At 41.1% G+C, this 111248-nt stretch overlaps 7 protein-coding genes across 8 annotated transcripts; 3 read left to right on the forward strand and 4 right to left on the reverse strand.

Annotated features, from left to right (window-relative positions):
- Positions 1-18559: 18559 nt before the first annotated feature.
- hmx2 (H6 family homeobox 2) lies at positions 18560-20445 on the reverse strand. Its single transcript, XM_070841334.1, has 2 exons — positions 20013-20445; positions 18560-19317 (listed from the first exon to the last, which is right to left on the reverse strand). The coding sequence occupies exons 1-2, from the start codon at positions 20281-20283 to the stop codon at positions 18770-18772; spliced, it is 819 nt and encodes a 272-aa protein (XP_070697435.1). The 5' UTR covers positions 20284-20445; the 3' UTR covers positions 18560-18769.
- Positions 20446-26190: 5745 nt separating this feature from the next.
- Positions 26191-29436, reverse strand: hmx3a (H6 family homeobox 3a). Its single transcript, XM_070841068.1, has 2 exons — positions 28772-29436; positions 26191-27785 (listed from the first exon to the last, which is right to left on the reverse strand). The coding sequence occupies exons 1-2, from the start codon at positions 29058-29060 to the stop codon at positions 27166-27168; spliced, it is 909 nt and encodes a 302-aa protein (XP_070697169.1). The 5' UTR covers positions 29061-29436; the 3' UTR covers positions 26191-27165.
- Positions 29437-48651: 19215 nt separating this feature from the next.
- On the forward strand, positions 48652-53097 carry ikzf5 (IKAROS family zinc finger 5). The gene is made up of 4 exons (XM_070841097.1): positions 48652-49084; positions 49242-49413; positions 49832-50005; positions 50085-53097. The coding sequence occupies exons 2-4, from the start codon at positions 49281-49283 to the stop codon at positions 51047-51049; spliced, it is 1272 nt and encodes a 423-aa protein (XP_070697198.1). The 5' UTR covers positions 48652-49084; positions 49242-49280; the 3' UTR covers positions 51050-53097.
- LOC139210900 (CUB and zona pellucida-like domain-containing protein 1) lies at positions 52995-56233 on the reverse strand. 2 transcript variants are annotated; one of them, XM_070841099.1, is made up of 7 exons: positions 56046-56233; positions 55557-55762; positions 54801-54976; positions 54445-54675; positions 54204-54364; positions 53304-53548; positions 52995-53186 (listed from the first exon to the last, which is right to left on the reverse strand). In XM_070841099.1, exons 1-7 carry the CDS (start codon positions 56219-56221, stop codon positions 53128-53130), a joined length of 1254 nt encoding a protein of 417 aa, XP_070697200.1. In that variant the 5' UTR covers positions 56222-56233; the 3' UTR covers positions 52995-53127. The 2 variants fall into 2 exon arrangements, with proteins under 2 accessions (XP_070697200.1, XP_070697199.1); XM_070841098.1 differs by having other exon boundaries at positions 52995-53189.
- A 10890-nt stretch (positions 56234-67123) lies between these two features.
- Positions 67124-69339, forward strand: agt (angiotensinogen). The gene is made up of 6 exons (XM_070841065.1): positions 67124-67552; positions 67721-68087; positions 68257-68381; positions 68515-68663; positions 68880-69036; positions 69130-69339. Exons 1-6 carry the CDS (start codon positions 67136-67138, stop codon positions 69304-69306), a joined length of 1392 nt encoding a protein of 463 aa, XP_070697166.1. The 5' UTR covers positions 67124-67135; the 3' UTR covers positions 69307-69339.
- A 1542-nt stretch (positions 69340-70881) lies between these two features.
- Positions 70882-79693, reverse strand: cog2 (component of oligomeric golgi complex 2). Its single transcript, XM_070840815.1, has 18 exons — positions 79554-79693; positions 78969-79130; positions 78293-78358; positions 78124-78204; positions 77727-77830; positions 77382-77490; positions 76918-77097; positions 76679-76803; positions 76341-76467; positions 76080-76219; positions 74323-74384; positions 74084-74235; positions 73813-73998; positions 73570-73642; positions 72969-73111; positions 72070-72209; positions 71689-71872; positions 70882-71582 (listed from the first exon to the last, which is right to left on the reverse strand). Exons 1-18 carry the CDS (start codon positions 79608-79610, stop codon positions 71484-71486), a joined length of 2190 nt encoding a protein of 729 aa, XP_070696916.1. The 5' UTR covers positions 79611-79693; the 3' UTR covers positions 70882-71483.
- An 870-nt stretch (positions 79694-80563) lies between these two features.
- On the forward strand, positions 80564-98141 carry pgbd5 (piggyBac transposable element derived 5). The gene is made up of 7 exons (XM_070841528.1): positions 80564-80939; positions 86255-86685; positions 90631-90765; positions 93413-93593; positions 95963-96160; positions 97453-97558; positions 97946-98141. The coding sequence occupies exons 1-7, from the start codon at positions 80564-80566 to the stop codon at positions 98139-98141; spliced, it is 1623 nt and encodes a 540-aa protein (XP_070697629.1).
- The last annotated feature ends 13107 nt before the right edge of the window (positions 98142-111248 follow it).

Below are 111248 nucleotides of genomic sequence, written 5' to 3' on the forward strand. Positions count from 1 at the left end.
TTTAATGCATACTGCTGATAGAGGATGAGAAGCATCTTCAGACCTTTCAGCCACATCTCCTCTATTTCCTGCCTCCAACGGGGGGACAAAGACACCCTTGTCTGCTGGTCAGTGCCATTGGGAAGTTAAGGCGGGGAGAATTAGGAAGGGGCAGGAACAGGGCTCCCAACTACAAGGTAACAAGGGAAAACCAATCCCTCCTGGAATTATCCTGATACTGGAGACACAGGACTCACCAGACAGAGGATCAATGGCTCTCTCTGGGGAGGAGACGGAAGGAGGAGGGGTCCAGAGCAGGATATTGCACCAAAGAAAGTGTGCCACGCTGTGTCCAAATTACCCCCAAAGTTGTGGGGGATCCTGTTACCTGTTCAGATGTTTTAGTTTGAATGTTCACTTGCCTGTTTTGGCTGTATGCCCATGCCACACCTACCAAGGATCTGGCTTTGGAACTAGTATTACAGATTACACTGACACAGAATTGTTCAACAAGCTTTGTTCCTTTGAGGTCTACTACGTAACGTTAATCATAAGATAGGCTGATGTGAAAAAAAGGTTCTCTGCGTTTATACAGTGTTCTTAAACAAAGTAAAAGGTCCAAATTAAAGGCGAGGTTGCTTTAACAGATTATATTTCAAACACCAAAACAAAAACACAGTCGTGTGGCTGTGGAGGTCAGTCATACTGTGGGAAAACAAGCAGATTTGGAAAGCAGAACATTGTGATTAATTGACAATCAAGTATCCTTTGGATGGGACTGAATGGAAGCTAATCTTACATTTTTGTTTGCACAAATAAAGGTCCCTCATTGTGCGTCAGAACTTTTTCTCTGGTTTCTGGCAGCATTTTAAAGATTAAGATAAAACTTTTAACTCAACTCAATCAGTATCATTTTGAACTGATAGCTGAAACACTGATAGAAGAATACCAAGGCCTTGTTCAGACCAACATCAATGCCTGCATGAAAAACCACAGTCCCCTCATTCACTTCAATGAGCTTACGCAAATAGGTGCAGGGTCGTCTATCAGAAAAGCTTAATTTACGCAACTTTTGCCGCAAATTGCAACATCATTGGTACTCATGCCCTCTCTTCCGTAGTCTCACTGTCTCGCTGAAACGTTTTGTTTTCTTGTCTGAAGCCCAGTAAGAGACATGTTGTGGGGTGCATCACTGACCACTCTGAACAAGTTTTATTTTCACAAAGTATTTAGGAACTTGTGAAAAATAATGATTCTGTTACTAACCCTAACCCTAGCTAACAAAGTTTTTTTTCAACAGTTTCTCCACCACTTTGCTCTCCAGAGACTACCTGTTAACCCTCCAGTACGACCAGAATGAATAAGACCGAGAGTCTCTTGTCTTCCTTTATCACCACCACACATTGCTCTTCCCCTCGCCTGTTGTCTGCCTTTATGAAAGCACTAGGTATCCTCTTTGAGCCAACACGCATTGGAAATGAAAGAGCAGAACACTCTTGGTCCTCGCCCTCCCTGTCCCCCACCACCATCCCACCCCTACAATGCACTCTTGTCTAGTGCCATGTTTTCAAGCGAATGTCATCATCCAACATCTATGAATGAGTGGAGCACACCACGTCACATATTGATCCACTCCCTTTGTGAGGCCTTCCAAGCTTGTGATAATTAGCATCGTCCATTAGCGACTTTGCTGAGCTAACATGTCCATTAAGAGTCAAAGCTTCTGTTCTTTTCTGTGAACATTCATTTGGCCCAGATTTTCTTCTTTAAAGAGCCTAACAAGGGAATGGTAAAAATATGTTGTGGACAGATGAAAAGTGGAAAATATAAAGTGGGTGTTTAAATGCATTAAAAGGCATCTAGATTTAATTAACGCCCTTGATAGCTGGCAGCTTTGTTCATGTGCTGTGAAAATGATCATCTTAGCAAAGAACAGAGCTATAATTTTGAGTATGTTTTTAAAAGGTGCTTGGCAGACACATTGCAGAGGCCTGTTTCTTTTCACAGCCTAAATGCATAACTTCTCTTTGTCTACTTTCGATGCCAAAAGTAACCTATTACAGCCCAATGCAATATAGCACACTTTTTTGTCATTTGTGAGGTCATCAGGGATTTTTTTAGCAAAAAGCATACAGCTTCCTGACATGTTGGAGATATTCATTTCACAAAAGTGCACAACAACAAATAGAGACAGCAAAGCTTGCTGACGACACCGTAATACTTTGGCAAGAATGAGGTGTTTAGAGATCTGGCAATGCAGAACGTGAAAAAGTAGCTTCAAACAGAACATGTTGACATTTCATGGAATTGTTCCTTCGGTGGTCCAGGCCAGAGAGTATTGATTGCAATACAAGAGGTTCACATCTACCTGTTTACTTTCTCTGTTTACTGTTTGCATTCCTCTGGCAGGCAAAGATATTATTTCTCTGTTGAGGACCCTAGAAAGGCGGCCACCCTGCGTTGTGTTCGACCCCAGCCCCCACTGTAGCACTACTGATATAATGAGCAACTGTGGAGAGAAACTACTGGTGCCAGTAGAGGCTCTTGGTGCTGTATCCAAACTGCGGCTTCCACTCTCGCCCCTGTGGATGCCGTTTTGGGATGCATGCGTGTCACGTTGACCTCACTGACCATCGGCTTACTAAGAGGGGAAATGAGCGCAGGGTATGAGAAGGAGGGAGCACCAAAGTAAAGTGCTCACCCTGAGCCATTATGATTAACCATCAGCAGTTTTTGTATAATCATCGGCAATGTGCACACAGCAGAATCCTGTATGGAAAGAGCTGCAGAGAAAAATCAATCACATTATATTACTGTGGACATGCTTTATTGACCTCTGTTGGTGTTCGCACATTTCATACTTGATTTGTATCTACTGGCGGGCGTTTAGAACAATGTGGGCAATTTGGGCAATGAGGAAAACCAGGGCAGCATTTACAGGCCCGAAGCCCATGCTTATGGATTGAGTGCTACTTTACGAAAAAGAGCCACCTATTTAGATGCACATCCTGCATACATTTTATGAAATACCCTTAAGCGTTGGATAGAGCTGTGCCCTCATTCAGGCCCATCAGAGAATATGTGGAGTTTGGACTGACTTGCAGTGTGTGAGTGTATATATATATATATATATATATGTGTGTGTATGTATATGTATATGGCTATATAAGAGCCAGACTCGCAGTACAATGTCTGAAGTCTGTCTCGGGCAGACAACAGTAAATAAGAGTTGGATGTCTCATTATCTAAACACCAAGCCGTGACAGCTGCATTCATCCAAAATGCATTGTATTTAAAGGTTAAGAGTAGTTATGAGAAAAGTAATGTATTATTAAAATGCCTTTCGGAGTGAAGTACCTTCAGATATATTTTCCTTGGTAATGAAAGCAGAATTCGGTGGAAATGTAGTAATTTGGAGCCCCATTTCTTCAAGCCTTTATTCCCCCTCTCCCTCTTCAACGATTTATCTGGGGAGAGTGAAGAGCTCACAGCTAGCGAACAGACAGTAAACATTTTGTTATAGTCAGAACCATCTCTTATTACTGGTTTTTCATTAAAAAAGAAAGCCTTTCGAAGCATTCAAAGCATTTCGGCGGATGAAGATGCTTCACAATTTTCTCCCTCTCGCCCTCTTTCTCTCCTCACTATACCTGAATCCTTTCTCTTTTTGATGCTGTTAAGGGAGTAATTGAGTGCAGAAAAATGGCTTGGCTTATTTGGACTGAGCCTGATCCAGAAATGATTAAAGCTAAAGGGGTTTGAGGTATTCAAAGAGAGAGAATGACAGAAAGAATATGGTTAATGCTTTTTTCTTTTTCCATTTTGTGAGGGGAGAAGGAGACGGGAGGGGTGGTCAGACTGAGCAGCCAGACAAGTTGGTGTTCAAGGGGACTCGGGGGCGAGGGGGGTGTGGGCACACAGAATACCCCCTACTCATACCCCTATTAAAAGCATCAGGATTGTCAAAGACGGTAAAAAGACAGGAAATCACAGCAAGAAATGAAGCTTCTTTTACCAATTACGGAATACCGAGTGCACACCTTGGAGCTCTTTGTCCTCTGTAGCACCAGTTCCCTGTCTCCCTGCCCTTTCTCTCCCTTTTCCATTCTTTCTTTCTTTCTTGCCGCCTCTCTCTCTCTCTCTCTCTCACTTGCTGGCTTACAGCCTTTGAGTCAGATGCATTAGCACCAAGGCCCAGAGAAGAGGCAGCGTTTTCAAAGCCCAGTTGGACTCACTTCTAGCCTGTCGCTGTGGCTCCTTTTCAGGCTTTTATTCACAGACTGTAGGGGCAGGTCTGAAAGAGACGCCCTCAACCTCTCCACTCAAACATTTATCTCTCCCTTTTTCTCTTGCTACAGCAGAGATGATTAGCGGAGGGAGCCATTTACTGATCCGTGCTGCCTTTCCGCACAGCATGTTAAAAAATAAAAAGGGGAGCGCATTCAGCGTGTCTGATTAACACACACCTACACAATTGTGCACATTCAAACGTGTACTCTCAAACAAACATGTAGCACACATGGCCACAGTCTTGCACTCAAATAGACACAAATCTGTATCGTTCAAATTATGTAGGAGCTCTCTCTAGTTATGGATGGAAGCATTTTTCTTAAAATAAAGTCTCTTTTATGTCGTCAATAATTGATATGAGTGTGAGCTTTTAGTGGAGGATCTGTCAGGTCATTGAGTTTGGATAGATGGGCTCTGTCGTGGCCTCTCACCCCAGTCATGAGTCTTGGGACCAATAAACACCTCGCAGACTGGCTCTCCATCCCACCTATTGACCAAGTCGGTTAATTACCTCCCAGTTAAAACAATACCAGATCACTAATGTAGTCAGTAGAGACAATTTAATGCCTGTGGTTGTGTGTGTGTTTGTAGCCTGTTCATGTGTGGAACGGCACAGCAGCGCTCCAATAGCAATAGAGTCCGCAGGAGCCATCTTAATGTGGTTTCACATTATGGGTTTTGTGAGGATTGTTGCTGTGGATGCGGTTATGGTGATAGCCACTGGTAATGGTGTCGTTAAAGAAGATATAGCTGCCAAATTAGAGGTTCACAGCATATTTGCCGGGGCAATAGCTGCCTTCAGGATCCATAATGTTGTTAGTGAGTTTTCATAGACCATGCTGACGGATGCTGTCGGCTTGTTCGGGGTTTCGTCTTATCAAGACACATGAGGATATTATTATGTAAGATTACTCATTTTGGAGAGATTTAACTCGGGGTCTTTTCCTTTGCAGCCTCTCCCAGCACCCCAATCCCACCCCTGCTCCACACCAATCCCTTTACATCGTCCTCACCTCATCTGTCATCCCCACTAGCAGACAGCAGGGGACACTTTTCAAATCACCCAGTATTTTGCCTCGAGCGTTGTTGTGATGCTAATAAGACTTTCATTTATTTGGAAATACATTACTTCATTTTAGATCCGTGCACGAGTACAGGTATTTTTAATGGTTTGAGATTTTTGGCTTGGTGTTAATGTCAACCATCAGGAAGTTGCCAGAGTTGACAGTGTGTGTGCGTCTGTGTGTGTGGCGTGAGGCATCACTGCTCTCTAGCAACCATTTGCAAGGTTAATGTTCTAGAAAAGAACATCCATCTCTCCGCTCCCCCCTTTCAAAATAGTTTCATTAGTCCTAGCGCTCTGACCCCTCGTCTTATAGTCTTGTCAAATGTGACATGCGTCATATCATCGACGAGTGATGCAATCAATAAAATCTCAAAGATTGTGTTGCCCGGCCTGGTGTTCATAGCGTGCATATTTTTAAAAACAGGGTCAAATTGGCATTGTATATGCTGCCTGGCCATCTCCCATTCATCCCAAGTTAGCTAATAAATACGACAGGCTGGAGGCAATGACTATCAATAATAATAACAGAGTGAGTTCAGTTTGGGACCCTATGATGAATGAAGCCTGCATGCTTTTGCACAGCTTTGTTTGGTGCTGACACATCGCTGTTCTGAGCAAGTGAGTCTCAGACAAACGTTTTGATTCAGGGGATTACATTAGTTAAGCAAATATCCCAGCTGAATCAAGGCCACAGTGCTCTCTCTCTCTCGTAGTCCATCTGTACTGTTCACTCTGTTCTTCATACTTTAAACTTGTTGAAATGAAATGATGCACAGCCATAATACCAAGATACTGCACATGGAGAATATGTTTTCAAATATTTGATGTTCTAGTAACAGTAAGTAAATTCTAAAGATGCTGTCACCTATATTGGCAAAATTAGTCATTTATTTACAATTTTGATAAATGATTAGATTTTATTTGATGCTTGATATATGAGATGATTTGATATATTTGTAATAGTATAATGGAACAAATAGAGATTAGAGAACCACCCCAAACAGGCACTGACTGCATATTCCTCTCATTACAACACAAACATTCCTCGCACTAACAACATACCTTGAAAGCTATGTCATTATACGAAAAAGAAAAATGTTCTTTGTTAGACAAAACAAGCATCCTGTGAAGAGAAAAATATATCATTATAACAAAGAATATCCTGCTGTCAAAAGAAACGGAACAAATGTTGTTAATTCAAATATAGTAAAGAAGTCATTTTTGATTTAATAGAAAAACAATTAAAAGATTTTTAGAAATGCAGAAATATGCCAGTGGAGAGTATAAACATACTGTAACAAGGGCTTTTAGAATAACCATCTCCATCTCTTTAAATATTTAACTGAGAGCTGCATGGGCTTCAGTGTACCTACTGTACTGCCAGCTGGTCACTGTTATTTCCAGCACAGATGCTGTCAAAAATATTGATGTTGCTGTTTTCTGAGTGTGCATCAAATGCATTTTTAAAATGGACAAAACAATGTAGTGAAGGTCTCATGTTCAAACAAAGTTAGAGGCTGAAAAATGTGTAAAATGACCTGTGGGTAATCAGTAAGTAAAATATGCTTAAGCCTGAGCCAACAGAAATGGACAAAAAAGCACTGATAAATTGCTGTGCTCATTGTGAATTCCATACTCAATTGTGGCATTTTCCAGGGTAAATGGAATTGTACATTAAAGTCTGAATATGCCTGACTTCGGGGGACTGATACATTTTATTTTCCCTCTTTCTCCCACAGATGTGGCCTGTGGAAGCCACAGTATTGCGGTGCTTTCAGGGAAAAGGCCATCTTTAGGACCTCTTGATCAATCTGTGACCTTTAAGTACATAGCCATCTCGTAAATAGGAGGGTGCGCTTACAGAGACTTCAAAAGCAAGGGGACCCGATAATTTCAAAATGGAGCGGTGTGGAGTGGCGCTGGTGGGGAGTCCATAAAAGCCTGCCTTGTTCTCTATACACCTCCTCTTTGCTCCACAACAGCCAGTTAGGGTAATAGCTCAAGGGAGAAAGGGGAAAAGAGAGAGAGAGGCGGAGAGATGGATGGAGAGAAAAACAGGTAATTACTGGTAATCATTGGTCGAGGAAGAGCTGATGATCACTACAGTATAACAGATTGTACTGTTCCCTGTTGAAAAACACTGAGGAGACCGGATGTGGCGCTGTCGGCAGGTAACAACTGGGAAATTAGTCGGTAACCTTAAACCCCCCCTCGCAATCACAGAGAAACTCTCTTTCCCTCTTTCTCTCCTTTTCTCCCTTTCTCTCTCAATGAGAGGAGTTATATAAACCTCCATGTTTCACTCAATAAGTGCTGTATAAGTAGGGACTACGGGTCCTTTATTATATTACAATCTTTTTTATTTAGATTGAACATCAAGTAGAGGCAAGTAGCTGTGGTTCAACAAGGACACCGGGTGATACAAACAGAAATATTAGAATGAGAGACAGAAGCACTTGGAGTTGTCCCTCAGTCTTGATTTGGAGCTGCAATATATTCATGAAATACTTCTTTCCAATACTTGCAAAAATGTCCGTTTAGTGAAGACAATTCCGTTTGGCTTTGATTTCAACTAAAGCACAAAGTCAGATTCATGCTGTGTCCACTAGGCAAAAAGAAAAAAAAAAGCCATGCAGTGAAATGTGATTTTTTTTTTTTCAATCCATACGCTACAATGAGATTCCCCCGTAATTCCCCTGCAAATAGCTTCAGTTTTCTGGACCTGGCTGTCCAGCAGCGTTATCAATTTTCTGCTAAAACCATGTACGGTAAACACAGACATAGAACATTAATTAAATGAAAGTGCCTCTAACCATTTGGTACAACGTACCTCAACCTTTTCCAGAAATTACTGTTCATTGATTGCAACCAGTATTACTGGCACTATTTTTACCCAAACAGCAAATTTTAGCCCCTTATAATAATAGATGGGAGAATTTCAATGCAGTGAAGATAAGCCAAGCAGCATCCACGTGAAGAAGTGTGACCTTTGTTTGGTCACAAAAAATAAATGTGAGAAATTAAGTATATGTCCTTATCATTCCCACTAGATCAGAATAGTGCCTGTGTTTCAAAATGTTCTCAAATTATATTTGCAGCAGTTAGGTCTCACATCTCTTGGGAACAACCTATGCAATTAAAATCATCAATGCAGCTGTATTGTGGCACAGAGTATCACTTCTGTTTCAATGATTTCCTACACTGGCTCTCACATCCTCAGTGATGAACTACTAGAAGTGTAGACTTTAGCAGAGCCAGTGTCACAGGGAGACTTATTGATTTTGAGCAGTGTCTTCCTTGGGCTCTGTGTGACTAGACAGTGGCCTCATCACAGTGGGAGTCTTTAGTGGATCAATCGGGAGCACTTGCGCTGCTTGTACCTGTTTGTAACTGATAAGACAACACTTCAGAGAACTGATAATGATTAGCTGAGGATAAACACAGAAAATCAACATACTCTGGAGGAGAAAAGGAAAAAGGAAAAACATGAAAGTGTATTTTCCTGAAACATTTACTGTCAAAATAAAAGTACAGTATTATTTAGTTTCACTCATTTTCACTGTTATTATTTCATTGCAGACAAAGAATCACAACTAGAAGCTAAATCCTGGAGCTCAAAATTGCACTGCGATGTTTTCTTGGAACTGCGTGACAAGGTCTCCTAAGTGGCCATGTTGTGTCACTTAAGACTCATGAGATCATTGCAGTTTCATCCACATCCCATAATGGTGACACGGTGAGCCCATATCCTGATCCTGCCCCAGTTGAAAAGGGAGTCATGAGATCATTCAGTCTTGACCTAGATGCTAAAGAACATGCCGGAGATGACCCTGCCAGACATAAAAGTTATATTTAAAATGGAGGCACAAAACATTTGAATGAAGACGACCTTTTATTGGGTGTCAATCTGTTAAAGAAGGAGCAACGAAATACGGCTGTCGTCAATGAGGGAGTGACGTTTAAGGGCAGATGCCTCTTTTGTTGACATGTGACAGCGCTAACTGTTGTCATGGGAAGCGCATCACTTAAAACAGGTCAGATCAAAATGTGCCGGTGGGAGTTATGCCTTCCGTCAGCGCTGCCAAACAATGCCACACCAATGGAGGCGTGATTCTCACTCTCAGTTTGTTTTCAAAATTACAGTATCACTAGCACATTATCCACACCCATGTGGTATCCTGTTTTTTGAAGTCCACCTTAGCCAATGCATAGTTTTTGTCATGTCCATTCAAAAGGAATTACCAATAACACTGCTTATAATAAAAGACTTGTAATGGATATAGAGGGGGTTTGTCATCTTGCTACAGTTTAATCTGGCCTGCAGGTACTCCGGCAGTGGAGGACAGGTAACGTGAGACTCAAAGATTCGCTGCATTAGTTCTGCTTAGCTAACCGTGAATGCTAATTGCAGGAAGAACAAACTACTACTCTCCCCTCCTTTTCCTCTCTCCTCCCCCTTGGCCGACGATAGAGCCCGCTGAGAAGCACAGAGAGTGTCATACAGCTTTGCTTGGAGCAGGAACAAAGACGGTTGTTCTGCAAGTGAGATTCAATATGTAGAGGGAAAACACAGTTGAACATACAGTCGCTGCTTTCCCCGTTAGCCATAATGCTGTCTTCTTATGTGCACTATGAGAGTTTACTTAGCAATCAAACTGTACACCCATGTCAAAATCAGCGGTAATCTAAATAAGGATATTTGTAGCTGTGACATCAGTTTTAGCCATAAACAGTTTACAAAACATTTAAACGGTTCATTTATTGGTGTTCTTTTTAAGCAGTAACTTTTCTAAGCCATTTTCCCCCAAGGTCTCAGTAGTGTGCCCTCTCAAAGGAACAGAATAGTCTAAATGTTTGGGATTTGGGATCAAATATCTGCTAAGCATTTGCTCACTCAGCAATTATTATTGTGCAGATAAGTTTGTCAGGAACACAAATTTGAAAGTTCTGCCATAGCTGAAATATCAAAACCATCACCCAGCACTAGTTCTGTGTGACCAAACAGTCTCTTATGCAAACACCTCTACCAAAGTGTTACAATATGACTATAAGTGCAGAAACATACTAAAAGTTTACAGAAGTGATCCAAAATCTCTATTTGTAAGGATGCTCCATTAACGGGAGCCCAACCGTGACGCGCCTTTGTGAGAAAACATGACAATAACAGAAAGACGGCTCAGAATGGAGGAGTTGAATTCAGTACTAATACTGATACTGATACTAATCTGTGGGCAAGGTCAAAGACCCGGTTACACACCAGAGGCTATGAAAGCTCAGAGGTGCTGGTCAGCCTGAGCCGCCAAAGCTGTGATCACTCTCTGAGGTTCTGACCTGGGCAAATGAGAGGCCACAACCCTAGTGGCAACCACTATCTCCTATCAGTCTTCTATCCAGATCTATAGGCAACCTGCAGGCCCTGGGGCTAGAGCTATCATATAGCCACTGTACCAAGCGCTCCTGTCTTTAGCTTGCAGTGGAGATTTATTGTAATTAGAAGATTCCTTTACAAAAGCTTGGGATCGGCGTTTCTTCAAGGATCTCCTTGCGGTCCCATGGGGGACACCCTTTGATCCCGACCTTCGAACCCTAAGGGTTAAGCCTTCCCTTTGCAAATGAGTTTGACATGATGGACCACTTCCTAATTGGCCAATTGCTCATTGCCATTTCTGGGTGCTGCTGGTTTAACATGTATATGTTTTCCTTCCCACTTACCAGTGTCTTACCACATTAGTATTGATGGCTTTGAAGTGAGTGTTTCCCCTCACGATATAGATTTGCTTTGCTTTGCTAAAGAAGTCTACAGGGTCATCATGCAATGAAAAGTTTTATATGGCAGAGCCCTTACAAGTTAGGATAAGTGCAATCTTAAACGAAAACAGAAAGAAATTCCCTTAAATGTGTACAATCTCTCCACTCCGTTAGGACTATGAAATCTGTAGAAATCACTGTTGTTTGTGTATTCCATTGGAATTCCCACGTTTTCTCCCTTTTGTCTTTTGTCTGTTTCAGGCTACCTCCCACTGAGTGTTAGCCTGATAATGCTGAAGGCTATAGTAGCTCTTAAACCATCAGAGACAGTGGAAGAGAGGACTGGCGGTGTCGAGTCCCACCCTGCAGCATGTGGTCTGTAAGTTTTTGCCCCTCCCCACCTCCATCTTTTTCCCAATCAGATTAGTTTGCCTAATAGTGAGAGGAAAGGTTGTTGCCAGTGGGCATACAGGCTTGGAGGAACAGGTGGCCAAGTGCTGAAATGGTTTCTCTCCATTGATCTCTAAAACCGATGTGGTTGTCTGCACACTCCTTAGACTCCTAGATCACAAACATCTTAAAGTTATATTCTTAAAGATATAATTCCAGTTTCAGTTTAAAGTCAATCTGTGTTTTTACACAATACTTAAGACTCTGTAATCACAAGTTAATTGCAGTAGTATTATGTATTTGGTAACCCTTATTCTACAGTTAGGTTCAAGAATCACCTGCACCTGTACTGTGAGACATCTTTCAAATCTACCTGCAGACCGTTACTCAGATGGATTACCCAGTAACCTTTCCCGATGACCTCTGTAGGGTTTGTTCACCTGCAGGACCATGGGAATCTCCCGTGCCAAAATACCTCCTCCCCAGTACACCGAGAACGTGCCTCACCAGCCGCCTAGCACCAAGACGGATTGTTTAGGGGTGCAGAATTAGTCAGGTCAGGGAATTCTTGGCCTAAGGCCTGGCTAATTACTTTCTAATGTGACGACGATTCTTTTGAAGAGCTGTTTTCTCGCTGACCAAATCCCTTTAAAAGCATCTTGGGGGTGCAAAGGGGGCCGAGGAGGAGTGCGCTGTGGCAGGCCACACCAGGGCCAGAGGGGGAGCTCAGGTTACACCCTGCCTGCCGTGATGCATTGTTGGTGGGACGCCTAGGCTCCAGTGCCCCCCACCCCTCCTCCTCAACCTCCACTACCACCTCCATCCTCCTCCTCCTCCTCTCAGCACTGTCCCTCCAAGAGAGGCTGCCGCAGAGCCTCGCAGAAACTCTGACACCAGTCCAGAGGATGCACTCTGCACATGAAACCTTACACTCAACTAATGGTTACAAATGTGTTTTCAAAGAAATCCCAGGTCTCCCGTACAAACCATAGGCACACATTGCAGAATGGACATATACAGTGGGTACACACACACATGCTCATTGCACACACGTATGGGCATATTGGTACACACAACTGGGGGTAATTGGTGTTGCTGAGCTGGGAGATTTAAAAAGGACTGCATTAATGCTGAGATATGAGGGTTTTTTTTTTTATAAAGTTCACTCCTGTTGTACACAAGACAGAAAACCCAAACACTCTATATCTGAACAGATGTCAAGTCATTTGTTTCTTACAACTATAATTATAAAACATTCACAATGATAACCAAGCATATCAGCAAAGTGACTCTCTAAGGAATAGCCTGTAGAAATTGCAGGTGGCTTGTGGCTTTGACTGACACATCACACAGATTTCAGCGACCTCTTGCTTTCATTCTCTCATTCCCTCAAAGAGACTGTATTCCCTTCCAGGGGAGTGATCCCTAATTAGCTGTCAGGTGATAGTGTGCTGCTTTCATTGTGTTCCCGGCTGCCGTGCTGCAGGCTATGTGGTCAGCAGTCAGTCTCAAACTGAAGTGACAGATCATCTCTCTATACACCAGACCCCTGCAGCTGAAAGAGACCACTTGGTCCTTACAAAGAGATCCCAACTCTCCATATTAAGAAGAACTCAATATCAAATCTCATAACAAACAGATCACTGATCCAGAAAAGACAAGAGGATCACTTGAGAGTCTATCTGTGCTCTCACAAATAAAAACAAAAGCCGGAGATACGTTTTTCTCCCACCAATAGACGACTGATGACTGGATTTGGATCTGAATTATTTAGTGGCCCTTTGTGTTTGTCAGTTTGTTCAATGTAGGTGATTTTAATGGGGAAAAGATACTTCTTATATCATGTTCCAGCATTCAGTGAAACTGACAAAAGCTTTTGGAAAATCACAATCACATTTTGCCATATAAGTGGGAAAAATAACTATCCTTTCCTGTATTTGCCAATAAAAGCCATATCTTCTAACTTCACAGGATATGGCAGACAGGTAATTTCTGATATAAAAGATATGATTTCTTCCTGTCTGTCCGTTACTTTCTCTGCAGGTCTCCTCCAGACAGTTCCAGTATCCACCCAGGCAGCAGAGGGACCTTGTTTGAAGGTCATGTCAGCACCGGGGCGTAAACGTTAGACCTTTTTGTGGTCAGGGTAAATGTACAAGGCCGCCCTGCGGGAGCACTCTTTCCCTCTCTTTAATCGGCATATAACAGGCCCTTGTAGAGCCAAACTGTCTGCGACACATCAGCACTTAGAAATAAAAACCCCTCAGCCAACCCTGCGACGGCTGCGGTTGGAGTACGGCAGCTGGATCATTTCAGAGAGACAACATAGACAAGTCTGCTGGTAGAGGGGAAACAGGAAGAGGGAAATCCATTCTGTGATGGAGCACACACAACTAACTTCTGCACTTTAAAACCTTTCAACTTGAAGTTTTAAACGTAGAATCTTTATTTATTTATCATCCCATCATCATAAAGAAAAAAGGACTTCCATGCCTCCTTTGATATTATCAAGATGAAAATTATGGAACTGCTCCACCGACTTTGTTGACACAGTGGCAGTGCAGGTGTATTTTAGGGCACTACAATAAATTAACCTTATTTGCATCTGTAACTCCAGTGTTCAGTTCTTTGCAAGCTGAATTTGACTGATTTTAGTACATTTAGCACTGGTTTTCAGCTTTTGTTTTAAAAACAAACCAAGTAAAATCCTAAGAATCTATCATTTGAGGAGACGTTTCCTTTATCTCTATATGTTTTTGTATCATTTCAAAACTATTCCCTTAACACATTTTTCTTAACGCCCCAACGTTCAGATCCCCTAACATTCACTGTATACTCTGTAAATAAACAGTCTACACTGTAAATCAGACAAAACACAGAATATACAACCATCCCTTTGTCAGCGAAGGCAATCATTTCAAGGAGCCGAGAAAGCAAACTTAACAGTTCTAATGCTCCAGCCGAGAAACTTAATTTACCAATTTGCAGGAAGACAAGATGGCAGGAAACAAGCCAATTTGCCACGTGTGCAGCACACAACAAACCCCAGCCTTGCTCCCCGGCCTCATGGGAGGTAATTATCCCTAAAAAAGAATGCCATGCTGTATTAAGATGTGGCCGCATCAAAACGAGGGAGACAGCCTCATTACAAGTAATTATGAGGGAATTAGAAACATCATTTAACTAAACGAGCAAATAATGTCCAGGATATTGAAGAAGCTGCCTGCACTTCTGCCGACCGCTGCAAGTCCCATTACAAAAATTGTAGGTCTTTAATAGAATAATGACATGCTTTATCTTCCCTGCCTCTCTCTGAGAGGGTCTTGGAGCAGAGGGAAGGGCTGAGGGAGAGGATGTGAAAACAACTGTTGCAGGGCTCTCTGTCCTCAGTGTGATCTCACTCTTGAGTGTGTAGCATAAGGCCTTCAAGATAATCCCCCTATTATCCTTACAAATACAAAATGGAGAGCAGAGAATTGTATCTCACATCCATTATTGTGTCAAAGGTAATGCTAATGGACTTACCTCTAGAGTAATAGCCAGCTTCTATACTCTGCTCTGCATCTGTTCATGGTGTTACTGTAGCCTATAATACTTTGATGCAGCTAGCGAATGGCACTTCAAAACAGACAGTTCAAGAAATTGTTTGGTAATTTAATAATGAAGCATAATGCATTTTGCCATTGAAGCCTTAATTCAGTTTTTTTTTTTTTGTTTGGTTAAATATTCTTTCCAAGGAGTTTAACTTGGAGATGGAAAGGCTTTCAGTGGGGTTCAAATAACAGCTGCTTGCACTGTATTTGACCTTGGGTTATAAACATATCAAGATATTTCGTGTTTAAACCATCAGTTGTGAGTTTAAGCAGTTTAAGACTGAAACACATTCTTTGATTTCATTGTAACCAAATGACAAACTTCAAATCTGTTTTTATTTAAAGCTTGGTATAGTGTTTTATGGCTTTTTCAGTAACCATTTGCATTAGGGTTTGGGGGTGTCTTTAAAGTACCCCACATATTATATTTTATTATTTTTCTTCACTTAATATACTTTATCCGTATGCATTTACCATTCCCCTTTAGCCTGGCACAGCAGCATATTCCTCTCCTGTTAAAGAGAGGGGGTAGGAGCTGGGGAGGGGGGACAAACACAATTTCCCTTCAGCTCCTTCATTTCCAGTTGATATAAAACAGAATCATGAAAAATCACTTCTGGTCCAAGCTCTCCTTTTTAACCATTAACCCATAAATACAGAAGCTGGTTAAAGCCAGCGGATGACAGGGCCTGCCTCAAAAACCTTGTTAAGCTCCCCTCAAATTCATTTAGGGAGCAAACAGGTCTTGAGAGTTGTCTGGCTTAATGCATTGCGATCGCTTTTAAAACTCTTGTCTTGAGGCAGACCCGAGGCTCTGCATCTGCTCATGGTGTTATACTTCATAACCTTCCAGTCTAATACGAAGCCACACATACCCTCTTTAAATCAAATGGCTGTAAATATGGTGGGAGGTAGATGAAAAGCGCCATCCAAATAAATGATAAAGGATGAAATATGGAAAAAAGAAAAAAAAAAGATTTCTTCAAATATTAGAAGTAAAGTAATGTTGTTGCAGCCTGTTTGAATTTAATGGCATCTCTATTAAGTTAGTTTTGATCTACATCATTCTATCTCACGACATAAAAGAGGTGATATCTGGAGGTTTTAGTATAAGTCATAATGATCCTGTAAATATACCTTGAAAACTATCCTGAGAATCAATTTGCCCAGTGCTCTCTGTCTTTGCCTATCCCTCGCCACACTGTGTGTAGCCCACAGTTTCCATTACTCTCATCATAAATTATACCACAGAGTGAATTACACTTGCTTTTCACCTTACCAGGCAGGTTTGATGAATCCTAAGGCACAACACATCATCTCAACAAATCTTCATCACCATGCCAGTCGCTGTCTCTTTGCAGTTTAAACCACTTCAAATCATTTTCATTGCCTTGCTATTAAAATTTGTAATTCACACCTGCCATTGCAATGATACATAGTTACATTGGACCCCCACCCCGCCCCCACCGATTCCTCTCTTTCACTTTCTCTCTCTGGCTCTTATTCTCTCCTTTTGCTCGTCACTGCATCTCCACACATCTCTCTCTCTCTCTCTCTCTATCCCTGTCTTGTAAATCAAACGACCTCAGGTGACAGGTCATGCAGATTTCTCACAAGTCAGTGGGGTGCAAACATCCATCCAAAAGAGCGGCGCATTGCCGTCACACCTGATGACATAATGACCACTTGGAAACTAATAAACAGCTTCATTCAACCAAAGCTATTGCTCCTTTTCATAAACGTTACGGTCCCCCATCCCTCTCTCCATCTCTCTTTTCTCTCCCTCTCCTATCTGTCACAAATTCATCCTCCTGCACCTCACCTCTTCGCTGGTGCTGGAGTTACCCATAAATCACCGCTGTTGTCTAACGCTATCCATTTTCCCAGAAACACAGGGCGGCTGTTGCAGAAATTGGGTCAGGCATAATCTGCAGGGCAGCAGAGCCTGGCTAGTCATGATTCTGCTAGGTAATGTAGCCATTAGCACACCGTGAGAGATTGGTGGGATGGGTAGAAGGGGCTGGGAGGTGGTGGTGGTCCCTTGTACATGATGTGACACCCAAGAAAAGCTGGCAAATGACACGGTTTTATCGCTCCCCATCAACCATGGGACATTTGTGTGTGTGTGCTCGGCAGTGGGGGTGGTGGTGGCGTGCGATTGAGTTCAGGCTTGTGTTAAGTATTTGCATGCATTGAATGGTTATGAAATAGTACATTGAACTTTGACAGTGTGAGCTAAACTGGCTTCTGAATTAACAAGACATACTGTAAACGGTGTCCAGAAACCACCATGTAACTGATACTGTAATTCATTACACAGATGGAGAAAAGAGAACAGCTCCGATTAATGAGAGTCTTGAACTTTGACAATATGTCTCCTTATTATGTTTCCCTTTACTAGGCCCGATGCTAGGAGGCAGACCTTAAATGAGAGAGGACCCAGCCCAGAGGCACGTTAGCTTGTGATAGTGTGCATCTCTTTCTCACCCAGAAATGTGCTTCATCTACTTCTTAGTTACCTCCATATGTATTACATTTATAAGGCAGCTCGCTCAGGTCATCCACCGTTTGATTTACAGCAGAGCTCTCTTCTACTGGCAGTGTAAATTCAAAATTCATCTGAAATTATGACTTTTCGGGTCTTTGCATAATGAAAACATCTGCAGTTTTAGTCACAGTTTGATAGATAATTCTGCCTGGAGACTAATATGCTTAGACAGCTACAGTATGCAGAGGGATAAATGCATGACATTTCACACTGCATTCCTACAAATGTTTTGTCCTTCCACCAATAAAAGCTGCGATTAAATGCAGCTGTCAAGAAGCTCACAACTTAATGTTTGATGTAGGTTAATTATAGGTAGGATGTGTGAGCCAACAGCAATGTAAACTATATGGTATAAACAGGGAAGCCATATATGTTATTATATTCTTAGTTGTACCCTAATTTTAGTCACATTAAAGCGTATGTTCTTACTTTAAAACACCTCCAGGTGTGAATTACTGCAGCACACTGGATCATCACAATAGAATGACAGTATAATGTAATAAAATGAGCTTGTGTACTGCTGGCATGCTCTTCAAGAGTCAACACAGCAAAGTAGAATTTAACATTAGCCTTATTTACAATAGCTCTTAAATTCAAAGTGTCACTAGTTAAGTTTACAAATATAAGTACACCAAAACTGGACATGAAATAAAACCAAGCGAGCCAAATTTTCACTGAAATAGAAAATTTATTGAATGAGAAGGTTATTGTTGAAGGTCTAAATTACAATAGAAACAATGATATTTTTTCCTTAAATGGAATAATTATGTTTCTCCTGTCAGGTGAAATAAAATGACTGATGCTTTGCAATATATTTGACAAAACAATAATGAGTAAAAACAGTGTAAAAGCATTTTCGTGTGGGATCCATTTTTTCTTGAATGTGATATGGATGCTAAACTCATCATTTAAGGGAGAGAACGGAAAATGAAAAGTACAAAATTATTATAATTAATTATACACATGGTGTATTTTATACATGTAGGGAAACTTGATTGCTTTCTTGTGTGATGTACATTGTCTGCATAATAAGAATTTCCTCAACAAATCAAGTGGTACAATTAATATACAGCGGTTATGTGGAGACACTTATGAGAACGGTGTATTGGTTTGTAATGCGCTTTTTACGTGGACTGCAGTGGTGCACATAGTCAGTCAGTACTCAATCTTGTTATACAGGTTGTATAAAGGTAACGCTGGCAGGTTGCTCCCTGGGTAATACAGGGGCGTCGGAAAGGCGATAGACCGGGGAACTGGAACACGCAGTAAGGAGTTATCTCTGAAAACCAGCGGCATCCCCACGAGTGTCTGTGCGGACGCGTGGGCCATGTTGGCCGCCTCCAGTTCAGCTGATAGCTGCCGTTTCCATTTGTTCCTCCTGTTCTGAAACCACGTCTTGACCTGAGTCTCCGTCAGCTGCAGGCTGGAGGCTAAGCAGGCCCGCTCCGAGCTGCTCAGGTACCGCTTCATGTCGAAGGTGGACTCCAGCTGGTACACCTGACTCCGGGAGAAAACCGTGCGCGTCTTCTTCTTGGCCGAGTTGCCCTGCTTGTCCGCACCGTCCGTCTGTCTCTCCTCCGACAGAGGTGACATTTGATGGCACGGTCTCTCCCGCTCCTCCTTATAATCCTGCAGCAGAGGCTGTGGCAGGTGCGGCCGCCGCGCCAGCCCATCGTTTCCAGACAGGAGTCCTTTAGCGGGACCTGCAGGAGAGAGAGGAAGAGTGAATATCACATCCAAACCAAAACACTGACGGCTTGTTGCAGCGTGCTTTTTAATCCTTTTACATTTATTCGACATGCTCAGTTTGAGAGTTCGTCAAGTGTGAACTCTGACTCCTTAAATCGACTGCTTTTTTTTTTTTTTTTTAAATAAACAATTCAGCACGAGGACGCTCGGTGTACAGTAAATCTATTAATTAAATCCCGCTCTATTTAACGCTCAATTGGCGACGTGTAGTGCAGCCATTTTAGCAACATGTTTCATCAATTAGCAGGCTCAATTAAATTTGAAATGAGAGGAAAGACAGAGGGCTAATTATTCGACCTTCCACTCCTCCGCTGCTGCTGCGGTGATAATCTGCACATGACAAACAAGTGGAAGTGGATGAGCTGCGTGTTCCAGTCACAGACACAAGCTAATGAAATGTGACCTGCAGTGCAAACAAATGCATAAAACAGGAGGCCTGCGCATTTTTCTATTTAAAAAATAGCAACTAATTAGACCTGCTTTCACTCCAGCTTATGTAAATACAAAATATCAAAATTAAACACGTGTAACATTTCAGTTCTTTTTCACCATTCCAACAATTGGTTTTGCCCACTTTTCTGTAATAGTGATGATGATGATAATGTAAATAATAAAAATAATAATAGTAGTAATAATACATTTTCCTCACCTAAACAGAAGTTATGGGCTTGGTGCTGGGTGCATGGCTCGCTGTGACCCGTGTCGGAGCAGAAGCAGTCTGCTGAGTCCTCCCCGCCGCTGCACTCCTCCTCGGAGGACACCGACAGTGAGCGCCTCCGCGGCTGCGGCGGCGGCCCCTTGGAGAGCTCTTTGGTCCCGGAGCGCGGCGCATCGGACGGCGTGCCTAAAATAGACTGGATGGTGAAGCTGGAAATCGGGCCCGACGAGCACTTGCTCCCGCTATCTTCTGCGCTACTCATTCTCGCTTCATAACAGTAGTGAAGTATTGACTGAATCTGTCTGTCCTTGTATTCCGTTATTGGTTTCTACACGATTGGTGCGTAAAAATTACGGAAGCGTCTTTTGTTGCTTTTTTTCTAGCCTGTTTAATTGTGGAGTTTTAACATTGAAGGAGTTGAAGGTGTTTTTTCTAGAGCTCGGGGAACATGAGTGTATTCCTGGTCCTCCTCCTCACGCTCTGGATCAGAGGCAGCAAGGTTGCGTTGCTTCATTTGCATGTAGGTAAGCTCCTCCTGGGCCAATGGCTGACTCCAACATAAGCCCGGAAATTTCAAACTCCTGTCAAGGTTTGGAGATGGGATGAGGAGAGCGAGAGAGTCGAGGAGGACCAACAGTGTTCATTTCTGTATTCAGCTGGACTTTGACCATTTACAGTTATGTCTACACACTGTATTACAGGGGAAACGGCAACTTTTACCTTTTTATTTATCTATTAAAACTAACAGGTTGTATGGGGTTAATGTGGTTCTGAATAGGCTACATGAAAACTTGGATATGCATTTTAAAAAGGCTCTATTTTCGCACTAATTTGAGATTTATGGACAATATCTTTCTAAAAACCAACGTTTTGTTATATATTTACTTAAATATTCCACATTTATGAATATAGATTGATAAATGTTTTTTAAAATCTGGTCATGTGATTCATGAAAATCCTCCATGACCTCATGTAGAAACTGTCATGACCGTTTATTTTTCTATTATCCTGTGCGTGCTAATTTGACCGGGGAGACAGTAACACACACACACACACACACACACACACACACACACACACACACACACACACACACACACACACACACACACACACACACACACACACACACACACACACAGCCTTGGAACTAATACAGAGGCCCAACTCATTTTTCCTGAAAATAATAAACTCATTCCGCGTCCATTATCTGCGATTAAGAATTAATTTGATCATTACTGAGCTAATCTGCCTCGTGATGACCGCGCATGGAGTGGAGGCCGGCTAATTGATTGACTAATTGATTGGAGGTGGGGGGGGCTGAGTTCGCGCACGTGTGTGTGTGTGTCTGGGGAGGGGGCTTCCCTCCACCGCCCTCCTCCCACCATCACCACCCATGCTCTGCCTGTGTGTGTGTGTGTGTGTGTGTGTGTGTGTGTGTGTGTGTGTGTGTGTGTGTGTGTGTGTGTGTGTGTGTGTGTGTGTGTGTGTGTGTGTGTGTGTGTGTGTGTGTGTGTCTGGCTGCGGGACAGCTGCGGGGCTTGAGCTGGCCATTCGGCCACATTATCCCTTTTTACTGCTTTGTAAAGGAGCCCCAGACACATTACAAATGGTCAGCTTTAATCATCATGTCAGCGCCCTTTTTGGTAGTCACACACAACCGGTATTCGGTGTGGAGACAGGCTGGAGAAGACGGAGACCATGGACGCTGGTGATGGTGCTGGTGTTGATGATGATGATGATGGTGGTGGTGATCATGATGCTGACAGCAGCTTCTGTCGTCATCATCAACATCAGAGGAGGCAGACAGAAGCATCTGGATCCTCGCGTAAATATCGTCACCTGGCAGCGGGGCCAGCAGCTGCTTAACGATCTTAACAAAACGCTTACGCAGGGGAGGCTTTACTGAAGGGGGGCAAATATATGGGGGCAGTCGGGGCGGATGCTGGATTTATGGTGGTTACACATAAGGCGTGAAATCTGCAATGACAGTTAAATGGGTTTATTTTATATGCCGCTCTTTTCAAACAAAGACCTTTGTCAGTGTGGCCGCCTTCATCACTTTCAGACGACTTTTGCAAAGTGAGATTAGTTCATCATGGAGATAGTGGACATAACAGGCTGCTATTGTGCCGCAGAAAGTGAATTACGCGCGCTGTTTTTTTTTTTTTACTCCAGAGCTGGCGTTTATGTGCCGCACAGGCCGAGCAGAGCAGCTCCACCTATTAGTATGGAAATGTTCATCCCTGGCCCATGTGTCTGCGTTTAAACCGAGGTCTGGCGAGGCCCAAACAGGAAGGAGCGGGCCTAAACTCGCGCTCTATCACAATGATAGGTGGTGTATGGCCGCCCTACCGCAATAACAGAACAAGATCTTTAGCAGGAGAGAAAGGGCTGAGAAAGACAGATGAAGTTATGAGGCGCTTTGATCTGGGAATCAAGCTTCGATAAATATTAAACAAAGACCCTTTACACGTGTGTATTATGATATATGGCGTGTCCAACTCTAGAATAAGGAAATTACCAGAGAAAATGATATCAATAAATTTTCTAAGTATAAACGTTGATTATGTTTCGATTTTCATTCAAGAAAGCGGGGCATGCTCTTTTTTCAGGAGGCGCGTGTGTGTGTGTGTGTGTGTCTGAGAGAGAGAGAGAGAGAGAGAGAGAGAGTTGTAAACGCAAGCAGAGCGCCCAAGCCCTGGAGGTGTACAATTTGTGTAATCTGAGTGTGGAAATGAACTGGGTAATTTATTGGAAAACACAAAGTCAGGAAGATTGGATCAGTACAGCCTATCCACAGGCTCCTATCCATCAAGTTCCAATTAACAACCTAACCATTGAGTTTTAATGGCTTTCCAATCTACTGCCCTGATAGACTCATCAATTCCTCGGGGAGAAATTAAGAAAATCGACCGCCCCTCGGCGTTTCACTGTCATTCTTCACAGCAACTATATGTCAAATTAAAAACACAATTAAAATTTAAACTGTTCCAATCAGACGGTGCCCCGCAACCTATGTTTCACTTAATAGAACTTTGATGAAAATCTGATGCTCGCATTCAATCAGCAAAGCAAATGGGATGGCTTTAAAACAAGATTTCCTCTTCAAGAAGTGTCAAAAGAGTTGTTCAGACGCGTGAGGGGCTCAGATCTCCCCTGGTTGGTGTCTGATTATGGAAAGTCACCAGCAGCTTTTGTCTATAACTGGTTCCATTTGTTTGACGCACAGGACCAACATGAGCTTGGTGCTGCTGGGGGGATTTACTTGAGCTTTTCCAAACACACGTTCACTTTTGGACCGTTTTGCCACAGGGGGCCACCAAGGAGGGTGTTTGTTGTTTGATATGACTTGTTAAAGAAGTGAAAAAAAACCTTTATGGGTGAGGATTAATCCTATATATTCCATATAACTCTGGTTCACATGATTTCTGTCTCTGCCAACCCATCGAGTAGCTCAGAGAGCCTCGCAGCCAGAAATGGTTCTTTAGGCTTCTGCCATGACAGGATGCTTCTCCAAATAAATGCTTTAATCTCTGCATGCAGCCTTTAAGTCCCACCATTACAAACTTCACCAGCACGCCACACGTGTGAGCAGATGCCAGTGGCTACAGAGAAGAGGTCAGCGTTACGCAAGGTGGCTTTCCACTTGTGTGTTTCCAAACTGGCACTAAAACACATGATAGGGGCTTAAAATTACCCATTCAGCTCTCCATTTTAATGTAATACGCTGAGCGTAGTTCCCGGTCACGTCCGTTTGCCCCCGTTCCTGCAAATGTACTTTATCTGATTTTGGCCGCGCTCCCTTTTCTGCTTTACATAAAGATGTCGCACAAATGGAAATTATCGAGTGGTAATTTTTTCAATTTATGCGCGCAAATCAAGGTCATGCGGTGAGCCGAAGCAGCGTGTGGACGTTGCTCTTACTTGACGCAATATGATGCAGACGTTTACAGATCGATATGTGCCAGAGGAATAACGCCATGCCGATCTATTAATTTGCAGTAATGGGGCCGCTCTGAGTGTGCACGGTAGGTACACGTCGATACTTGGGTGATCTGACGATATTTGAATGAACCCTTTGTCTCTTGATGAGGTCATCATATAGAGTTTATTGCTGACTGATTCATTTCCAATAACTGCATCAGCCTACCGATGAAAACAGAAAATGACCTTTAAGGCAAAGCCTGCATCTGGTTTTTTTTTTTTTTACTCACTGTCTCATCTGTTATTCTTTAACTTTAATAATTTTCTTTATGGTAATATTTCTCATGTTTGGACAATCCATGCGCAGTGCCGTGCAGTCTGGTATTAGATGTGTTTACGCAGGGCTCTGCAGGCTCGTTGAACCTTCAGATGCTCCGAAAAGTGTCCTCTCCAACTATGAAGCTATCAATAGTTTGTCCGCCTGCGCTTCAAACGCACCACCAGGGAATTACGCGCTGAGTGTTGGTGTTTTAATTACAGGGACCATTGAGAGGTTGGAGTTTCTCTGCGGATGTCTGGAGGTGTCCACCTGGACTCTGTCACCTGATTACACTCAGGTGGATTCATGAAGAAATATTCAAATCTGTGTTTAAATAAAATCTTCCTGGTGATTATTCTTAGTAGTATTCATTATTCATAACTGGTATTTATTACTGATTACCTCCATTTATAGCAGTAAACTCAGCTAAACTCAGGCTGAGAGGAGTGTTCGCTCCCTCCCTTCATAGCCTCCTCCCCTTGGACCATCGCTCCCTTGTAACCTGAGAGTACATGTACATTTTGCAAAAATAAATAAATAAGTAAAATGAAAGAAGATCAAATAAAATAAAACAAACTAATAACTATGAAACTCCAGACTTGGGCTCAGTCTTGATTAAAGTTTTTCTTTTCAAGATAAAAAATAAATAAATAAATAAAGTCATCATGGGCTGGGGCAGCATGTGTCGTATTTCTTATTAGTTTTATTAATTTCCATTGGTTTTCTCAAATCACCCATCTTGGATCATGTTGGAGGGTGGCTTGATTCGCTCAGGAGTTGTTCTTCCTAATTCAAGAAAAATGTTAAAGTAGATCACTTTGCATGAAAACTAGCAGGGTAATCCCTTCATTCTTCTTTATTTGTTTCCATATCCCTTAAATTGTATTATTTAGCTGATTTGAATACAAACGTATGCATGTCTTGCTTGAGATAGTCGTATTAAGTGTCCAGTGACACCTGTAGGCTCGTATGTGTTACAAAGTACCTGTTTAATCATTTACACGTTAATTTGAAATTTTACACCTTTTTTTTCCAAACTTTTTTCCAAAAATTAGCCATTTAGGCTACAGATCAGTCCGGGCTTTAACTGTGGAGACACTGTGAGACGTTATTGTAGATTAAAAAAAATTTTTTTGCATAAAATGTATTTTGTATATTCTAAAAAAGTGCATCAAAAGTGGTTGTTATAAAGAGAGATGTTTCCTCAGGATGCAGTCAAAAATAAAAGAATCCTACATTCAGAAATCACTTAAAATTTGCATAAAATATAAAAAAAAATTTAAGTAAGAATAAGAAAAATAATAAATAATAGAATAAGAATTACTCAACAGTAAAATGGACAGTTTGCTGCAACACCAAAGCAGTGAGATGAAGATACATGCCACAGACCTCACACTGAACACACACACACACACACACACACACACGGCCATGAGAGAGAGAGAGAGAAAAAAAATGCTAAAAGACAGCAGCTCATACTCAGGAGGTAATGTCCTCTTCTGAACACATTACCCATGATTTTGGCAAGATGGTGGCAATTACGCATCTAATTGACCAGACACTTTTTATGTAAAATAACGTTTTTAAAGTGCATAACACTAAGATGATTACAGAGACCCACCTGCCCAAGCTACAAGTGTGTGTGTGTGTGTGTGTGTGTGTGTGTCTGTCTGTGTGTGTGTGTGTGTGTGTGTGTGTGTGTGTGTAGGCTCGGATCTATAATCCAAATAGAGATGAATTTGGTTTATCATCTACTCTTAATTAAACCTGATTTTTTGTGTGTTTCTTGGTGCACATATTTTAATAAACACGTGTTAAATGTTGCTTATCGTTATAAACCGGCTCCATTTCTCAATTCAAGCTGCTCTGGTCACAGCTGAGATTTTCTAACCCGTCACTGGATACAGAAGTCAAACTAAAATATAAGGAATATTCTCCATTTATTTCACAACATGGTTCAGCAATACAATATCAAAACGTTGTTTCTACTGTACAAAGTAGAAGCCGCTGGTGGCAGCTCCTCTCCCCGTGCCTCATTAAATATATACATTTACATATTTTGTACACCAGTGTAGTCGATATTTTTGTCGCTCCTGATCAAAAACACAAAGATTAAGAGACACTGGAGCTCACACTTGTGCTTGAAGGACGTGTCCATGTAGAGGGAACAAGAGTGAGAGTCACTAAAACTAAACATAAAGCTACATGGGTATTTTACAGTTGAGAGTGTCTTGATTGTCCCCCGTCAAGCGCCTTAAAAACAAACCAAAAAAAAACAAAACAAAAATAAGGGAAATTACAACAAAGCCTCATCAATAACCCACCCACAGCATGTAAGTTTGCCATTTGGTGGATCCATTCATCCACAGCACACCGTCAGTGTATTGCACATCAACGTGTCTTCAGTTATGTAAATGAATCCCAAAAAAAAAAAAAGGTGAGATGATAAGCAGGCCCGCGCCTTTAGGCCGCCAGTTTGTGTAAACAAGGTTATTTTTTTGTACACCACACAGAGCTGGTCTGTCCAGCAACAACCATGGTGTTAAAAACAGAAAGGGGAAAACAGAAAGGACACTCATCAGGCAGTGTAAGCAGGTGGACTCCTGAGGTGGTACCAACATTAATAATAATAATTAGAACAATAATAATAATAATAATAATAATATAAAACATGGGATTTGAATTGTCGGATCAGGTGTAAACGGCCCCCTTATGGAAAATGACACAATAAATTTGCCACAATAGGTCCATGTAGGCCTGACAGTGTGTCTCTTTTCTTTTTTCTGTGTGTCTTCATTCAGTCAGTTGTACAAAAATATTTAGTCTTTTTTTTTTTTTTTCTTTTTTCGGATGATTTTGAAAATATACACCAACTTGTGCCGCAGGTCTCGGCTCTTTTCACACCGGTCTGAGCAGCGGCACGGATGTGACGATGGGATGGGAGTAGTAGACGCCCGGATGCGGGAAGGTGAGCAGCGGCTGGCTCGCAGGCACGTTGGCTCCGGCGCCTCCGCTCTCCGAGGCTGAGTTCTCGTGGTAGAGGATGGGCACCCGGACTATCCTCTGCGCCGCGGCGTGGCTCAGGTTGGCGGCCTCCAGCTCGGCGGCCAGCTGCCTTTTCCACTTGTTCCTCCTGTTCTGGAACCAGATCTTCACCTGAGTCTCCGTCAGGTGGAGGGACGCGGCCAGGCCGGCCCGCTCCGAGCTGCTCAGGTACCGCTTCATGTCGAAGGTGGACTCCAGCTGGAACACCTGGCTCCGGGAGAAAACCGTGCGCGTCTTCTTCTTGCGGCACGGCTTTTTGTCGTCGTCCCTCTTCTTCCACTCCTCCAGCTCGTCTTTCTTGGCCTCCTCGGCGTCGCTTTCCTCCAGGATGATCTCGTCGCCGCTTTTATTGTTGTGCTCATCGTCGTCGTCGTCGTCTTTCACGTCTGGCTCGGATTTGAGCACCAGGTCCGGCGAGTCTCTGTCCGTGCCCGAGGTTGGAGAGCAGTCTCTGGCTGCTGGTTTGTCTGTGGCTGAAATGGGGGCACAGGGAGAAGTGGTCATAAACACTGGGGCCTCACGCTGCATGTGTTTGTGGCTTTATTACAGCCTGTTGATATTATACAGCCTCAGGTTAAAACAGTGCCAAAAAAAACAAACATGGCATGTGACATAAACATGAACCATTTCTAAAGCTAGACATGACTGACAACACCATGTTCAAATACATTCAGATAATTCTACTAAAAATGACACCTTTTAGACTAAAGAAATAACATAGCCAAACAAAATATAGGAGCCTGTTTTATTTGCTGGAACAAACCTGGATTGTATAATCTCTCTCCCCTAATTGAACAAGCTTTCAAAATCCTCTTTTGGCCTTTGCATAAAGGTATGATAGTGCCATTCACATCAGCGTGTTTTAAATTCCCCCGTGAATAAATCACAGAGGCAGGCAGGTTAAAGCGCTCAGTGGCCGAGCCTCTGGGGTAAGATGTTCATAGTGGGCGCCAATAGACAAATCAAAAGCACGCTGCGCATCGTCACCCTCATCCGATGATTTGACGACGTCTACTTCATTTTATGCTCAGTGTGCCACTTTATTGATCTATTATCCCGCGTCGTGGCATAACAAAATAGGCCCTCGTAGAGGACAAGGCGTCAAATCCCTCTGTGGCGCGGTAAAGATAAAGCCTGTCACATTATCTCCTCTCACCAAAACGCTCAAAATCTACTTTTATCGCGAACATTTCTGAGGAGGAAGTGCAATGATTGGTTGCTGACAAGATATTGTGTGTCACAAAACGCTCAAGGGATATGATCCTTTAGGGTCCCAGGGCTGTTATTTTGAAAAATAAAGTTTTCCCTCAGTAGTTTAATGATTTAGAGAAAAAAACCCTCCAACATCAAGATGGAATTTAGTGGCTAAATGTGTCCCAGTGGCTGTGCTCACAAGTGATTCTCTGTCTGCGCCCATAATATATAATAAATATTGCTGCTCTTTGGATGTCAGGCTTACCTTCGGTTCTGTGTAGATGGGCGGATGAGCTGAGGGCGTAAGGGTACCACCACGCCGAGGTGCGCTCCAAGTAGTGAGCCGGTAGACTGAATCTCTGTGCGGGCAGGTCAAAGCGTGGAAAGTTGAAGTCCGCGACTTGGGAAAGGGAAAATCCTCCCTCCAAGGCCGCCTTGGTGGCAGCCAGTACGGGCTTAGGTTTGGACGGTTTGCTATCACAGTTCAGCAGGTTCTTAATGAAGAAAGGAGAGTCCTTGGCCGAAGCGCACGTCTCTTGCGTTGTCTCTGGCATCGCTGAGGCTGTGGTCTGAATGCAGGGGACCACGGAAGCAGGAATTAAAAGAGGGAAAAAAGCGAGGCTGACTTACAGACTGTCGATATCCTGTCTGTGAGGGTCCCTGTTTTATTCTTCTCAGCGGTTTAACGCGGAGACTCGACTTCGCACTCGCAGCGCGCGTCAAAACACGCGTCCTTCTAGGCTAGAAAAACAAATTAAAATGTTTAAGAGATAATAAAAGCAAAACAAAACATGCAGGCCTATAAACATGGAGTTGTCTCATTCCGGGCTCTTTCCTCAAGACGCAAACTGTGTCCACCGTGTCAGTCAGTCTGGCGTCTGATGCTAATGATGAAATAAAAATGTCATCCAAGTTAAATGCAGAAAGTATAGGCGATTGGGCATGTACAATGGCAAATGGGATTAAGGGAGAGACGGTGAGGAGAGAGAGAGAGGGAGAGAGCGGAGAGAGAGAGAGAGAGAGAGAGAGAGAGAGAGAGAGAGAGAGAGAGAGAGAGAGCATCCTCCCCTCTCTTTGCGCTCTGGCTGCAGGCTGTGTGAGCTCGCCTGTTATTGGTCTCATAGTCCAATTAGGCAGCAAATGAACACAGGGCTGTTAACCGCCAAAAAAAAAAAAAAAAAAGGTTTGGGATAAGCGCCGTCAGAACAAGCGTCTCATCCCACAACCAAAGTAGGCTGAGATCACAGATCGACTGCTTAAGGTTATTAATAATCCCATTTTATATTTAGTGATGCATGTTTGATCCACTTTCACTCAGGTGCAGGTGTCTGGTTGATTTTTATAAACTCAGTTATATATATATAGATATAGATATATATATAGACCAAATAGATTTTCCCCCTAAATCTTATGACCAAAAGCTACGTATTTTAATGGAATAGTAAAAATAAAAAAAAACCCTTTGCAGCCTGTAGGGCTATTCTTAAAGCCTGTATTGATTACACAAGGCCTAAATATGTTGCTTTTACAGTATATGGTGAGTCCGTTCAAATAGATTACATTGAACAAAAAGAAAATTACATGCATGCTTATGTGTGAGGTGAAAAAGCCAGCACTCTAAAGCACAATCCAGGAAAACCTCCCACTCCCACTGCCATGCAAAGTCATAGAATGACAAAAAATACCAACTTAAACAGTGAAAATGTCTCAGAATCATGTGCTCTTTGGAATCAATAAAAAGGCTCTTTTGTTGTGCAGAATTGTTAAAATTTCCATCCTAACTTGACAAAACTAAACAAAATATCACTATGACTGTATGGTCACCATGCCGGCATCCTAATTGTCAATCAGTCCCCAAATCTCTGTTTCTCAGACACAGTATGAAAAAGGCCCGAGATCAGGCTGCAGCTACTCAACGTGTCACCAAAGGGCGATTAGATTCATATTTCTAATTCATTGATTTTCAGCGAGGGCCACTTCCACAATGTCTGCGGGTCCCACAGTCATTTATTCCTCCCTAATCGATTTAGTTAATTCATCCCTCAGATTGCACTCTTTGTAAATGTGCTATGTATATTCACTCATTGATATTAATTGACTTGTTAAAAAGCAGACCATTGGTTTGGAGGCTGGTGGAGAGGAAGAACGGGGAGACAGCGTCCTCTGTGGGCAGCCAGGAGGAAATGCAAGTGTGTGCGTGCTTGTATCAATCACATTATGGGGACTCACTTCCAATTAGGGGGGAAAAAAAGCCAAATCCCCATAAAGCAAATCAGCACATTTCAGAGTAAGGACAAGGGTTTTGGTTAAGGTCAAGGTCGGGGGTAGGTATGTAGTAGTTATGGTTAGTGTTAAGAGTAATTGTCCAGGGAATGAATGCAAGCTAATGTGCAGGACCAAGACAGATAATCACAAGATAGCTTTCTTCGAAATACAGAATATTTGTCCTATGAAACAATAATCACCATCTGTGCCCTGCAGACATTCATTAGCAGTGGGATATGCAGGTTTACTAAAAGGTGTCTATGACAAAGTAAAGGTTGCACTGGTGCTTTTTTCCGCCATCATGTATAGAGTTCTTACATGCACTGGGATGTCCGTGTAATTAACACGTGTTATTCATTTAGTGAGCTGCTCAAGTGGGGATATCCTGTTACTGTGATGTAATTACTTCCTTTCTTTATGCGTTCATCCTCACAGGTATTTGATGGCACTCACTCTAATATTTGGGTGGACGCTTCTTTAAGTACAAAATCCAAAGAATTCACATTATTCCTAAATGCTTCCGTTAGTATTTGTGAACATGGACAGCTCTTTAGAAACGGGATAATCCTGGAAAGAGGTTGCATTTTCACCCATGTCTTTGTAGTATTTATATATTTAATACACCCCACAACACTACTGAACACAAAGAAGAAACTGCGACTAATAATTCTTGACAATAGGCATTGGATCAATGTTTTCAATGAGTATTATCAATATTATTATATTATTAAATTTGGAAAGTCAAGTTTAGCTCATACATCTGATACTTTAGTGGCCACTAAGGCTAACCCCAGAATTATTGTTGTGTTTAAGATGTTAAAAGTTGAAAGTTACACACATTTGTATGTCGTGAGATAGCCGATACCTGAAATAACAAACCTTGTACACACTGATGCTCATAAGAAAGTGACATTTGTGCCGCCTCCAATGATTTCTGAGTATCTACTTCATAATGTTAAAATCATTTACATCACACCTTCAATCGTGCACATATTTTTGAAAAAGCACATTTCCTTGTGGTCAAACTTAAATACAGACATTTACGTTACAGTGTTTCAACAGGAAAGATGGAGGAGGATGTGGGGAATTAAACACACAGAGAGGTTGATGTTTGGTGAGGGTTTACGTGACCAACATTGCGTGAAATACATGAATATATAATTTAGGAGCTGTTCAGTGTTCATCATTATTCTCCTCACAGTATTGTTATTTTAACCCTTGGATCAAAGTGACTCTTATCGACTCGGTACTGGCCTAATTCCCAGGTTGTGTTTTTGAATATTTGAATAGAGATCGTTGAGGGGTCCAGTAATATTTACACCACAAATAATACTGCGGTAATGATAGTCTAACATGCCACAGATCCTACCCAGGCCTGAAAATAAACTGTACAAACTCAGATCCAGATGCTGTACTTTTAAAAACACAGTTCATACTATGCATTTATTAGGAACATGCAGCAGACACTGCCCAGAGGCCATATAGGCCCCCTGAATGCTCCATAAGTCTATTTTTGTTGCTCCTCGGGTAGGTTACTATGACTTTTATATTATTTATTTCAAAGCGCCCAGATATTGATTATTTCACAAGGAAAAATGACAAATGGCAGGAGGGAATGACACGGTCAGCAGGTTCTATTAGAGAAATGATAGTGTTGCTCGTGGTTTGTTAAAAGGTCCAGTTTAGATACTTTATAGGTTTACATCCATCACCGTCTAATGACCTATTTGATGAAAAACACGCGCTCTGGTGACAACGGCCCTGTGCAGCCAACTTCGCTTTGTAATTGCTCCCATATTAAATATAGATTTTTGTTTTGATATCTTGTGAGAATTCCTTTCTGTGGGTCAGAATTGTGATAAAAGACATGGATGCAACGGCAAAAGCTCAGAGGGAGAAAACTGGAGGAAAAATGGGAAAAATAGGTGGCTATGAGATGTTGACGGTGGAACTGTGAGTTTGTGATTTTGAGGTCTGAGTAATGGTGGAAGTAAAAGAAGCAATACTGCAATATCAGAATACTCCATTTCAAGAAAAAGTAGGAACATATTTGCAAAATGTACCTCAAGTATCAAATGTAAAAGTACTCATAATATAAAAAATTTGCCCATGTGTGTTACAGTATATTATCGGAGTATCATTTCTGATGAATGAATGTGAAAGTCTTTTACTGTTGTAGCTGGTCGAGGTGGACTTTAAAACGTTTTACAGTTTCTTCAGAAATGCAACACATTTTATAAACTGATGATGGTTTTTATGTAAAATCTTGCTCTTCAAAGTAATTAGTAGCTGAAGGTGTTCTCCAGGTCCTCAATTTTCATATTATATGATTATTATAATTATACTGGTAGCATATAAGTAATAATATTTGTGTCTGAAATGTACAGGAGTAGAAATATTAAGTGACTGGAACTACTTAAAGATGTACTTAAGTACAGTACTTGAGTATATGTAAATACCTGTTTTCCACCAGTGGTTCCAAGGTTATGAGGTTCTGCTGTGTTACAAGCCTCTGTTATGACAAGCTTAACACAGATCAACAGGAAAAGATGACTCTGGCTTAATAAAAATGGATGTGAGCTGATGAAACAGCATGCATGTGACCTTTTAGGACATATTTCTACATTTGGTTTGGGGAAGTGAAACACAGTTTGAACAGAATCCTGTTGGACAACAAGATCTTGGTGTCAAACTGCATCCATACAGACAGCAGCATTTATCACTGTAACCTGTCCACCTTGTGTCCTTCTTGCACTTTTAACTGGACACTCCTGTTGGGACGAGCTATTAAACCAATGAAGGCCACGCTGAGATTGCTTAGATTTAAGTATTGCTTTTAACTTGTAAGAGAATTGGTGGCCCTCCACTGACCCGGCAAGCTTTAATTGGGATTGTGCAAGTATTGATTGTAAGTGGCCAGGCGAATCTTGAATTACAGCCTGATTAGCTTTTACTCAGCCCCTTGCACCAGCCAGTCGAAGGAGCTCAATGTCATCCAGGTTGGAACACTTCAGCGGCCACTTGACTGCAGGGAATCTCATTACTTCCTGTGTAAACAGGAAACAACATGTATTTGGGGAGGGGAGTTCTTCTTCTTTAGTCACACAAAGCTGTAATATTCCCTTAGTGTATGATCACTCCTACTTTTAGAAATTGTAGTATAGTTGTACCTTATGAGGAGATATGGGCACATAGAAGGTGCGTTCTCCTTTTATCTATCCCCCTTTCATTTTATCCACATTTTATCACTCCTTCTCTTCCTTTATTGTTTCTCAGCAGAGATGATGACATCTGTAAGGTTTGGATGGAAACAGTCATAGCAGCGATGTAGCCCTTTTTCACTATTATGAGCAGCTTCGTCCGAGCCCTCTGGGCACCCGGCCTCAATATCCACACTCTGTACCTCCAAAAGCTCTTCCCTGGATCGTCAGCTTTTACCCAGCCTGCCTGTATGTGTCATTACAACTCAGTAATCTGGAGAGGGCAACAGAAAAGTTCTCATTAGTGTCAGCCTGAGATATAGATATGGGCCAGGTAACAAATGGCCAAATGCACAGGCAGCAGAGCAGACCATCAATAAAGCAATTTCTTGTGTCATAACAGCGGCGCTTTTCCTAAAGCCAACCTTTCAAAACTTTTCCCTCTGCAAATCGCTGCAGCCCCGCCATTAGAGTCCTGCCTTGTGAATTTAATGGATTCCGTACAAACAATATTCCACCATAATGGAAAAGGTTGAAGTCACTGAAGACAGATGAAGTCATAAACACGTATAATTGAGAATCAAAGACCGATAAATTTTAAACTGCTATCCATTTTCTCTTTTTAGATGATGATCTATGTCAGCACGGCTGCGGGAAAATGGAAGAGATTATGGGAGAAAATTATAACAATAAATTTTCTAAACATACACCTTGATTATGCTTCGATTTTTTGGAAGGGTAGAGGGTGAGGGAGGGGGTTAGAAAGAAGGCTGGGATCGCTGAAAGCTTGCTGGCTAAATGGCACCATAAAATAGGTTCCCTGCTCTTTTGCCTGCAGAGCGTAGGCATGCCTGGAGGTGTGATTTTCCCCCCCTCTAAATGGGGGAAATGAATTGTGTAATTTATTGCAAACGTGCACACAGTGAGATTAGATCAGCATATCCCATCAAAGGAACAACAATCAATCAGCCTCTAGTTAACAGCTTGAAACACATAAACCAGGGCACCTAATGGCTTTCCAATTTAACAGATTGATAGACTTATCCGGTCCTAAGGGATGAATTAAGAAAACCGGGTACTTTCACACAGGCACTGGCACTTTTGACAGGACCTTTTCCCCCCACTAGCTTACTTACCATCTTTACTCCCGAATATAGAGATAAGGTTAACCTGAAAATAAAGAGAAAGTCGGTTTTCTCTCTTTTCTTTTTTTCCCCTTTCGGTTTGAGAAAGCACTCCAAAGCTGATTTGTTATTCAGATGAGGCGGGAGTGGAAGTGTGTCAGATGTGGAGAATGGGCTCATTTTAATGACCTGATTATCGCGGGTCATTTGGAACTGTGAAATCAAGGGAGCTATTCAAAGCCACTTAACAATATCTAAATGTGACCCATGCGACCCATTCAGCCAAGAATGTAGTTTAAAAAAAGGACCTTGTTTGTCTCATATCTTATTACTCACATCATTGATTCATGTAAACTCATCAGCCAAAAAATATTAAAGGACTAGTTTGACAATTTGGTATGTAGACTTACTTAGTTTAGTGAGAAGGTTGATACCACTTCATGTCTGTACGGTTAATATGACAAGCAGTCAGTTAGCTTAGCACAGCATGAAGACTGGAAATAGGATGATATAACTACCCTGGTTCTATTCAAAAGGTAAAACTTTGGCACCCTGAAAGCTCACAAATTAACTTGTTACATCTTGAACATCTAATCGGTATAAAAACCAAAGTGTAGCCCGGTGCTGCCTGCTGAGCAACAGAAGCATCCAGCAACCACTACAAGGTAAAGTTCATAAAGGTTAAACTTTATGTAAATGTCCTCTTCTTTCATGGGACAACCAGGCAAGTGTCAGTCACAATCATTACACTCACATCATCCTTGTGGAAACAGAAGCTTGGAGTACTACACTCCCTAAAGGAGTGGGGAGATACAGGACCACAGTTTATTAAAAAAGTTTAGACAACACTGGGGGAAACAAACTGACTGACTTGAATGAACAACTTCCTTGGGTGTAGTACAGCAGCTACTGTCCACACGTTGTCAATGCAACACAACATCAGAGTTTAAGATTTATTAGAGGCCACAGACTGCCTGCTACTTGGTATCTGAATGTATGAATGTAGTGTAAGAAACAGTTCTTGGACAGGCTCAGTTATGTACTTAACTGAACATAATATTTTGAACAGCCAAAATATTCAATGTACTGAACTGAAGACTGAAATGCATCTGAACCGTCATATCACCGCTTAGCTTAGAAAACAAAGTGAAAGAACTCCATAGTGACTACAAATCTTTGAACTGAGCAAAACCATCTGAATCAGCAAAGAGATTTAAAATGTCTTCCCCTACAGTGGGCACCAAATACCAACCTGAAAGAAACGCATTCAAACAAGGTTAACTGGCTCTATGGTCCTCTAAAGAGCTTGGCTTCAAACCCAGAGCTTTGACCCAGAGAACTAGTGTAATGGACACTCGGTGTCACTATATTATCTTGTCCACATCCACAGAGACAGCTGATCTCTCTGTGTCACTGCATAATTGAGGAGCTCTTGGTATCAAGGCTGTGGCCCTGAGAGGGATGAGAAAGTGTTACCCAGAGCCCAGCGAGTAGACTAGAGGAACACACTCCAGTGGGAGCAGAACCACATACGGGTTGCGTCTAAAGCCCATAGACGGCAGACAATCTCCCCTCAGCTTCAGTCTCTCACAGAGCTTCTGAAGCCAGTGGCCCATAACATATACAGTGCACGTGACGGATGTGTGCGCTCCACTGTGACACAACTTCACATTTCAGAGGATCTTATCACCAAAATTATGTGAAGCATGTGAAGGACTGGAATCAATTTTGTCTTGTCTCATACACTTCAGGAAATGGATTGAGATTCAGCTCATGGGTTGGCAATGAGCCAAATTGATTACTGATGGATCAATAGATTGGCTAATGAATAAAAGCCCATTACCAACCAATCAAAACTAACAGCTCTTCAACTGCCTCTGTTTCTGCTTTTCCATCAGCTTTGCAGAAAACCTGCCATTATCTGAACCATAAGGGGATGAATGCTCAAAATCTGAAGAGGACAACAGAGGAAATACCCGACACAAAACAGGAACAAGACTATTAAACTCAACAAGAGTCTCATTCTCAAGGTCCAAAAAACAAAAACTGTGTTATCCTACTTGACACTAATACTCCTGTGGACACAACTCTGCTGACCCTCTTGCTTGGTCTATGAGTATAGCAAGGTGTACATGACCACAAAGAGCATCCAAGCATGATTGTCTCCCTCCTCTTGACAGACAGTAATTGGTGTTTGTTTGCTCTCTGTTCTCCCTCTCTTGTGTCGTGGGGTGGTAAAGGGTGCTATTACTGTCAGCTGATTAGTATGACTCCTCTGCCTCTTCCAGCAGCTGTCAGAACTGCTTAATGAGAGGAAATTTGAGCAGGGAGAAGAGAGGCCTGCACACACACACACACAGACATACAAGTGCTGTACATGAGTTTACCATACGGAGTGAGGGATTCATTAGACATGCCTTTAGTTTATTAATTTGTTTGAGAATTATGTATTTAGTCAAATAAATAAAGATAAATGTCTGTGGTACAAAGCCAAACATGCTGTAGCAGTTTGGTGGAAACCTTTTCCTCTTTCATCATGAAAATGACGCCAAAAACAGGTCCATAAAGATGTTTTCAGACCGTTGTTGTAGAACTTGACTGGCCTGCACAGAGCCCTGACCTCAACCCAATCCAAAACTTTTTGGGATGAACTTTACCAAACGTCAGTTGCAAACTAGGCATTATTGCCCAACATCGGTGCCCAGCCTCAATACGGCTTTTGTGGGTGAATGTGAGTAAATCCCTGCAGCGAGGTTTCAAACTCTTGTAGAAAGCCTTCCCAGAAGAGTGGAGGCTATAATTGCAGCAGATTAGTGCCCATACTTTTAAAATGAGGTGTTCAGCAGTCACGTTTAAGTACTAAGAACTACACAAAAAAAGGTTCTTTGTTTAGTGTGAGGAATATGACACATTTTTCATGAAACTTACTCCTACTTGAGTGACTTGAAGTCACATGATTACCACAGAGCAGAGAAACAAGTAGAAGCCCTAATCACATTGAAAAATTAAACTTGGACCGAATAAAAGTGCACAGAGAACACAGACATACAGGATCCCACAAGGATGTGTCCTGTTCAGCCTCAATGCAAACAACTTAGTCTACATCTACACCAATGACATGTGCCTGGCAACCCTAGGACCTGATTTTGATTCACTGGAGTAGGTCCTCATTGAAGATGATGCAGAGTCGACCAATATTGCAAAACCTGACTCCTAAAGCCAAGGCCACCAAAACCAAATTCCACTGTCAAAAAACAAGGGCTGACAAAGAAGTAAACATCGAAGAGAGCTGACTTAAGCTGAAGTACTTTAACCCAATTTATCTGGCTGTGACCCTTGACAGGACCCTGTCCTTTATGGAACATCTGCATGAAAGGGCAGAAATGTTGCAGTCCAGAAACAACCTGCTTTGTAAACTCACAGGCTCAAAATAGTCCATGCATACACTGCAGCGGCGTACTCTGCCCCTCTCTGGTCCAGGTCACCCCGTACACACCAGTACCAGGACTATTCGCTCAACACCACTGCCCTGGCACCCTGTCCTATCCAACATAGCCCCCCCGCCTCCCTTCCACAAGTATCAGAGGAGTTGCACCTACTCAAAAGGATGGTCCAAAAGGTTAAGGATTCCCCCATCTATGTATCCACACAGGCATCTTCAATCCTACTGCCTATCTCACATCTACACGACCAATTTGGAAGAAAACTTCACCAGCCCACCTTACCACTCGGTCTGCTTGGGAAAAGAAATGGGATTCCAATGATGCCCCAAATAAACATCTGGTGTTAGTGGTAGATGAGCTACATCAGAGAAAACAAACAATTAAGAGGTTCAACCTACCCAGCTCATACCCTATATTCCTGACGGTATCGTGGGTGTGTGTGTTTGTGTGCTCTCTTGTTTCTGTACCAATGTAGGATTTACTCTTAGCCAACTTAAAAGACCTCTGGAGCTAAATTTAAAAACCCAGAAGCTATATCAATGCTCCCAAACAAAGCATTACATAAAAATCATATCATAATTTAACTTGTTTAAGTAAAAATGGGATACATACGAGGGACCAGCACCAATTGCTAATAGATCTTTCAGAATCGGTCTCCTAATACATCAAGCATTCACACAAAAGCTTGACAACTCTATCTTCCTCACATCTTAATGCACCCCAAAGTCCTCAGGGCACCCAGGAAAATTAACCATTTAATAGCAATAAATAACAGATTCTGACTCAAGGGGACTTCAAATCAGCCACTCTCTCCCTCTCGAAGCCTCACATATCGAGATTAATACCAAAGAGCCCAATCAAATGTTTTATGACTGAAATAGCACGCCATATGTAACATTCATGTGTTCTCATTCACGTACATATCAGCCTTATAGGATGTGACAGCTCAACAGAAACTAACACAGTTCATGTTCTGTGTATGCAAGTTTGTTTTTCAGATGAAATAATGGCCATTTAAATCAAACAAGTGCTTGCATAACAATAGACATGACAATATACTAAGGTTACCAAGGTTAGTTATTTATTTACAGGGACCACTTTTTCTTTTTATACCTAAACTATATTTTGCCAGTAATTCTTACATATTCTTATTTAAGTGACATTTTGAAGTCATGACTTGTAACAGAGTATTTTTATATTGCAATGTTACAATATCTGATCTGAGTACTTCCTCCTCTTCTTCCCATTAGGGATTTGTAAAACAACTAAGATGATTCTGTGTTATTTTTAGACTTTGTGAAGCCATGCATTACCATTATATCCTGGCATTTATCTTTTCTGTCAATGGCATTCCCATTAATGGCCCTTACTTATTTCCATGTTTCTCTCCTTTTCCCTCTCTGCTGATGTATAGCGTTACAGGCCCTTGTATTAGTCAAAATAGAGCATTGATTATTTGTAAAAACACAAGTGCAAATCAAATCACCTTTGCACAGGGACAGATGAGAGCTGCCTACCTATACATTGGCAGGAAAAAGGGGCAGTTATTGACCAATTGATTTGATGTGAAGGAGGGGCATTATTTTTCCTGCAGTGGAAAGACCTTGACTGTAAGGCTAGCAATCACTCCACCACCTTACCTTCAACTACAACCACCTCTAACATCCAACCGTGCCCTCAATCTCCACTCCAACGGGTCCAGGTATGCAACTTTTCCGTCAGCACCGTTGTGTATTTGGCTTTCTATTTCACTTTAATAGGAGAGAAATTGGCAACATATTCTTTTACAGCCCCCTGGCACCATTAGAAAGCCTGCTGTCATTTGGATTATTTATGAAAAACTATTTCATGCTTACTTACATTTGCCGCTTATTTTCCCCCAGTGTGACCTGCAGCAGATTTAGTTCCATTTCGAAAGCCTTAAAGCCAATTCTTTATGTCTGCAGGTCAGCCTTCTCGATTGAGTCGAGATTGAAATACCAGTGTGTAGTGGGAAACGTATGGCAAGAGGAAACCAACGGTCTTTTATTGTGTAGAGGGCTATAGTGTAGAGAAAAGGAAGGGGGATACTGAAAGAGGAGAAACGGTAGACGGGCGAAGGCAGGGGAAAGGGGGGGATTTTTAGGTGGATGTAGAATTGGAGACACCTGCAGAAACAAGAGGCGATGCAAAGGCAGCAACAAAAGTTGAGGAATGAATGGGCCACAACCATCCAGGTGCTCGTAAGCAGCGAAGCCCAGCCAAGAACTGAGTCAGCAAATTGGCATAGAAAGTAAATACAGAAAAGACATAAAAAGAAAGTGGTCTTAAATCTGCAAGATTTTATATTTCATCTAAAAACATGTCAAATACTATTGCTTGCGAGGTGTTTTACAAGGACTACAATGATTAACTTTTGTTTGTGATTTTTCCCCCCTGTGTTTCAAGAATCTATACTCATATTCTTGTCTGTACAAGAAAATTGGCAATCTTTGTCTTTCAATAAATCAAATAAATCAAAATAAACTTCCCCACTAAGGAGCTCGACAGGCCAGGACAAAGCAGTCACACTTTCCTTTGGAGCGTGCATCTATACTCATAATCCTATACTGTATGAGATGGGGTCTTTCACTCCCCATTACACACACACACACACACACACACACACACACACATTTTTGATCTGGGTTTGGCCTGGGCTTTATACAGTGACCCTAATAAACTACGGCGTGGCCGGGCATGTTTGTCACTGTCACAGGTAAATGATGTAATTAATGACTGTGTAGTGGAGTGTATGGGAGCTGGGATGTTAGCTTCTAAACACCTCTCCAGCTGACTGGGTTTGGGGAGGCCCAGCTGGACACAGCCAGCGGATCAATACAGGGTCAGGGGTCAGTCAACCCTCCCATTATGGCTTAGGTAGCTCCCATCATCGTCTGGCTAACGATGCCTGCAGGAGGGCCAGAGATGGAGCCACTGCGGGGAGAGGAAGCAGCTCCTGGATCTGAGTCTGGTGTGCTTTCTGGGGTTGGAGAAATGTTGCTTGTCCAAAGCTCCTGTTGAAAGGCCAACAGTGCCGAGCTGAACACCACTGCTGTGTTCCTGTCTGTGATCTGTTTTAAAACTGCATCTCTGCAAAACATTAGTCATCACACTAAAACCCAACTGTATCTGCAGTGATGGCCTCTGGCTAATGTCAGTACTCACACTGACTACAAGACAAAGAGAACAGCAGAGGAGCGTGGGAAATTGTTTCTGGTCAAAATGGTTTAATCAATATTTGTCTATTGATAAAGTGCTTTTTGTTTGGAAAAAAATCATCATGTCACAACTTTTTTAATGATGAGCACTATAAGATCTGGTTTAAGATTTGGTTTACTATTTCACTTCCAAACACACTTTTTTTCCCTACTTCCCCATTCCAATTACAACTTATAGAAATAAACTGGATAAAAAAAATTTGATTTTGTTTTGGTCATATTGTGTAAAAATAATATCAAATATCAAAATAATTTGATGTTGTAATGGATGTAAATCTCAAGGATGTTATATGTTATTTGAGTGTAACACTGAATCACCCCTTAATCATTTTTTCTTTTCTCTTTCTTTAAAATGGCACCTCAGTAAGTTTCATTTTTAGCAAATCCTGAGATATCTCTGAAAGGCTTTGTTTCAAATATTGAGTGGAAAAAAGGTTGGACTACCATTAGCAAATTATAAGTAAATGTAAAGAGGTTTGTTTCAAACTTCTCTATCCAGCTAAAGATCATTTGCAGAAAATAAGAATAGACACAAATTAAGGTTTTAATTCTGTTTGCTGCTGATGTTGTTTGGAAACGTTGTCATTTTCTGATGAGATTTCCTCAAATTTATTTAGTTCACTTCTATAAAAGTAGCAATTATAGCTGAAACTCAGTTTCTCTTTTTTGGACTGATTTAAAATGATAATTCAAAACTATTCAGTGACTTTATATATCAAGTCTAGACATTATGGTTTTTTTTTTCTCCTCTATACTAACAGTGTGATTGAATGATTAAAGGAAAATTTTAAAGAATTTTAGGTGTGTGGCCTCAAAAGGGCTGAAGCCTCATTAATCTCTAACTACCCTCACATCAGCGACACTATCCATTTCAGACCACTCTTAACTCAAACTCAATAGCCATTCCAGCAGATCCATACAGAGATCAAGCCTCAACAGCTAACTCTAAGCGTGCTTCACATTTCTTGAAGCTTTGAGTTTTTTATCCTGTAGGTGCTCCAAAGACAAGTTTTGCTCATGATGTTGATACATTATTAATATTACAGCAGAGGAGCAAATCGTTCCTGCACAGATTGTGTTTGATCAATATCCTCAAAGAACATTAATCTAAAACTTCCCTCACATTAGCAAGACTGTCTGATTCAGACCACTCCAGCAGATTAAATATGGAGATCAAAACTCAACAGCTATTTTTGAGTGTGCTGGAGGGTTTAGTGCCCTGAGCTCTGTTGGGAATACTGGGACCAGTTTTGTTCATGATGTTGATACATTATTAATATTACAGCAGAGGAGTAAATCGTTCCTGGTTAGATCGGGTGTGATCAATACTTTCAAAGCATAGACAACTCATTAATCTAAAACTTCCCTCACATTAGGAGGACTGTCCAGTTCAGACCACCCTTTACTCCGGCAGATCCATACAGAGATCAACACTCAACAGCTAATTTTAAGAGAGCTTCACATTTCTTGAAGCTTTGAATTTTTTATCCTGTAGGTGCCCTGAGGAATACTGGGACCAGTTTTTCTCATGATGTTGATACATTATTAATATTACAGCAGGGGAGTGAATCGGTCCTGGGCAGATTGGGTGTGATCAATATCCTCAAAGGACAGAAGACTCATTAATCTAAAATTTCCCTCACATTAGCAGGACTGTCCTCTTCAGACCACTCTTTACTCCGGCGGATCCATACTGTATCAAAACTTAACAGCGTAACAGCAACTTCATGGTATGGATGGTGATGCATGATTATCATTGGAATCTTAATTCGTAGGGAAAAAAAATGTTTTTGTTTTATAAAAAATCTTTACGTCCTAATCAGAAAAAGATATCCAGTAAGTTTATTTGTATTCTGAAGCACCTGTCCACAACAAGGCAATTGCTTTACAAACAGCTTTACATAAGGCATACATAGACAAAATATTAAAGAGAGGCAAGTCAATCAAAAGACAAGTAGTTATTCAAAAGAATAGAATAGAAAAGATAAAAATAACCTAAAATGGACACAATAATGGATTCAGGAACTTAACATGTTAACATATTTTAGCTGACTACCAGCAAAATGAAAGAGTATCAAAAGAGTAGAGCTGAAATGATTAATCAATCAGCCAATCGACAAAATGGGACATCAATTTGTAATTTTATAAGCATGCAGGACCTCCTGCATATACACTACGCTACATATCTTTTGGAGTTTTCACTGTTAATCGTGCAAAACAAACAATGTGAAAATGACACCATGTGGTCTGGGACACTTTGATGTACATTTTTCACAATGAATCAATTCAATCAAGAAAACAATCAACAGAGTAATCGATACAAGACTCTTTAGTTGCCGCTCTAAAACAAGAAATTTGTTTTGTTTCAGTCAGAACTACAAAGATGATGGCTAAGACCAGTGCTTAATATGAGTAGCCTGGCAGACATACTGAGAGTTGATACTCTACCTGTGACCCATTGGTGTTTAAAGATGTGCCAGTGGATGCACTATATTATCTTCCAATGGACAGGCTAATCCATTACCAGCCATCTTGCCGTGCGAGTGAAATACTCGTATTAGGGCAACTGTGCGTTCAGAGGCATCATTCAGGACAATGAGCTATAGCCAGACAGTGACAAGCTAGAAAAATGTCCCCACTTTTCAGGCTGTACAAATGACGTTTGGCCACGATAACTCACAACTGGACACTTCATTTCAAGACGGCAGCTAGTTGCCCAGTCAAAAGCTATTATACCATCTTCTTTATTTGTGGCCCATGGTTTTGGTAGTGGGACCATCAAATAAATACTGCTAAAATGCCACTTCAGTCAAAAATATTGGCCAATTCTTTCTCTGCCATGACTGGCTCCGGATGACAACCTGTTTCTGATGGTATAAACCTTTAAGAGTCAGGTGGTCAGGCAGCCGGCATCCATCAGGCCCAACAGCACCATGACTTAGTGTTGGATATATATGCAAGTGTATACGAGTGACCAGTGCCGCTGATCCCTCGGAGCCATTCGCAAAGCATAATAGTCAAATAAATTGATTACCAATTTATCATCGGGGAATTGCTTGCTTTGAGGAATAATCACTCACCAATGAAGAAGAAATGGCTATGAATACATTTCAAGGATGACAATCTTTGAGGAGTAATAGTATAATTTGTCACTTGTGACAGTCTATTTGATTGTTCCCAATATTTCAGACTGGTGGAATATTGGACAGAATCACACAAGGTTGTCAGAGCCAGGCTGAGGTGTGCGTGAATTTGTCGAGTGGTGCTTTAATACGGTAATAAGGCAGTCAGAGGAACACTTAGACTTCCTAAGGTGACAGCAGCTTTATCGCGCATCGCCTCATAAAGTCCCATCATATCTGTGTGCCACTATTATCAAATGGCTGTTTAGCCTCTGTGTGTGCGTGTGTGGGTGAGTGAAAGAGAGAGAAACAGCCTGTGTCTATGTGAAGAGGATGATGACATGAGAGCAAAAAAAAAAAAAAGATCAGCAAGTGAGTTGATCCTGGCTGAGGGCAGAAATACTGAAGGGCCACAAAGATTTTGGGGTTTTTATGAGAGAAATAAGCCCATCCCCCCATGCTGAAGTGAAACATTTCTCTTTTTGCTCCTATTCCCTCCAGAAGGGCAGGCAGCTGTGGTCAAACTTGGGTCAATAAAATGTCTGTCTATCCGTTGAGTTGCCGCATCTATCTAAAGATGAAAGTTTGTCTTTAAAGGAGAGATAGAATTCAGTGGGGAGAATCTGGGCCTTTTCCGTGAGGCATGCAGGAAATTAATCAAGGAAATGGGGTTTTTGGTGTGCCTATATCACATCTAATCTATCCTTTGTCCACATGTAGCCGGCTCCAAGCCTCGCCAATCAAAAGCGACATGCTGGCTTTATGAAAAGCCACTTGTTCCCTGCATAATTGGGGGGTCTCATTGCTGAGTTAAATGGGAGGTGGAGGTGGAGGGAGGGACAGTCTTGTTTGCCCATGTAAAGTGTGATCCAGATAATAGCATTCTCATCAAAGGCAGCAATTACATTCATTACAACGGCGCAAGGCGCGCCTGCAAGGAAATTAAGTGGTGTGAGGAAAGAAAAGCTTAATATATACCTCCTTTATCCTATCCCCCACCTCTCAGTTCTTTTTCAAATGCTCCTCGTGGAGCGGGAGACCTCAAGAAAGAAACAGTCTCAGTAAGAGAAGAATAAATCTTGTCAAAGTCCCCCTTCACCTTTCTGCCTCCAAGAGGCTCCCGTCTACCGTTACTATGGCTGCACTTGTCTAGGATTAAAAAGCTTTTCCAGGAGAGTAATCTCTAATGCAGCTTTTACACAAGCCCAACAAATGACACCAAGTCTTTAAAAACTGCTTAAGACCTTCTCTAAATTAAATTCCAATTTCTTTCAGGAAAGGAGGAGCAAATCAATTGTCTTGTGTGGCGTTAAACCACAAACAGCCTGTAAATCAAGCGGTTAAGAGGAGAAGGGAACCTTTTCATTCAGGCCTTTTAAATGTGAATCACAGCAAGTGGATAACACTGCAACCATCTCAAAGACAGGTGTTATCCCTGAGCCCTTTCTACATGTGGCACTGTGTATATTCAAACCTGCTCATATAATTTAGATTAGTCTTGGAAAGGGTTTGAGTTCAAGTCAGGCCTTTACAAAATGTTAAGTATATGATTAATTGTATCAAAACAGACAGAAATGTTGGACTAGCATGCTTGAATTATATTACATAACATACAATGTAATCATATCCAAGGCTGAAGTTAAGGCACTCACCACCCAGCATTGTTTTTCAGCAAATGTATTAAGTGCAGCAAATCATTTCCATGCACGTTTCCATCAGTGTAACCACAGCATTATTGGGTGTAAATGCCAGCCTCTGTAAGCCCCATCTCCAGTCTCATTAATACACGCTCACTGCCCTTTAAAAGAACAGCTTAATATTTCCTGCAGTGGACATGTCATTAATGCAAAATTAAGTCTGACCAATTATTCCCCTTAAGTCATAAATCTGTCCTTCAAAGCAAAGGCAGCATTTGTTCTAACTGCAGGAAATGTTTAATTGGCAATACAACATAAGATTATTGTTTAAATGATTTATATTGTAGATATTAAAAAAAAAAAAAAAAAACTAAACAAAACTATTGAAACAAATGAGAGTACAGAGAAGTGTGCACTTTGTCTTTTCGTGCCGACAAATCATTGTGGCTGTGTGTAAATTATTCAACAGGATCTGGCCCCAGTGGAAACCTGAGCATAATTAAATTGCAATAAAATAACATTAGTGTGGACAGGCTGTTAGAAGGTGATGTAATTGGCTGCTCCGGCGGTCATGGTTCAAATGATGAGGTCGACTGTCACGTCTTCCACTGCTCCTGTACTCGCTGTCCCTGGGGACTGGCAGCTGACACAGACAGGACTCAGTAGCTGACTGTACGTTGAGCTTTCCATTTACAGTGACAGCCATGTGGTCAGTGTAATCTTGATGGTGCGAGCCTTCTCTCTAAGATTGGGACTTGTGAGCTTGGGACCTGTCTTAGCTTTATATCTTGTGTCATGTGGAGTACTGGTGTCTGAAAGCAGTGTGTGTGGTAGAATGGAAAGTACCTCTTTCACCACTGAGACGTCTGCGCCATCTAGTGTCCAGATGTTTCTCTGTACACATATGTGGTCAGGCACCAGCAGGTGTGCATGCAGGACCAAATGTACCTGTAAACAAAAAAGGAAAATGTTGAAATTTTAAAGTGACACACAGACACTTCATACGCAAGCCCAGTTCCTATACAGAGTATAGTGTAGATGGATAAACGACTGACTAATGTTACCAAGTAAAAAATTCACCAGTTGCAGGTTTACATTACTGCTGTGCTGCTCTGACAGTGACAGTTGTAATACGGTAAAACGATACAGTGGCCTCGCTCAACTTGGTCATTTATCATCTTCTCCTCAGTGGTTTTCCTACAACTTTGACACAAATGGGGCAATGCGATCTTCACCAAGCGCTTACTGGTAAATTATTGATTGTGATAAAACATGAATGAGTCAATAGCTTTTGAAAGTAATGCAATTGATGTGCCTCATTTGCCACTTGCGCGTAATTGCAAGCTGCACATCTGAAAGTGTGTCATGTCCAGGGTGTGATTGGATACGCTTTCAGTTAACTTCATTAGCTGGTGGCAAGACATGGGGTGGTTCAAATCTACATATCTGCAGAAAGTGCATTGCTAAAGCATTGTTCTCCTGCCTCAATAAGAAACAGTGTCAGTATAGTGTTTGAATTATTAATACCCAAGATGCTATTTAAAAAAGAAACTGTAGAAAACAAGTTTTTTTAAGTATGGGCGTTAAACATGAACAGATAAATGCTGATACTTAACTCCAACTCAGTGATACAGGGCCTCATTGAAAAAAGAGGGGAAAATAAGACGGTTTAATATTGGCTTTCAAGAGCCATTAACACACCCTAATACTATCTCCTTTGTCAAAGGTGCTTTTTAGCTTGGTGGATACAATTTGTTTGAAAATGTTTGAAAAGCACAACTTCACGCATTCATTTTGAAAACATGTATTTTAAATGAGTGGCCTACTCCTCTTGGACGCCCAGCTAACTTTGCTTTGTATCTGTATCTATTTGTAAATAAGAAATTATTTATGACAAACTAACTTCTCTCACCCAAATCATCAGGTACGTTGTCGATTCATACTGGCGTTTACAAACGTTGAATGATGTTTTTGTTCATTTCTTGCAAATCGGGAACGCTGAATTTCTTTGCTTTTTGACCAAAGTTACCGGTTCTGATGTGGGAACCTTTCTTCGCGCGTAGTTTGAGCTTGTGGCGGGACGGTTTTCAGCGGTGCACACACAGTGAACTTTCACACCGTAGCGGGTTTATTGTTTTGATTTAGCAGCCTGTGTTTTCTTGTGAATTGTAGCAAGTGAGTCGACGGGCAGAAAAAACAGTAAAACTCATAATATCGTTGAGGATTTACTGGGACGCGTACAGACGATGTAAATAATAACCGTGTCGACCAGATAAGCGCGTCTCCTCCGACAAAGATGCTTTCTCTGAGATAAGCTAACGTTAGCTGTGTAGCTAACGTAGCGTACGTAGCTTTGGTAACAACATGACGACGATGAGGAGCGGTGTGTAGGAGCGACCGACCACACACCGGATCGCGCCGATTTCCTGCTTGTCAATCACAGATTTCCAGGATTTTCCTGTCTTTGTGTCTGGATTGCCTCAAAACGGTTTTTCCAAGCAAACAAGTAAAACCGGTCTTATTTAACCGACAACGTATCCTCGAAAAGGTAAGTGTGCATCTCTGAAAAGCAGCTAGCTAACGTAGACGATAGTGACTTTTTCCAAATCAGGTTGGTGGCATATGTGTTTGGTTTTGTTTTTACAATATTTTAGTACTATGTAGTTTATTTCCTGATCTCATACCGATTCATTTTTGCTCTTCAGTAATTGTGGTCGGTTGGACATTTGCATCACATTATTTCAATGGGTGAGGAAAAGCCGGACACGCTTGACTTTGTGAAGGATTTCCAGGAGTATCTGAGCCAGCAGACTCAACATGTCAACATGATATCAGGCTCTGTCAGTGGAGTCAAGGAGGCGGACGAGCTGCCACCAGGTAAGTAGCCATGCATCGTTTACTGTTTACACCGATTCTGTGTGAATCCAGCGGGTTTTAGTCGTCTGGGTTTTGGCAAACAGCTGGCAGGTTCACCCATCCTCAGTATCTGATATCTGACCTCAGGTTCTTCACACAGTTTGCAATTCCATGAATGCTAGTCATTGAGAGTAGCTGCTACGGTAATCAGGCATGGTCATCCTTAATCCACGTGGTCCTTAGATAAGTCTGTGAAAATGTTCTTGTTTGTCCTTCACCACAAATGTAACTGAGGTGTTGGACTACATAATATGTTGTGATCAACTGGAACTCAAGCTCTAGAAATGCAATAAAAGCAGCTACAGTATAATCAGAGTTTGTATGGTTTATTTTTTTCTGTGTACACATTATAAATCCTGCTAATGTACTTTGCATGCAGACTGTAGTCAGAATGGACTGGATCACCCCTCAGTGGACATGTCACTGGAGGACAGCTCAGGGATCCTGGTGGATGGGTTTGAGAGGACCTATGACGGCAAGCTCAAGTGCCGCTACTGCAACTATGCTACCAGAGGCACAGCAAGACTCATTGAGCACATCCGAATTCACACAGGTAAATATTGATTAAATAGATTTCAGGGGATAACTTTGGCCAGGTTTTGTTATTCAGTCTATTTTCTTCAATTAAACAGGTGAAAAACCTCACCGCTGCCACCTTTGCCCATTTGCTTCGGCCTACGAACGCCACCTGGAGGCCCACATGCGATCACACACAGGCGAGAAGCCTTATAAGTGTGAGCTGTGCTCCTTCCGCTGCAGTGATCGTAGCAACTTGTCGCACCATCGCCGCCGACGCCACAAACTGCTGCCAATGAAAGGTGCTCGCTCACTTTCCCATAAGAAGATGCTGAGTGTTCTACAGAAGAAAGCCAGCTCACTGGGCTATGGCCGCCGACTCCTTATCAATTTCAGCCCTCCATCTATGGTGGTGCACAAGGCTGACAATGTGAACGACTTCTCACATGAGCTGCCCCACTTACGTCAGGAGACGTATGATAATCAGAGTCGGGCAGTCGAGGACGGGCACTCAACGAATCAGCATCACCATCACCACGATATGGTAATGGATAACCCCCTGAACCAGCTGTCCACCCTGGCGGGCCAGTTGGCCAGCCTCCCCTCTGAGTCCCAGGCCCAGACTCAGCCTCCCATGTCTCCAGGAGCAGAGTCAATCGTCGATGAGAAACCCTTCCTCATCCAGCAGCCCCACCCCGCCACAGCTCCTGTGGCTGTCACACCCAGCATGACCCATGCCTCTTCCTCTTCTCCAATCACCCCAGAGCCCCGGGCTCCTCCCCACAGCAATTGCAGTCCTGGAGGGGGACCCTGCAGTGAGCACAGTGGGCACACCAGTACCCCTAGCATCTCCAACAGCCAACCCAGTACCCCGGCCCCAGGCCTCTCCGCCCCACTCCAGGATCCCCACATGCTGCATCACTGCCAGCACTGTGACATCTACTTCCCAGATAACATCCTCTACACCATCCATATGGGCTGCCATGGCTACGAGAACCCATTCCAGTGCAACATCTGCGGTCACAAGTGCAAAAGCAAGTATGATTTTGCCTGCCACTTTGCCCGTGGGCAGCACAAGTAATGAATGGATGAATGAGGAAAAATTTGAAAGAACTTTTAACGGACAGCTTTGTTTTATTAATTCCATAGTAATTTTATTTATTGGTCTTTTACTTGGCCTTGATGTAGCCTAGCCTTTAAAAGTTGTACTTATACAGGAAAATGTCAACATTCAGATGGTTTCATTTTGTATGGTGCCCATTCAAATGTATTATAAAGGGATGATCAGTGTTTTCAACAGGTTGAGAATTTATTTGTGGTGGAATTTCATTCATGGGCTGTCATGAATCAGAAAAACAACTTGCTACTAAACTAATTGACCTTATTTAATATAGTAGGTTAGCAAAGTCACAATTTTCTATGAATTTTGTCATAGCTAGAAGATGTAATGCTGTTCTTGTGATGGAGCTTCCCTTAAGCACAAGAACTTGATAAACTTTTCAAATATGTCTTTCAAATGCAGTACAATGCAACACAAAGGTAACTGACAAATATGACTCTTATTTTACTTAAGCAAGTTTAGACCAATTCTATTTCATACACGTTAAAAGGTCTTATTGGTTAAATGTGATGTTATTATTGACCCTGAAATGCCCCATAAACATGACATAACCTCACGGAAGAAAAAAAAGTACGACTGTCGGAAAGTGGACCAACTCACATAACACTCACAACAGCATGCCAACAAAATTCAAAGAAACAAATGTTGGTGCAGGGCAGCTCTGAGTGGACCACACAAATAAATTCCCAACACTTCTGGATATATATCTAAAGATCTCTCTGATGACACTAACACAGGGATGAAACTGTTGGCTCAGAGCGATCTTACTTCAGCCTTGTTGAAATTATTTCAGTGCTTGGTGCATTACTACTATTCCTTTGCAGTGCCTGACATAGTCACTTTCTTGTGTGTCCAAGATTGAAAGGACTGTTATTTTGAAGATTAATAGATATTATTACAATATCCTCTTGTTACTGTAATGTTTATGCCCAGAACCTTAGAATAACTGTTTGGCCATTGCAGTTTTATATGGTAGCCATGTTTTTTTTTGTTTTTTTTTTGCCAAAATTCTGCTCCATGAATGCTGCTAAGACCCTTTGGGATCAAAACTATATGGATGGCATCCACAGTAAAACCTGGCCAAACTGTGTTTTGGTGGTTTTTGTTCAGCCAGCTAACTAACTAGATTTTGTCCCTCCACACAGTGCCCTTTGTTGACCAGCATCATTGTAACTTCACTAACTTTGTTAAAATGGTTTTGCATATCCTTTAAATGTCACATTCTGCTCTTTGGATATTGTATGAAGTCCCCTTGATATCCAGTGTGTCCATGTTTAGGACAGAATCACCAAGTCTTGTGTCTCATGTGAACACTTTTTCAGGATTGCCACGTAGCACTGTGGATGCCACGTTTTAGCCTTTGTGAAAACACACTGAGATTCCCCATTTATCATATGGATCCCAGTGCTTTTCTGAATATTTACTGAGTATTGTATTCTGAGTGGTTGGATAGATGTTCAGTGTCAAAAAAAAGCTAAATCATGTTGCAATAAGACTGCTACTTTAGCGAGATTGTTTTTTGTCTTGGGTACTGTTGTCTGTTGCTTAGCAACATGCGTGGAGAACATAGTTAGTGTTTTTAGGACGACCTCCTTGTCACCATGCTTATCAGAAATAGGGCCATCCAGTAATGACTGCCTTATGTTCTTGCAGTGTATCATAGGTTAATAGGTAATGGTGAATGTTGAAGCCTTTTGGCGATCACTCATCCCTCTGGGATGGTAAATCATTTTATTGTGACATGGATTAATCTAACTAATTTATAAGTAAAGTGTTTTCTAACTGACCTGCGCTTTGTCTTGTTTTCCTTTTCTTCTCCTTTGTATTCAAGAATAGAAGTTACTAACAGTGACACTGTTGTGGGGTGCTAATGTTCACATAAGACTATGAACTACACAAACACAGATTGTCTTTTCATCATGCTTTTAATTAATATTGAGATATAAAGAAAAGAAAGGGTCAGCATAATTTGGAGTCCCAAAGAACAGGATGTAATGATTTTGGTAAAAGTGATTGAAGTAGGTCATTCCAGTATCAAGTTAAGCCTTGTCCTGCTCATGGTTAGGGTTAGGGTTCCCTTCTTCCTTTTTCTCAGGGTCTGCTGAAGAGAAATAGTAAAATGTCTTATTGTGTTGTTTGCTTGAGATCATCAGATGATATAATCCCTCTATTGATCCTCCATTGGTATCAAAAGCAGGAACAAATATCTACAGACCTTTGAGTTGGATGGGACCCAGGACCACAGTTTGGCTGTCATGTTCTGACCCCACGTCTCTGGCCCTACGTTTGTTGCAGCCACGACGGCAGCGGGAATTGCTGTCAGAGGCCTGGCATATAAGGACCTTGCACTGGATGTACACTGACTCTGTGGCTCGCAGGAACTGGAAGGCCCTAAATCTGAAACGGGCATAGTGCTGGGTGCCAGAGGTGTAGGCCCAGTAGGTGTTGTCCACAGGACATCTAAAGGCAAAACACAGACAGTGTTACAGGACGATACTAGTTCTCTGAATATGTGTGGTTACCAGAAGAGCAAAGTTTCATACCCTCAAAGTACTTTTTTTAAATTTAGAAGTGGTAAATCAAAGTATTCAGATACGTTACTTGAAAATAAAAGTATCAATAACTCAATGTATATTCATTACAAGGAAAAAATGCATTGTTTTGGCTTTCTCCAATCTTTTTTTATTAAATATTGGATAACTGAGGATATTGGATTTCAGAGGAAATTAATCTTTGGTGGAACAGCTAACACAGACATCAGAAACCCCAAGTAAGTCACTAGCCAAAAAGTCCTCTTTAATGATTTTTTTTCCCTTAATTCATAGTCTTAATCTGTAAAGTAGCAAGTCACTATAGCTGTAAAATACATGTTCTGGTGTAAATCATACAATATATTTGGTGGAAATATAGTGGAGTTGTTGCAGAAAATGGAAATACTCGAGGACTTCAGAATTGTACGTAAAGTAGTTCAGTAAATGTACTTTCGACAACTGATGTTTGGTGGTATTCACTAGTTGTATGAGTGTTAATCAGAAACCTGACAGTTCTTATGTTGAGAACAAGCGCATACACACAATACAGGAAAGATGCTTAATCTACGCTACGCTCATCTTACCCGTTACGGACCAGGTAGTACTTCCTGCTCTGGAAATCATGGGGCGATGGTGAGGTCACACATGTGTCAAGATAGAGGACTAGGGAGCTGTCACTCCCCTTCAGGTTCACTTGGACGTACAAGTACTGGTTGAGTGTCACCTTGTATGGGACTTCCGTCACCTGAGAGTGTAAAAGCAAACTGTGAGTGTGGTGTGGAAGTAATTACAATGTTTTACTATCACTTTACTATCCCAACACACCTTATAGTAGAAATTGTTGGAGGTGTAGAAATCCATGCTGCTGTTGAATCTGCCTGTGCCTGTAATGCTGCTGTTATCATGATGACTGACAAGGTACGTAATCTGGGCCACGGAGTCCTCCGCCATTCGACAGCCCACGTTCACCTTGAAGTGAGACTGGCGGGTGATCTCTCCAGAGTTGGAGGTGAAGGCCCGGAGAGCGTTGGCGTACACTACTCTGCCATTCACAAACTGTTCAAGGTAGAAGATATTGAAAAATAGTCACACCGACATGTAATTCTCACAGAATTAGTGGGAGGGTTATTAGGAAGTACTGTATATTGTCATTGTTTTCCAGAAGGTGATGAGTGGTCTACCTTTCGAATGTTGCCACAACCGTTAATGGGGACCCTGAAGATCACCTCATATGAGGAAATCTTGGGTCTGCAATTCGGGTCATTCAGGTACAGACTGTGGCCGTCGTAGCCGAGAGAGTTCAGGTAAGACCTCTTAACCACAATGTTCATGCTGTCTGAAGAACAGTCCACGCTACCTGATGAAGGACCATGTTCACAGGATATTTACAACAGTTTGAGATATTTTTCGGATGAAGAGGTAAGATTAAGTTTTTAGCTATGCTAGTGGTGTGCTTCTAGGGTTGGTCGGTTGGTTGGGCTGTCCACCACTTTGGTTCAGACTGAAATATCCCAACAACTACTGAAAGGATTGCCATGAAATTTTGTACCAATATCTATGGTCCCTATAGGATGCTGCCTACTGATTTTTGTGAAACCCTGTTTTTTTCTTTAGCCCCACCACAGGGCTGAGTTTTGACTTAACCAATAGCATAATTTTGTTAGACCCCCCTTGCCTGGTAAATGCCAATGGCTTTCAAACTCCACGTGTCCAGTTGGTAATGCAGGTTTTCTGTGAGACATTTGTAGTCTTCAGCCCAAAGTGAAATAACCCTCATTACATTATAATTTCCACTGGCTCCAAAAAGCTTTACAAGCAACAATACACATTGTTTTCAGAGGAGCTCAGTCATTCCTCAAGAAACATTTAACACGCATTTAATGGCAAAATCAAAACTAGATGTCTCATAACCACAATTAAATCTACCACATTTGTACCTGAGCTTGTTGGCAGAGTGCTTATGAACTCAGCGTTGAACCCTCGGCCAACCACAGAACCGTCAGTCCTGAAGACCACAGTCATGTAGTTGGAGGTAGAGTAGAAAGAATTCAGGGTGTTGTTGCACACTTTCCCCAGATATCGATGCCCAACAGACGGCCCATCGTAGACTGAAATGTAGTCACAGGAGCAGCAGTTCTCCAATCTGTTTTATAAAATGATGATAAAAGCTATAAATCATGGATTTATGGACACCAAACTCAAACAGTAGTTCAAATGTGTCCTTGATGATGATCAATTTATAGCGTAATTCTGTTGGCTATTATATTATAAGTTAATAATATTCCTGACATCTGTATAGACTTTCTGTCATCACAGAATTTCTCCATTATGAATGGCATTAGCATTATTATATGAATTACACATATAATAATGCTAATGTCATTCATACTAATGATCTCTGAAAAGACAGGCTGCTAATCACTCACTGTAGGTACAGGAATGTCAGGAAGATCCTTTGGTCACCCACTGATCTCAGCTGCCAGACACAGTAGGCGTTGTCATGATAGTGGTTGGGGTGGTTCGGGCTGGAGAAGGTGCCAGAGCCAGACAGATAGCCTCCACAGGGGCTTGCTGAAGGTGGACAAGATAATATGAGCATCATTGCAGTGAACTATATTTGCAGCAGGCTCATTTTGCATGCCGAGGATCCTACAGTACCTGTGATTGGACTTTCAGTTGAGTATTGGCAATAGGCTGTTTGGACAAACAAACCAGGTTTCAGCACTGTGTTACTTTTTAGTGGATCTAAATGTGCCGAGCTTTGAATGACATAATACTTACAGTAGTAGTCATAACAACAGTTGCCATAGTATTCACAAGAGTTTGAGCAGGAGCATCTTCCCATGTCCCTGCCGCAGTTGTAACGACATGAAGGCTGACCTGAGAGATGCGGGAGAGGAATAAGACATTTCAGTCATCGTTCCTGCTAGCAGAATAAATGATAGGCCAGTTTAATCCCCTATATTCCAGCATGTTTAGAGGATTTCATACCTCCAGTCACTGCCGGCCAGGTAGTAGTTGATGAGCAGTAAGCTACATAGCAAAGAGAGGAGAATAAAGTTATTACAATCATTTTGACTTTTTCTTTTGTAAAACACACGTTCAGATACACCTGTAGTTCACTCTGCATCTGTGAGAGAAAAACTATTATCCCCTCAACATCTATGTCGTTATTCGGCCTGTTGTTTACAGAAATTACTGTGTGAACAAGTTTTTTTCTACATCTGGCTGTGATAGGAGGCTGCTTAGTTGAGATATATTTTGTAAGTGTACAGTATCGTCAGCACGTGCAAATACAGGCTTCTGGCCTGTGTGGTACTTTGTAGAGACAGGATAAACAAGGTTTCCTGCTCCTAAAGCTTTTAGCAGCAAGAACAAGAATCTCTGTGTCACTGTTGATGAGTTGCAGTAAATTGTTCTACATTTAAGGGTTGTCGGGGCTAAATACTCGGGGAGGTAAAGGTGCCACTATACTCCATCAGAGCTGCTTGTAAGATGGTTGAATCGCTTCAGAAACACCCTCTCAGATGTCAGAATTGGGGGAGCTTAATCCAACCATTTCTGTAATTTCCCAAAATGACAGTCTGTCATTCAGACCCATTTCATACCATGATTGGCCAGCTGTGTGGAGCTGAGACAGGAGCTCTCTTTTTTTGGTTTGTTTGTTACACAACTATTCACTTTTCACATGAACAACCGATTATACAGAAGTGACCTGCCAAAACACAAAAAAACACAGAAACTGAAGTGACATTAGACCCCGCCCCCATGACATGGACATTTTAAATGTCTGGAGAACTGTGAAACTTTAATGGCTACATTATCCTGCACAAAAAACATCAACCAATAAGTTTGGTTTGTTTAATAGAAATTCTGCCGATCTTTCCCTCACACTGAATCATACAGTTTTTCTCCCCCTTTGGTTTAGTGTGAAGAATGATCTTCCACAATGTTCTAAAATCCCGTTTCAACACTGAATACATCATATGAAGAGGAGAAGATGATGGCTCATATCACCGCACAGTCAATGTTTATGGAAACTTTGGATGATAACTCAGTAAATCCCTTCTATTAAGGCCTTGGCTGAAGACTAAAATTAGTGTAGCGCATTTCAGTGTGATGTCATTATGTAGAAACTGTGATCATAGTATGTAGCGGCTTCTCCACTGAGCTTTGAATGACATAATACTTACAGTAGTAGTCATAACAACAGTTGCCATAGTATTTGCAAGAGTTTGAGCAGGAGCATCTTCCCATGTCCCTGCCGCAGTTGTAACGACATGAAGGCTGACCTGAGAGACGCGGGAGAGGAAAAAGACATTTCAGTCATCGTTCCTGCTAGCAGAATAAATGATAGGCCAGTTTAATCCCCTATATTCCAGCATGTTTAGAGGATTTCATACCTCCAGTCACTGCCGGCCAGGTAGTAGTTGATGAGCAGTAAGCTACATAGCAAAGAGAGGAGAATAAAGTTATTACAATCATTTTGACTTTTTCTTTTGTAAAACACGTTCAGATACACCTGTAGTTCACTCTGCATCTGTGAGAGAAAAACTATTATCCCCCCACATCTATGTCGTTATTCGGCCTGTTGTTTACAGAAATTACTGTGTGAACAAGTTTTTTTCTACATCTGGCTGTGACAGGAGGCTGCTTAGTTGAGATATACTTTGTAAGTGTACAGTATCGTCAGCACATGCAAATACAGGCTTCTGGCCTGTGTGGTACTTTGTAGAGACAGGATAAACAAGGTTTCCTGCTCCTAAAGCTTTTAGCAGCAAAAACAAGAATCTCTGTCACTGTTGATGAGTTGCAGTAAATTGTTCTACATTTAAGGGTTGTCGGGGCTAAATACTCGGGGAGGTAAAGGTGCCACTATACTCCATCAGAGCTGCTTGTAAGATGGTTGAATCGCTTCAGAAACACCCTCTCAGATGTCAGAATTGGGGGAGCTTAATCCAACCATTTCTGTAATTTTCCAAAATGACAGTCTGTCATTCAGACCCATTTCATACCATGATTGGCCAGCTGTGTGGAGCTGAGACAGGAGCTCTCTTTTTTTGGTTTGTTTGTTACACAACTATTCACTTTTCACATGAATAACCGATTATACAGAAGTGACCTGCCAAAACACAAAAAAACACAGAAACTGAAGTGACATTAGACCCCGCCCCCATGACATGGACATTTTAAATGTCTGGAGAACTGTGAAACTTTAATGGCTACATTATCCTGCACAAAAAACATCAACCAATAAGTTTGGTTTGTTTAATAGAAATTCTGCCGATCTTTCCCTCACACTGAATCATACAGTTTTTCTCCCCCTTTGGTTTAGTGTGAAGAATGATCTTCCACAATGTTCTAAAATCCCGTTTCAACACTGAATACATCATATGAAGAGGAGAAGATGACGGCTCATATCACCGCACAGTCAATGTTTATGGAAACTTTGGATGATAACTCAGTAAATCCCTTCTATTAAGGCCTTGGCTGAGGACTAAAATTAGTGTAGCGCATTTCAGTGTGATGTCATTATGTAGAAACTGTGATCATAGTATGTAGAGGCTTCTCCGCTGAGCTTTGAATGACACAATACTTACAGTAGTAGTCATAACAACAGTTGCCATAGTATTTGCAAGAGTTTGAGCAGGAGCATCTTCCCATGTCCCTGCCGCAGTTGTAACGACATGAAGGCTGACCTGAGAGATGCGGGAGAAGAAAAAGACATTTCAGTCATCGTTCCTGCTAGCAGAATAAATGATAGGCCAGTTTAATCCCCTATATTCCAGCATGCTTAGAGGATTTCATACCTCCAGTCACTGCCGGCCAGGTAGTAGTTGATGAGCAGTAAGCTACATAGCAAAGAGAGGAGAATAAAGTTATTACAATCATTTTGACTTTTTCTTTTGTAAAACACACGTTCAGATACACCTGTAGTTCACTCTGCATCTGTGAGAGAAAAACTATTATCCCCTCAACATCTATGTCGTTATTCGGCCTGTTGTTTACAGAAATTACTGTGTGAACAAGTTTTTTTCTACATCTGGCTGTGACAGGAGGCTACTTAGTTGAGATATATTTTGTAAGTGTACAGTATCATCAGCACGTGCAAATACAGGCTTCTGGCCTGTGTGGTACTTTGTAGAGACAGGATAAACAAGGTTTCCTGCTCCTAAAGCTTTTAGCAGCAAAAACAAGAATCTCTGTGTCACTGTTGATGAGTTGCAGTAAATTGTTCTACATTTAACGGTTGTCGGGGCTAAATACTCGGGGAGGTAAAGGTGCCACTATACTCCATCAGAGCTGCTTGTAAGATGGTTGAATCGCTTCAGAAACACCCTCTCAGATGTCAGAATTGGGGGAGCTTAATCCAACCATTTCTGTAATTTCCCAAAATGACAGTCTGTCAGGGGGCAGCATGGTGGTGCTGTGGTTAGCACTGTTGCCTCACAGCAAGAAGGTCCCGGGTTCGAATCCCGGTTTGAATCCGGGGTGTTTCTGTGTGGAGTTTGCATGTTCTCCCCATGCTAGCGTGGGTTCTCTCCGGGTACTCCGGCTTCCTCCCACAATCCAAAGACATGCACATTAGGTTAATTGGTAACTCTAAAATTGCCCGTAGGTGTGAGTGTGAGAGTGAAAGGTTGTCTGTCTGTCTCTGTCTCTGTCTCTGTATGTGGCCCTGCGATTGGCTGGCGACCAGTCCAGGGTGTACCCCGCCTCTCGCCCGAAGTCAGCTGGGATAGGCTCCAGCTCCCCCCGCGACCCTGACGGATAAGCGGTATAGAAAATGGATGGATGGATGGATGGACAGTCTGTCATTCAGACCCATTTCATACCACGATTGGCCAGCTGTGTGGAGCTGAGACAGGAGCTCTCTTTTTTTGGTTTGTTTGTTACACAACTATTCACTTTTCACATGAACAACCGATTATACAGAAGTGACCTGCCAAAACACAAAAAAACACAGAAACTGAAGTGACATTAGACCCCGCCCCCATGACATGGACATTTTAAATGTCTGGAGAACTGTGAAACTTTAATGGCTACATTATCCTGCACAAAAAACATCAACCAATAAGTTTGGTTTGTTTAATAGAAATTCTGCCGATCTTTCCCTCACACTGAATCATACAGTTTTTCTCCCCCTTTGGTTTAGTGTGAAGAATGATCTTCCACAATGTTCTAAAATCCCGTTTCAACACTGAATACATCATATGAAGAGGAGAAGATGACGGCTCATATCACCGCACAGTCAATGTTTATGGAAACTTTGGATGATAACTCAGTAAATCCCTTCTATTAAGGCCTTGGCTGAGGACTAAAATTAGTGTAGCGCATTTCAGTGTGATGTCATTATGTAGAAACTGTGATCATAGTATGTAGCGGCTTCTCCGCTGAGCTTTGAATGACACAATACTTACAGTAGTAGTCATAACAACAGTTGCCATAGTATTTGCAAGAGCTTGAGCAGGAGCATCTTCCCATGTCCCTGCCGCAGTTGTAACGACATGAAGGCTGACCTGAGAGATGCGGGAGAGGAAAAAGACATTTCAGTCATCATTCCTGCTAGCAGAATAAATGATAGGCCAGTTTAATCCCCTATATTCCAGCATGTTTAGAGGATTTCATACCTGCAGTCACTGCCGGCCAGGTAGTAGTTGATGAGCAGTAAGCTACATAGCAAAGAGAGGAGAATAAAGTTATTACAATCATTTTGACTTTTTCTTTTGTAAAACACACGTTCAGATACACCTGTAGTTCACTCTGCATCTGTGAGAGAAAAACTATTATCCCCCCACATCTATGTCGTTATTCGGCCTGTTGTTTACAGAAATTACTGTGTGAACAAGTTTTTTTCTACATCTGGCTGTGACAGGAGGCTGCTTAGTTGAGATATATTTTGTAAGTGTACAGTATCATCAGCACGTGCAAATACAGGCTTCTGGCCTGTGTGGTACTTTGTAGAGACAGGATAAACAAGGTTTCCTGCTCCTAAAGCTTTTAGCAGCAAGAACAAGAATCTCTGTGTCACTGTTGATGAGTTGCAGTAAATTGTTCTACATTTAAGGGTTGTCGGGGCTAAATACTCGGGGAGGTAAAGGTGCCACTATACTCCATCAGAGCTGCTTGTAAGATGGTTGAATCGCTTCAGAAACACCCTCTCAGATGTCAGAATTGGGGGAGCTTAATCCAACCATTTCTGTAATTTCCCAAAATGACTGTCATTCAGACCCATTTCATACCATGATTGGCCAGCTGTGTGGAGCTGAGACAGGAGCTCTCTTTTTTTGGTTTGTTTGTTACACAACTATTCACTTTTCACATGAACAACCGATTATACAGAAGTGACCTGCCAAAACACAAAAAAACACAGAAACTGAAGTGACATTAGACCCCGCCCCCATGACATGGACATTTTAAATGTCTGGAGAACTGTGATCATAGTATGTAGCGGCTTCTCCACTGAGCTTTGAATGACACAATACTTACAGTAGTAGTCATAACAACAGTTGCCATTGTATTTGCAAGAGCTTGAGCAGGAGCAGCTTCCCATGTTCCAGCCGCAGTTGTAACGACATGAAGGCTGATCTGAGAGACGCAGGAGAGTAGAGTGTTAACAAAGTACTCACAATTCTCTGTCAGGGTTGTGACAGTGAATTGTTAATTACATGAGTCCCATTCCCATTCTAAGGAGAAACATTAATGAAAGAAAACATTTCTGCGAAAGAGACTATTTGAACAAAGCAGAATCAACTGTGTTTAATTCTGTTTTTACTTGTGTTATTTACTTGTTAATTTACTTAATATGTTAATTTTATCTCTTGACAATTCTTCAGTTAAATTTGTGTTAAATTTATTTAGTCGAAAAATGACTTAATTGACTCATTAAGTTGTCTAATTACATTTGATCTGTGTGATTTTCTCTAATGATAAAAACTATTTACCATTTACAGTGATTGCTGGCCAAAACCTGAAAATTACCCCGAGCTATACATTTATTAGTTAAAAAAAAAAGAAAGAATAAAGCAGTTCAATTTAAAAAAAAATTCAGAACCATGATCTGCCCTCATGCCCTTATTTTGCTGGTACTTATTTTTACCTGTGTAAAAACGCACCGGGCTTACATCTTTGTTTGCTGCATCTAAAGACAGAAAAATTTAAAGACGAAGAGATATAACACTTATCAGTATCAACACATTCTGTGACTCAGATCAAAGATGCATGTTATTTATCTTGATCTAACACACTCAGTAAATGACTGATTTAGCTGAGGATGTTGGTTAAAACTGTCTAAAAGCAGCGGAACATGAATCAAGTCAGTCAGATAGAGGCAGAGTAAAGCAAACAATATTTTAGACGCATACTGAACAATTAAAATAGTTCCATTATTCTTTTAGATTCAGAGGAAGTTTTTGTACCGGGAGCTGGCTCCTCATTTTTTGGGGGGCTATCAGCACCTGAGAAAAACAAACAAGACAAATGGTCAAAGTACATAACACACTTTAAGCCGAACTCACGGGTAACAACAGCCCAAATCATGTCATGACGGAATATACAATACACTGATGCTGTAATCTACAAGCCTAAAAATACAAATGCAAGGCTGATGACATAATCCAAAACCAAAAAGACAAATGTAACAATAAGAAAATCGTGGACGACACCTTGCACTCCATGTGAAATGATCACACTGCAAAGAACCAAGAGAGTCCACATGGTAAAGTCGTTCACCTTCCAACCTGCTTCTCATGCTGAGCATGGCAGTTTATATAGCCAGCAGCCTAATTATTCACATTGATGAAGCACCCATAAAGTTTCTGATGCCACCAATAATACCAGTGATAGATTACTCAGTAATAACTGTGCATGAGAAAAAGACACTTGGTTAACCATCATAAAGTGTACACACAGATTGTTCACCTCCAGCTTCAGGACATGTTCAGTGGAACCTCAGCTGGGTTTTTGGGAACTTGCAAATGATCAGATAATAAAATATTCACTACAATGATCTTTCTTGTGTAACTGGCATCTGCTATAGTAATTGTGACAGACTATTCACTACACGAATTGTGCCTCACCCTTTTATTCCATTTTGTACATTTCTGTATTTAAACTAATAGAAAATAATAATTCTGGCACAGTTTGATGTTTGTTAAAGCCTGGAAAATTTCAGATAGAACCTCACCACACAGTAGCTTATACAGTAGTGTCCTGTAGACATGCGCACATACCTTTACCCCTGACTTTCCATCTAGCACCATCATCAGATCATGGTTTATGCCCAAATTCCCGCAAAGCCGATGACATTCCCATCAGCCTCAGCTGTAGTTTGTGGTTAGTGGCAATTAGCAAATGTTAGCATGATTAGCAATCATGTTATCATTATGTTAAACATCACCATGTTACCATTGTCATTGTGAGCATGCTAGACTCTTCAAGATGAGTCTTGGTATTGACTTATGTTGGCAAATAAAAAATAATAATACATATCTTATCAAAATATTTTATGTATATATTTGTATGTTTTTGTATTTGTGGTTTCATGTTTACTTCAGTTTATATTAAAGAAGTTTACTGTACGAAATGTTATCAACTATTACTGTCATCCAGGATTGTAAATTTTGTTGTTCACATATAAGATGTGCTCTTTTAGCAAACAACGAATCTGATCAGTGCCAAACATTTTTGTTAATGTTTAGTTTTTCTGTGAAGTAGGAAGTATCGCACTACATATCAATGTGTTAACTCTTACTTAGAGGAATATACTGTATATGAGTGTATATGATATGAGTGAAAGTGTAAAATATTGGTGTGTCAACAGTTTGTTATACCTTATAAGTCTTACAATAGAGATAGTAAAGATCTCAAAGATCTACAACCCCAATCTTGTATTAGTTGAAACTAATCTTGTCACTCATTTGTTACAAGTAAAAAATAGTCCACTGAGGGTTTGACCAACATAAGGCTGATGTTTAAAGTGCATTTTTCCAAAATATGTGTTTGAAACCCTCCAAGCAGACACTGGGGACCAGTTTTACATTGTTAACAGTGAACTGACTGACCTTTGCTCTAATGTCAACATCACACAAAGTGTTTTTAATTTTTGCTTCCCGTTATCATTTACTACTACTGTAGCAATGTTTAGAAAAGATAAAAGCGGGGATGTAAAACACTTCTCTTTATGATGAGAAAATCCAGTGTACCCTGCTCTGTTGAATCAGGTGTGTGAGAAGGATTTTCCTCTTTATGTTCACGGATGTCGCCTTTTAATAGTAAATACTAACTACATCGCTTAATAACAGTGTTTACCTGCATATAAGGAACATTTGAAAGGTGTTTACTCTTTTCCTTGGACATGCTGGGTGTGCGGCCCCTCTAAAGCCTGTCATAACATCCAACAGACGAAGATGAGGATAAGAGTCTCAGTACTGGTTTACTCTTTGAATTTGTATTCATCAGACATTTTATTCATTCTCTTCTCAAGGGCTCCATTAAGTAAAAAAAGCAAGCCAGTGGGATGTCTCACACAATAAACAGGATAAACAGTAAATTTGCACTGTTGACGTGTGGTGAATCATGTGATTAATGATTCACATGGATCAGAAAGTGAGAAAGTTAGAGGACGTTACAACACGAGTGACATATGAACGCTAATGGCAGAATAATGTGATACAAAAGTCAGGTCTGTCTGGTTATTTAGTCATTTGTGACGATTTTTTGCCTTTCTGTTCTAATTTGTCTTGTTTAACTTTGAGACTTGTTTACTTGATACTTGTTCGACCCCTATGTTGAGCAAAAATTCAAAGAACACGCGTAATTTATCGAGAACACTATTCCCCCTTCACAAGTAAACATCTGCACTATATGGGGACATTTTGGTGAATCACTCAAAAAATGGCAAACACAAACAAGCCTGGCTGTTCCTCTGTTTCCCACTCCTCCTTTGTGAAAGTTGAGCTTTCCTTTCACCCCCTCCAGGATGCGCTTACATCATCCTCCTAAAGTCAACATGTAGAGGGACAATGGGTGGTCTCTTTCTTCTCTCTGTCATACCTATTTATCTATAGCAGCAGCACGTCAGTACAAAGCAGCCAGTGAGTCACAGCCGCAGAGCCCCTGACTCAGAGCTGCTTTGGTTAATCAGTAACCAGAGGGGGAGCACCGCGGCTGGCCGGCCAGGTTAAAGTAAGGGAGCAGAGGAGTCAAGTCCTCACTCAGCACCTCACTCAACAGACGCAACAGACGCACACGGTAAGAGCAAACTTTGACTTCATCTCAGTAACTGCCTTTTAATTGTGAATGAGCAAACTTGTCAGAGACGAGGGGAAATGTTTTAGCTTGGGGGCTGATCCATTATATTCTTCAAAACAAAAAAATCATGTTCTAAATATATAAAACTAGAAGCCCCTCTGTCTCTTTGACATCATATTTTTGTTAAATTACTTACTTACCTACCTACTTATGATAAAAATAAATAATTTCTAAAAAAAAAAAACAGTTCTGTAAAGTTATAACTTTAAAACAAGGTTATGATGAATACAATTATATCAAAAAATAAGCCATACTTTCATCTGGTCATCTGGTACACAAGTGTGCTGGTTGTGTATAAGAACATTTGTGTACATTTGTTTTATTGATAAGGGACCAAGGCCATGTCCTGTGGTACGTGTCCAAATAGAAGAAAATCTAGTGTTTGCTCACCTCCTCCAAAAGTTCATCAGTCCACATTTCTACATGTTCAACTCAAAGGATAAAGTCCTATTTTTGCATAAGAGTCCTCACCCAGGTTATTCTCCTTCACAGACATCTAGGTTAATGCATAAAGAGAGTTCATGAAGGAGAGAAATTAAACAGTGTTTGGAGCTCCAGCAACAACATTACAATGGCCAGTTGAGAAAATGTGAAATATCGTAATGAACTTGTCAATATCGACGCAAAGTATTTATTTTTTATTTGCATGCACTTTTAAAAATATATTTATAAATTTTACATATGTGAAAATAAATACATAGCCACATTTGTCTCAAATATCATATTTCCCAATCACAGAAATGTGTTTGATTACATTTGGTTTGTGTCTCCAGTCTGAACGCTGCTTGAACAGGGTCCATTTAAACAATAACCAAATGAAACATCCATCTTATTTTAGTCAGTGAGCACATACAAATTCACACACAGACGCACATAGATGCTTCTTCATTATCTATGCGACCTCTGTTGAAGAGGCTAATGCCTGCTCTCATTCACTGACCAGCAGGAGAGAGGACACACAAAGAGCAATCAATCCATCACTGACATGCCATTCTATGTTCTAATGTTCCTGCCAGCCAATCCTGTCAGAGACAGAAAACCAGATCCAGCCAGATTCCTGGCGAATAGTGATGTACCATTCACAGGCCATGCACGCCAGTGCTCACTAAGACCGAAGAGACACTTGATATACTCAAAGTAATTCATCCTAAACTAAAAATATCTGTCTCCCTCCACAGACTAAGGTGAAAAAAAAAACGGTAAAATGCAGATTCTGCGGTTACCTCTTCTAGCCCTCCTACTCTGCTGCTACCTCTCTGGAAGCCGAGCCAACCGCGTCTACGTTCACCCCTTCTATCTTTTTGCTGCCGAGAATGTCAGCTGTGAGACTCTGCAGGCCCCGATTTCCAAACCTCTGGAGACGCTTCCCGTGGCGCCCCTTGATATTGAAGTCCTGACACCAGACAGCAGGGACCTGTCAAAACTGGATACACAGAAGAAGAACATTACAGAGAGGATGGTGGTTCTGGCGCAGCTCATGAACACTCTGGGCATGAGAATGTACAAGGCTCTGAGCAGGAAGCAGCAGAGCACCAACACCCTCCTCTCTCCGGTCAACATCTACGGATCCCTCATGACCTTCTACATGGGAGCCTCCAGGAGAACAGCGAGCTCGTACCAGGTCTTTGCTTTTGATTTGTTTTCATTGTAGGGGTAGTCCAAAGAAATGATCCTTTAATATTCTGAATCAGGGGATAACTGACAAGGTCCTAAACGTCTATCTGACTATTATATCTTGTACGTTCACTCAAAGACATAAATGTTTTCCAATTCACTTCTCTCCTTCCAGCTTCTACTGAGTCTGAGCAGTGACACCGACCCAAAGGAATGTGTGTCCTTGGTGGACGGACACAAGGTTCTCAAGACCCTGCAGAGCATTAACTCTCTGGTGAACGATAGACCGAAAGATGTACTCACCACCCAGGTCTGGACCTTCACTCGCCAGGACGCTCAGCTATCCGAGGACTTTATTCAAGGCATGCAGGATTTCTCAGACACTTCGTTCATCCGCGGGGTGGACTTCTCCAAACCTCAGGAGGCTGAGCAGCTGGTGAACAGCTTCATGGAGAAGACATCAGACGGGAAGGTGAAGAGCATCTTCAAGAATCTGAACTCCAGCAGCGACCTTCTGTTTCTTACTTCCTTCAACTACCAAGGTCTGTCTCTTCCTCTCTTTTGTTGGACAGATGAAATACTGGACCGCTTATTATGATCACAGCAAGATTATGCATGTGCCAGTTAATCACACGCATGTTGATACCATTACTATCAACTGCTGCACCACCTTGCTGTACCTGATTGTGATCTTCGGTTGTGTCTGTTTAGACAACTGGAGGACAGCTTTCCAACCGGAGAAGACCTCCTTGCAGGAGTTTCATGTGAATGAAACAACCGCAGTGATGGTTCCACTGATGACCCGAGTGGGTCAGTACCACTATCTGAATGATAAGGTAAATCTTAGCTTGGATCATTTATGAATTTCCGTTCACCACATTTGCAGCCTTAAAATATGAAATGTACTTGGGTGAATGAGCTCGCTCAAATCGTAATCATTGGACTCCTCCTCCTTTGCTTTTGTTGAAGGTTCGGCGGTGCACGATTGTAAAGCTGTTTCTGAGCAAACAATCCTACATGTTGTTGGTCATGCCACATGAAGGGGCCAACCTCCATGACATAGAGTCTAAGCTGCAAACTGACGTCATTTCTGATTGGCACCAGAACCTCCAGGAAGGGTGAGTATTGTGCTTTTATTAAAACCCTGAATCCAGACCTAGTATAACCTTTGATGCACTTCTTGCACGATACTTATGTAATTGTTCTAATTACATAAATGAATTATTAATTATTAATGAATAATGTCAAATCAGTGTAGAGCATATAAAGCTATAGATAGTCAGTTCAAATACTAAAAATTTTAAATGTGTCTCTCCCTCTGTCAATCCACCCAGTCTGTTGGAGCTGTCGCTCCCAAAGTTCTCCATGTCTTCTGTGACTGATATGCATGACCTGCTGACCATCTTGAATCCAGACGTTGAGACCAAACTATTGGGTTCCCAGGCTGAGTTCAGTCAACTCAGCGACATTAAACCCTTCACTATAGATGAGGTAAAGTAGATGAGTGGTCATCTTGTGTTATTTAAAGAAACACTCATTGGGTATGTGTGAATCATTAACAGATCTCTCTCTGCCTCTGCTCAGGTGATGAACAAGGTTGTGTTTGAGATGTCAGAGGAAGGAGGAGAGGCTCAGGAAAATACCCAGGAGGGTGGCATCCCTCTGAAACTGTCCATCAACCGGCCGTTCTTCTTTTCTGTCATAGAAGGAGATACTAATGCCATCCTCATGCTGGGCAAGATCACCAACCCTACACTCTAAGGTCATACAGTGCTTAAAAACAACAAAAGGTTGTTCCAGGATCACTTCTTCAGTGTACTTCATCGCCTACAGTCATTCATCAGACACCTCATTTAGATCATGCCCTTATTTTTCAACAGCTATAATGGCCACATACAGTGCATGAGGGATGAAGCACATCTCCCAAGGAGCATCTATCAAAATTCAACAGTGTTATGGTTGTTTCACCCCCTAGCTGACTTACGAAAACTGTATTTATGAAAACCTGTTACTTTAAGCGAAGTTGTTTTCAAGCAACCTGCTACAATCCTAATTTGTTTCTTGTTTTTCTGTAAAATTTATTATAGCAGAGCTCTGTACAGTATTTTTCAGTAGAGTAGGTACAGTAACCATGATTCTCTATGATGAATGACTAATGAGGTTATATATTGTAACTTAAGAGTTTATTTTTTGTTTTCTCCTGATTTGTGATTGCAGTAATAAAACATTTGTATCCTAAAGTCGTTGCATGTCATTGTCTCTTATCAGGATTTCGAACAGAATCATTATCATTTCTGTGCTTCAAATGTGCCTTGTATCAATATTAATCACCACCTAAACGGGTCACAAGAGAGAAGCCAACAAAAGTCAACTAATGGGAGTTGCTGCACCAGAAGTCATTCAATTGTCTGGTTAGGGAATTTGTTATTTATTGCTGACCTTGTGGAAATTGGGATAAGATACAGAATAATAATATAGATTATTTATTTTGGGAACCATCTCATTACCTCCTCTACATCGACTATTTTAGCTAGGTTAAACATGACATTTCTATTTCTCAGATGATTAATCACATACATGTTTCTCACACCATTTCTAAAATGTTGTTTCTCATGCTTACTCCCATATATTCTGTGCATTTAAATATGAATAACTCAATCATTATAACTGCAACTAAACCAGAGAATATACTGATCTCATGTCGAATAAAACATCCTCCTGAATAATAACAGAACTAACCATGACCAACTGACATAATACAATGATTATATACTGAATGTTGAGCAGACAGTAAGAGCAATCCACTACCTTTAAAATCTGTATATTTTTAATGTAATCCTCTGAAAATCAGAAAATATCTAGTTTAATTTTTTCGATGCCTAGTTGAAAACGTCATTATAGTTGCAATATACAGTATACTGCACATTACGGCCTTTTCATAAATATGAGAAAATATATGGATAAAAACATGAATTAATGAGTGAAACAATATGGGAAAAGGCATAGCAGTGTTAATGGATGGTCAGCCGCTTCTCGTTTGAGACAAAAAATTAAAAGTCATTCAATGCAAAATTTTAGCTGTGATAACACCACAGTTTGATCTTGATTTAGAGGTGCTGCGTTTGTGGTTTATCAATGAGAAAACAGATTTTTTTCAGTGACATCATGTGTAATAATGACTTGTTATCATACACCAAATGTTGTGTCCTGTATCTTTTTTTTGGTGGCCCTCGGGGAAGATGTATGCAAGGCAAACGTGACCAATATATAATCGCCAAAAGATGATTTTTTTAAAATCTTTTTTTTACTTTTGTATCAAAATAAACTAATTCAACACAGTATCCAAAGTTCTTTATTCTATTCCCAAGTTATTTTATATTATGTTAAACACATTACATTATACAACTTTGATTTTAACAAAAATGTACATGTTACACACTAGCAGTCTTCTTTATTTGAAATGAATCCTTCACCAAGTAGCAGGAATCAGACGAATATTGTTTGGTTGATATTCTCTCTTTACAACCTCATCATGGTGTCCAACATATGATTAGTACAATCCTATAAAGTACTACAGAGCAGTGCACATCACCAGAATCTGGCATCATTCATTTTGTGTACAACATTTCATGATCCCTTCGGTTCACATCGTCTACAGCAGAACCAATGATTACTGATCTGCTGTTTTTGCAAACGTTTGTGCAGTCTGCCCTGAAGTCTGCATTAAATAGAGATGTTTTATGTGCCAAAGGCAGAGAAAGGACTTCAGTAGTGTCAGCTCTTGTTCTACATTCTTCCTGGTCTGATCATCGTAAACTGTTATCAGACCATAACTCTGGCCTGGACTGGGACAGATGTTTTTCTCCTTCACAGTCTTCAGAAAAGGCAGGGGCAGTTGCAGCACGTAAATGGCTTTTAGTAACTATTGAGTCAACTTTTTACTGGTTCTGTTCAGAGAGCTCTCGAGCCTCTTTTACAAGGTCCATGAGAGTGGAGAACATGGAGATCTCACTTGGCTGAAGACCCATCTTCTGGATCTGAGAAACACAACAGTGCAAAGCAGCGTAAGAGAGAAAAATGTGAAGTGTTTCAGAACAGAGTGTCTGCATGTGTGTGTGTGTGTGCTCGTCAAGCGCTACTCACCTGCTCTCCCAGGTACTCCACATCCAGCGCCAGTTGAAGTCGGATCTTGCTGTCGTCTGAGGGTCCACCGTTTGCGCCTGCTGTGGTAGTCGTGGTCGCACCCTTTCTGGCTTGCTTCAATCGCTTGAGACTCTCCTCCATCTTTCTCACTGAGCTCAACACCTCTGAGATGGTCTCATAGTATCTGAAAGTGAGAAACAGTCAGGAAGATATAATGAAACAAATACAATATGAGGAAATGCTATTAAAATGAGCTATTTCTATTAAATGAAATGGCTCATTCTGTAAGCATCGCGGGTACTGGCCACACTTCTTACTTCAAAATTGGTATTCTATCGGGGTATCTTTATGTTTGTGTGTATTGTGTGTCTGTTAGCTTACTTTTGTGTACAGTCACATAGTGCAACTCTCAGCCATTCTTGTGCTGTAGAGGGGGTAACAAGCCCTGTTGAGTCAGTCAGCAACTGATGTAACGGGCGTAAGGCGTTGTCCATGTAGGCTGATGCACACACCGGCAGATCCTGTTCAGGGAAGAAGTGGAATGTCTTATGCACAGCGAAGCTTAACATAGAGCTAAGCACCCGTCAGTCGTACTGAAATTGCTTTACCAAATTTTAATGTAAGTGTGCAGTATGCAGCTCTACTACGTAGGGAATATGATTTAAGAATCAGACTCCGTATCAGCATATTTTTTTGAATTAAAAGGCATAATTTTTCACAGGTTATGGGTGTTTCTGTGTGCTGTATGCCATCAGTGTTTCCTTTATATTCACTCTGTAATAGTGATTTCCAGTAGCAAGGAATTTGCCATTAATGCTATCGAAAATGATGATTAACAGGTTAACCATGAGTGAGCAAGAGAGTGCTGGAGTGAATGAAAGAATGAGCATGTTTGAGAAAATTCTTGGCACAAGGTTAACCAAGTGGAGAGGAGGTCCAGTTAGCACGTCTTGATTTTTATTTTTTTTTTTGTCAAACTGCCATTTCCAAGGTCAATTAAGAAAATGATTACATTATTTTCTGGAACTCTGATGTTCCTCACATGCAAGAAATCTCTTAAAACTGTGTCCAGCCAAATACTGATACATTATTTAGTTCATTTATATGCTATATTACAGCAAATAACAATGCATTAACATACATAAACACTAAGTTTCATCAAATCTGTCCACTAAACACATTTCAAAAGGGGAAATTCTGACCTTTAAATATAGGATTTCCGTCAGAAAAAAATGCATATGCCACAACACAAACATGTGCATGTTTGCAACTTCACTGACCTTATTAGTCCTGCGGTAGAGTCGTGGAACCTCAGAGGCACTCTTCAGGAAGCGGCAACAGCGGTCAGTTAGATGCTGGGTCATCCTGGTGTTCAGAGTGGGAATGCTACTTGACAGGCAAACCCTGGTGTCTGACAGAGCATCTGTCACAGGAGTAAACGTAAAAGTGCACATATGGTCTGAGTTATCTTTGAGCTAAAGCTGAAGACAGTGTGCAAGGAGTCAAGAAATTATTATATTTTTTATGTCTGAGATATTGTCTTTGAAGATGTGCTCAAACGCCTGTTGGGGATTGAATAGTTACATTTTGAAATGTCACTGAACACAAGATTAATGTTTGCAGTGTGTCTCCTGTCACGTTTTCCACAGAAATTAGACCACAGCAGATATGCTGCAGTAATCCCAACCAATCCTCCAAAAAGATTTGAAATTCCAGTTTCTAGTCTGAGAAACATCCAGTACATACAGATATTACATACTAGTGCCATAAAATCCTCCTGCACATTTTTCCCTCTGACAAAATCTATGCAGATAAAGATCAAGCAAACACTGCAAAGGAAAAGCAAAAATGACTCCCATATGCGCTGTATGGGTAGTTTACCTTCCACAATAGCAAAGTTCTTGAATCCGATGGCTTGTAAACGCTGTCTGACCATCTCTGACAACTCCGGTATCTAAGAAAGACCAGCAAGCTATTAGTGTGGAAACCAATTAGAAAATGTTCAAAAATTGACACTGATGTAAAATTTAGAGCATGGCTAACCCCATAAGTCTAAAATGTACAACATTTACATAAATTGGAACTACATATGTAAATATGTGCATTTAAATTGTGTGTGAGCACCTGCTCCTGCAGCTTTTCAATGTCAGCTGCAATGTAGACCAGTTGTTTGGTGGACAGGGAGGCTGGACTCCCACTCTCACTGCCGCCCTCGTCCATTGATGTCCGGCTGGAGGTGGAGGAGGCTGAGCTCGGCAAAGGCCTGGTTGGCTCTTTGGTCACCTCAGCGGGTGGAGTCTTTGTCAACACCTGTGCAGACACCAATCGAGATGAGGAACGAGAGCAACAGCAACATGGCTATCGTTTAAATGATCAATGGCCTTCTCTGGTTTACCTCATCGAGAAACCTGGCGTATCGTGCGTAAAGCTGCAGCGTGAGCTTCCAGAGGCGATGGGCCAGAGGTGATAGGTAGACTTTGTCTGACCAGCATCTCACGAGACAGGACCACAACACCTCAGATACCTGCAGGTGGTATGCACTGCCAGCTGGACATGAACAGACACAGATGCACTATTACTGCGGGTAAAGTATTAGGTACACACTGGCGTTCATGACAGAGAATAAATTCCTACCTGGTGCTGCCTCTAGTCCATCACTTATGGCGTTCTCTAGGCTTCCTGCTATTTCCTTGTACCTGAAAAACAGGCATAGACGCAGAGAGTGGAAGGACAAAACAATCAATGTGTTATCAGCTTATTTTTTGCATCAGCTCTGATATGCAGGTGCTCATGACGTGTGACACTGTGTGCACTGGAAAAAGAAATGGACTTTCCAGAAAAGCTGAACTGTGCAGGTTTACATTGTGAAATGAGGACACGAGCCTAAATCTTTACAGCTTGTACGTGTGTCTGGGGGGGTGGGGGGATGACAAACAGTGGACAACTCTACTTTTTGACACAGATCAATGGCCATTCAGTCAAGGTTCAGTGTCATGTTTATGGGTTATGTTTAGCAATATGCTGACACACATCCTCAATTTACATTTTACTTCTTGTCATCGTTCTCCATGAAACTCCCACATAAGCGATTTTCCAGATTCCTATAAAATTGAGCTTTGTTCAACTTCTGAGCACCTGCCAACTTGTCTTTCACCCTTAAAAAAATGCTGACAGGCTGCAACTTTAATCAAAGCTTGCCTCTTAAGTCATTAGAGCAAGACCAGACAATTCTTCAAAGTACGTGCTGCCAACTTCACAAACGTCTGACCGTATTCATTTAAGATGAAAGGTCTAAATTCACAAGATTAAAATACACTTATTATCCATTGCCTGCAAGTAAAAAATATGTCATATATATATGAGTTTCATTCAAACCAAAATACCCATTAGCCTGGAGATACAGCTTGACATTTTGAGAAAAATGCTTATATGCTTCTTGCCAAGAATCAGATTAGGAGGTAGATACCACTCTAATGTCAAAATATGAATATAAATTTACAAGTTTAGCTTAGCATAGATACTGGAAATGGGGAAACAGATAGTCTGTCTCAGTCTGCCAGAGCCTCTAAAGCTCACCCATTACTATGGGTGACTATGAGACTATTTCTAGGCCAGGCACAGTGACTTCTTAGTGTCTCCATTGACCTGAAAACAAGACTCCAGGAAGTCTTGCTGGAAATAAAGCTAGAATTTTAAACAGGTGTGGTTGTGAATATGTAGAAGGTGGCGACGTGCACAATTCTGGCATATAGCATGTCCCAATTGTTGATATTGAAATGTGAATTATAGATGAGGAGGAGGAGGAGAGTTTTGGAGCCATGTTTGAATTGATACAGTTTAGGTTGAGTTTTAGCCACATGGTAAACAAAAAAAAGGTGAAAAGTGAAAGTCTGATTCTCGGTTTCGGAAAGTTACAGGAGTGGTCGTACACAATTGTCCCTGGTACAGTGTCAAAGAAGTGTTGGGGGAAGGGATTGCAGACCATCTGACGTGCTATGCTTTTTCAAAAGCAACTTCAACTTTTTTTGCACCCAAAAAAAAAAACATAAGCTGTCATTTTACACTTCAGTCCTTTGAACAGAGCCAGACATGCTGTCCTTGACTGTTTCCAGTCTTTACACTGAGCTAAGCTAACCCTCTCCTGGCTCCAACTTCATATTAAATGGACATGAATGTGGTATGGACCTTGTCATTGAAAATTGGATTAAAAAATGTCTAACTATTCCTTTATTGCGTAACGAACGATATAACCTTATTATAGGTTATAACGTATAACCTTATTTAAGCATATGTAGCATTTTAAAGTCACACTACCGACATGAGTAAGGGTGAAGCCAGCAGTTTAGAAAGGGTGTCACTTGCTCTGGAGAGTGTATGGAGGTAATATGCACCGTAATTGAAAGTAGACAGGCAGGTTCCATTTGTTGTGGAAGCTGGTGTATGAGGGGTGTACTCTCAGTCTCTTCACACTGGCCTGCGAGCTGCACTGACGTTCAAACCTTCGCACAAAGTCCATGCTTGCGCTGTAACGCTACAAAAGAAAAGAAAAAGTCAATAGAAAAACATACAAACACAGATCAAACTCCTCAATCTAGCCCTTAATTATGTAACATGAATGCATGCACACACCAACTTTGTCATTGTGGCTGTACCTCATAAAATATGTCGGGGTTTCCAGGGTTGAAGAGGTAAGACAACCTCTCCTCTATCCCTCTGATTATCTCAGGCCACACAGAGTTCACCAGGAAATCATAACCTGGCACTGTGTCAGCTTTGTCACTGAGGAGAGAGAGGGAACATCAACATATTAATAGAAATTAATATAAAAAACAAATTAATATCAAAGGTGGGTGGTCCAATATGCTGAATGCAACAGCTCTACAGATGAAAGCAAATAATTCGGTTTTCTATTTGAGGCAAGAGACAAAGAACTATTTGATTTGCTATTTGCATGCTGTGAGCGAATTTGCTTCCACGATAACATCCATACCTGGATATGGCTCCTCCAGTCACCTCTCTAAGTATTCTACAGTGATGAGGAACAAACTCTAACAGTCTTGAGTACATCAACTGGAGACCATTCGGACTGGACTTCACCACCTCTTCCACTATCACCTAGAAGAAGCAGAAGAGGAGAGAGGGGGTTCTGGTAAAATGACTAAATAATGTCTTTAAAAAAGCAGACCTGCCCTTGGATCTAGTGTATCAAAACATGGTTGGCATGTTTACCTGGTCCATGTATGGTTTGACCAGCACCTGCCCTACCAGAGCCTCAGCATCTCGAGTCTTGTCAATGGTGGCGTATGTCCTCAGGCAGTGACGCACCATGACCACATTAGTTGTTTGCAGACCCTCGATAAGCAAGCCCTCAAGAGACTGCTGCAGCATGGAGGTGATCCCTGCAATGCGCTGGTAGATGACAGAAACTTGTCACAAACACAGTTAAAAGCACAGGGATATATTCAAACACACATTATATGCAAACATATAGATTAAGTGACTCATTAGTCATTGAAATTGGATAAAATAGTTTGGAGATATTCTGTGTATACTCAATGCCGCTGGCAGAATGGATAACTTTTCTACTTCCCAGAAGGACTGCACAGGAACAGATTATCTTTGTCAAATAATTACAGACTGATTGACTAAATGAGGTTTATCACATAATGACTGATTGATCTGTTAACACTTACAGGTCTGACTTTGTCCAGGAGGGGCATGCCTTTGCTCTGTACAGCGTGGAACTGCAGCTGGTTGAATTCTGTAGCAATCCTCTCCAGGATCTGACCTGCTAACATGGGACTGCACATAGACAGACAGACATGAAGTCAGACACAAAGCTCAGTACAGCATCCCTGCAGCGATCAAGCTCGAACAATTTGCACCTCTACTGTGCTCAAGCACCACTTTGTGCCAGCAATTTAGTTATTTGTTGAAAAAGGGAATGCATTCCTCAGGATTACAAAATGGAAACAGAGCGGTCAGGCCAAATATTGCAACCTGCTCACAATGGGTTAGTTAGCATGTCAGTTTCCCACCTGCTGATTTCTAGAGAGCTGGATTCCTTGGAGTTCTGTGAGTGGAGGATCTTCTCAATCTTCTCCACTGAGCGCACCACCTGAATCAACCTTAATACACACACCTGTTGGATGGGATGACAAAAGAAAGATGATAATTAATTGAGATCCTCCCACAGAGTAGACAGTTGTCTACTACCGTAAACACTCTACATTCAAATTTGGAAAACTAGTATTTATATAGAATAATTCAAAAACAGGTGAATTGTCTGCATGACATCCAAAGTCGTTCGCTGAACCAATGTTCACAATTTGGCATGCCATTCTAGTCACAGAGCATTGTACATAAAATATGTTCAATGATGAATCTAAAATTTGATCAGAGAATTATGTCAAACATGAAGACAAGTAGCCAAACCTTTTTTTTCTGCAGATCATCCTGTTTGGACAGCTGGTTGTCTATAGCCTGAATGACCTCACTTACACAGGACCGCAGACTCTGCAACAGATAACAGCCAGAAACATCTATGAACACTCTGTGACAGGCACTTACCAAAGCTTATAGGGTGTTTAATTAGAACGCATACCATAACCTCCTCTCGTAACTGTCCCAAGGGCACGGAGAGCTGATTGAGGGCTTTGTCCATCCCCACCTGAGAGGAGGGAGAGAGATTATAAACTTTCTACACTCACAGTATCAAATTTATTTCCAAAAAGAAAACTGAATGGTATGCTTCCCCTCATTTTTCAAAAGAATATTAAGAGCCCGACGGTACATGACGTTTGTGGTTATTGCCAATATTGATACTTAAGGATAACAACCTGATTTTTTTTTTTAACAAATAACACATTACACAAACAAATAAATTACAGAAGAAACAATTAACACTATCGTCATTTATGAATTATTTTAAATTATGATAAATAAAAACATGTGATAACACTATGCTCAATATGAATTAAGTATTGCTGCAGGTGACTACTCTGCAATGTCTTTTGAACATCATATATCATGTCATACGCAACAAAACCAGAATATCTGATAATATCAGCTACAGCTTCCTGATTTTCCAGAGCATATACTAACATATTCTAGCTGGTATTCATCAGGACAGTTTGCAATAAAGGTCAAGCTTGCCTTTGAGTCATTATAAGAGGATATTTCTCAGTTACATCTAGATGCTCTCCCTGCCTCCTGTGGACTACAGGCTGCTGGTAAAATGTACAAACAGTGAAGAATGGGCAACATCAATGGCAACTTACCAGGTTGGTGGAGAGGTTAACAAAGTCGGCATAGTCCTTGTTGATGAGCTCTACCATGGCTGTTTTCAGCAGCTTATAGTAGAGCTCCAGGTCCTCTCTCATCTCCTCCAGCTGCACTTGTTTCCGACACTCCGCCACAAATAGATCCACGTCAAAGTCATCCTGCAGACAGAAAGACAACAAGACAGCAAGATCAGACAGACCCGGAGGACATTTAAAGAACAGCACTTGGTAGTCAGCCATACATACACACAACATCCAGTCTCACTAACACATGGACAGACAAACAGTCAGAAAGGGGAGAGAGAAAATAGATAAATTCTGCAGGTTGTTGCTATTAAGGAACTATAGGTAAACACAGAGTAACATCTGATATATTCGACATGACCAACAATAGCTATGGCTGTGATTAAACCCATGTTTTTTAAATTAGTTCCCATTCGTTATTAAATTTTGTTTAACCAAGAAAGATTTATGGATCAGGAGCATCCAGTACGAGCAGCTACTAACAGCTAATGCTAGCTAGTTTAACAGCAACAAGCTCTCGTTAGCAAGTTACAAAAGGTGACGTTAACGGACTCCTACCTTCATAAAAACATCTTTGTCGAAGCACAAAGAATCTGGTCCTTTTGGTAGATTCATGTTGGATTAGAAAACACAGCTACAACATACACACAAAAAAGTCGCAAGCCTTCGGCTAGCTGCTGCAGTCAAGCTTCCGCAAACATGGCAAGCGCACCAACGAAGAAGAAGAATCAGGAAGTCAGGCTGTCGCAATACTACAGCGCCACCTGAAGGCTAATGGCGGTCAATACAGAAAGAAAGAAAGGAGAGACTGGTTTTTGAAGATTCAGTGTGCAAAAGTTATTATATTATATTATTATAAATTATATTTATCTTTAGGGTGTAGACATGATAACATCCTGAGAAAGCATAGGCTTAATTTTTGGATATTAATTGTGTGGCTTTTTCGTGATGTCAGGATGTCATTGCCCTACATTTTATTTTCATTACTCCTATCCTGCTAAGATGGATATGATCATGTCTTTTTTTATTGCCATTATTATGAGGTTGTTATTTTTTTTCCACATTTTAGCTCCACTCGCTCCCATCAGCCCATCTGTCTAAGTTTGGATGAGAAAATGCATCGTATTGGATGACAGGGCAGGGCCATGGAGTCAGGTGATGCAGCGGCAGCCACTACTCTCTCTATTTCCCCTCTGTGTGCAGAAATCGCTGCTCTCTCAATCCGGATGCTGTGCCACAACAATTGACAATTTTGCCCAGTGCGCAGCGCTGCAGGCTGAGCGAGGGGGGGATATTTCAGTACCCTTGAAGCGGACAGTTCTCCCCGGATCCGCACGCCTCTGACCGGCGGGGCTCCGCATCGGAGGCTGGAGGGCAGAGGGACCATAATTCATACCTAACATTGGGGAGGGTGTAGCCGCCACTTTCAAGCCAGAGCACCTCCCTGTTCTTGCAAGATCGTGACCACTCGCACGCCGCTGAAGCCGTAGTGGAAGGGTGAGAAAGAGGGAGGCAGGAAGGAAGAAAGGGGGGAGCAGAGCAGCATCAGTGCAAAGAGAGAGAGAGAGATGGCGGAGTGCGGGCGGAAGGCGCTGTCTCTCCTGGAAGCGGCCCGCTCCCGGTACGAGAGCCTGCAGATATCCGACGACGTGTTCGGCGAGTCCGGGGATGACAGCAGCGACAATCCCTTCTACAGCACCTCCGGGGACTCCGACTCCGACAACTACATACCCGAGGTGGGCGAGGAGGAGCAGCACCACCACCACCACCAGCACCACCAGCACCAAAAACGGGGCGAGAAGGAGAGCGGGCACAGCTGGGGGGCAGGAGGCGGCAGCAGCGGAGCCGGTCCCCCGGGCTCTCTGTCCCGTAGTCAGGCAGAGGAGGAGGGCTGGATGGAGACTCTGCAGGATGTCACGGTGCCCACGTACAAAGAGACATATGGTGAGACGTGATGCACGACGAGATGAATAAGGTCGTTTGCGCCACGGGGAAGAAGTGTGTGTGTGTGTGTGTGTGTGTGTGTGTGTGTGTGTGTGTGTGTGTGTGTGTGTGTGACTGGATGGAGACTTGCTGAAATGATAGTGCAGTCCACATTCGTGTCTTTCAGGTCAGGCAGGCCATGTCTGTGGCTCTCAATCACAGCACACAAAAGGCTATTGCTTTGAAACAACAGAATGCTTGTTTCTGTGTGTGTGTGTGTGTGTGTGTGTGTGTGTGTGTGTGTGTGTGTGTATGTGTGTGTGTGTGTTCGCCCACCCTCCTTGTGTAGTGAGTGAGTGACACAGAGAGAAGCATGACACTGCATCGTTAATTGCTGTATTGAGTTAATGACAAACGCTTAGCCTTTGATACCTCACCCCTTGGTGTTTCGGTACACATGCCATCCCGAGTATTGGGATCACGTTTCCGGGCAGCACAGGGAGACATGCTGTTTAATTTAGAGAAACAGCATGATGTATTCCCCGGTTCTGCATGCACATGTACACACAGATTGCATAAAGCCGAGTGTATGTATGCAGAACGCAGGCACAAACGCACACATGCTGGCCTTTGTCCTAAGTTAATTAACAGAACTCACAGCTATATTTGCAAGAGACATAAGTTCAAGGCTCCCTGACACTTTCTCTCTGAATGTGTGTGCAAACTGGAGAGTTGTATGTGTGTGAATAGCACCAGTTAAAGAGCACCGTGCACCCACACTGCTCTGTCTCTCTTTCTTTGATTTCAGTTCAGTGTTTGTGACAAAAGCCCAGAAGAATCATCCCACAAATTGTTCTTATGCTGTTTAAAACCGACTGTAAGCCAACATGTGCTCACATGTACCTGGTACTGTCTCTTCAGATCAGGTTTTATCCTTTAATCCAAGTGCAGCATGCATCACGGAGAGGGGGGGTTGGCTTTATAGCGCAGTGCCTTCGGTCAGGCTTCATTTGGATTTTTTTTGTCCTCCTCTCCCATCTCTTCTGCCTCAGCTGAAGCAAAGGCAATTGGTGGAAATGCCATCCTGTATCCACTGTGACATGTTGCACTGTGGCATCCTTGGAGGTGAACCAGCATATGGCTGTAGCAGATATGGACCAGGCCCCAGTCACACACAACAGAGAAGCACTCACTATCACTCACATTCATTATCAAATATATAAAAATACAAGCACACGCATTGGTTGTATGCAAAGATTTGTTTTGCAGGCTAAACAATGCTGACAGAAAAATGTGCTACTCCGATTTCAAAATAAAAGACTCAGATGATAATAAGGGTTTTTATATTGTGTTTGCTGCTGGAGCCGTTTGGTGCCCAAATTGACGGTGGTGACATCGGCCCATCGAACAAAGCCTGGAACAGCTCTGTTTACTTGTGTCCATGTTCCAGATTTGAAAGGTCTCCTCTCATCCCAGCTATCCGGCTAACTTCATTAATCCTGCTTTGTGAGCCCAAATATGGAATGGAGCCTATTTCACTCATCTGAAAATAATCTGAACCGACCCGAGCTGACCTGGGGTACCATAAGAGGGAGGTTGGTGAGACGAAGGTTACAGGATGTTCTGTACGCAAATGCACATCCAGCGATGCCCTGCTTTATTTGACTGTTGTTGCGCTGTTGACTTAAGCCAGGGAGGCAGCAGGTGTGTCAGCATCGTACAGTCTGGTCTGCTTTGTAAAGATACAGTTAGTGATTGTTTGCCAGTGTGGGTGTGGTCCCACCATCCTGCATCGGGGCTGACACGATAAAGAGCTGCCTGACTGGATGGATGCTGGACTGCCAGGGAGCATAATCACACTTCAGACCTCAAGTAGCCAAGAGCATACTCTGATTTAATCGGCCTAAACATTGATATTGACTGCATCCTGAGCACCACATAAATATGTTTCTCCAGCAGTTTTAATGGCATGGGATGGGAAGCTGCTTAAGATAGATGAGGTTTCCACCAAGTTTGCCCATGGTGGAAATGTAATCAGTGATTTTTCTCATGTGTCTGGATTCCCCTGTCTAGCTATCTTCCCACCTGTCTGGCTGTCATTTTGTCACCTGCATGTCTGTCTGTCCGCATGTCTTACAGTCTAGCAGTGACTCTGCTGGCATGGACACAGGATTGATGTGACAGTTCCGCTCCTTAGAGACTGTGCACCCTGTACATAAATCATCAGCCAGTGTCAGAAAGCATTGAGTCAATCTCATGCAAACCCGCAAAGACTCCAACTGGTTTGTGTTTTGGGGTTTGCTTACAGTCACAGCGGCAACTCCTCCTTGGTTTTGAACTAGTAACGCAATGGAAGGCACGTTGATTTTTTTTTTCTTGTATAAAAATGTGGTTTACCCAATGTCGGGTTCATAGGTGATGTGTTTTCTTCATCTCAGCGAGAGACTGTTTCCTGTAGTGTGAACGGGTGGCAAAGGACCAAGCCGAGGATTATGAGGCATGCATCCATCTCTCAGATTATATAACCACGTCATCATGATGTTTGAAGGAATTAAAGAACTATTTATTCATTCACTTTGTTGAGCGCATCTGATAGATTAATGGTTCTCACCATATGTCATTTTTTCTGCCAGACCCAGTATTTCTGCCCGTCTCGCTTGTCTGCATGGTGCCTCTTTTATCATTGCATAGCTGATAATATTGGAAAAAATATGATCTGATGCAAGTGGTAGAACACAGATCGTTTAATATTTCATTTGCCCTACTTTGTAGATATGATATACTTTATACTGACATTAGAAAATTATTCTTATTAATATTGTGGTATTCATTTCAGTGTATTGCTCAGCCATAGCTGGTATTTGTCAGAAGAAAAACACACTTAAATGCATGTGCTTTTTATGTCATCTCTGCTAAAAACTGAGCTTAAAGCATGTTTCGTCTGCATGAGGGGTTTATCCCTCCCAACTACACAGTAATCTCTCATTCTTAAATCCATGGACGTAAAACCTCTAGCAGGCAGATGTTTGTCCCTCAACAAAACAGAAACAGAAATTCTACAACAGCTGATCATCATGGGGGATTATACTTCTGACTGTATGTTCAACGTAGGTGGTTTTGAAATGAGTAATGGTAGAAACTGATATTTCATAGTTTCCCTTGTAGTCAAACAAGGGATGTTAGTAGTCTAAAAGAAGAATTATGTAAATGTTTTATCCAGTTTTATCAGAGTAATGTAGGCCATCTGAAGATCTGGTGGCAGGGAGGTACAGATAGAAATCTATGGAGGAATTACTCAGTGACACACAAACAGTTCCATTATCCATAAAAATTATGAGTTCTTCCTCAGGTTGTATTTTTGGCTTTCTGCTAAGATGAACTGAGGTGAGTCATTTTGCTTCAATGGACCTTCCATCTAAATGTCTGATGTTTTTATCGAGGAGTGGCTCGCTCTTAGGAAGTCACGCTGGATTTTGCATTCAGCTTTCAAGTCTAATGGAATGCAAATGAGTGGATTTTGAGCAGTGGCCTGGCTACTTCTGCTGTCTTGGCCGCAAGCACCATCTTTGTGGGCGTCCTTGTACTCAACCCTTTTTCACTCCTCCCGTCCTCCTCCACATGTTGCTCAAACAGTTGAAGTTCAGGTCGTGCACATGTTAACTTTGATTCAACATTAAAAGACAGAAGCAAAAAGTACATCATTATTTTTGCGGCATCCAACCACTCAGGACTAGAAAAAGGATGGAGAGAGAGTGAAAACCTTGTTCTGCCCTGTTCAGAGATAATGAGATTGTGCTGTTCAGTTGGGCCTGAAGTTGTTCTGCTTGATGTCCAAATTCCCTCTCACGGATCCAACAACCTTTGAGAAAATCTCTTAATTTACTAGAGCAAACACATCAAGCCAGTCAATGCATTGTGTATTGACTGTGCGACTTCAGTGCAGCACCTAAAAGCTTACAGACGGAGACCTTTTGAATGGGACGTAAATGTCACTTTTACCCTCAGTACACTAGCAAATAACTGTAGAGGGAAGAAGAGGAAAATAGCTTCCCTAGGAGAAGAAAAAGAGAAGAATGTCTTCCACGTTATCTGGAGAGACTGGAGAGGATTCACAGACGCATAGAAACCCACAAAGTAGCTACAAAAGAACATATTATATATGATAAATGAATACTAAAGTAATGTTGGGTATGTGTCACGGGGAAAATCATTGCCATTTTAATATTCTAAAGTGACATTAGAAGTGCTACAATATGGTATTAGTATTTTCAGTTGATTTTAAGTTCCAGGCAGAGATGTGAAAAATATTAAATATATAATGAATATTAATATTTCACAGGACTTAAAATGATCAACTGCAAACTAATGTGCTGATTTCTTTAGGATTCAGAAGTTATATACTGTATAGTGTAACTGTTGATTGTTTCAGGCTAATAAACTATTTTAACTGTTAATTACTTTAAGGTAAATACTTAACTGTTCACCCATTATGTTTATCTATTTCAGCCATTTATCCATCGCTTTTAACAGCCAAGCTGGCTTACTAAGGCACATTCTCAACACGTTCCAGCTGATTCAATATAAGGATATCTGATTATGTTTTTTTTAATTAGTCAAGCTAATCCACAACCATTTACCCCCAAGTAACTGCAGAAGTACCCGCGAGTACAAGTACCCCTGGTTGTGAATCACTGGAGGAGTAATCAAGATTGCAGGTCTGTTACGTTTCAGTATGACATCCGACACCCTTCATTCTTGGCTCCCGATTTACTAACAAATCAGAACATGATTTTGACTCATTGCCTGCCATAACACTAAAGCAATGAGACACTGAAACCCTCCATAAGCATAGAAACGCCATGCGGTGACAAGCATCACAATGTGGTGGCTGTCATGTTGTGTCAACTTTGTGACTGCTGCCCTGGGCTTTTGACATTCACACCAAAAGCCTCTGTGGGTCATTCATAAAAAAGCACAGCGATTATATGTGAATGTGGTATATTCTTTTGACAATTTAGGACTGCCTAAATGAATGGATTTTCTTTCTGTTGCTGTTTCCTCTCTTCGTATCAGATGAGCATAGTTTATGTAAGCAGGACACAGTTTGTATGCAGCCCACACAGCCTTGGTAATGACAGCCCAATGAAATCTAATTGTACTGCTTCTTACAGTGTCAAAAGAGAAATCTTTTTTCAGCAAAGTCAGACAAATTGAAGGCCTGATGCAAAAGTTTAGAAACTGGGATTAAGTATGAGTTAATCCACATGAGATTCTCCATCTGTCAGCCTGTCATAATTTTCTACTTTTTTTTTTTTCCTTGTTCTGTTCTGATCCAGGCCCTGCTCAGAAGATGCCAGCCACTGCCACGGCCTTGGACTTCTTCCAGCTCTTCGTCCCGGACAATTGCATCCAAAACATGGTCACCCAGACTAACATGTACGCCAAGAAGTTCCAGGAGCGCTTCGGGTCAGACGAAGGCTGGCGTCCCGTCACAGCCCAGGAGATCAAGGCCTTCCTGGGCTTTGTCACCTCCACCAGTGTGCACCGCTGTGAGTCGGTGCTCAGCATCTGGAGCTCCGGCTTCTTCAGCAACCGGAGTATTGCCTTGAAGATGAGCCAAACACGCTTCGAGAAGATCCTCAAATACTTCCACATTGTGGCTTTCAGGCCATCACAGGGAAGCAACCAGGGCCTGTACAAGATCCAGCCCTTCCTGGACTCGCTGCAGCAGTCGTTCAGCTGCACTTTCAAACCTTCACAGACGCAGGTGTGTGCACTCTCCTCCAGGCCTGGATCTCCCTGAAGCTTGAAACATTTATAGACAGCTAGGTGCTACATTCTGCATATATACATTTATCTTATTCTCCATTCACTGACGCATTGAATGACATCAAGGGTGTTTGTGTTTTGAAAGTTGTAGTTTTTGCTAGCTGACACCCAGAAATCTCTTGTCTTAACAAGATTTAACAAAGCAGTTTCCATCACGCATTACACTCTTTATCATGTCTCACTAAATGTTGAGTGTTCTAAGAAAAGTATGAAACAACTTATAGGAGTGATCTATAGTCAGCAAACTGCAGGCAAAATGATAAGTGATATTTTAGGTTTAAACATACGATGCAGTGCAAAATTTGTTGAATGACAGCAGTGTAGGTACATTTTGACTTTAAGGTACATGTGTGTACATGCACTTTTAAGACAGTAGCTACAGAGTTCCATAGTTACCCTGTAAGATAAAAATGTGAACGACTTTGTTCTTGAAGTAGGACGAGCCAACTAAATAGCTCCTAAGTAGTCTCAGTTTGAAAACCGTCTACACAGCAACTATTTTGGTAAAACACTTCTGCCCAGAGGACTTAACTCGTTGTCAGTTGCACTGTGTGATTTAGATCTACATTTATGCAACTGGGGCAGTGGAGCACCAGCCTTGCAGCTCTATTTTGGGTGGGATGGAGTTTACTTTTACTTTGCTTTCCTTTCTAGGCGAACAGCAGCGCTGCAAATTTCAAAGCGCCAATGAATAAACAGCCTGATTGAAGTAAAATCAGTTAAATCAAATTAGTGCCTCCATATCATTGTTATGTTGTTGTCCAGCTTGATTGCCACATTGTCTGTATGTGATGGCAAAAATGAAAACAATACAAAGAAATGTTCTCGTCCTGAGCAAAGAGAGACAGCAGCAATCGTTCAGCTTTGTTTACGTCAACCTGATGAAAATCAAGCATGAAGTGTGTCTAAGTAATGGCAGAATTGACAAAAGGAAAGCTATCATAGCATGTGATTCGCTCCTGATTGTCCCCATTCTCCCAAGTTTCATTTTTACTCACCACTGATTCATGAAAATGGTTGCCATAAAAAATAACGCAAAAATAACATTTCACTTAAAGATGTTTGGTTTTTATTGAAGCACATAGGGATTCTTCCACTTCATTTAAGGGTTTTTTTTCTCATTTAACTACATGTTCTTTCATTATAATAACAAAAGAAATCCTAACCAAAAATATCACACACCAAGAACGTGGTCAGGAGGAGAGCACCAGGGGTGACTTATCATATTCCAGTGAGATCTGGTGCCACCCCGGCAGCCACTGTTGGGCTCTTAAAAATTAATGAATTTCTGGGAAGAGGTTGATTAAATTTTGGTCATTTTGCAGTGTGAGTGCTATAACATCATCTTCATTATGAAGGATGATGTCAGTGCTGTGAGACACGTGGGAGTACAGACTCTTAACAGGACCCCCTCTTCATATTACGTCTCATTCAGCTGTGTCAGAATAGCTGAAATGTAAAGGGTGTGGTGAAGTACGGCTTTACATTAGTGCGCTCTATCCACTTGGTCCTAAAAAAGACTAAATTATAACAATGAGGGCAGACGGGATTTCAGACAGCATGTGTGTGTGTGTCATTAGCAGTGACAGGGTACATGTGTATCTAGGCCAGTTTGTTTTATCTGTTAGTTTTCTGTGCCAGGGGCAGAGAGTGGGCCCAGATAGTGAGAGTGGCACTGACTGAAACTGTTGCTCTGCAGACACTGGAAAAGTAATCCACGCGTTTAATGACATAGAAAGAAGGAAAAAAAAAGCTGATGTACCGGTTTGATTTCAGGCTGCAACTAATGATCATTTTCATAATCAATAAAGCTGTTGTTTATCTTCTCAATGAATCAATTAATTGTTTGGCCCATAAAATGTCAGAAAATGATGAAAATTGCCCATTACAATTTCTGAAAGCCCAAGTTAACATATTTAGTAACAGTAGTCAAAAGCCAGTAATATTTAGTTTGATTATCGAAAATACAAATACTCACATTTGAGAGACATTTTTGCTCTAAAAAGTTGTGGCCAGGATTTATCTTTATTATTCAACATGATCTGTGTGTCTGCGTGAATATGAGCGCCACAGTGTGAAAAATATCAGTGCTGAATATTGTTATGTTATGTCAGCTCCTACTGGCACATTTTCTGTGTCTGTCTGGCAGTTTTGCAGTCACCATGTTGGTCTGTCGACACTGCTTTGTATTGATTTGCAAGTGTAAAATCTTTGACAGCACTTGTCGCCGTGCTCACAGAACATCCACTGCAAGACAGCAAGTGAGTGGAGATATGGATTTTCTTCCTCTCTGCATCTCCAGTGCAGGATGAGTGAACCTGTGCAAATGATTTAATGTTAAGCAGTCATGTGCAAATGTAACCACCTTGTTCTCAGCGGTTGGGATAAGGCGTGGAGAAATATCTGGCCAAAAAGAGAAGTGTGCTGCAGTAGCTACCGCTGTGCTAATGCTGCACCTGCGGGATGAAATATTTCTGAAGAGGCCATTTGGTTTGGGTGATGTCATCTATCCGAGGGCTAGATAGCCTCATTAATTTTCCACTCGTGTAATCCATAACTTCATATTTGACTGGGAAATGACTTGTTGCTCTTGGCCCGAGAGCAGGAGAGAGCTGTAGGTCACTGCTCACTTCAGGTTCAGTCAAATCATGACGGAGTGGGAGGAGGAGGAGGCGGGGAAGACACCGGAGGGAGGGAGAGCCCAGAGAAATTTGAAATGCAAATATTTGTTGTTGGTTGAAAGAATCTGTGGGATGTATTTGGCCAAATTTTAGGTGTATCATGCTTGTTTAATCGTCCAACAAAGGTTTTAGTTTTGTGTGTGTGTGGGTTGTGTGAGTGTAGTTGTGGGTGTGTGTGTGTGTGTTCTGTTAATGCACCTGTTTCTGTTTGGGTTTGTGAATGTATGGCAGGTTTTAATGCTTACCTTAGTGCCCATTGGGAAATCAATCTTCAGTATCTGATCTGACACATCCTAACCATTCAGAGACACTGAGCAGACCTGGGAAGTAAAGAATATGTACTTTCAAGACATTTTTCCCATTATGTTCATCAATTTGCAAATCATCAATTTTTACTATCGTGGAAAACAAAGTAGCAGGCAGTTATTTTGCATTTGAGCAGTTGGATCAACTGAATTCCGGTCATTTTTTCTAGAAAATTTGCTTAAATGATGAATTATTTGATTATCAAAATTCACCATCACTTCATTTCCTGACGATCTAATCTATTAGTTAACTAATCGTTTCAGCTTTACTTTGGACTGCATGCTTTAAAGTTAAACTTGAAACTTTTTTTCCGCTTAAATCGAATCGCACCGTGCTTAGCAGGCCACAGAACCACTGTTCTTTTCCCCTTGGATTTACTGCACCAGGCAAAATGGCACAGTCTTGCCTGGTCTGTTTTTTTCTAGGTGTATTTTTTATTTTGTTTCTATGCAGTTTGGTCTTAGGATAGAATAGTCAAGCACAGAACATGAATGCACTGTCTGTCTGTGTTTTGTTCGTTTTGTTTTTAGTGGTTATAAAAGAAAGAAATATGTGGACAGGCAGAAAGAAACAACAGAAAAGTGAAACTGATATGGCAGAAGGCATTTTTTCAGAAGGGTTTTGCAGACAGAGCTGTACAGTATGAGTGTGTTTCTGCTGGCAACGGTGTTTCTCTCTCTCTCTCTCTCTACAGTGTCACACTCAAACACATACAAGACTTTTGAGGATCTTCGATTTGCTGCCCTCACACAAAGATGCTTTTTTTTTCTCCTTTGTTACGGCCAGCTATTTTTCCAGTAGCACGTCTTGTACTGTACTTGAGACATGGTTATGTAAAAATCCACCAAGACAAACTTTACAGTTACTTTACAGTAACTTTGCCTGTGTGTCTCCAGGTTCTTCATGAGCCCTTGATAGACGAGGATCCGGTGTTCATCACCACCTGTACGGAAAGAGAGCTGAGGAAGAGGAAGAAGAGGAAGTTCAGCCTCTGGGTTCGACAGTGCACCTCCACCGGATTCATCTGTCAGGTAGCAGCACACAGTACTTAGTGTGTGTGTGTGTGTGTGTGTGACTAGTTGGAGCTTGTGATGTTATTGTTAGCGGACAGAAAGTGAAAGATTGGAATCATCAATCAGCAGCAATCAGAATCACAATTGTTTCAGGTCTGATTTGAGTGTGAGTGAAGAGATGTGAGAGAGAAAATAGTACAAGTTTGTGTGTTTGCTTTGAGGGTATTTTAACTTGCAGGAATTTAATATTTTACATCAAAAATGCAAGAAAATGTCATAAATCCGCCAAATCAAACAGGCTTTCATGATACAGTCGAAAACTTTGATCTTCGGCAAATTTCAAATCTCCTTCCCTGGTTGTCCCACTTTGCATTGCAGCTGAATGTACTTGTTGATGTTATGAGGGATTAAAAGAAAAAATCATTGTGAACATTTGCAGACTTTTCATGCTGAAAAGTGTGATTTTAAGAAAAAAACAGGCAGAGCTGCTCTGCTCATTAACAACCTTGCCCTCGCTGCAACCTTGTACTCCTACGCCTGTTGCTTATATAACCATCATTTAACTTGGGCCTGGCACTGCTGCAAAGACAGACCTGTCCAACTGTGACTGTGAGAGGACACAGGAGAACACATTCGAAGCCACAACTGCAAGAACTTATTTTTATTTTGTATAGTTAAATTGGCAGTAATTGATTGAGGCAACCTCAGAACTATTGCCCAGTATTTGTGAGACAGGATGCCCTGCCAAAGGGAGCCAAAAGACTCATTTTTCCACCCGGATGCAGGTTGTTTTTTTTTTTTTGTTTTTTGGTAGTTGTTTTGTTTTTTATCATCGTAAAAATATAGTGCAGGACTTCCATTCAGCCACTCACACGCACACACAGATGTTTGTACTGCTATATTGAAGGAGACCTTCACTGACACTAACACATTTACCTCCAGTGGTATCTAGCTAAGTAGGTAGACGTTTTTAACAATACTCTTGGTTTTACTTTTTATTTTGAGGTATCTGTCTCTAAGACTTCTACCCCTACCAAGAGAGAGAATTTTATTTGTGGTGCTCACAATGATGTATGGTATGCATCAAGAATCAGTCTGAAGTGACTCTGACTTTACACCTCTATGTTCCTGAGTGACTGAGACTGAGAGTCCATTCATGTAAATAATACTGGCCCGACATTAGAAACAGAATAAACAAAGAATTTCAGAAAAGCATGCAAGCATTCTCCTGTTTAGTTTTGAGAATGAGCAGCCCAATGACTTCACCGGGGATTTGAATAAATTGGGTTGGCAGTACAGCAATATAATAAAGATAGTAAAGAAAGGACTTTTTCACTGCACAGAACCCATAAATAGATAGATCTCAGGCACAAGACTCTGCTGCAGGGGAAGTGTTTTCTTCTTCAGCCTGGATGTAGTCCAGAGTTACATTAGCGAAGAGAGGACCAACCGTGATCAGAATTTTAATTTCCTTTTTATTATCATTTCTTTATATCAAATAAAATAACTTTTTTTTAATCTAATTATTCATTATTTTGCTTGTAATCCCAGATCACCTTTGTAAAACAAGTTGTGTGTAATAAACGTCACCGACTCTGTCATTTAAAGCCATATTCCATTATCCAATCCATTTAACAAATAAGCATTATCAGTCACACTGACTGTGGCCGTTTGGCAGTCACTCAGTCTTTACCAGTCCGCTGTACACTGATGTGTGTCTGCACTGAGATCTTTTCTCTCTAAATGAATTGTGTCGAGGGAGAGGAAAAAAATCTTAGAAATAAAACGAGTTAATGGAGTGAATCAATGAGATTCCATTAGCCAATGTACCACACAGGGATACACAAGCAAACACACACACACACATACACAGAGACAGAGACATGGGCTGACCACTTAGTGTAATAGCTAAAGGCCTGAACTAGACGCTGGCTAATCAGGCTAATGCCGCTTAGCTCGTGAACACCACCAGAATTGTAAGTGCAAGAAGGACGCTGGACTTTTATGGGCGCACATTTCAGTTTGTATGTATTTCATCGAGACTGTCATTGGAAATTCAGCTCTTCTTTATATTTCCTCTTCATAGACTCGTATCCTCATTGGCTTCATGTATCAGTCTGTTGAGTCATGACGCATGTTTCAGCATAATGCAGGACAGCATTGGGGCATCCCGGTGGCTCATTTGGTAGAGGGTGTACCATTGGGGCTCCAGCCTTACCGCAGTGTGGCCTATTGCTGCTTGTCTTCCCTTCTCTCTCATCCCTTCCCGATCTATCCACTGCCTCTGCCCAACAAACCTGTAAAAGGCCAAAAATAAACCTCAAAAAAACAAAATCTAGGGCAACATATCAGGCTAAATTTTATCTTTAATCCTAAAACGTCTCAACGATCTATGATTTATTTTCTGAGATTTTGAGTTGAGTTTGGGCCTAACATAAAGTATCAAAACATAAAAATGTACTGAGTACATTAACGTTCTCCAAAGGATTAACTTTTTTCCTCTTGGCCACTTCATGAGCTTTCTTCCATCACACAGCTTTGTAGATTTATGCAGTAGCTGCAGGACTTTTAAAGGACAATAAAGCTCCAGGGAAAAGAGAAATAAAACTTGCTAGTTTTATATCTGTTTTTCTACATGTCCTGTCTCCTCCTCCCGACTCTGCAGCTGTCGGTCCATCTGAAGGAGGGCCAGGGTACAGACGGTCTGGCCACCTTGAAGAACAAGCCTCAGCTCCACAGCCTCGTGGCCAAGCAGCTCTGCCAGAACATCTCTGGCAAGAACACCATCATCTTCACCGGGCCGTCCATCACGAGCCTCAGCCTCTTCACAGAATTCAGCAAACAAGGTACACAACCAGGTTGCGGCATAAGATATTGTATCTGTTGGTCTATTCCTGCCTCTTTAGCCTCCTCCTCTGCCATCTCTTGTCCTCTCTCTCTTCTTTCATTCACTGCTTTGATGTTCAGATTGTAATCTCTCTCCTCTCCTTATCTCATCTCCCTTTTTTTATTACACTTTGTATTTGTTAATTTATTTTTAATCCCGGTGTGATGATAGTGTCCCCAGGCTAAACAGAGAGGAAAACAGTCTGGTGCATTTCACCTTCAAATGAGACCTGACTGCACTACAGTGTGCATTTAGAATGAGTCATTTTCTTTTCTTCAGTGAGGCATCTTTAACCACATGATAATGTGTAAAAGCACAAGCTTGCCTCTGTCACGCTTCACTTATAAGCTAAAGAAAATATAGGGCAGTAGACTTGTATTTTTCTGTCATGTAGTAACTCTAATTTGCCTCTTTTCTTAGTTAGGAACTAAACAAATTCTAAAAGAAAGAAAACATCTTAAAGAATAAAGCTTGATGTTGTAAAAAGATAGCCTTTGTGACATCTATTCCTGATACAAATCAATGTGTTTTCAGATTTCTGTAGAATCAAGTGAATATATAGTAAAATTCACAAAGCTGAGTTATTCTGTCAGGTGTCCAAATATATTCACATTCATGACTCGAGTATTCCTGAAAAAAATGAGAATTTCCACTGAAAAGAGGTCGCATTACATCACTTCGTTTTTTAAAGAAAAATGCTTCTTGACGACTAAATCTTACAAGCGTCTAATTGAGATGGATGTTTTTTTTCTGTCTGAGTAGCGTCGACCATAACGTAACCATACCTCCAGGATGCACTGCAGTAAATCGTGGTAGATTCAGTAGGGAATGCTTGTCCTTGTCACAGCTCGAAAAATCAATAAAGTTAAAGCGTATACTTTAGTGGACACTGTAGAGAAACACAACTTAACACCTGACGACAAGAAATTCTGAATTTAAACAGTTTTTTTTGTCTCAGTGTTAATTGGTTACAAATAACCCTTATTCTCAATATGTGTTGCAAAAGAAATTTATTTAGGAGGAAACTGTGATATTCTATGTTGATGATCCATCTTTGAGGCAGGTTTCCTCAAAGCTCTGATTCCCATTGTCATTATACCAAAAAGCATGTTTTAATATATAAGCATAACCCCGTCGTCGTAGGTGAGTCACATTTGAATTCTTCTTGGTGACCTGTTCATAATAATAGCAGATGTGGGACAATGTCATCATGACATAAGTGGATAAAAATGAGTCAGTCAGTGAAGGCAGAGAACAGATATTCAGCAAAGAAGCAGATCAGGCTCCTTTGACGATATAATCGACGCAACTTGGAACTACGTTCCTGTTATCACAAATGCTTTCTCATTAAACAATAAGAGAAGAACGATTTTAGATTGAACCAGGCAGAGCTGCAATACGGCAAGTAAAGAAAAACAAGATAGAATCAATATTTTGACGTCCTTATTGGGTGAAAGCATTCAGCCAAAAGAAAAAAAACAGTTTTGAGCTTGTGAAGGCATTGTCTGACATTTTTCTTTCAAATTCACCATGCTGGAATAATTAAGAGAGTTAATTAACCTCTGCAGCAGTTATGTGGACACACAAACACACACACACATACACACATACATTCACAGATAGAAATCGTTCTCCAAAGCCACAATATTAACAAATCAGCAGCAGTCAGCCACATGATTATTTCGCCGCTCCGCATGTAAGAAATAAAGAAACAAAATGGGTGGAAAGACAGAAAAAGTGAAAGATGGCACACGAGGGAGATTAGATGTGGTAGAGCTGTGAGAGAGATAAACCGTCTGCTGTAGTTTGTTCTGTGGGTTTTGGTTCACCTGAGAAGCAGAATGTATGAAAAACAAAGTAAATGCACAGGAGTTACTGCAGGGATGGATGAAACTAGGGCTCCTACTAACGATTATGTTCTAGATTCATTGATTATTCATTTGTTCTCTAAATGTCAGAACACAGTGGAAAATGTCCATCGTATTTTCCTAAAGCCCATGGTGATGAACAATTGTCCAAAACCCAAATCTATTTCATTTGCAATCACACAAGAAAACGAAAACTAACAAATATTTACATTTGAGCTGAAATCTGAAAACAACATGTAAGCTTCAACCAGGAAATGACTTGGAAAAACTAACCAGTCATCAAAATAGTTGCATATTAATTTTCTGTCAATCAACTGATGGATTAATCAATTAATCATTTCATCTTTAGATAGCGCTGTTTGGTATTCTATCTATAGAAGTACATGCTTATGTATTAGTAGAATGTGTCTTTGTTGCAGAGTTTATTTATACAAATGTCTTTCTATTTTCCCCTCTCCAGATATCTACTGTTGCGGTCTGCTGAGCACCAGGAAGAGCGACTGTACAGGCTTACCACAGAGCATGCTCGTCTGCGGCTCAACGCCAGCGCAGCGCGGCCAATCACGAGTAATGATGAAAGGCTCCATGTCACTGATCAGCTGGTACAACAAGGGACACTTCAGGTTCCTCACCAACAGTTATTCCCCAACAAAGCAAGGTAAGCGGTGCTCCGACACACCCGGAGCTAAAACTCTAGAGGTATATTTGTTTCATTGAAGTTTAGCACTGACATGTGTCATAATGTAAGAAAACTCTTTTTGCTGCCGTTAATCGGACAGTTTTTCAGTGAAAATAAGATTAGTTGTACTGTCGTTTCTGGAGGCAAGTTATATCGTCAGGTGAAATTGGCACACCATTAAGCATTCGTGTCAGGGAAAATCAATAAGAGTTTGTAATCCGTGATAATCCATTTGCAGGAGGTGACGGGATCATGATATTCCCCTCTTAGTTTAGCATAATCCACTCTCGATTAAACGGCTTTGTTAGGTTTTAAACCTAGTTGAAGGGTTGCAGTGTGTTTGAGCTCTTTGAATGAAGAGTGTGGAAGTGAAATCCCTGATCAGTTAAACGGTTACTATCCAGTATTGATTTTCTTTCCCTTCTGTGTGTGTGGGGGCGTGTTTTTCACTCTGCACGAGAAGGAGAGCAAAATAAATTGCCAATCCTCTCTGTAACCACAACGTTTTGTTTTATTATCACACATTAAAACACATATCAATATGTTCATATTATGTAAGTACTATTTAATGTTATATAAAAGGTCTGCATGATAATAAATAATAAATCTTAGCATCGCTTATCTTATCAGCACCATTATGGAGATGTTTTTTTGTCTTTTTATCTCCCACATTAACAATTGCATGACTAGAAATATTGCTAATAGTGAAAGCTTTAGTTTTAATTGACACTCACACAGACAGCATCTTCAAAGCTTCGCCACAAGTCTGAAAACATCCATGTGTTTATATCATAACATGAGTCTGGATTTAGGACATGTTATTAGTTACATACGTAGCTATATTATAGGGCTGCGTGTTGTAAATGCCTAATATAAACAATGGTTGCATTCCATTTACTTGTACCAGTTTAAGGACCCTGGTATTGTGCATGCAGGCTCTCTATCATGGCTCACTGGAGCTTAAATGGAACTGAGCCATTGTTGTCTGTAGTTATACCTGTGCATTTTCCTGCTGTGACAAGTCTGAATGTCTGCTGTGAAAAAACAAACTAAGCAGCCCTCCAGGGACCAAAAGGCGAAGAGAGCAGCTGAAAACATGAATAGTAAGGAGGCGAACTTGGGCAGCCTCCCTCGTGTAAAAGTGCGTCTCCTCTCCCTCGTCTGTTCGTTGGTGGCGACAGAGCCTGGAGAGAATGAAGCCCTTCAGTGGGATCTCGCTCCTCTACTGTATGTCTCTCGCTCTCGGTTTATGGTATGTGTGTTTGTGGCAGGCATGATCATAAAGAGGAAAAGTGGAGAGATCCCATGTCCCTTGGCTGTTGAGGCCTTTGCGGCGCACCTCAGCTACATCTGCAAATACGACGACAAGTACAGCAAGTATGTACAACGTTTTACTTAATAGTGATCTTTAATCTACGGTGACTAGAAGCCTTTATCAGTTATATTCGAGCCATAACATGACATATTCTACCCTTAAAGCGAGACTGTGCGACATTTGATTTCATAACCCTTACTTGGTCTGGTATGACTACTGGCTTATTGTTGCTAAATGTTCTGTATTTGAACAAACATTTGATCCCTCCCTTTCCTCAAATTAGAGCTGAAAGTCAATTAATCTATTCGGTTTGAAAGATTGAAAAAACATGAATCTGCAACTATTTTGAAAAGTATATCATTTATAGTATAGTGTTCACTTTATTCATACGTTTAATAGCACATCTTTGAATAGAAACCTTGGAGTTAGTAGCTATTTTTCTCCCACAGGTACTTTATCTTCCATAAGCCCAACAAGACCTGGCAGCAGGTGTTCTGGTTGAGCATCAGCATCGCCATCAATAACGCGTACATCCTCTACAAGATGTCTGACGCCTACACGGTTAAACGCTACAGCCGAGCGCAGTTCGGAGAGAGACTGGTCAGAGAGCTGCTGGATTTAGACGACTGCTCCCCCACACAGTGAGGAGGAGGAGGAGGATGAGGACAGCAGGAGCGCACAACAAAAACACACACACACACACACACAGTCAGACACACACAAACACAACCCCCACACATACATTTACACTCCTCATTACGGTTATACCGACTCTGCAGTCTGTGTCCATGTGATGATACTGAAGCAGTGCCAAGCCTATGTCTCTCTTCCTCTAGCTGTTTTCTGTGGTACTGTAAATATTCATTAACACACGACTGTGCACTACACAGTAGAGAATCATGGGACAGCTCACATGCCTCAACTGTAACTTTTAACTACACAGAAGTACTAAGGATTTGTCAGCAGGAGCTATTTCACATGCAGAGATGCGGGCGGGAACAATGAAACCGGGACGAATTCACCCTTAAATGATGTCAGCTTCAAGTTTTTGCTCTTAATCAAAGAGTGAGATTATTGATGTGAGCCTGAATCTCCCGTGTGAGCGTTCAAACCCAGTACCCGTCAGGCTAAAAGGCTACATGTAGCTCAATATTTACACTCTGCAGAAACACCTGTGATGCTGTAACAAAAGCTTAGTAAACCAGGACTACGGTGTGTTCACACGATGCATGCATAAAGAATCTGAATTGTGATGTTCTCTTGTCCAGTATGAAAATGATTTCTGCTCCAGGTGGGTTTTTAAACTTTTTTTTTTTTTTGGTGTGTATGTATTTAGCAAGTGGAACTGCCATTTGTGCGCGCAACGTTGAGCCTGAGAATGTAAATGTACGGCTATTGTGACCCAGATGTGTCGTGTTGCTGCATACTGTACACGCTAGAGGAAGACTGTCAGGTGACATAAAGCCACACTCAGCAGTGTGCCACCAATTCACAGCCTCCCGCTCCAAAAGAGGCCGGGAAAGATACGAAACAAAGACTTAGTTTCAGTTGTCTTAAAGCACCTGAAAACTCATGAGTAAAAAGGCAGAAACGTTCTTTTATTTTTTTAAGAGTTTAAGATTTAAAAACGTATTTGTTTCTTTAGGACTGTGTAGGTGTGTTTTCATCAGATTTGTAACAACCCCACAACTGTCATTAGATTTGAATTAAAGCGCTGCTAAATCCTGATTGGTGCACTAAAACACGTGACCTTTTTCCGAAAGAGCCCTGCCCACTTCAAACCAGTGGGAAGTGCACAGACCACAACACAAATACATAAAATTCCCATGTAAAAATAAATTAAAAAAAATTGAATTTTGGCAGAAAAGATTGTGCTCATGCACTGCAGGATCACATCTCTTGCTTTGTAAGAAGGAGATTGAGAAAATAGGTTTTCAGGGTCAAAAACAAATTGCAGCCTACGTTGGTGCCAACAACACTTTTATTTGTCTCTTTATCACTCATGTAGTTAACTGTACTTGGCAGAACAATGTTTAAAATCTCCTCGATTGAATGTTCAGTAAGCCATGTTGCCAAGCAACAAGTACAATCTTGGCCAGTGGGCAGGTGTTTGGATATTAATGCTTGGCAAGATTTATGTCCAGGAAATAAAAACTAGATCATTGGCAGCTTATAAAATGTTCCAGAAAACCAAATATTGCAACAAATCTTAATGTAGATAAAAGACTTGTATCTTCTGAAATCTTCTCTGTCATGCACCCCTGGTCCCAGATTTCATCAGGACCCCCAGGAGCCAAAATCAGTTAGTTGTGAAATTGTTTGACCAATTCAAAAAAACACAACTTTATTTTTTCTTTTTTTTCTTTTACTAAAGTGACACCTGAGTTTATAACTGGATGGTCTGAACTGGAAGTATGGATACAGGCTGGACTCTCAATGTGAATGTTGCTTTCTTCCAGCAGCACTTCTCTTGCCAAGTAACAGATTTAGACCTGCCATCTTGTGTCCAGCCAATGGAAGTGTGAGTGGAGAGGCGAGTGTTTATCTGATTAAAACACACTTATTGTCTTCAGACCGTCTAACTTTATGGTCACACTGCTGTCTGTAGCTGTAATGAGGACTCTTCCATCCACTTTGCTTTGCTTAACATGTTATGCAGTCGGCATTTTATCGTCACACTGGAATCATGTTATGATTTTAAGTGAAAGCATGGTTTGGTGTGTGAATACATATTACAGTAAGATGTCTTTACGCTGGTAGAGCAGAGTTGTTGAGTGATTTGCTGAAAGGACTCGTGCACTTTTCCCCCCATCACAGTCTGGCACTTTGAGGAGAGTTGTACAGTTAGCAACATGTTTATTGAATAATAGTTTTAATTTGAAGCCAATGATAGTACACACTGTTCTCAGAAAAATATGGAAAATATGAATAGATAAGTTCTGTAAATATACATAGATAAAGGAAATGGACTATGAAAAAAAATCGCCAATGAAATAAGGCTTAAAACTAACAACTATAACCAAAACAGAGAAGATTTCCACTGTAGATTTAGAGTACAAGGTATGTATGTGTATATTTTGTTTACAGTTTACTGTGAGTGTATGTCCATAATCACTCCGTCACTGAGACTCAAGATTGTGATTTTTTTAACTTTTTCACTAATCCAAAGCATTCTTGTTGTCATTGTTGCTCTTGTGTCTGTGAACCACTGAATGTTGTCGTCATGTGTCTAATCACTGCTCACCTTGAAGTCACACTGTTAATCCCAGGAGGTACCCTTTTTATGCCACGTAGTTGTCAACACATGCAATTGATCAGGTCATACTATTGTACATCTGCAGCCATTTTAAAAAACGTACCTTGCCCATCTGACTACTTGTATCCTACATATGGTGATTAAAGGAAAAATTCACACTATTGAAATACTATTAAAACTTAAAGGCAGGGTGTGTAACATTGGAGAAACTAGTAAGAGTAGCAAGATTTTGAAAGTATTCAACTATCATTCAGGCCGAATGAAATGATTGGACAAGCTTATTACAGTCCAGTTTCATTTTTTTGTCAAACCGTTGTTATGAGAATTTCAACAATTATCACAAAAAAAGCTTCTAAAATAAACTGCATTCTCTGCCTAGATGTGTTTCACTGCCCTCTCTGGTTAAAATTGTCAAGTCTGTTGCATACTCTGGGTTTTGCCCCGTAAACACACCGAGCAGTGATGTCTCAGTGAACTAACACGCCCTGGAGCAGACCTCCACATCACTGCAGCGACGTGAGAGGTTAAACCCACTGCAGCTCAGAAAACACAAACATTTTAGGATGGTGTTAGATTGCTCTGCACCGCAAACCTGCTTGTTATTGCAGCCTGCAATTCTCACTCAATGGTGTGATAATTTAACAATGAAAATCTTTGCAGAAAAAATCTTTGTGACAGTCCCTGAATTAAAAATCATATCAAATCCATTAAACGCAATCATCTCCAACTGGAGTAGAAATATATGAGGCAGGTTTAGGGAGAGTAACCACACCAGAAAAACAAAATCCAGCTCTTCAAAGCAAAGTAACCCCAGGACAGCATCACAACATGCTGAGACAACTGGTGAGAGCATCCTAGCGTGAATTTTTCCTTTACACTGTGTCGTGCGTGTATAGAAATGCGCCTCTGTGACGGCTGCATGTGTAAGTGGGTATTCAATCTGCAGCTCATGGTGGACTGAGGCAGGTGTCACACGCTCCCGTTAAGGTGCCTCTTGCCAAGGATGTGTGTGACATCTGCAGAGGTTGTCTGTAGTGCTTATATCGCTCAGATCAGACCACAAATGAGAAGAAATTATGCACCGGGGACTCAGCAAGGCCATGGTTACTTGGCAACTAATATGAGTAAGAGAGAGAGAAAAAGCAGTAGGATTTGAAGTTTCTCTGCCCATATGCTAATATTGTTATCACCCCAACTGCAGAGAGAGAGCCGAGCGGCTTCACGTTGTCTTCTTTTTTATCTTCTATCAGAAGAAAGGGACGGGATCCTTTTGTTCATTTAGTTAAGAGGAGCGTTGCATTTTAACCCACGTAGATCAAAAACATTTCTCCATTTTAAATTCTCAGGTTGATCTCTGAAGTGACAATTACTCCAATTATTATCCAGTCAGCTCTATTGATCAGCCACGAATCCCATTTTTCTCTAGTGCCTTTTCCACTCATTTCTCCCCTCGTTGCAGTGGTTTTCCGTTGTTGATGTCCAGAAATTGAGTTGATGCGAATGACTAACAAAACGAGTAGAGTAAAACCCAGTCCTGCATGGTGTGAATAATAGCAACTAGAGATCCTCCACAGTTAGAGTTTTAGATGCTGAAAATGTTTTAGTCAGCCCTATGCCCCATTGCTGTAATGACTCACCTCCACCTAATATTTCATATTTCCACAGAAGTCGTCCCACCGGAGTCAACACATCCTTTAATATGAGTTTTAAACACGTGTCAAAAACAATAGGTCAAAACAAAACCTCTTTGTACACTGAGTAATTTTACTTGTTCATAATAAATAGACAATGGTAGAAAAAATAATGATAATTATGAAAAGATAATGGCGGAAAGCAGTGATGGATGTTTGTTTTGATTTTGTTTACATGGGTAAACTACTATGTAGGCACCTGGTTTGGATGATGGAGGGAAGAGGGATGAGTGAGCCCCACTAAAGTCAGAAAGTTTTACATCCCGTTGCCGAATATAGCCTTAAAATAAATTATATCGACCATTGCAAAAAGCGAAAATGTCCACCAGAAGAGAAATGTCACTTTGCTGGTTGGTTTTTCTCTTCATTTGATGTCTGATATCTTAATGCTCATTCATTTATGTCGGATGTGCAAATTTGAGGAAACAAAGGCGGATGGGAAAGAGCGAGATACTTTGCAAGACAGAAATATGACAAATGATGATCCCCAAAAAGATGCCATGAAATGAATCACCCTCATTGTCAGTTGTTCTGTTGTAATGAAACGCAGTGGTGTGTAAGATGATGTCCATGTATGTGCTGTGCTGTATGTGCCAGTGTGCCATCTCTGTACAGTGCTTCACAGACTGAGTAAAGATATTGCAGTGATTAGCTGTGGATGTGACAATGAATTAAAATGGCTGACCTCAGGGTTTCATTATTAACTGTTGTACAATATATTCACTTACTGAAATAATATACATAAACTTAATGGACTTCTATAACCTTATCAGGTGCTATCAAACCACTGTACAAGTAATAGTAGAATTAGATTTGTTGTTGTTGAGAGCTCAACAACTAAATGGTGAACACTAGGGCCATAAATCACAGGACTTGTGCCACTGAAAACACCAGAAATTCACATTTTTCCAGTTAAAATGTCAGAAATATCGATGTTACCAGGCAACAAATGCTAATTTTAATAGTCCAAGTGGTAGAGCTATCTCACGTTACATGATTCCGGTTTGTACTGCAGGATGTACTGTGGGCTAAAGTGTTATCTGGTTTCACAGAAGGGCCAGAAGGATGTGTGCATGTAATGTTAACATTGGGTGGAATAATAATGTATGTGTAAAATAACTGGTGTATGCTGGACCAAATAACTTTCTAAAATGTGTGTGGTGATGAGTTGTACAAGGTTGTCGTGTAAATGTGTCTTCATTAAAACTCTCCACATGTGGGTGCTCCCATCGAAGATTTGGAGAAGCTTCTTCTGTAGCAAATGATTGGAAGTCCCGAGGAAGGCACAGATTTAGTGTCACATGTGCATTGTGGTACTTTTGACGATTTGAGTGCAGAACCTGTCTTTACTAAGCCTTTATGAGTAGAAGTTTCTTTCCAGTACATCACTTTACCACGTTAGCTTTCAAGTCAGCAAAGATTAATTTGGAGCTGAGGTACTGTTCTCAAACATTTTACCATCATTATTGATCCTCTCGGAGTAGAGTGGTAACCTAGAATCAACTGTGAGTGAACTTTATGTATTAGTTTTTAAAGTAATAAAAAAGCAACACCCTGCCCAGAGTTTTTTAATATTTTCTTATGACACTCCCTCTGACCTGGAAATGAACAGAAAATCAGTGCTGATTGTCGCTCTCTGCATAAAGGTGTTTTTTCATATAATAAATCTCATAAGGGAATATTGACATTGGATATGTATAAGGGGTAGGAAAAATATGCTCTGTGGAAAAAGTTACACTTTCCCCCCTTCAGCAAAAAATATAAATACTCTCCCCCTTTTCTGACCCTCCGTCCCTCCTTGATAATGTTTGCACTGTCCCTTATTGGACAAGCTGACCCACTTGTACACACACGACATGCAAAACTACCATGCACTATTAGCACTCTGTGTTCAGCTGCAATTACAAAGTTGCCCAAACAAAACGAGGAAACGGTTCAGATGTTTCAAATGTGAGTCTGTTTGTACTGTTACATGCTCGAGGCCTCTTTATTGTAAAAAAGTGTGTGTTGTTTAAGTTGGAGGGAGAGCAGTTTGACAATGACCTGGCAAAAAGCCTGATATTTTCCAAATCTCCGACTATGCCGACAATTTGCCTTGAGCCCTCAAGGAGAAAACCTGTTATTTAACTTACAAAGCCAACCTGCTGCACTGAGTGTTATGATGCCAGGTTATGATGGGGCTGGTCGGCGTGACATTTCTCACCTTGTTTGACTTATAAACTGAATTATAAAGCACTGACTCTGCTGTGTATGGCTCCCTCTGTCACTTGTGCACTTACCCCAGCTCCTACTCTCCCTGTCAAGGCCTGCTGATGTCGTGAAGCCTGCGAGGACACTCTCACCTCTGAGTATTTTTATTTTGGTTTGAAAAGCTGTCACGACTACATGTGGCTGAAAAATAAAAAGTACAGTGCACATTTTGACAGCTTTTCACCAGCTCAATGGGTTCTGTGTGGCCTCTCAGCCACTTCTACTCAAAGCTCTGTAGATTCGCCACCATTTTGCACATAAAGCATCGAATAAATGTTCCTGGTTTGGTATTTATGGTATTTATTTATGCAAACATGTGGTAATATATCACATAAAGTACACACAGTATCTAATCTAAATAATGAAATACACAAACACATATAATACAAATGGTTTTCTTTCTTCTTTGAATGTTAGTTGCACAAGCATTTCACTGAAATTTAAATGCCATGACATGCAAATAGAATACTAAAGGAAGGGCAGTGGGAATGAGATAAAACTGAATAAAGGCAGACTCTGATAATCTAGTTCAATCTTAGTAATCTGTCATATACAGTTTTCACAGTTTTTCCACACAAAAAAACTCTGGAAAGTCATTCAAAGCTCACCATATGCGTTTAGAAAAGTTTTGATGCAGAATGATAAGCCTGTATTTTAAAAAAATAAAATAAACCCAGCTTTCGCCTGTCAGCTCTCAGGCTTTCAAAGATATTCTAGCAGACTCAGGAGTTTTCTCTTCCTGCTCCGCTCTGCAGAGAAGGTGACAAAACCTGAAATGAATTCATGCATGAAATACTCAAAGGAGGTTACAGAGTGGTACACGCTCATACATTTTTAAAGTCACGTATCGGTTGGACTGACGAGACAAAGTTAAGAGACAGGAAAGTGTGTGAGCGTGACAAACTGGTCCTGGGCTGGATTCAAACTCAGCCTCAGGACATTTGTGGAGTCTGCTAAGAATGCTAAGAAGAACACACCAGCAAACACAGAACTGTTACTGTTCATAAAGATAAGAACAATAACTTTATTTATAGAACAGTTTTCAAAAACTTTACAAAAACCATAAAACTAAACAGATAAGAAAAAAGAGCAATGCAGTAAACAGATACATTTAAAAATGTTGTTCCAAAATAATGTGATTTAATGAAGATTAAGAGCTCCACCATCAGGGTGGAGGGGCCCTGATTTCAGAGGCCTGGTCCTGGTTTTTAGCTGCATCAAGGACATTATTAATAATGTCCTACCAGACAACATCAGGCCTCACTAAGGATGTGGTCAGAGGGCCAGGAATATAATCAGGAGCCAACCCCATAAATACCTGGCAGTCACAAATCACAGTAACATGAATTTTCATTATGAAAGTTAATATTTAGAGGGACATTAAGTGATGGAGGATTACTGTAATCTAATGCAGATATACTTTATTTGTGCACACAAGGAAGTAGTTTTGGACTCTACACTGCATTTCACAATAACTTTACAATAAATTAACCATTGACAGCGATAAAAAAAAACATAAAACATAAAATCAGATACAGTTTGCTCGCTCCCTCAGGGTTTATTCATTTCCTATTTTAGGATTTATTCACTTGGGACTCTTCAGGAGATTTGATTTGTAATGCAAACAAAAGCTGCTGTGCACCTTTCACCATCACTCTTTTGATTGTGTAAAGACCAAGCAGGAGTGAAGAGCGAGGGTGATGATGTAAGTAAACTGATCTAGTATTGCCTCATATGTGTGAGCACAGAGAAAAGCTTGACAGGTTGCTGGATTGCAAATAAGCAACAAGTTGAACTGTAATGTGAGACAAAAGCACCAGAGGGCAGCAAATTACAATTCTCTCAGGCACATTCAAGTCAGTCTGACCATCAGCTTATTGATCACCCTCTGAGGGTAAATGGGTTATTATTGGTCTAAGCACCAAAGTGAGACAGTATAATTGAATTATTATTGATGACATGCTCCATAACAGACTGACTGACTGACCTCTGAAAACTGTGGGTAACTTAAACAGCAACCTCCAAGAACTGGCGGTTTGGCAAAAATACTATCCCATCTGCAGAGTTCAAGAAGCTTTAACGAAAATATTATTCCTGCCTCTGACTGTGTGTGGCGGAGGGTGTGTGTGTTTGTGTGTGTGTGTGTGTGTGTGACAGAGAGAGAGAGAGAGAGAGAAATAAATGATGAGTAAGTGATTGAATGTGAGAATGAAGCAACTTTGACAAAGCTGCTGGTCTGTTCTCTCCCATGCCCGAAGGTAAAACTCATAATGACTTTCACAGAAGAGACAGACCTGTGGAGGAGTTACACAACAGAAAAGATCAGCAGAGTCTTCAGGGCGTACACAACCACCAACATCTCCCAGGGCGGACAATCACAGGAGAGGCCCGATCATTGGAGAGACAGATTCAGTGTCACAGCGAAAAAATGGGCTGCAACATTAGCTAACACTGTAAATGTGTACATAGTAGATTAGCTCTCATTTGATTTGTGTAGTCTGAAGTGAGTGGAATTGATTTTGTCACCTCCTGCCTCGACATGACTGCGTCCTGCCAATAAAACAGCTGCTGAACTCAGTGGAGACAGAGTAAGAAACAGATAGAGGGTGAGCTGTAAAGTAAATACACCTCTTATCAAAGTCATTTGGGGTATTATAGAGCCCCAAGTCTTTTTCTTTTTTTTTACTTTAAGACAAGAAAAAAAAATCTGTTAGTAGGGTGAGGTGTTGTCAACTGTTTCCAATTAACAATAGTAGGAGAAGTGTTCACGTCTTTTACTTTAGTACGTGGAGAAATACTCACCCCATTGTGCACATTCAAAATTCTACTTGAGTAAAAGTATAAGAATCAAAAAATGCTCAAAGTACCAAAAGTACTCCTTATGCAAAATGACATCAGAATGATATGTGCATCATATATATATATATATATATATATATATATATATTCTTGGATGTGTAAGCATCACTTTAATGTTGCAGGTGCTGAAGGTGGAGCTAACTGTAACTACATTGAATACTGCTGGATAGCTTAAATCATAATATTGCATCGTCGTTTATTGGTCTTATTAATAATTTGAATCTATAAAGTAAAGCTGTTCGATAAATGTGGAGTAAAAAAGTGCAATATTTGGCTCCAAAATGTTATTGGAGAAGTATTTAGTGGCACAGATTAGAATTGGTACGTCAATTAATGCATTGAACTCCAGTACAGTGTTTGAGTAAATTAGATATTTAGTTACTTTCCACCACTGCAAATAAATTGATTTGGGAAGTTACTGCAATGTATCTAGAAATAAGTGTTGTTTTTCTATAACCTTTTTGTATTGCCTTGTTTCCAGATTGTGACACTCATTTCTAGAAAATTCCTGAAACTAAAGAAACTGCAAACATAAAAATTATTTCAACCAGGAGATGTTTTTCATGTTTTACTGTGGGAAATATTTTGTTTAGAGGTATATTTTTTGTTCTGCGAGGAGAGTTTGATTGAAACAAGAGATGCATTTCCACTTAGGAGAGAAACACATTTGTTTGTTGCGTTGTGAATAGTGGAGTTTCTTGCAAAAACCTCACATCAAAACGTCAAACACAAACAGCAACTCTTAAGGAACAACTGAACTGTAATGTGAGACGTGTTTCAGCTTGCAGCCTTAATGAAGCTCGTCTAATATCCCGATAAAAAGACAGGAGAAAACTGTACAACTCAACTTAAGTATTCAAAAAGAGAAAATCAGAGGTCTTATCTCAGCACTTCAAACTAATAAAGCCTGTTTGAGAATGTGCTTACAGTCATTGCTACGCCAGCTACATCAATTTCCTCATCACTTGCAATGTAAATGTTGTAAACACCACCCACAAGCATACCAACCCATACTCTCAGCCATCTAAACAGCGCTCAGATGTATGGATTCTAACGTACGTTGCTCATCTGCAGTGGAATAGCGGATCAACAATGGTGTTTCGTGCGAAAAGTCTTTCCCAAGTTTATGACCTCTGTCTCCACAATGTCTGGAGTCTCCACCCTTCCTATGTGTGCAAGGTTATGACATTTTCCGCCCACACTCTTTCAATCAAGCCCTTCACCGTCATTATGTGGTAATCAGTGGTCTTAGTGACACTGGGGTACTGATTATATTTATGGTTTTCTTTTGATAACTTGCCTTGAGAGGTCAGTGTCATGTCATCGGGCATCACCTGTGGGATGATGCACCGTTGTACTTCAATCATCCACTTTTGGAAAGAATGAAATCATAAAATCACGTAGCATTGCATTTTTGTGTTGTTGTTTGAGTGGTTATGTATTTATTTGTCAAAGAACAGCCCTGATTCTAAATGATGTACAATGATTAACCACGGTCAATATGTGTCTTTTTACACTCTGCTGCCCTGTTGCAACACTGTTACACGTGCTCGGAGAAGAATTGCTTGAAAAATGTCACCCACTCATTTTTGACATGAAATATGGTTTCATGAACTCAGCCTTCGTGCTTAGAAACATGTCTAGATTAGGCTGTGGGTGGACTTTTGACACAGGTAGGGATAGCGCTAATTAGTTCCCTATAATAATGGGTTCTTCTTTACACAAGGGTGTCGCAAACCTCTCCACGGTCATGCAGTCTCTTTCCAGTCAGGTGGCATGTGTGTGTGCGTATGTGTGAGGGGATCTAACACTTCACTGTCATGTTGGTTACTCACCCATGCCTCACCATGTTTTCTCTGCATGAGTCATTTTATGTTAGGTAGAGTTAGGTGGTTAACTTAGCTTTAGCATAAAGATAGGAAACACAGGGAAACACCTGATCCTCTTACATTCAATATCTCATTTGTTCATTCTGACCAAAAACAGAAGTGTAAAAATTACAATTTGTGGTTTTACCAGGACTCGTGTGTGGGACTATTTCCTGGTCGGGTGCAGTGACTTCCTGAAGTATCCACTGGTTGCCACAGCAACCTTGAATAGTTGTTTTCATACTTCGGCTTTTGTACCAATTAAACAAACAACATGTAATGCGTCAGTGCTAAATTTAGCCAACCAGTTTGAAAGTAAAAGCAAATAAGTATTATGCAAAATATCAACATATTCCTTTATAATAGCAAAAGCAAAAGTACTGACAGACAGACAGACAGACAGACAGACAGACAGACAGACAGATAGATAGATAGATAGATAGATAGATAGATAGATAGATAGATAGATAGATAGATAGATAGATAGATAGATAGATAGATAGATAGATAGATAGATAGATAATATCTGGATATCTATAAGAGGTCAGCCTGACCGTTGCTTTCTCATGGAGACAATGGCTCCCAGCTGTAGTGTGTGTGTGTGTTGCGTGTGCTGAGGGAGCCTCTTCTCTCCCACTCAGGTCACATCTAAACAACAGCACAGGGTCAAGACCATACAGATTAAACTATTACCATTATGATGTTAGTAGGACTCGAGGGTGGAATCATGGCCAGCAGTTATGAATACCAGGTTTCATAGAAAACAGTTAAAATGACGCGCAGCTGCCAAAGAAGAAAGGAGAGAGAAAAGGGGGGAGGAGGGGGCTGAGAGGTAGGGGATGTGTGATTCTTAGCCTCCTTACATGTGTGTGTGTGTGCCGAAGCCATGTGTTCAGTGACTGTGTGTAGGTGTTAGGGGATATTTTGGCTGCAGCAGGGGGATTCAGGCATGAGAGAGGCCTTCGTCATATAATAGGATAATGTTTTATCTCATCGGAAGAAAGGAGGAGGGAGGGGGAGTAATGAGAAGGGGAAGAGAAAGGCTGATTATTTTCATAAAGCAGATTTGGCATGGTTGTCCACCCACAAAACATTACAACCTGTTTGACGTGTGTAGTACTCATGTACACACACACACATACACACATACATGCACAAATAAATATCATGTACAAATGGTAGTATCTGGTCAGGCAGGTTAGGACAAGCAATAGGAACTTCTTTTCATTATACAACCTCTATTCACATAGAGAATTATGTGCTTATCCTTTAGCTACATGAGACTGCATGTCGGTCTGTGTGTGCATACTACCAGTTACCAATCCCATAAGTTTGTGCTTTTTAATGTAAGTCCTTTTTTTTTGGTGTGTTTAACTGCTTTCGTGAAACATTGAATTAAACATCGACCACCTATTCATTCTAATACAGTGTCTCTGTACTGGACAGGTCCTGCACGGTGTGTGAATATGAGCATCTCTCCCTCCCACTGCAAATACTCCTCTAGGCCAGAGCTGAAAATAACAATGTGTTCTTAGTCAACTGGCCCAGCAAAGTAAGGGTTTTCAAAGGTATGAGGTTTATGTAATAGGAGTGTTATTAATTTAATCCTCCTTTTGTACCTTCCTTCAATCACTGGATACACTTTTTTTTCTCAACATTTTTGGTCGTGTCCTGTAAAACAAATTCAAACTATCCCCGTCCAACTAAAGGGTGAATATTTCTAGATTATTCTCATTTTGTCACGTTTCCTTATCTTTTCCCCTGAAATAAAAACCACAGAGACACACACACACACACACACACACACACAACGAAAGCATAACAATAC

Source organism: Pempheris klunzingeri, chromosome 12, assembly GCF_042242105.1.
Source record: "Pempheris klunzingeri isolate RE-2024b chromosome 12, fPemKlu1.hap1, whole genome shotgun sequence".
NCBI lineage: Eukaryota > Metazoa > Chordata > Actinopteri > Acropomatiformes > Pempheridae > Pempheris > Pempheris klunzingeri.

Coding starts and splice junctions, on each gene's coding strand:
- ikzf5 (XM_070841097.1), top strand. CDS start 49,281: ATGGGTGAGGAAAAGCCGGACACGCTTGACTTTGTGAAGGATTTCCAG. Junction 49,414..49,831: donor GGCGGACGAGCTGCCACCAG/GTAAGTAGCCAT, acceptor CTTTGCATGCAG/ACTGTAGTCAGAATGGACTG. Junction 50,006..50,084: donor GCACATCCGAATTCACACAG/GTAAATATTGAT, acceptor TCAATTAAACAG/GTGAAAAACCTCACCGCTGC.
- cog2 (XM_070840815.1), bottom strand. CDS start 79,610: ATGAATCTACCAAAAGGACCAGATTCTTTGTGCTTCGACAAAGATGTT. Junction 74,385..76,079: donor CCTGTCTACTTTCAATTACG/GTGCATATTACC, acceptor CCTGTTTTTCAG/GTACAAGGAAATAGCAGGAA. Junction 72,210..72,968: donor TCTACCGCAGGACTAATAAG/GTCAGTGAAGTT, acceptor TTCCCTGAACAG/GATCTGCCGGTGTGTGCATC.
- hmx2 (XM_070841334.1), bottom strand. CDS start 20,283: ATGAGTAGCGCAGAAGATAGCGGGAGCAAGTGCTCGTCGGGCCCGATT. Junction 19,318..20,012: donor AGCCCATAACTTCTGTTTAG/GTGAGGAAAATG, acceptor TCTCTCCTGCAG/GTCCCGCTAAAGGACTCCTG.
- pgbd5 (XM_070841528.1), top strand. CDS start 80,564: ATGGCGGAGTGCGGGCGGAAGGCGCTGTCTCTCCTGGAAGCGGCCCGC. Junction 86,686..90,630: donor TCAAACCTTCACAGACGCAG/GTGTGTGCACTC, acceptor GTGTGTCTCCAG/GTTCTTCATGAGCCCTTGAT. Junction 96,161..97,452: donor TTATTCCCCAACAAAGCAAG/GTAAGCGGTGCT, acceptor TGTTTGTGGCAG/GCATGATCATAAAGAGGAAA.
- agt (XM_070841065.1), top strand. CDS start 67,136: ATGCAGATTCTGCGGTTACCTCTTCTAGCCCTCCTACTCTGCTGCTAC. Junction 68,088..68,256: donor TACTTCCTTCAACTACCAAG/GTCTGTCTCTTC, acceptor GTGTCTGTTTAG/ACAACTGGAGGACAGCTTTC. Junction 68,382..68,514: donor ACCACTATCTGAATGATAAG/GTAAATCTTAGC, acceptor CTTTTGTTGAAG/GTTCGGCGGTGCACGATTGT.
- LOC139210900 (XM_070841098.1), bottom strand. CDS start 56,221: ATGATGCTCATATTATCTTGTCCACCTTCAGCAAGCCCCTGTGGAGGC. Junction 54,977..55,556: donor CACTCTGCCAACAAGCTCAG/GTACAAATGTGG, acceptor GTCCTTCATCAG/GTAGCGTGGACTGTTCTTCA. Junction 53,549..54,203: donor TACTACCTGGTCCGTAACGG/GTAAGATGAGCG, acceptor TTTTGCCTTTAG/ATGTCCTGTGGACAACACCT.
- hmx3a (XM_070841068.1), bottom strand. CDS start 29,060: ATGCCAGAGACAACGCAAGAGACGTGCGCTTCGGCCAAGGACTCTCCT. Junction 27,786..28,771: donor CCATCTACACAGAACCGAAG/GTAAGCCTGACA, acceptor CCCCCATTTCAG/CCACAGACAAACCAGCAGCC.